The following is a 144,179-nucleotide window of genomic DNA, read 5'->3' on the forward strand; positions in this document are numbered from 1 at the left end:
ACTAACCAACCAGCGTCACCTGTAACAGTTATATGGTGATCACTGGTGAAAGGGTTAACTAGGGGGCAATCAGGGGGCTTTATGCGGTAGTATATGGGGGTCCCTGGCGCTATAAAAAGCTGCGGCGAACCTAAATACCTACCTGCCTAACTAGCGTCACCTGTGACACTAATACAGCGATCAGAAAAACGATCGCTTATTAGGCTGGGTTCACACTGGAGCGATGCGGGAACGCCACAAATGCGCGGCGGGTTCCCGCATCGCATGCCTCCCGGCGGCAGTTCACACTGCCCTATGCGAACTGCTGGGAGTGTCAGTGAAATGTTACTGACACCCCCAGATCAGTTCGCATATCGCAGTGCGATCTGCAAACTCGGATCGCATGGTGTGAACACCCATGCGATCCGATTCTGCTGCGGGCCAAAAAAAGGGTCCCGTGCGAATTTGCGGCGGGTGTGGCGGGTGCGGCGAATGGCTGAACTCGAATCGCACAGAGATCGGATGTGATTTGCACTGCAGTGCGGTGCGAATCACATCCGTTCTCAAACCGCTGCAATGTGAACCCAGCCTTAGTGACACTGGCGACGGGGGGTAATCACGGGGTTAAACCTTTATTGGGGGGGTTAGGGGGGTACCTTAGAACTAAAGGGGGCTAACCCTAACTGCCCTAACAGTTATTAGTCACAAATGACACCCGCCGGGTGATCAGGGGGTTAAACCTTTATTAGGTAATAAATGGCGGGTGCCCTGAAACTATAAAAAAATAACTAACCAACCAGCGTCACCTGTAACAGTTATATGGTGATCACAGGTGAAAGGGTTAACTAGGGGGCAATCAGGGGGCTTTATGCGGTAGTATATGGGGGTCCCTGGCGCTATAAAAAGCTGCGGCGAACCTAAATACCTACCTGCCTAACTAGCGTCACCTGTGACACTAATACGGCGATCAGAAAAATGATCGCTTATTAGGCTGGGTTCACACTGGAGCGATGCGGGAACGCCACGAATCCGCGGTGGGTTCCCGCATCGCATGCCTCCCGGCGGCAGTTCACACTGCCCTATGCGAACTGCTGGGAGTGTCAGTGAAATGTTACTGACACCCCCAGATCAGTTCGCATATCGCAGTGCGATCTGCAAACTCGGATCGCATGGTGTGAACACCCATGCGATCCGATTCTGCTGCGGGCCAAAAAAAGGGTCCCGTGCGAATTTGCGGCGGGTGCGGCGGGTGCGGCGAATGGCTGAACTCGAATCGCACAGAGATCGGATGTGATTTGCACTGCAGTGCGGTGCGAATCACATCCGTTCTCATAAACCGCTGCAATGTGAACCCAGCCTTAGTGACACTGGCGACGGGGGGTGATCACGGGGTTAAACCTTTATTGGGGGGGTTAGGGGGGTACATTAGAACTAAAGGGGGCTAACTCTAACTGCCCTAACAGTTATTACAGTCACAAATGACACCAATGCAAAAAAAAAAAAAAAAAAAAAAAAAAAAAATGACATTGGTGTCACTGTGACTGGGGGGCAGGGGTAATTGGGGGGGTGATCGGGGGGTAAAGGGGGGGTGTGAGTGTGCCTGGCATGTTCTACTGTGTGTGTAGAGTGTTGGTGCAACTCACTGATCCGCTCTCCTCCGTGTCGGAACGAAAAATACCGACACGGAGGAGAGAATACATCACTTCCTCTCCTGTGTTTACATTACAGGAGAGGAAGTGATGTCACGGGGGATTTCCATTCGTCGAGAGCGATCGCGAGGGGGTGGCCATGAATGAATGGCCGCCCCCTCATCCCGGATCGCTCTCGAAGGAATGCCGACCGCCGCAAGCACCGGGGGGGGGGCCCGATCGGGCCCCCCACCCGCGGGCAGGCAGGGACTTATATATACGCCCATATGCCTGCCCGTGCCATTCTGCCGACGTATATCGTCGTGCGGCGGTCGGCAAGTGGTTAAATAGCCCCTTTGGCACCAAGATCCTGCATGTGTGCACGCGCATACTCGTGTACGTTCGCACGTTCACATCAACGTTACCGCACACACGCGTGCGCCCATTAGGGCTAGCACGCACGCGCGTGCGCCTCACAGCGTTAGCGCGCACCAGCGTGCGCCTGTATGCACCCTTGCGCACCCGCGTGCGCCCACCTACGTTAACGTGCACCAGTGTGGGCCGGTTGCCTCTTCTGCTGGGGATTCTGCGGGTAAGACTTCTGGAAATAGCCAGGTGATCAGAACGTCCTTATTGATAGTGTCATTTATGCTTGTAGAAAGCCTGAAGATGCTACTTCGATTTTGGGACTTTGTATGTGGCCAAGCTGTGTAAAAGTCTTACACATGTGGTATCGCCATACACGGGAAAAGTAGCAGAATGTATTTTGGGGTGTAATTTGTTGTATGCATATGCTATGTGTGAGAAATAACCTAATAATATGACAATTTTGTAAAAAAAATAAAAACATCTGCATTTTGCAAAGAATTGCGGGGAAAAAAACACAACTTAAAAAAACTCACCATGCTTCTTACCTTGTCTACTTTCTAAAAAGGGGTAATTTGGGGGGTATTTGTACTTTTCTGACTTGTTAGTGCTGGTTCACACTAAAGCAACTTGGGATCCGACTTGTCAGACCGCAATGTCGCTGGACATAAGAAATTCCATTGAAGTGAACGAGAGCCGTCTTAATGTACACTACTGAAGTTGCTCCGACTTTAAAAAAGGTTCCTGTACTACTTCAAGGCGACTTCTAGGCAACTTGTACCCATAGATTTCAACGGAAGTTGCCTCCAAGATGGATCTCCATCTATACTGAAGCGAGTTTACAAGAAAAAGAAAATAGTTGACACAGGTACTTCCCACGTTTGCCCAGACAACCCTCTCCCTCCCACAGAACTGATTATTCTGTGAGTTGCCTGTCCTGGAGGCAACTTTAAGTCAAGTTGTAAATTGCACAAAGTCGCGCTGAAGTTGCCTCTAAATCGCCTTGCAAAGTTGCGCTGTAAGTCGGGTTGCCCCTGTGTGAACCGAGCCTAAAGCTCCATACACACCATCAGATTTTCTGCTGATTGTTTTCCTTCAGATTTACCAAAACCATGTAGTGCAAGGGCCTGCCTGATTGCATACAAATTGAAACTCCTAAGGTTTGACCTCATATTATATAGTTTTGGTAAATCTAAAAGAAAAAATCTGCAGAAAATCTGATAGTGTGTATGGGGCTTTGGACTGGCCATACACCTATAGATTATCTGAAGATTTTCTATGGTCAGATGGAATGTGGAACAGATTCCTCCATCTACGCTGAACTGTGTGGATGGAAGAATCTCCCACTGGCCTAAGCTTCCATATCTTGCTAGTCGGCCCCGCTGGCTCTCACATTACCTGAACATTCTGATTAGGTGCAGGCATTGTTTAGGTTGAGAGCCAGTGGGGCCGACTAGCAAGATACTGAAGCTTGGGCCAGTAGGCGATTCCTCCATCCACACAGTATAGCATACATGGAGAAATCTGTTGCACTTTTTTCCATCTAACCATAGAAAATCTGCAGATAATCTGTAGGTGTATGGCCAGCTTGAGGGTCGGTTCACACTGGGACGACTTGTCAGATGACTTAGCCGTCTGACAAGTCGGGTCCCATTCTGTACAATGGAACCGTTCTAATTGGAGCGACACAAGTCGCTCCGACTTAGAAAAAGGTTCCTGTACGACTTTGGGGGCGACTTGAGGTGACTTGCATTGACTTCTATAGAGAAGTCCTTTTGCAAGTCGCTGCAGCGGTCGTGTCCAGGTTGCCTGAGGCAGTCGCGCTGCAAGTCGTGCTGCCTCAGTGGAAACCGACACTTAGTGGGTATAGTGTTGCATGACTGAGTAATTGTCATTCAAAGTGTGACAGTGCTGAAAGCTGAAAATAGGTCTGGGCAGGAAGGGGGTGTAAGTGCACCGTATTGAGGTGGTTAAGGAAAGCTGACAGATGAATTTAGGCTTCCAGTGCCGACCTCCTTCTGAAATTGTTAGTTGCATCTCCGTTATGCCGATCCAGGAGCTTCAATACTTACTAGGTTTTTAACCCAAGGCAAAAAACAGATTAGGAGTTCTCATTTTTTTTGCTGCATACTTGATTCCCAGAAGTTCAAAGCCAAAGAACCAACATGACAGCCAAGCAGCGAGCATGTTCAGGAAGAGTTCAGTATTCGCAGTCTACACACTTCTATCAGTACGAGTTTTCTTTAAGCGACATTCCCTCCTTTGCATCTTATATCACAATGCACCTGTATTTATATTTGTCTTCTGTAATCCATGTCTGCTCAGGTGTATTTGAGATGGAAATCACAGAAGGTGTGAATGTATGTGAGATGAACTGAAGGAACTTAGTACAGGGTAGTGGCACAATGTCACATCTCCTTACATCTTATAGCACAACTTTACTTGTACCTAGAGACCTGTACTGGGAGAAGTAAGTAGGCTGCCATTGCTGACCTTTACTATAGCTTCCAACTGTCCCTGATTTCGAGGGCTTTTTATAGCAGTTAAATTAGCTGCCTTATATGTATTGCATATGGGTATTTAGCTGTCGGCCTGGGTTTCTGTTTTCATTTAATATACTGTATCTGATGCTACGAAAATAATAGTCATATGTATCATGATTACCTGAAAAATAGGGAAAAAGAAAAAATCATTTAAAAGTAAGAATACTATGCGATGTCCCAAAAGTGTATAGAACATAAAAAGAAGAATGTCTATCTACAGGATCATACTTGTGAAGATGACAACAGCAATGGAGACCTCAGCTGTGAGGTTGCTATGAGTTGCTAAGTGTTTACATTGCTCTTTAAACTCATTTATTGGGCCCACTCACATTAATATGTTTTCTTCAGTCCTTAATTGATGTTCCTAAGATTTTTTTGGAGTACCTTATGAGCCGCCAAATCAGGAGAGCTGCCAAGTGCAAATTCCAAACCGTCCTGGTCTCATGGGACTTTAGTCATTTGCTTGCTGGTAGCAAAAGGATTGCTAGGAGAGCAGAGAAACCGCTCACCTGATTCTATGGCATGGCTCCCTCACTGGTGTAAGAGACTCTGCAGTAGGGATGAGCTCAGGTGTGTTAGCATGGAACATGTGCGGGGCCCGCCAGGAAGTCGGCTCAGCGCTGCGCTGCGCTAATCACAGGCAGTGAGACATTGCCCCGATGTGCGGCTGCAGAGATCGGGCAATGTCTCACTGCCTGTGATTAGCGGAGTGCTGTGCCAACATCCTGGCGGGGTCTGCATGTGGTCCATGCGAACACGCCTGAGCTCATCCCTACTCAGCAGCAAATCTTCAATCAGATTGTAGCTATCGGTAATTTTTGAAGTAGCTAGAAAAATGCAACATTTAGAAAAAGACATAGAGAAAAAAAACTACAGTCAAATACAAGGTGATACGGAATTAAGTCATCAGTATTACATGGTTATACAGTCCATGAGGTACATTTGTTAAGTGGAAATAGACAAGGAAGAATCTCAGAGAATTAGGGCCATGGAGTATCCATTACATTATAAGTAGCAATAAAGAGTAGTGCACTCAGTAAACGGGACCAAATATGGTCAGGTTTACACATGTTTTTTCGCAGAAAATAAGTGTGTTTTTCATATGCTATACACCTATTAGCAACAAAGTGGCTAAGTGGTTAGCATTTCTGCCCAGCAGCACTAGGGTTGCTGATTTAAATCCCAACCACGGCACTACCTGCCTGGAGTTTGCATGTCCTCCCTGTGTCTGTGTGCATGTACTCCGGTTTCCTCCCACACTCCATAGACATGCTGATAGGTAAATTGGATCCTGTCTAAATTTGCCCTACTATGTGTATAAATGTGAGTTAGGGACCTTAGATTTTAAGCCCCTTGAGGTTAGGGAGTGGGACTGATGTGAATGTACAATATATATGTGAAGAGCTGCATAAATGAATGGTACTATATAAGTACCTGTAAATAAATAATACATATTTAGTTCCTTAAACCTTTCCTGTATAGTTTGAGCACTTTTGTCAATCAGCAGCTGCAGCCAATCAGCTGTGACTGCTAATCAGCGTATTTTGGCAGAATGGAGTCTCATTGTCAGAATACAATGCGGTAGTGGTGAGGGATTTCCCATTCCACCTTGATTGTGCCTGCAATTGACCCACCCACTCTCATTGGCTCATCGGCTCCTTCCCATCACTGTTATGGCCTGCCTTACTGGAAAATAGGAAAGATGTGATGGAGCAGGCCAGCAAGAAAGAAACAGAATTTGCATATTAGAGATCTCCAGGTTTCTGCTTTTAAGAATATATTTATTTGTACAGGCACAGACACTTGAATTTAAACCATGTTGGCCAGTGTAATTTGTGAAGGCAATCCACAGATAGACACTGTCACATAATATATCTGGCCTGCGAATGACAACAAGACCTAAGTCACATCAATTAGTCAGGTTACAATTTTGAATCTTGTATTCTGTTACTCTGAAAGTGAATTCACCATTATCACATAGACAGTAATAGGTGGTTAGTTGCTGACATTCATAGTAGCGTGGAAGTGGATATCATGTAAACCCATGACCAGTGTAGTTCAGAGGTACCCAACCTGCCTCTTACTGCTATACCATTTGTACTCCAACATCCCCATTTCTTACCCTTCTAAAATGATGAGACCACACCTTCATTTTGGAGTATAAATGGCCATAGCAGCCTATTTATTATTCACACCATATAAATAACTCCAATATCAAATATATACCAAAATATCACCTCCATAACAACTTGTTTAACTCCAGTCTGTTGGTCTTTGACGGCACCCTCAAACTCCAACACATATTCCACCAATACACTGCGGGACTTTTTTCCACTTGATAGGACTCCAGCGGATAATCAGCTCGGAGACAACCCCCTTCCCCCAGTGCAACCATTACAGTATTCCAGCTAACCTTTGCTGGAATACACCGGAGGGGCACATACTACCGATGAGCCCCCCACCCCTTTCCATCACATATGTTTACTGCAACCGTCAAAGACCAACAAAACACTGCCACAGCCTGCAAGGATGACGCCTTATCCTTAAAGTGGTTGTAAACCCTTACAACACACTTTGATTTACAGGTAAGCCTAGATTAAGGCTTACCTGTAGGTCCAAGGAGATATTTGCCAAAAGACATGCACCGCGCAGGCGCACTGATCGTGGCACCGCCAACGACGAAGATGCCGCGCGTGTCGGCTCCCGTGCGCATGCGCGAGAGTGACGTCATCGCGGCTTCGCCGAATGACAGCGGCGGAGCAGCGAGATCCCACCGAAAAGATGGATGCGCCGGACTACAGGGGACAGCGGTGACATCGCTGGCTCCTGTGTCAGGTAAGTGACACATAATGGACTACTATGCGATGCATAGTAGTCCATTATGCTTTGCCTTTGCAGGGAATGAAAGAGGAAGTAAACTCATCAGGGTTTACTTCCTCTTTAAGGTCTCCCCCACACCCCCAGGGCCCTCTGGATCCCATCTTGCAGCCCCAGTGCCCAGAAAACAATCCCCACTACCTAGAGGTGTATTCCAACACCCTCAATTACAGGCCCACATTAGTTTCCACCTCTACTTGCCTGATCACCATGCCCCCCATTCTGAGCCACAACCTCCCCACCACCTGAGTGTTAGGCAACCATATGAAGTCGTAAAATATCTGAATTAACGTCCGAGATCAGCTCCCTGATCATCCCAAAAGCATTTCCCCTTGCATGCATAACCCAAACGACCGGCAGTCTTCCGATATCACCTTGCTCCACCCAAAATCACATACCTCTAGCCAGTGAACAAATGCCTCTCTCTTCTAGATACCCAACTGTCTGCCAACCGATCTCACATCTGCTCTCCTGGCCCCCCAACAAACATACAGATAACAAATAAAATCCAGACAAGGTGTATAAGTCCTCCATCTGGACGAAAAAAACTCCAAAGGCAGCACCAACTTTAAAGTAAACCAACGTACCCCACACCACAACCAACACAGCTTGTATGTACAGCCTACCCCCCCCCCCCCCACTAGTTTTTTTTAATTATTATTTATTCTACCACCACATGAAGGCATAGGTAAGTGCGGAATCTGTTTGCTTCCCACCTACCATTTCTCCTTACCGCCGCTGCATCTAACCCACATCTGGCAGCTTCTACAGTCACCCCAATGCAGAAGGAGTGTGAAGCGTATTCTGCACCATCCAACCTTGCGTCCCAGCGGCATTTTCAGAACACACACCCGAACTGGAACCTCGACCAATACTTCCCAGCCTTGTGCGCATGAACTGCCCCCCATGCCATCTGTTCCAAACCATAGAAACTCCCTTCCTGTTTTGTCCCGTTTTATTTTTTGTTTTTTTATTATTACCCTGAAGCCTGGTAACACAAACAGCAGCACCTCCACCCCTCTAACCCTTTGATAATTTTTTATTTTTTTTAATTGTCCAACCCAAACTCCTTTTTCAAACCACCCTGCACAGCAGGTTAAACAAAAGCCAAAAATCCACCAGTTTCCGCTCAATGGCAGACACCGACCCCCGTTTACCAAATTTCTGGAACCACAGTACCACCGACAACTTTACCCCCCACATAGCCATGTTTGACCTCAGACTCCTGCACTGAACAACCCACCCTTCCTTTCATACCTTCACGTAAACCGCCCATGTGGACTCACTGCCCTGTTACCTCCTGTGGTGACTCCAATGCCATCTCCCATATCCAGCCCGAGTAGGGAACTCCTCCCCCTCTGTGGCTGGCTAACTCTCTGAACCTGTCCCACTGAAAATAGATGCAAGGAGGAAACCCCCCGTGTTTCCGATGCCTGCAAGATGAATAAGATATAGAAAATGTTCAACTGCACCTAACGCAACACAAAACGGTATAGCCGCCATGTGGCCAGTTGTGACAACGCGGACATGTGGTTGACCACGTAAACCCCACCCACATAATCACAAAAACAATTCAGCTCCATGTCAGGTTCCTGCATGACCCTTACCTCAGCTCCATAGCCAGAACCACTGGAAAAATTCCAATAGCACCCATTTACGAATGAACACCCCACTTCCACACAACAAAATTGGAGGCAAAGTTCCTCACTTTATTGCCCCTGAAAGAAAAATTTCCCCCAAACCTGTTTACCCCACCATGTTTGTGACCTCTTTTCCCATTGACCTTACTCACCGGGCTGGCATCCACACCTATCGTGCGTTGTATGCAGCCAAGATATAGTACCAAACCTTCTAATCCTCCCTATGTTCCGCATTCAACCGTTTATATTGGCCAGGGCCTGAAACCCCCACTGTAGCAGACGGCAGCAGTCGGCCAAAACCCACTCATCAGAATAAAACTGGCAGGTGAAACGTACCCAGCAACGAATGCAGTCCTCAACTGTACCTTGCACTGTCCCTGGGCCTCCCAAACCCCCTTTTAAAATACCTCCAACTTGGTCACCGACAGACGACCCTCCGTAACCCCTGAAACAATCACAATGCCAAAACAAAATAGTACAATATCCCTCACTGGGCCCCCTGTGTTTTGCATCCAATGGCACTATGAACCTACCTGCAATGTGCTGCAATGTACGTATAAAGTATAATCGTACACACACCGGAGGAAAGCGGCCCAACACACAACAACGTCCAAGCCATGTATGATTGAATCAGAGACCGACATGTCTCTACACACCCCCACTCCGGTAAAGAACTAAACATCTAACCATGGCGCACTAAATTGAGCAACCCACATGGGCAGGCATCGATCCAAGTAAAAAACTCCTCTTGCCAGCATCTATCCAGCAGCCGAAGCTCTCCAAATAAACTGTAAGCAAGTGGAACACGGATTCCTAGTTTGCCATAGACGCCCCTTTTCCGTCACACCTAACCCACTTTATAGCTCTGTACCTGAAGTAACGGACACATTGCACCGCATCGGATTATGACAGAACTCTTTTTTTTTCTTTTTTTTTGACAGATAATTGGGGAAACGAGGCGAAACTTGTTTGGTTCCTTCTCAGGCACCACCCCACTGTAGACACCATTAAAAACCCTGGAGGCAAGCAGCCTCGCCATTTCCTTATCCGGGTATCTACTTGTAAAAGGCTGCAACCTTTTCACCCCCTTCCAAAAGTCATCCCTTGTGTGACTAGTCTCGTCTGTACATTGTCCTCACGTGAAGCCACGATACAATGGATGGGTCCCCCCTCCCCCTTAACACTTGTGTTTAATGTCAAAAACCACCGAACTGACAGGAGCTCACATTGCACTGCCAACCCACCCTCCTTTCTTTTCGGTCGACCATCCAGAGGGGGGTATACCCCCCGAAGGAACTGCTTCAGGGGCCTCTACTACTACAGAAACCGCATCCAGAGGTCACTATCCTTTGATCCCCACAAAGAGACGGCCATTCAGACCTGCGCGGTCTAAACTGCTCGTCATCCCGTAGCCAATCAGTTCCCCCTTTTTAACATGTGCACCTACCAGTGGCCTACATATAACAGAACAACGCCGAACCATGTTCGGGTTCTTTCCCCCATGACAATCGCATAATGGCGACCGCCTTCCGCAAAATAAATCGGTACCTCCACTTACCTTCATCCTTTTCCCCTTAATCTTCCTGCTTGACCCTAGATACACTTAAAATTTAAATCCCCCCCCCTTTTTTTTTAAAGGGGGCCATAACGAGAAGATCTCCAAACACGTGCCTTTTCAAATCGTATCCCGGACCTTCCATTTAATTGTGTTCCCAGGGGACCCTCAAAGCACCCGTACATCTCACTTTTTTTTTTTGCGTCTGCAATCCTTACCATCTCCATCCTACCATTACCTGGCAACCCCACCGAGGCGCCACTGTCCCAAAACTGGTGGGCGCACAGCCCGCCACTTGCTGGTCAGCATCCACCACCTCTGTTCCCAGCGGAGCAACCACCACCGACATTGCACCCCCCTTTCCAACCCCCCAACAAATCCCGCAATGCAGCTTAAATGAAAAACATTTAGATATTATTTGACTTACCGGGCTGACTGGAACCCCGCCTTGCTTGCCTCCATAACTGGCTTGCATCCCTGCGGCTCCTCCTCCTCACACACCGACCGCTCGCCTTCCGACCTGTCCTCCTAGATCAGGACCGGTGGTGTCATCAGTCCCCCAGGAAAAGAGGTCCTGGGGGCCGTGGAGTCCCTCCGTTGTAGTGGCCTCACCCCCGAAGCTCCGACTCCTGCCACGGTTCCACACATGCTCTCACATACTGTGACCTGGATGGTCAACCCTGTCCTTCCACCGTCATCTTGTGCCATCTCACGCCACCCATGTAGGCCACGCCCTCCCACGGAGCTCTGCCCCCCTTTTTTTTGTATAAGCGGCCGACCCTCACCGAGCCTTCCTCCCCGCGCCGCGATGCAGGCAGATGAGGTAGTAGTCCTGCATTGGCGGGCGGGGAAGCGGCGCCATAAAGGCCCGTGGCCCTGCCCCCCCAGCTGGGCCGGCGGCGTGGAGTCCGCCCAGGCCCTGCTCAGGCAGACTGCTGGCTTTTCTTTGCTGGGGGACAGGATTGTTCCCCCCAGAGGGCTTCTCACCTGCCGCATGGCCTCAGATGAGGGCACTGGTGAAAACAGAGTGCCAGAGGCTGCAAACTCCGCATGCACAGCAACTCTCACCTCCCAGCCTCGATCCGCTCACCTGGTCATGCATAAAGACAGCGACCTGTCTGTGCATCCACCCCGGGCCCCTGTTCGCCACTGCTGCCTGCAAACTCACCCGAATGACATCTCAGCCATGTTGGAGGAGCAGAGGAAAAAACTGCCTCCTCCTTTCTTTCTCCATAACTTTCTGTTCCCCAGCCCATTCCCACCTCCTCCTTATATATTACCACTCCCCCTTGGACTTTACTCACTGTCCCCTCGCCTCTTAGCTCTTCATATTAACCCATGCATTGTCTCCCCTAAACACACTGTCATGCCCGGCCCTGCACTACTTTTTCTTTTCTGTCTTTTCCATTCCAGGCCTCACTGGATGATTTGGCTGTTTGCTCATTTTACAAACTAGAAAATCCTGGTATGTAGGCCAGCTTTGCACCTTCATAAAGGACCTGGATATACAGTATGGTTGTCATACCTGTAAATGGCCCAGTAATTCTAAACAACAATCATTTCTGGAAATTGTTTGCTCTTGGCAGTTGCCAGGGATTGGACTTGTCAGAATTTATGGGCAGTGTGGTTAGCATGTCACGCCCTTCTGCTAAGGATAATAGATTAACCTCTGTCAAACAATGATGCCAGTAACCCAACCTGCTGCACCGCTGACATCCTAAACTATGGGAGATCCAACACACAATTCAGTGAAATGTAGAGCACAGGGATACAGTTACAAGACACTGTTTTATTTAAGAGTTGATCATCTTCTTTAATTATTTTCTCTGTGTGAATTTATGATATCTGCCTCAGGCCAATGTCTGGTCAGAGGGAGGTTTTACAAGGAATGTAAACTACTCCAGGATAGTATCATAGCAAAATAGTTGGCCTTCAGTTTCAGCGCTGGGGCCCTTAGTCTGATTTCTAACCAAGGATCACCTGCATACTAACACATTGTCCTTACAACAATATACTGTATGTGTGCTAGGGACATTAATCAGTGGCAGGGATTTTTCAAAACACTTCTATGAACTTAATATACTGGTACAATATAAATAAAATGTATAAGTAAGAAGAAATTAGAAATTTACGTTTTTTAAATGCACATATTAACTGTGCAATGTACTCTATAAGGCTATTTAAACTGTGTTATATTAGGCAGGATCGTCCTTAAGGCAGGGCTAAAGGGGTAGCTGCCCTGGGTCCCATCATTGTGGGGCCCAAAGCGACTGCCTCATACTTCCCAACTATCCCAGTTGAAATTGTCTTGTCCCAGGAAGTTTTAGTCCTGTGCTGTGTCCCAATATCTTAGTGTGAAGTTCTGTTACTAATGCTGCCCAGCTCTGCCCTTTTGCCATGTACAGATGACTCACCTGCAGACCCTATGTTTACATGTAAATAACATGCATTGATATGCAAATAGTGGCTGCCTTAATATGTAAATAGCTGCGGACCAGCTGCATTGATATGTAAATAGATGCAGCATTCATATGTATATCACGCCCCCTGAGGTCTTATCCACCATCAGCTCTGCTGAATGCTGCCCACTGGGGAGGTAAAGGGACATGCTTGAAAGTCCTGCCTACAACTGTGGTCATTAAGCCTAAGCCTAACAGCCTGTTCTGCAAAGGTAAGCAAATTGTAGGTGGAACCCTTTTTAAAAATAACATGGTGCCACAGCACCGTGAATTTTGGTGCATGTGAATACGTATATCTCAGCAGATGCGTGAGGGTTTCATTAACAATTAATGGCACAGCTGTGTCTCTGCTAAAGGGCAGCATGTTTCTGTGGTGTCAGGAAAGTGATTTTGCATGCATTCCCGCCACACACAAATGTGTCAGTTACATTGGTGGTCAGTGTAAATCTTCTCATTACATTGGGACTTGGTGTACAATCCTTTCATTCACACTAGTGGCCAGTGGGAAGGCCCCCCTTACATTGGTGGTCAGTGTAAATCCCTCCTACATTGGTGGTACTGTGAATGCTCGTATTACATTAGTGATCAGTGTAAATCCCCATTACATTAGTGGTCAGTGTAAATCCCCATTACATTGATGGCCAGTGTAGAAAGTTCTCTTTATATTGGTAATCATTAATCAAATACAAACATGCATTTGTGGTTGAATCCTCCCTTGCATTAGTTATCGATGTAGAAGCCACCTTTAAATTGGTGGTGAGTGTAAATCCCCCCTCACATTGGTGGCCAGTATAGAAATACATTGGTGATCAGTGTACATTTCCCTGTACATTGGTGGTAAGTGCAAAATTGCCCTTAAACTAGTGGTCAGTGTAAATCCCCATTTATATTGGTGGTCAGTGTAAATTCCCCCTAACATTGGTGGCCGGTGTAGAAGTGTCACCTTACATTGGTGGTCAGTACAAATCTTCTCAATAAGGATTGTCAGTGTAAATCCCCCCTTACGTGGAGGTCATTCTATATTCCCCTTTACACTGATGGTTGGTGTAAATGCTCCTATTACATTGGTGTCAGTGTAGAAATCCCTCTTTATATTGGTGGGTGGTGTAAAATCCCCCATTACACTTTGGTCAGTGCAAATTCCCCTCACATTGGTGATCAGTGTAAATTCTCCCTCACATTGGTGGTCATTGTTAGTTCCCCCTCACTTTGGTGAGCAGTGAAAAATCCCCCACTATATACTTTTGCTCTACATGATTCAGAATTTGCCACAGTGTACTGCCTCCTAACTAATTCCAACCCCCACCACTGCCGTAGATCCCATCAACCCCCCAGCATTGCCACTGATCACACACCCCTTCCACCAGCATTGCCAGTGATCCCAGGAGTCCTAGGATCCCTAGAAGTTTTCTGTCTATTGATGGGTCCCCTCACCTCCCCAGTCCATGATGTGCAGGCACTGAGGAGATGATGTGCTATAACCTTTAGCAACCAATCAGTGAGCAATAATGATGTGCACTAATCTCTTGCAACCAATCATTGAGCGGTAAGGATATGAAGTAACCTCTAGCAACTAATCAGTGAGCAGTAATAATGTACAGTAGAAAGTACAGGCTGGCAACTCAATAGCTTCTCCATAGAAAATATTTATTTGAGCATTACAGCAATAACATCATCCAAAAATGCTGACACTGACACATTTCGGCCTTAGGCCTGCTATTGCTGTAATGCTTAAATAAATATTTTCTATGTAGAAGCTGTCGAGTTGCCGGCCTGTACTTTCTATGGATTCTTTGTGAGCTTAATTAGCCAGAGCACCGACTACTCTGCACACCAACTATACCATATAGCGGTAGAGCTTGGGTGAATTTTTCTCTTGCTACTTTATCCTAATAATGTACAGTAACCTCTAGGGTCAAATCAGTATTAAAGACAGCCCTGATATTAGGTAAAGTAACATTAAATTCAGGTAAAAAAAATCCATTCAAGTTTTTTTAAAGTACATTATATTGCGCTCAGCCTCCTCCAAATCTCCAAATTCTTTTGTTTTTGTTGCTGTGATCCCACGTCTTGTTAGAGGGCGGCTATGTTTGTTCTCCATGGTCCCACTATATGTAAGAATGTAGCCACCCTGACTTGGCAGCTCCTGTACAATGGACTATGGGATTTGCAGTATGTGTAGAGCAGTACACGTGACCCCAACTAATGTGCACTGCTCATTTCAAACAACCAAAGTGAGTAAGACAAGGAGAGGTTTTGGAGTTCACAGAGGAAGTTATAAGGAGGCAGAAAAACACAGAAAGAAATTTCATAAAAATTGATTACAGGCAGGGCAGGACTTAGGGTGGTGGGGGCCCCTGGGCTTGAGTCACTTTCGGGACCTACCTTCTATACATTGCAGTATTTATTGGCGTATAACATGTGTCGGCGTATAACACGCACTCCAAGTTTAGGAGGGAATTTTAAGGAAAAAAACTTTTAGTATGGAAGTTTAAGGAAAAAACTTACATTTAAATTCCCATCAATGCAGCCTTATCAGTGTCCATCTGCAGCCTTGCCCATCCATCTGCAGCCTTGTCCAGTATCATTGCAGCTTTGTCAGTGTAGCCTTGTCATTTGCAGCCTTGTCAACACGGTGACCAGTAATTTGAAGTCCAGCAGTCTCAGATATATCTGGATAAGAGGTGCTGGCTGCCAAGGGGTGAGTGAGCTCACCATCCATCCCTGTCTGTAACTGAAGTCTCCCCCCCTTCTCTCTCCTGCCACTGAGTGAGTACACTAAGGTAAATCAGGGTTCTCCGAGCACCCCTTACATCAGAGTTCCCCTTTACACCAGAGGCCACAGTGTTCCCCCTTACATCAAAATCTTCCCGTACACCGGAGTTCTCAGTGTTCCCCCTTACATCAGTGTCCTCCCGTACATCGGAGTTCTCAGTGTTCCCCCTTACATCAGTGTCCTCCCGTACATCAGAGTTCTCAGTGTTCCCCCTTACATCAGGGTTCCCAGAGGATCCCTTATGTTAGAATCCCCAGAGTTCTCCCTTACATCAGAGTCTGCAGAGTCCCCCCCTTACAGTGAAAGGGAACTCTGCGAGTTCAGATGTAAAAGGGGAATTCTGTGGCCTCTGATGTAAAGGGGGACTCTTGTTAACTTTATATGATTAGAATTGTTTTTTAATAGCAAAATATATTTATAGTTTATGCTATAAAAAAATAAATTATGTGTGCCGCTAAAGAGTTTGGGTTAGACTTGAAGAAAAGGTGGCAACCCTAGCTAGCACAAGGTTCTATAATCCATCTGATAACTATTTACCCCTATCGGCTGGCAGTGTCTATAGAGAGGTCATAGATCCAACATCAAGGTCTAATCTGGCCAAAAATAGTTAGATAAGTAAACTGTCATCTACAGTATATGGGAAACTTTACTGTCTGAAGTGATCTGAATGTAAACTCATTGTCAGTCTATGGGTAGGTGGATGTAAACAAATCTGCATATGTTTACATCTGATTACCTCTGTACGGTTTTGAAAAAAAAATAGAAAAGCTTTATACTGTTTGTATTTTTAGACATAAAAGTTATAGATAGTGGTAAGAGGATGGAAACAGACACACGCCTGTCCATAGACCTAACATGGGCCCGTTCTATTACACTCTGTGAAGATAAATATGACAGGACACAAAAGTGATAGTCATACAGAGTGCAAACCTAGCTATAAAAATACTTTCTAATATTGCTAGGTAATATAGATTAGAGCAATGAAAACTCTTCTTTTCAAGATGTTGGTCAATGATTGTTTTCCCAAATAAAGTCACATGGAATCAGCTGAGAGATGTCTGAGATGAGAAGGAAGCATTCCCCACCCCAAAGCCACAGGCATACACATCCCTTGTATACCTATAATCAAGGCTCGACTTAGCATTGGGATTGACTGGGCTCAAGCCCATGTGCCCCGGTCAATAGGGGGCCCCGCAGGCCCCGCCGAGATACATGTACTCAGCTCAGCGCCGCTCACAATCGTGCCCAGTCACGCCCAGTTTTTTAATCATCACGAGGAACAGTACCCACATTTATTGAGACGTGTCCTTTGTGCTGGTTGTTGCCCTCCTAGTTGAATATCCTGCCCCTGCATGCCACCCCACCCACCTGTGTTACCCTGTTTCCCCAAAAATAAGACCTAGTGTGATTGTCGGTGATGGCTGCAATATAAGTCCTACCCCCCAAAAACGACCTACCTTGTTTCCCCCGAAAATAAGTCCTACCATGAAAATAAGACCTAAAAGGACTTTAACTAGGGCTTATTTGGGGGGTAGGGCTTATATTGCAGCCAGCACGCTAGGTCTTATTTTCGGGGAAATAGGGTACATTCATAAAGTGCTTTTCGTTGATGGAAGCGACAGAACAGCTTCTATGAATGGATGGCAGGTCCACTGGCATAAGCTGTTTTTACCCCTGCAGCACCATAAGATTACCGCTGACAGAAAATTTCAATGACGATAGCGGCCACCAGAACAAGGTGGCTGCTATCTTAGTTGAAAGATGTAAACACCATCTCTTGTGCTTATTAAAAAAAAAATCTAAATAATAAAATGTAGGCTTAACTGAAAGCTGCAGATATAATATATAAAAAAAATTTCATTAAAATGATTAAATATAAAACATCATCTAATGTGTTAAAGATAAAACACACACAGTCACAACCCAAACCATAAATATAGAAATTAAGTATAAACTATGCAAATTTGGCACAAAATTTCTTTGTGATAAGCCTCCAAAACCTCCATGGTGATACCGGTTGTAATGATGCATTGAATTGTATTATAATATGCTGTTAAATAATCTTTCAGATGATTCTGTGGTTTCCCTGCTGAAACAGCAGTCGGCTGCGAAATGCGTCGGATCAACTACTGAAATTTATGTGCATCAACACTTTTTAGTAATTCAACATTTGTTTGTTGTTTTATGATGATTGTATTTTATGGCTGTAATTATCTTTGATGGTCATATAAGACCTGTGAGTTATTTTAATATATGTATGTAATAAAGTTTTCATTTTAAAGTGGTTGTAAACCCTTACCGACCACTTTTACCAACAGCTAAGCCTAGATTAAGGCTTACCTGTAGGTGCAAGAAATATCTCCTAAACCTACACGGTTTGGGAGATATTTGCAAAAGACAGGCACCGATGTCTACAGCGCATGCGCCGTAGACAACGGCATGCAGGCGCACACTGAGTGTGCCATTTCCAACGCGATCATGCCGTTAGCGGCGGCTTCCGTGCACATGTGCGGGAGTGACGTCATCATGGCTCTGGCCAATCACCGCTCTGGAGCCGCGATAACCGGAAGGAAGATGGACGCTTCGTGGAAGAGGGGACAGTGGTGACTGTGTCAGGTAAGTGACACATAATGGGCTACTATGAGATGTCTAGTAGCCCATTATGCTTTACCTTTGCAGGGAAACAAAGAGGCAGTAGAACCCATCAGGGTTTACTTCCTCCTTAAATGTAATTGTGCTACCTCACTCTCTAGCTACACAGCCGTTAAGGTCCCTCATTTATCTATAAGAGTGTTCTCCCTTTCTCCTTTTGATATTAAAGCAGAGTTCCACCCAAAAATCGAACTTCTGCTTTAACCTCCCTGGCGGTACGATTATTTCAGATTTTTGGTGCTGAAAGCGGTACAATTATTTTGCATGGAAATTTGGTGTTTTATATTGTAGTCCTGTAATTCTTAGGAATAACTCACTTAAATCTGTCCAAAGCAGAGTCTAACAGACATCCCGGGTATGATAAAATTTGAAAAATGAAATCATAAATTATAATATAATAAATAACTATACCAAATAATAATATAATAATAATAAAAAATATCAATAATGTAATCAATTCAAAAACACTGAAATTTGCTCAGGTGCAGAATTGTCACTGTCATTACTTTTCAGTATTTGATGACGGATCTCCCCACAAATCGCTATCGATCAATTCTGTGAGTGATTCTAATTTATTATCGCTGTTTTCTAGCTGGTCTAAAACAACCTTTGATGTAAAGGGATAGTTTTGGTTGCTATGGACAATCTCCAGTTTCCAGGCAGAAAGAACAGTTTTTATAATATAAAATTACATGCAGGGCTTAAGACAAACCACTAGGGACAAAGGGGATGTGAAATTATTTCATACAGCAATGTAATTTGTAAGATTTGTCTGTAATTATCTGTAATTTGGTGCCGTTCTCCGTCCCCGTGCATTGCAACGCTCGCAGGGAACGGAGCCCGGCACCGTGATGAATCGAGCGAAGGACGAGTTGCTCACACTGCGGGGAGACATCGCAGGATCCAGGGGACAAGGTAAGTAAGCTCTTCCTGGATGCTGCGATACGATCCCGAGTCTGGCTGGGGGTTACTGCTTTTGGTTCTTAAATTCCACCCCAAGCTAGACTCGGGAATACCGCCAGGGAGGTTAAGTACTTGTGAACCCCTGATATGCCATATTTGGCATGTAATTTTTTTTGGGAGGGGAGGGGCGGGTACCTAGTTTTCACAGGTACACAGCTCCCAGTTCCTCTCCTGGCACTGCGGCGCTGAGCAGAAGTTCACCTCTCCTGCCTCCCTCCCTGCAATCTTCTTGGACACATCACAGGAACCAGAAGATTGCCCGGCCATTCACAGCTTACAGTGCGGCTTGCACATTTGCAGCTGGGTGCCCACAATTGCAATGCCCGTGCCGCAGAGAGTAGAAGGAGAGGAGCGGGGCTTCGGGTGGCCACATCGCTGGACCATGGTACAAGTGAGTGTCTATTTATTAAAAGTCAGCTGCTGCCTTTTAAATGGGTGGAACTCTGCTTTAAAGAGAACTTCCAGCCTGTAAAAAAAATGTAAAAAATAAATATCAGCAGCTACAAATACTGTAGCTGCTGACTTTTAATATAAGGAAACTTACCTGTCCAGAGATCTTGCCATGTTGGCACCCCAAGCCGATCCATCCATAGGCTCCAGGTGCAGGTGCTGTCATCTTCAATAAGGAGGAAGTGAAGCCTTGCAGCTTCACAACTTGTTTCCTATTGCGCATGCGCAAGGTACGCTGTGTTTTCTGAATGGTCTAGCTGTCTTCTGGGACCTGTGTGTCTCTCAGAAGGCAGCACGGGAAAAGGAGGAGAGGCTGGGAAATTTCATAGATTGTCTTTCAAGGATTGTAGCGATCTTACCCAGAAGTGGGAGTGGGTACCTGGTTTTGACAGGTATCCGCTCTCCCCCCTCTCCTAAAGGTACCAAATCTGACAGCGGAGGGGGGAGGAAACAAACAAGTGGAGCTTCCCATTTTGTGTGAAGTTCCACTTTAAAGTCATTGTAAATGCTTCATGTTCAAAAAATAATAATAAACAGTTTATACTTACCTGCTCTGTGCAATTGTATTGCACAGACCGACTCTGATCTTCCTCTTCTAGGGTCACCTGGCAGGACTTTAGACTCCTCCTGTTCTTGGTGCACCACCATAGGACACACCTGGACTTAGGTAAGTACATTGTATATATCAAGGTTTGGGGGGCAATACATTGAGACTTTTTTTACTTTAATGCAGGGAATGCATTACGGTAAAAAAAAATGTCTTGCCTATAAAACCACTTTACAATTTGAGATTTTATTCACTGAGTTAACATATGCTTTAAATGTCCCTTTCTGTGTGAACAAACGTTGCTGAGATTCATATCATATAAACAGTAATAATAGTAACAATAATAATAATAATTTACCAATTTTACTTAGACAACATATTTCATATTTTCTCCTTGCTTCAATGGGGGCTTGCTGGGATAAATGTTACTCTTATTCTTCCTTAGGCAGAACTAATTTGGCCTCTTCCCTGCTTTATGGTACACATTAATAGAATACAGTGCCATGTATTGTTCGCTCTCCAGGATCTCATTGCTGTGTACTGCAAACGCTCTGAACCATTTGTATCAGTATGTGTGCATCTGACGTTTCCATAGTAACCTGTAATGTATTACTAGGTGTTCCGTTTGCTTTTCCTCCTTTTTGTGTCCCTGTGCTGTGTAGGAGGCTCCTGTCACCTCCTGTACAGGAATTCTTGTTTGGGTTCAATGTCTGATTGAGATTACTCACGACTCTCACACTGTACAGCGTTCTGCAGGCCACAGTGCAAAGGTGTGAAATGAAGAAATTAACAATTAGCTTAGAACATACAAAACAAACAGCAAGCAAAGTAATTGTGTCAGATGCTAATGAACATGTGGAGACTATGGGGCTTATTTACTAAAGGAAAATCCACTCTGCACTGCATGTGTACTTGAAAGTGCATTCGGAAGTGAAGTCGCTGTAGATCCGAGAGGGACATGCAAGGGAAAAAAAACAGCATTTTAGCTTGCACATGATTGGATGATATAATCAGCAGAACTTCCACTCATTTCAGATCTACCTCTTAGATTTAGAGCGACTTCACTTGCACTAAAAGTGCAATTGCAGCGCAAAGTGGATTTGTCTTTCGTAAATAAGCCCCTATATCTGTACTCTCTGATCCACCCAACGCAACCTATTGTGGGGGCCACAAGGAAAAAGAGCTTGTAATTTCAGATGTGCTCATGCATACCTCCCAACTTTTTGAGATGGGAATGAGGGACACCTATCACCAAAAGTATGCAGGCATAGCACACACCCCTTGCCATGACTCCTTAAAAACTTCCCGACCAGCGCACGACGATGTACGTCGACAGAATGGCACGGGCAGGCATATTGGCGTACATGTACGTCCAATCTTCAATGCCGCCCTGCCATCAGGAGCACGCCACTGGCGGCGCGCTCCCACGCTGGTCGGGACCCCAGTGAGTCCGGTCGCGGGACCCGTGGACTCGATCGCCGCGGGCATCCCCGCTAACGTCTCACGGGACGGTTGAATGGAGGAAATGCCGTGTAAACAGCATTTCTCCATTCTGCCTAGCAACTAGTGACGCTGATCTCTGCTCCATGTGATTGGAGCAGAGATCAGTGTTCACTAAATGAAAGCCCAACCCCCCCACAGTTAGTAACACACCCCTAGGAACACTTAACCCCTACACTGCCACCCACTGGTTAACCCTTTCACTGCCAGTGTCATTTACACAGGAATCACTGCATTTATATAGCAGTGATTACTGTATAAATGACAATGGTCCCAAAAATGTGTCAAAAATGTCCGATGGGTCCCCCACAATGTCGCAGTCACAATAAAAATCGCTGATCGCCGCCATTACGAGTAAAAAAAAAATAATAAAAAATTATTAATAAAAATGCTATAAAACTATCCCTATTTTGTAAACGCTATAACTTTTGCGCAAACCAATCAATAATCGCTTATTGCATTTTTTTTTACCAAAAATATGTAGAAGAATACGTATCGGCCTAAACTGAGGGAAACATTTTTTTTTATATATATTTTTGGGGGATATTTATTATAACAAAAAGTAAAAAATAATGCGTTTTTTTCAAAATTGTCGCTCTATTTTTGTTTATAGCGCAAAAAATAAAAACCGCAGGGGTGATCAAATGCCACCAAAAGAAAGCTCTATTTGTGGGAAAAAAAGGACGTCAATTTTGTTTGGGAGCCACGTCGCACGACCGCGCAATTGTCAGTTAAAGCGATGCAGTGCCGAATCGCAAAAAGTGGTCTGGTCTTTGACCAGCAAATTGGTCCGGTCTGAAAGTGGTTAAAGGAGAATTGTACAAAAAAAACAAGATTGGTTAAACCTACAAGTGCTTTTTTTGCCACAACTATTCCCTTATATTGGCTTTTGGAATTTACAAATGCAGCAATTTAGAATTAGAAATCAGGTGAAAGTTTTAGCACTGAGAAACCCTTTTTGATGGATAAAAAGTGCATATTATATACAACTTTATGGAACAGACCAAAATTAGGGACAAATGAGGAGGAATGAGGGACAGAGGGACATTTCTCCAAATCAGGGACAGTCCATCGAAATCAGGGACAGTTGAGAGCTATGACTCATGCGCACGGGCGGATGACTTTACGCAGGATCTTGCAGGCAGCAGCATCCTACATAAAATCTTACATTGTATCCATGTAACTTTTTGCTAACATTTACATGCATACAGCATAGCTCCCAACTGTCCTTAATTTTGAGGGACTGTCCCTGATTTGGAGCAATGTCCTTCTTTCCTCCTCGTTTGTCCATCATTTGATCTGATCTATATAGTTGTATATAAAATGCACTTTTTATCTTTCAAAAAGGGTCTCCCAGTGCTAAACCTTTCCTCCAATTTCTAAATTGCTGCATTTGTAAATGTTAAAGGCCAATATAAAGGAATAGTAGCGGTAAACAAAAAAACCCTGTGGATTTAATTCAACTTTTTTGGTTAATTCTCCTTTAAGGTGATGTGGCAGGGGGTATGTCCTATGCCTACATATGTTTGCTAGTAGGTGTCCCTCATTCCCATCTCAAAATGTTGTGAGGTATGATACAGTGTATAGCACAAAGTGGTTGCTAGGGCTCTAGGTGGCTCTTGCAGATTTGCCCAGCACCTTTTATTTCTAGGATGCAGGCGGGTTTTCAAGGAACCCTCCTAGCATCCTCTGTTGCTGGTAAGAAGACATCTTCTCAGGGAAGCATCTAAGCTTCCTCTGTTGCTAGGACACAAACGGCTCTTGTACGCTAATAGAGTACATTTGGACTGTACAAATGTAAACATTAACACAAATGTTTATGCACACAATGTAAATTGGACAAATACAGTCTTCTCTGAACACAAGTTTTTGGTCCAGAATATGGATCTAAACGCCATGATGTACACAGACACATTGGCTGCCATAGAGCTGCATTCAGAGGCAATAAATGGCATACACATCTGAAATCATTTTTGTTTTCAATGCCCATGTGCATACAGTGTTGAACCCCATGCCCAAAATATTTACTGTGTAGCTCTGTCTGCAGCCATCCACTCTTTGCAAGAAAAACATCCTGGTCAGGTTCTGTGCACAGTCTGCCCACGTGCTATCTATGGACATTGCACATTATGGCAAAAAAAAAAAAAAATCACCTTGAAAATATTTGAACCCCTAAACCTAACACTAACAAAACCCCTGCACCTTAAGAACCCAGTGCCACAAAAAATTGTGGGGTTGATTTACTCAAACTAGAGAGTGCAAAATCTGGTCTTCCAGTTTATTTTTGTCAAAGTTTAAAGCGGAACTTCAGTCATTTTTTCATCTTTCTATCTATTAAATCTTCTGCCCTTGTTGTATTAACTTTGGATAGAATTTTATTTTTCTGCCAGTAAATACCTTATATAGCCCACCTCCTGTTTCTTGTCTGGTGAAAAGCCTAGACTAATGACATCATGCACATCTCTCTCTCTCTCTCTCTCTCTTGTGAGAGTTTGCCAGGAAGAGAGGAGGGGAATGAGCCATAAGAGGGCCAATGAGAGCTGCAGAGCTGGAGGTGTGCCTCTGTGTGTCTGTGTAAATCCAAGGAGCAGCTTCAGCTGCCCACAGTTAAAATGGAGGGAGACATATTTGGCATGTATAGAATCACAGTATCCATAAAATAATATGCAAAGTGGTTGGATTAGTTGAAGGGAAGCTTCAGAATGGAAAATAAGTTTTTATTACAAATTATGTGAGCAGACTGCAGTTCCTCTTTAATTGAACAAGATGAAATTAGAAGCTGATTGGCTACCATGCACAGCTGCACCAGATTTTGCGCTCGCCAGTTTTAGTAAGTAGTATGTCGACTTCCCTTTTGAGTGTTTTTTGCTTTTGAAAAAACTTGTATACCTTGTAGAGATAATTGAGGCAGGCCCTAAAGACATTGGAGACAATACTAGATCTTGAAAAACCTTGAAATCCATCATGAAATTTTGAATAATTTGGAAAAGAAGGTCAAAGAGGGAGGAATTTGAATTAGCCTTGTCAGCGTGTTACCCTGATCACCACAAATAGAACACAATTAAGGAAAGATGAGATTAAGTAAATAAAAAAAAACACTATATCACTGTAATCAATAACAGGCATGACAGCCTATCCTTTATTATTTTTGTATTATTTCTATATCATGCAATATAAACATTAAAACTGGATGGTCCACATAGCGTAAGTAACCACATCAACAAGACTCTGGATTACAAATATATAACAAAGTAAAAAAGTAACATTTTATTGTTGTCATATCCTTCTTGTAGTATTGTTACTAAATAATTGTATTTGTTTAGGATTGAGGTTACAAGCTTCAATGCAAGAAACATAAGTGGGTGGTAATCCTCACTGAAACATTTGTGAGGACAGGGCCCTTTTCTCCCCTGGGGACAGGGATCTCATCTCCCCTAAGCACAGGGACCCCATTGCCCATGGGGACAGGGCCCTCTTCTCCCCAGAGGACAGGGACCCCTTTCTCACCTGGGGATAAGGACCCCATTGCCCATGGGGACAGGGACCCCTTCTCATCTGGGGACAGGGCCCCCTTCTCACCTCGGGACAGGGCCCCCTTCTCACCTGGGGACAGGGACCCCATGTCCCCTGGGGGCAGGAACGCCATCTGCCCTGAGGAAAAGGACTCCATCTCTCCTGGGGACTGGGACCCCATCCTGCCTAGGCATATCTCCCCTGGCAATGGGGACTTCATCTTACCTAGGGACCTCATCTTCCCTGGGGACCAGGACCCCACCTCCCCTAAGAACAGGAACCCCATCTATAGACCATGCTGGCTGGCAGGGCTGGCGTCAGCCATCCAAGGGTGCCAGGATGGAGGAGGGGGCAGCACACACAGAGGAATCTGAATACCCAGCCGTTTGGTGGGTGTAACAGCAGTCACTGGACACCAGGGGGGGTACAGCAGTACCAGCGTGGGGAGCTGGAGGACAGACAGGGGTCTATCAGTACCAGTGTGGGGTGGCTGGAGGATAGAGGGGGTACAGCAGTACCAGTGTGTGGTCATTGGAGATGGGGGCAGGTACAGCAGTACCAGCAAAGTGTGCGTTCCAGCCCCTTGTGCTGTTTCCCGGACCCCTCGTGGGCTCTGCCAGGTTCCCCCATTCCCTCTCCTGCTGGCTGCTGCTGGGGTTTTGTCAGGACGGAGAGTGGGAAATGGGCCAGTAAATGTGTAATTTACCGATCCTTTATTTTTCTGAATTGAAAGTCAGTGATCTGCACCGTAATAACTGTACCGTCATAACTGTGGCACATAGTAAACTGCGTTTACTATGCTTCTGTTTATGAATGGACAGGAAGCTCTGTACAGAGCTATTCCTGTCCATTCATTCTATGTAGCTGAGGCTGCAGTGAAGGAGATTGGGGGCTGTGTCCTCAGTCTTCCCCTTTGTCTCAAAGGTGGAACATCATAGGTCTGTTTAGATCTCTGATATCTCATCAAAGCCCCCCAACGGGGCTCCTAAAAAATGTTAAAAAATAATAAAAAACTACTGATACCAGTGTCGAAACTACAGGGCTCACAAAGGTCATACCTGTGACCGGGCCCTGGATGTCCACCACTGGACCCAGAGTGATGGGCCCCAGCTGGGGTCCAGGGGTGCCCTTCATGGTTTCTTGCATCGGGGCCCTGAAGGTTCTAGTTATGCCAATGGTCCTGGATTTAGTAACACTTTAAATCAGAGTCCTTAAATTAGTAAAGATAAAAAAAAGAAATGCACAATAAGAAGCATTTCTGTGCCCTAACTTAAAAAACAAAAGCTTCTAATTTGGGCTGGGAATGTTCACAGACTTCCTAGTCAGTAGTTGCTGATTATTGCATGTGGTTTACGTATTGATAGAAGAAAAGGTCTGATCTTTTCATCTCTCACAGTCACAATTATATAAAAGCAGCAATGTGCTGTCAGCACTGTCTCATTCGATTTATATTGCTGCTGCTACTACCTTCATGCTAAGGCAACAGACTGAATGTTCATTAACTGAAATAATCAATGCTGATATAGCAGTTGTTCCTTTTGCAGATGTCTACACAGTAGAATTATATTAATTGTGACTTCCACCTAGAAAAAAGGGCCAAATAACAGCAATAATCAAGTCCAGTCTCGTCTTATGTGACTGTGTATCGATTAACACAGGGCAGCACTGTATGAAGAGTATATTGATTTCTTGTATTGTCAATGTTCTTCTTGCATCACTGCCCATACATAGACCCAGTAGGGGTAATTGCCTCACTTTTTATGTTCTCTGTGGACGTCCTCTTATTGACACATTAATGCTTTTCTGTGATCAGTCGGTTTGTTAGAGAACTCAATTCACCCAGAATATGAAATGTCGTTTGTCATGGTGTTCAGATAAGCAGATGAAATTTTATATCCATTACCCACAGGTCAATACTGAGCGAACATTGGCACCAGTGCCAGAAACAGATGGCTGAGTTTTCGAGGGGAAAGAAAAAGTTTGTACCCTTGCTGATACTCATCATTGTTGGTGTTTATCCCTTATAGTGCCTCCTGACTTCTCTTCTTCCATTGAACATACCATATGTCCTTAAGAGTCCATTCACACAGGGGCAACACGACTTGTAGGCGACTTGAGTGAGGCAACTTGTACACGACTTGAGTTAAGATCACAGCGCGACTTGGGACGACTTCAACACGACTTGTGATGACTTCAACCTGACTTGGGACGACTTACAAGTCGTCCCAGGCCAGGCGACTTTTGCCGTGGCCAAGCAGAGAATGAGCTCAAGGGGGAACTCCACGCCAAATTTCTGAAAAAAATTTGGCGTGGGTTCCCCCTCCGAGAGCATACCAGGCCCTTAGGTCTGGTATGGATTCCAAGGGGAACCCCCTACGCCGAAAAAACGGCGTGGGGGTCCCCCCCCAGATCCACACCAGACCCTTATCCGAGCACGCTACCCGGCCGGCCAGGAAAGGGGGTGGGGACGAGCGGGCGCCCCCCCCTCCTGAGCCGTACCAGGCCGCGTGCCCTCAACATGGGGGGGTGCCCACCCCAAAGCACCTTGTCCCCATGTCGATGAGGACAAGGGCCTCTTCCCGACAACCCTGGCCGTTGGTTGTCGGGGTCTGCGGGCGGGGGGCTTATCGGAATCCGGGAGCCCCCTTTAATAAGGGGGCCCCCGGATACCGGCCCCCACCCTATGTGAATGAGTATGGGGTACAATGTACCCCTACCCATTCACCTGTGAAAAAAAGTACAAAAAAAAACACAACACAGGGAAAAAATATTTTATTGCACAGCTCCGGGGGTCTTCCGTCTTCGGGGGTCTTCTCGCCGGACTCCTCCGCTATCTTCTTGTAGCTCTTTTGCTAGCGGAGGAGTCCGGCTTTCTTCCTCGCCGCCGGCCTCTTCTCCCGACTTCGGGGGTATTGTCCCCCTCTTCGGTTCTTCTGCCGGGCCACCGCGCCTTCTTATAGCTCTTTTACAGGCGGTGGCCCGGTCTTCTGTCGCCGCCGTCGCCGCCGCCGCCTTCCGTTCTTCTCCTTCTTCTTCTCCTGGAGATGTTGACTCGACGAGCTCTCCGGCCGCAATGCCAGGGACGCGCTGAGCTGCCACTTATATAGGGACAATGGGGCGGTGTCACATGGGTTGATGTCACATGGGTTGGTCACATGGGTTGATGTCACATGGTAAGGGGGCGGGGTCACTCATCAACATGGGGACAAGGTGCTTTGGGGTGGGGGGGCACACGCCCCCCTCCCCCAAGGCACCCCCCATGTTGAGGGCACGCGGCCTGGTACGGCTCAGGAGGGGGGGGGGGGGCGCCCGCTCGTCCCCACCCCCTTTCCTGGCCGGCCGGGTAGCGTGCTCGGATAAGGGTCTGGTGTGGATCTGGGGGGGACCACCACGCCGTTTTTTCGGCGTAGGGGGTTCCCCTTGGAATCCATACCAGACCTAAGGGCCTGGTATGCTCTCGGAGGGGGAACCCACGCCAAATTTTTTTCAGAAATTTGGCGTGGAGTTCCCTCTTGAGAGCTGATAATTCTGTCAGAGTCGCCTCCGTATAGACGGAGATCCGACTTGGAGGCGATCTCCATTGAAATCAATGGGTACCGGTCGCCTACAAGTCGGATAGAAGTAGTACAGGAACCTTTTCTGAAGTCGGAGCGACTTCAGTAGTGTGCATTAAGACGGCTCTCATTCACATTGCTTTTTAAATGTTGTCCGACCTGAGGCGACCTGAGGCGACTAGGGGCGACCTGAAGTCGGATCAGGAGTTGCCCCTGTGTGAATGGACTCTTAAGGGACTGTAAACCCTCTCTTTTTTATTTTTTTAAATAACATAAATGTCAAACTTACCTCCACTGTATAGTTTGTTTTGCACAGAGTAGCCCGGTCCTCCACTTCTGGGGTCCCTCAGCAGCGCTGGTGGCTCCTACCTGCATCGAGTGTCCATGCTGGAGAAGGCTCTCCTAAGGTGGACACCCGTGTGGGCGCGCTCCAGAGTCTGTGTCCATTCACACAGAATGCAAGACTCGGCCTCCGCCCCCCGGTGCTGGATCATTGGATTTGATTGACAGCAGCGGGAGCCAATGATTGCGCTGCTATCAGTCTATCCAATCGGGACACGTGACACCAGCTAGAGCTGGTGTGCTCGTTCCCAGCCGGAGGATGACAGCAATCAGGTAAGTAAGATGGGGGGGGGGGGGGAGCTGGGGGGCTGGGGGACTGCAGCACTACAGAAGGTTTTTCACCTTAATGTATAGAATGCATTAAGGTGAAAAACCATGAGGGTTTACAACTCCTTTAAGCGCTTGCTCCAGTCCAAATCATTACTAGTACAATTTTCCTAATCCCATGCCATAACCCCTAAATTAAAAGTTTCCTAATAGAAATATGGGGCTTACTTTAGCTCATTGTTAGGGATCAATTGATTTCACTCTTAGTCTCTAATTGCTGCACTTCTCTCTTTTGGTGTTAGGTGGTTGGATACCTGGTGGCATTAGATATGAGAAGGGCAATGCAAGGTCAGATTATGGGTATATTGGGTATCCCAGCCAATAGGCAGGGGTTTTCTTAAATCCCTTGGCCTGCTGGGAGAACCTATATATTTGGGTGGAGTCAGGTGATCAGGGTTCTGTACCACCTGGATGGCTGTCTGGGTGGACGTGTGTTGTATTGCCTGGGCTGATCTTTGGCACATCTGGCTGCTAGGCTGTCTGAGGGGCCTATCCAGAAGCAAGAGAACAGCGCAGGGTTGGGATTGCGGCTTGCAGTCCAACCAGAAGTGATGGTTCTGCTGGCCGGAGAACCTGTCATGGGTAGAGGGGAAGTGGTCGCCACTAAGGGACCAACCACTTGATTACCAGGGACCACAGTGAGTAACTGAAGCAAGTACTGGAGCAGTATTCTCACCAACTGGGGATGGTGGAGAATCGGGAAACTTCAGTGGGTATCAAGCCAGGGACCCAACCAACAGAGGTGACGCATGGAGAGCAGCCTTGTGTGTCAAGCCAGGGACCGAGCAGACCAGTGGGGCAAAGCTTGAGAAGTATCTTGAGTACCAAGCTAGGGACCCAGCAAAGAGGGTGACGCTTGAGGAAGATACTACCGTGAAGATTGGAGGAGCTCAAGGGATCCAGTGGCAGTGAATTGTCTAATCTAGTGAGAGACCGGGAGCTCAGTGGGCTGAAGAACTACAAGAAGTGATTTTAGTGGAAGTGAAGGAACTGTTAGCCCTTGTACACACGGTCGGACATTCCGACAACCAAATCCGTCGGATTTTGTTCGACGGATTTTGTCCGAAACTGGTGTTGCATACACATGGTCGGACAAAGTTGTCGGAAAATCCGATCGTTCAGAACGTGATGACGTTATTTCGTTACGACGGGACTACGTTCAGGCTAGTAGCCAATAACTTTGGTCTAGGAATTTGATCTGAGCATGCGTGGCAATTTTTCAGATCAGAATTCTCTACAAACGATCGGACAAAGTCCGAGCTGATCATGTGGGTCAGAAAATTTTATAGCCCAGCTCTAAAACTTTGTCGGTCGGATATTGCGATGGAAACAGTTCGATGGAGCCCACACATGGTCGCATTATCCGACAACACAGTCCGATCGGACATTTTCCGTCGGAATGTCCGACCGTGTGTACAAGGGCTTTACACTTTGTGTTAGGAACTGTTAAAGACTGTTGCCATAGGAGACAGCATTCCTGCACATGCAGATGTGGCCTCTTGCTGGATACGTTTCCTTGCATGGCTATCCTCCTGTTGAAGTCTGCCAATGAACCTTGCAACTACCTAAGGGTGTCCTGGCCCTAATCCTCTCTCCCAAAGTTCTGTTAAGAGAAATAAAATCTCTTTTGCATTCAAGAAGTGTCTGGCGCTCAATCAATATACCTCATACTAACAACACCCACTATGCCTTGCAACCCACCATATACAGAATTATGTCAGCTATCTCTGGCCCTGGAGGTTCTCATTAGACCAAAGGAGGCCTGGGACCATATACTTTACACATACATATACTTTAATATAGATTTATTAATTACAGGTATTTATATAGCACCACATATTATACTGTTATTACATATTATACTGTACATTCCCATCAGTCCCTGCCCACAAATGACTTACATTCTATGGCTCCTACCTTAAATTCATACATACATGCATGCGTATACTAGGATCAATTTAGACAGTTACCAATTAGCATGTCTTTGGAGTGTGGGAGGAAACAGGGGTACCCAGAGGAAACCCACACAAGCACAAAAAAAACATGCAATTACACATGTTTGGGCCACTGTTGTCACCATCATGAAGACTCAGTCTAAGAAATGCCATTGCTGGAATATATCCACAAAGACAGGAAATGGCTACAAAAGATTAGCAGCACTGAGATGGGACAAAGGATAGAACTGGTGTCTGTTTTTTCAATAAAGGAGCTCAGATAATCAGAAATGCACATGCCCTCTTATGTCCAGTTACTGGCCTCCCAAATTTCTGTACATGATTGGATACACACCTGAGTCTGATACTGTTCATTATAAATTTGAACTAAGGTCTGAAAAGAAATTTGTGCAGGCAGGCTCTTAATTGCAGAGGAGACATTAAACCTACCTGCCTGCTCATAGTCTTCTGCAGAATGTATCCTGAGCTGCGCATGGGCAGCTCAAGTCTACATTCCAACAGTGTCTGTATGCTGGGATGACTGCACTGCTGTGCATGCATGGGAGTGACATCATCCTGCATCGGCCAATTAATAAGACCGTCACAGGAAAAAGTTGGAGTGAAGATGCAGGCTCCGGTGAGGGTCCGCACGGGGGTTGGACTGTTGAAGTAGAGATAAGTATTGCAGGCTTTAGTTCCACTTTAGGCCAGGTTCACCTCCCTGCAAGTGGGGAAAGCATGCAAAAACCCACGCATTTGCAAATGCTGTGTTGCTCTGACCTGAAGAGAAATGCACTGCACTTCTTAAAGGCACCCCCAATTTGTAATATCACCCCCATGCACCGTCAACCATGACACAATTTTAATGCATGTTTAACTACATGGTGCCACAGCACCATGCTATTCAGCGCAGCTCGATTTAAAAAAAAGGGTTGGGGACCATTTCTCACAGATAGGGCAGGCTTTTGAAATGAATTGGCTGCCCGACCCACGACAAGCACACGCAAAATGCACTCACACAGGTCTGAGCAGAGTCCTAATTATCATCTCATCATTAATTATTCCTTCTGAATACTAATTCTCAAGGTAACCAATTTAGGAAAAATATAAACTTTTTATAAAACAAAATTCTAAATTCTATGAATTGTATTTATGATATTTTGACAAATTCTTAGTAAGTGCTAATAGACCACCATGTTGCTTTTATTATTATTATTATTATTATTATTATTATATTATTACTAGCTGACATCTTAATACTAATGCTACTGCTAACTACTGAGAGACTCTTCTGCTTATCAAAACTATGGGGGTTATTTAAGTAAGGCAAATCCACTTTGCACTGCAAGTGCACTTGGAAGTGCAGTCGCTCTAAATCTAATGCCGCGTACACACGACCGGACTTTCCGCCAGACTAGGTCCGACGGTCTTTCAGACTGACTTTTGGCAGAGTTCCGACAGACTTTCCAAACGAACGGACTTGGCCACACAAGAACGGACTAAGTCCATTCGAAAGTCTGTTCATTTTGAACGTGATGATGTAAGACGGGACTAAAAAAGGAAGTTCAATAGCCAGTAGCCAATAGCCGTCCTTGCGTCGTATTTGGTCCGTCGGACCAGCACACAGATGGACGTTTTTCCCGATAGGAATTGAGACAGATTTGAAACAAGTTCTATTTCTAGGTCCGTCTGATTTTTTTTCACGAAAAATTATCGGATTAGCCCACACACGATTGGATTGTCCGACAGACTGATTCAGTCGGACTTAGTCTGCCAGAAAGTCCGGTCCTGTGTATGCAGCAAAAGGGGTATATCTGAAATGAGTGGAAGCTCTGCTGATTTTATCATCCAATCATGTGCAAGCTAAAATGCTGTTTTTTATTTTCCCTGCATGTCTCCCTCGGATCTACAGCGACTTTACTTCCAAGTGCACTTTCAGTGCAAAGTGTTTTTTTCTTTAGTAACCAACCCCCTATGTATTAAGCCTCATTGTTGGTTATATTATGTAAATGTTAGATAGTGACTCACTATACTTTCCATGTCCTTGCTAACTACTCATGCTAATTACTGAACCAGCATGTTGTTGAAAGTATACAAGTGCTTACTAATGAAATGCAGTACTGCTTAGATTTATGATAGATACTAATGTAGCCACACATGTATAATGCCTATTATGAATGTATTTGCTTCTCAATGTATCTTTGAGTATCATTCTTCATCCTTAGATAGATAGAGCTTTAGCTGACTTCCAGGTAGAAATCCTAAGAAATTTAAATACCTTATCTCTCCTATCCATTCTCTCTATATATAATTCTGCAAATGTGATTTTATCTGTTTCATATCCTTTGGCAGCATTAAAACTTCTGTATGCCTCTTGGCTGCATACAGAGAAGGAAAAAGAGTGAAGGTTCCAAAAATGAGCTCATACCTATTAAACATTTACACTTATGTACACGAATAGATATAATCTCTGTACCCTTACCTACAGGCTGGGTTACGTAAGGCAGTAGTCATAAATATTTAAATGTCATTAAGCTGTATTCTGTACTGTTAACACATTTTGTGACACTTCTTCTTCCCTCTCTGGTTGTTCTCTTAGTCTACGTTAAAGTAAAGTAAAAAAATATTGTACAATCCTATATACCCAATCCTATACCCACAGTTGATCCAGAGGAAGGCGAAAAAACCCCCAGAAAGGCATGATCCAATTTGCTACAGCAGGGGAAAAATTCCTTCCTGATCCCAGAGAGGCAATCGGATTTTCCCCGGATCAGCTTTACCTATAAATGTTAGTACCCAGTTATGTTATGTACATTTAGGAAAGAATCCAGGCTTTTCCTAAAGCAATCTACTGAGCTGGCCAGAACCACCTCTGGAGGGAGTCTATTCCACATTTTCACAGCTCTTACTGTGAAGAAACCTTTCCGTATTTGGAGATGAAATCTCTTTTCCTCTAGACGTAAAGAGTGCCACCTTGTCCTCTGTGATGACCGTAAAGTGAATAACTCAACACCAAGTTCACTATATGGACCCCTTATAGATTTATACATGGTGATCATATGCCCCCTTAATCTCCTCTTCTCAAGAGAAAATAAATTCAGTTCCTCTAATCTTTCATTAAAAAAATATAGCTTCTGCTTTTAGATTAAATATGTAATCCAGGCTGGATAAAAAAAAAAAAAATACCCCACTCCAGTGCAGATGTAGTATATAATGTTTGTTTTTGCTCCACAGTTGCGCAGTCTTTCTCCCCACTACTTATGCTTGTGACGACCAGTCACTCAAATACTCCCTTCTTGCTGGTCTCTGACTGGTCATGTCTCCACCGCTCAAGCCAACATCATCATGTACAATGCAGCACTAGGAACCACAGCTGATCCTGCATTGCACTTTATGTAGAGGGCCAACCAGCATTCAGGGAGAGAGGATCAGAACATCAGCTATCATTGGAATGTGGGTAAAGATAAACAATCCTCTGTGTTTTTTTTGTTTTTTTTTAAGATTCGTACTTACCTAGGTGGATGCAGCATCAGTCCAATGCTACATCTGTCCCCTGGCGCCTCTAACACTAAAAACCGAGTGATCAAACACCGCCAATCACTTGGTTCTCACAACTCCGTGGGCAGAGCTGGTGACTGTATCACTGGAGTGCTGGGCTGTGGAGGGCTCTCGGCAGCTTGCGATCTTGTTGTTGTGATCTTGCCTGAGCCTGGACCGGCTCTGTGATGTCAGCCGACAGTCTGCTGAAAACAGGTCACAGAGGTGCAGAACAAATTGCACTCCTGTGATGCACAGGAGAAGTACAGCTTTGGTTGTACTTCTCCTTTAAATCCTCCCCTAGAAAAAATACAGCATAATATTTTTTTTAAAAGCTGGAGGGGGCACATTGATTATTTTTAGTCCATACCATATTTTTTTTCGCCCCCAGACCAGATTTTTCCAAGGAGGCGTGACAAGCAGGAGAGTACCTTACCACCCTAGGCTATGGTGCTATGTGCTTCTATTGATACACACGTTGTAGGTCTAGTCCTTGCAAGCAAGGGTGGCTCCATAGAATGCTGCAACAAAAAGGAGCCACCCAAAAAAAGGGATCCTGGGGCAGTGATCATTGCACCAGCTAAAACTGGAACATAGGCAAGGATTAAAAGATAGGGAAGCTGCATACTTAGTAATTGATTAAAGTGGAGTTCCAGACATTTCTGTGTTTATTAAAAGTCAGCAGCTACAAAAAATGTATCTGCTGACTTTTAATAAACAGACACTTACCTGTCTCACGGTCCAGCGGCTTCACAGCTGGGTGCGCACTGCGCATGCGGGAGTCACGCTGCATGTCCTGAATGGCCGGGCAATCTTCTGCGCAAGCGCAGAACAGAGCGGACACTATGTGATGGGGGACACTATCTGATCGAACACCGGGAAATCAGGACTGTTTTTGGCACCGGAGCTGCTTCTAGCTCCAAAAATATGGCCGCGGCCATCGCCGCGAGATTTCTTTCCTGTTTCCCCTTGGCTCTCAGCTCAGAACCCGAACTCTGCCCATTTTCACCACATTTTCCTTTTCCCTCTACACCAGGCCTTCAAATTAATGCCCCCCCCCCCCCCCTAATTATAATAACTCTCCGCCTACAGACAAAAAAGTGTCCCTATAATTTTTTTACAATGTTGGCAACTATGGCAATGGCATTACAGCCAATAGAGTTTACAGGTTTTTTTTTGTTTTTTGTTTTTAGATTTTAAAATTGTACTTTTGTTTGTCAAAAATCAATATTTTTGTTTGCTTGAAACTTGGTTAAAACTTGGTTTTAGTTGTAAAGATATATTACAATGGCTAAATCTGTGTCTGTAGTGCATGTTCAAGCCCTAATACCATAAATAATAACATGTTGTTAGATTTCTACTCCAAGAGTATATAATGAGTTTGGCAATTCATTAGATTTTAGTTGACTAAAATACTATTAAAACTAAAACAATTCAAGTGACTAAAATATGACTTAAGCTAAAACAGCATTTTATTCAAAGACTATGAATAAAAGTTAATCGAAATTTGATGTCACAATTAACACTGTCTGCTAGGGGTCAGTACTATGTAATAACCTGATTTTTCTGAATACTAGCTGTCTCCAAACACCTACGCTGCATCTGCAGTGCAGTAAGATATCAGCGTTTGGAAATAAATGTTAGTTTATGAGCCATCAGCCTCATAGTGATAAGCACATTTTCTTTCTTTCTCTCTAAGCACAAATCTATTTACATTGAACCTGTTGTCACACTCCTCCCTGTGAAGGAACTAATAATAGCTATTCAAGGAAATCAGCTTGTCAAGGTAAAACACAGGTGAGATTTTCTGGCCACCAGTCACAGAAAACTGATGTCATCATAGTAAAAAAATCACTGAGATAGAAAAGCTTGGCCAAACAAAAAATACGACGATTGCCCAATGCCACCGACTGACTTTTATCTAATACCCTTGGAAAAAAAACCCAAGACATTAGATGTTTGCTATAGGGAAAAAAATCCTCTCTAATTTGCTAGAGTTTGAATAAATTGCTCCATTGTGTCTAAATGTATACTTAGCCAGGTGCTGGCAGGATTGCTTCCATTAACTACTTTTAGCCACCTAGCACCGGAAAGTTGTGGGCCTCATTCCAGTTGACTGCTCTTTATACCCCCCCATGAAAAAACCCAGCAAACTCAGAAGGGTGGCCACAAGGGAAAGACATTGTCACGAATAGTACTGTGGGGCATGCAGCCCCGTGAGGGTGTGGCCACAAAGTGTAAAGCAAGAGGAAGACTACAGCTCCCAAAAACCCATAGGACAGTGGAAAGGGCAGAGGGATTCATACCAGACAGTCTGGGAAAGTTTGAGGAGCGTGTGCATTTCTCTGGCAGAACAACTAGCTGTATGGGATCCTAGTCCAGAGGAAGGCCTGTGTCTTCAGCCATCACTACCGAAGGGCAGTGTGTCGTTACACTATTTGCTTTGTCGCAAAGACACAGCCAGAGGGAGAGAGAGATTGAGAAGTCATCCTTCACCAACCACTGTGCTGTCCACTGGAGATTCAGGAAGAGACTGAGGAGGGGGCCCATTCCAATTTAACTATCAACACTGTTGGGCAGGAACTGAGTTATCCCAGGACAGGTTAACCACCATAGCCCATACAGATGCATTTAGTCCTATTGCATAAAGCCTGCTAGACTCTGATTTAAGAGATCACCGCCTCTGTGAACTGTCTTTATAACTGCTTCCCTTAGTCTTTGGTCTAGTCTTCAACTAAACCAAAGACCAGATCATCCTACCGCATGACATAACTGGATGCAGATTTTAAAGTGATTGCAAAGGCAGATGTTTTTTTATCTAAATACATTCTATGCATAAGATTACTGCCTTCTGTGTGCGTCAGCCCCCCTAACACTTACCTGAGGTCCCTCTCTGTCCAGCGATGTCCATGAGTGTCTCAGCCATCTGAGGTCCTCCCTCCTAATTGGCTAAGACACAGCATTGGGTGGTCATTGGTTGCCACTGCTGTTAAAATCAGCTAGCCAATCACGAGAGTGAGGGGGTGGGGCTCCATGTCTGAATGGACTCCCTGAGGAAGTCACGTGATCGGTGACGATACGCGTCGGAACTTGGATACCGGAAGTGACATTCGTATTACGAGTGGAACGCTTGTTTGTTTGTGTCTAAAGCTGTTTTTATCTTCCGCTGTGTGAGTACCTGTTCAATATATCTATGTAAATACATTTTTCATACATACTTCACTATTGGAGCATACTTCTCTCTTTCCTATGGAACACTTGTGGAATAACATTGAGCAATGAGACCTGAGTGAAAAATATAGAAATACAAAACATCAACCGTGGGGGCCAGTACTTACCTGCCAAGAAATAATCCCTGGATCTTTCTATTTGGTTGTTCTGCTGTTTACCTTACAGCAGTAAGGTAAGGGGCCACTCCACCTGATGTGCCGTGAAAACACTGAAAATAAGGATTAGAGACACGTTTTTTGGCAACCCTTTGGAGAAGCACTGAATTAATCACTGGTCACTTTATTCACCCCAAGTTCACATATAGACTCTATTTAATGAGCTACTTTGTTTCTTTTTGTTTGCTCTTTCTTTCATTTTGTTGACTTTGCACGGTGTGTGCCACGTTTGGAATTTTACACAGTTCTTTGATTGAATTATTTTAGAGATATTTTGTATGCACAAGACACTTTGATATTTATTGTTGCTATTTTATTTAAGCACTGGACACTTTATGTTCACCTACTTGATTATTCACGACTGTATCTGTCTGAGGCACTTTATATAGTTGGAATTATTTTGTATACACTGTGCAATATATAACTGTTTAATTTAGGGTATACTACACCCACTTAATAGGCAGAAATTGCATCTTTGTTAGCACAATTTTTAATATACATTTTTGGTATAAGAGATTATAGTATAGTTTAATTTTATGAGGTAGCACAACACCATTTGTTTGATTTTATATACAGGTATTATTTAGGGGGTAGGGTTTATACCCCTGCAGGTGGCCTGCTGCAACCTATTTTTAGTGATAGCTTATGCTCTTGATGATAGCGCAGGGATACTTTTACCATATAATGCTTCAAAATTGCCCCTATGGTAGTCAACAGAAGAGACAACTCAAGGACTACCCCTGGTTTATTTAATCTACTCCTATTTAATCTCCTGTTTTCTCATTTGGGGTCGCTAGGGCCGGGACGGTGTCCTTCAGGCAGCCTTAGGCCCAGCATAGCTACCCTAGTGCACATGACCATTCTAGCTCCAGGGGTTTCGACATATCTGTTCCTTTGTCTGCTCCTTGCTGCACTCTGCGCGACAGTATAATTGTTTAAGTTGACCTGGGTGACTAGTAAAACTTAAGGTCATAAAGTGCTATTAGCTGCATAACACTTTAAGTGAACTGTTATCTCTACCAGTTAATGCTTTCTATGGTTGCTCCCTTGTTACATTGTTTGACCACTAACAGGCTTCAGTATACCAACTTTGTTTTATTTCACTGGTCTGGTGTCTATCCTTTTAAAAGTGGGATTAGTGTGATGAATTAAGTTTGCGGATCCAGCCGGGTGTGTTAGAGAGGCCGAGGTTAAAAAGAAAGGTCAGGGCCAGTATTAGAGGACCCATCCCAAAAAGCAGCTCTTTCGGGGGTTGACACCACATGTCTCATTATTGCGGTAGGGAAATCCATTATAATCTTTTTTTTTATTTATCCAACCAATCTAAATGAAGTATTACCTAACAGACTGTACAAGCAGTTTTGGGGTGAACTAAAGCATTTATAAGGTAAATACGCTGCTGAAGTTTTAGTCTTCAATCCATCACTGTTTATTTGTGGATACCCTTGGATCTTTGTTCCAGACTATACTATAGGGCCTCGACTTTCAAAGACAGATCCTCTACAGTCCATTAATATTTTGGCTTTTAAAAGCTGAATGACAAGGAGGCAGAAAGGGGTGGGGCATAACTTTGATTTGTGTTTATTTGGTTTCCACAGCAACACAGAGATCAGTTTGAAAATTAATATATGGGCATGTTACCTTAGAAGCATTTTTTTTTGTTTTAGTTTGGAATAGAGAAGGGTTAGAACCCCATTATCCATTGAGGAGATTTCCCTCCACTTTCAATTCTGAGGATGCAACAAGTAATGAGAGGAAATGTCCCCAAAGTAAAAGGAATTTCCCCTTTTACTATTGTCACCGGAACATTTGTCCCTATTAGATGTTTTACAATCATCGTCACTTTTTGTCTCTGTGACAACGCTCACCAGGACAGGTAGAAGGTTAAATCTCCCCAGCAGGGACAAAGACAACAATAAAACGTAACCCCCTCCCCACTTTATCCAACCATTTGCCTTTACATAGGCTTTTAAGCCTGGTCAGCAATATGGGAGACATTGCTTTTTTTTATTCTGTCCCTCTACTGAGATATTATGCTGCAACCCTCAAAAGCAGGGGTCTCAAACTCAAATTAGGGCCACATGACAAGTTTTCATATCCCATTGGGGCCGCATTCAAACTTTTTGCTTGCATGTCCCCCTCAGATCTACAGATACTGCACTTTTAAGTACACCTGCAGTGCAAAGTGGATTTGCCTTTAGTAAATAACCCCCAATGTCTGTATATTTGTGTGCTGAGCTTACAGTTCCCCTTCTGAGAACTGAGAACTATTAACCCCCAGCACCGATGTCAGCAAACGCATTATTAATCCCAGCACTGATGTCAGCAAAATGCATTATTAATCCCAGCACCGATGTCAGCAAAACGCATTATTAATCCCAGCACTGATGTCAGCAAAATGCATTATTAATCCCAGCACTGATGTCAGCAAAACGCATTATTAATCCCAACACTGATGTCAGCAAAATGCATTATTAATCCCAGCACTGATGTCAGCAAAACGCATTATTAATCCCAGCACTGATGTCAGCAAAATGCATTATTAATCCCAGCACTGATGTCAGCAAAACGCATTATTAATCCCAACACTGATGTCAGCAAAATGCATTATTAATCCCAGCACTGATGCCAGCAAAACGCATTATTAATCCCAGCACTGATGTCAGCAAAATGCATTATTAATCCCAGCACTGATGTCAGCAAAACGCATTATTAATCCCAGCACTGATGCCAGCAAAACGCATTATTAATCCCAGCACTGATGTCAGCAAATGCATTATTAATCCAGGCACTGATGTCAGCAAAACGCATTATTAACTCAGCACTGATGTCAGCAAACGCATTATTAACCCAGCAGTGATGTCAGCAAAACGCATTATTAACCCAGCACTGATGTCAGCAAAACGCATTATTAATCCCAGCACTGATGTCAGCAAAATGTGTTATTAATCCCAGCACTGATGTCAGCAAAACGCATTATTAATCCCAGCACTGATGTCAGCAAAATGCATTATTAATCCCAGCACTGATGCCAGCAAAACGCATTATTAATCCCAGCACTGATGTCAGCAAAATGCATTATTAATCCCAGCACTGATGTCAGCAAAACGCATTATTAATCCCAGCACTGATGCCAGCAAAACGCATTATTAATCCCAGCACTGATGTCAGCAAATGCATTATTAATCCAGGCACTGATGTCAGCAAAACGCATTATTAACTCAGCACTGATGTCAGCAAACGCATTATTAACCCAGCAGTGATGTCAGCAAAACGCATTATTAACCCAGCACTGATGTCAGCAAAACGCATTATTAATCCCAGCACTGATGTCAGCAAAATGCATTATTAATCCCAGCACTGATGTCAGCAAAACTCATTATTAATCCCAGCACTGATGTCAGCAAAATGCATTATTAATCCCAGCACTGATGTCAGCAAAACGCATTATTAATCCCAGCACTGATGCCAGCAAAACGCATTATTAATCCCAGCACTGATGTCAGTAAATGCATTATTAATCCAGGCACTGATGTCAGCAAAACGCATTATTAACTCAGCACTGATGTCAGCAAACGCATTATTAACCCAGCAGTGATGTCAGCAAAACGCATTATTAACCCAGCACTGATGTCAGCAAAACGCATTATTAACCCAGCACTGATGTCAGCAAACGCATTATTAACCCATCATTACCCCCACACTCCATAAATGAATTGTCAATTCACACAAGTATGAATTGTCAGAGTGTGAATGAGTATTTAAAATTATATATGGATAGACTGCTGGTAAAAGTCTCAGCCCAGAAGGGAGGATAGGGAATGGGTGAATGTAATCAAATGCCTGTGTGCATAGTATGGGGGTAACCCTTACAAGCATGGAACAAGGTGAGCTTGGTACTAATGTGTATGTGAGATAAGATAATATGCAATAAAACAACATTTGAATAAATTAAATAATGTGATGAGTATGAAAACCCATGTGGAAATAGTTCCACAGGGATTGAAAGGGGGACTGGTGTGTATAAACAAGGGAAGGGAGTGGATAATAGCTCATCCAGAGCCAATTACCTTGTATATGCTGTTACATGCTTGGCCAGAAAATAAATCATAAAAGGGTCCAATAATGAGCCGACCAGTAGTCCTCTGCAAGGGGGGTTGATGTAAGCCCCACCAGGTGTGCACGGAGAATGGCCCCCAGCGCCACACGGCACACTTTTGAGGGCCTTAGTCAGGGAGGTGACCAAGAACACGATGGTCACTCTGACAGAGCTCCAACATTTCTCTGTAAAGAGAGGAGAACCTTCCTGAAGAACAACCATCTGTGCAGCACTCCGCCAGTCAGGCCTGTATGGTAGAGTGGCCAGACGGAAGACAGTCCTCAGTAAAAAGCACACGATAGCCCACCTGGAGTTTACCAAAAGGCATCTGAAGGACTCTCAGACCATGATAATCAAAATTCTCTGGTCTGATGAAGCAAAGATTGAACTCTTTGGTCTGAATAGCAAGCGTCATTTCAGGAGGAAACCAGGCACCTCTAATCTTCTGGCCAATACCATCCCTACAGTAAAGCATGGTGGTGGCAGCATCATGCTGTGGTGATTTTTTTAGCGGCAGGAACTGGGAGACTAGTCAGGATCGAGGGAAAGACTAATGCAGCAATGTACAGAGACATCCTTGATGAAAACCTGCTCCAGAGCGCTCTGTACCTCAGACTGGGTCTAAGGTTCATCTTCACACAGGACAATGACCCTAAGCACATAGTCAAGATAACAAAGGAGTGACTCTTGGACATCTCTGTGAATGTCCTTGAGTGGCCCAGCCAGAGCCCAGACTTGAACATCTCTGGAGAGATCTGAAATTGGCTGTGCACCAACGCTCCCCATCCACCTTGATGGGCCTCCTGCAAAAAAGAATGGGAGAAACTGCCCAAAAATAGGTGTGCCAAGCTTGTAGCATCATACACAAAAATACCTGAGGCTGTAATTGGTGCCAAAGGTGCTATAACAAAGTATTGAGTAAAGGCTGTGAACACTTACGTACAGTAGATGTGATTTTTTTTTCGTTATTTACTCTTAATGATTTTGAAAATATCTAAAGTTTGTAGAATGTTGAGGAAAATAATGAATTTAATCCATTTTGGAATAAGGCTGTAACATAACAAAATGTGGAAAAAGCGAAGCGATGTGAATACTTTCCAGATGCACTGTATTCCAGGCTATCACACTTACTACACCAGTACTTGCTGCTGTAAGTAGATGCCTCTAGGCTTCATTGATTTGAGCTTATGTGAGTGCAATATTTTAAGCTGTTTTAATAGAATAAACTTTTTACAACAATACTGCACTATTGGAGCACTTTGTTTCATTATGCATGGAGAGTCCATGATATCGGTGGATATCTAACCCTATAAGGGTTGATGCTGTTTTGCCAAGCATGAGAGTGCAAGGAATGGTCATTTGGTGGGTTTTTAACCAAAGGGGAGTGGAAACACTGATTGTACACAGTGAGGTGAAAGTTTTGAAGATCTCACATCAGGAAATATTCAGCTTTCCTTGTTTGAGATGATCCAGTCTCATTTATGGGCTATTTTTGCACAAATGTTATTATTAGTTGTTTATTTATGTATTAGTGTTGATCACTATCACCTGTCACTGGGTTTATTTATTTATGCTGTTTAGCGCTACTATTTAATTTAGTTTACACTGTAAATGCTTATTTATATTGTTTAATCTGCCTAAAAATAGGCACATCAGCAAGAAAAAAAAAAACTAAAGCTGTGTACACGCGATCAAACAATCCGGTGGAAAAACACGATCAAAGGCTCCGGCGGACTTTTTTTACCCAAAAGTCCGGCGGACTAAGAAAGAATTTTTGTACCTAAATATGTCCGCCGGACTAGCATTTCGGCGGACAATGCGGCCGGGTGTGTGCTAGTCTGCCGTACTTTTGAAATGAATGGACTTTTCCCGCCCGGAGAAAAGTCCGCTCATTTTGAGCGCAGCTCCAGGTAGCTGGGAACCAGCGAAGGAGGTGTCGCTGGCCCCGTCACCTGGTATGGAGTTAAATGGGAACCCCTATGACGGAAAAAATGCATGGGGGCCCCCCCCAGGTCCATATCAGACCCTTATCCGAGCACGCAACCTGGCCGAAAGGGGGGTGGGACGAGCGAGCGTCCCCCCCTCCTGAGCCGTACCAGGCCGCGTGCCCTCACCATGGGGGGGTGCTTTGGGGAAGGGGGGCCACACGGCCCCCCCACCCCAAAGCACCTTGTCCCCATGTTGATGAGGACAAGGGCCTCTTCCCGACAACCCTGGCTGTTGGTTGTCGGGGTCTGCGGGCGGGGGGCTTATTGGAATCCGAGAGCCCCCTTTAATAAGGGGGCCCCTGGATACCGGTCCCCCACCCTATGTGAATGAGTATGGGGTACAATGTACCATTCACCTGTGTGTAAAAAAAATGTAAAAAAAACACAACATACAAGGGTTAAAATCGTTTATTGCACAGCTCCGGGGGTCTTCCGTCTTCAGGGGTCTTCTCGCCAGACTCCTTCGCTATCTTCTGCTTGCTCTTTTACTAGCGGAGGAGCCCAGCTTTCTTCTTCGCCGCCGCCCTTTTCTTCCGACTTCGGGGGTCTTGGCCCCCTCTTCGGGGGTCTTGTTCCCCTCTTCGGTTCTTCTTGCCGGGCCACTGTGCCTTCTTCTAGCTCTTTTACAAGCGATGGCCTGGTCTTCTGTCGCCGCCTTCTGTTCTGTTCTTCTCTCCTCTTCTTCTCTTCTCTTCTTCTTGAGCTGTTGACTCGTCGCTGTCTCCGGTCACAATGACAGGCACGCGGCGTGCGGCGACTTATATAGGGACATCGCCGGATGATGTCCCCGCCCATTATGATGTCACAGTCCCAGAGGATTTTTGGTGTAGGGCTTCCCCTTTAACTCCATACCAGGTGACGGGGCCAGCGACGCTTCCTTCGCTAGTCCCGGCTACCTGGAGCTCAAAATGAACGGACTTTCCTCCATGTGTGTGGGCAAGTCCATTAATTTCAAAAGTACGGTGGATAGTCCGGCGAACTATACGGCGGATAGTCCGGCGAACTATACGGCGGATAGTCCGGCGGACCTAGTCTGCTGAAAAAGTCCCGTGTGTGGGCAGGTCCGCTCGTTCAGACAGTCGTGCGGTTTGTCCACCAGACTAAGCCCTTGTACACATGGTCGGAGAATCCGTCGGAATGTGTCCTATCGGACCGTGTCGTCGGATAATCCGACTGTGTGTGGTATGCATCGGACTGATTCCGTCAGAATATCCGTTGGACCCAATTTTCCAACATGTTGGAAATATTTCCCGACCAACTGGGCCGGTCGGACATACTCCGATCATGTGTAGAGAATTTTGATCGGACCAAGTGCCACGCATGCTCAGATCAAATTCCTACATCAAAGCTATTGGCTACTAGCCTGAATGTAGTCCCATCGTAACGAAATTACGTCATCACGTTCTGAAAGATCGGATTTTTCGCCAACTTTGTCCGACCGTGTGTATGCAACAGTTTCGGACAAAATCCGACGGGCAAAATCCGACGGATTTGGTTGTGGAAATCTCCGACCGTGTGTACAGGGGCTAAGTCCGCCGGATAGTCTGATCGTGTGTACGCGGCATAAGATGCACCTAGATGCACCTAGATGATGCTTTGAAGCCAACTGGAGAATGACCATAAATCAGATCTATTGGAAGAGAGTTTGCGTTATGTTTGAGGAGAGGCTCCATTTCCAGCTCAGATGAGTTAGGATGATAAGAAGTGTTTTCTCCACACAAAATGTTCCTGTATATAACATGATTGTTTTATGTTCCAAAGTTCTTCTCCATATTTCTGACTATTTCATTCCCAGAACAGCTTCTTTGGCAATCTATGGCTGTTCAATATCATTCTAAACAAACACAGATGAACAAAGATTAGATCTTTACTATTCCATACCAGGCTGCACACCCAAAGAGATAATAAAGTTATGTGGGCTGCGTGAACTCTGGAACCCGAAGGAATGTTTTTCATGGAGTTTATTTCAGACATCCTCTAGCAAAATAAACCTTTATTTAAGGTAATAAAACAGGGTGTCCCAAAAGTCTTCATACATAAGAAAAATGATCAAGCTCATATCATATTTTATTATACTTTTAATATTTGTAATTATTATTAAAATTGCATTAATATTTTACAGTGTTTTTTCTTTTTTTCTTTTTTTTTTATTGGTATTCATCATGATTGGCATTCATCATGATTGATGCTGGATTTACATAGGGAGGGGGACATGTTTTTATTTTTTTTAATAAAGGACTTGTTAAAAAATTGTGAGGTTGATTTACTAAATGCGTGTACAATCTAGTGCAGCTATGCATGGTAATCAGCTTCTAACTTCAGCTTGTTCAATTAGTGTCGGTTCACACTGAGGCAGCGTGACTGCCTCAGGCGACCTGGACACGACCGCTGCGGCGACTTGCAAAACGACTTCTTTATAGAAGTCAATGCAAGTCGCCTCAAGTCTCCCCCAAAGTCGTACAGGAACCTTTTTCTAAGTCGGAGCGACACGGTTCCATTGTACAGAACGGGATACAACTAAGTCACCTGACAAGTCGTCCCAGTGTGAACCGACCCTTAAGATTTCACAAAAAAATAAAATTGGAAGTTGATTGGTTTCTATGCAGAGCAGCAGCAGATTTGCACTCTCCAGTTTTAGTAAATCAACCCTTGTGTTTGTGTTTTTATTTACATTTTACATTATTTTGGGTGAATAAGTAGGGTACTATGTACACCATACTTATTCACTTAGGGGGAGTAGGATCTGGGGGCTTCTAGATTCCAATAAGTCACCCCCAGAACCACTGGGCCGGGGTTGTGGGGAAGAGGCCCTTGTCCTCATTAACATGGGGACAAGGTGCTTTGGGGCAGGAGCTCGTCCTTTTCCTGGCTTGCTGGGCTGCATGCTTGGATAAAGGTCTGGTATGGATTTTAGGGGGACCTAGTGCCATTTCTAAAAAACAATAGTGGCATGTGGTTACCTCAAAATCTATACCAAATCAAAAGGAGCCCTGGCATGGGGGGGGGGGGGGGGCAACCCATGCTGTTTAATAAAAATACATAATTACCAGCACTTTTTTAGTTTACATTCTGATATCAGCAGGGAATCCTGCTGACAGCAGATGAGTCATGGTGGTTATGCACGCAGTGGCCATCTGCTCCTTAACCACTTAACAACCGCCCATTGTCGATTAACGGCTTCAGGGCGGTTGTTTAACTCTGAGAGGCCGTTAATTAACGGCCTCCCAGAATTCTGCTCTCGCGCGCCCCCTGGGGCGCGCACTCGAGAGCATCCGTGACCGCCGGGTCCACAGGACCCGGCGCATCACGAATCACGGTAAACGGCCGCTCAGCGCGGCCGTTTACCACGTGATCGCTCCGTCAAATGACGGAGTGATCACTTGTAAACAAACCGGCGTCATGTCATGACGCCGGTTCCTCCCTCCCCCTCTCTGTACCGATCGGTACAGCGGAGGGGGAAGAGATCGGTGTCAGCAGCGATGTGGGCTGCATCTGCAGTGCCCACATCGCTGCGCACCGAAATTTAACCCCTCAATTCCCTGCCAACACTCTGCAATAGCCTGCCATTACTCTGCATTACTCTGCAATACCCCCATTACTCTGCAATACCCCCATTACTCTGCAATACCCCCATTACTCTGCAATACCCTGCAGCACTCTGCATTACCCTGCAGCACTCTGCATTACCCTGCAGCACTCTGCATTACCCTGCAGCACTCTGCATTACCCTGCAACACTCTGCATTACCCTGCAACACTCTGCATTACCCTGCATTGCCCTGCAACACTCCGCATTGCCCTGCAACGCTCCGCAATGCCCTGCAACGCTCCGCAATACCCTGCAACGCTCCGCAACACCTTGCAACGCTCCGCAACACCTTGCAACACTCCGCAATACCCTGCAACACTCTGCAATACCCTGCAACACTCTGCAATACCCTGCAACACTCCGCAACACCTTGCAACACTCCGCAATACCCTGCAACACTCCGCAACACCTTGCAACACTCTGCAATACCCTGCAACACTCTGCAATACCCTGCAACACTCTGCAATACCCTGCAACACTCTGCAATACCTTGCAATACCCTGCAACGCTCTGCAATACCCTGCAACACTCCGCAACGCCCTGCAACACTCCGCAACGCCCTGCAGCACTCCACAACGCCCTGCAACACTCCGCAACGCCCTGCAACACTCCGCAACGCCCTGCAACACTCCGCAACGCCCTGCAACACTCCGCAACGCCCTGCAACACTCCGCAATACCCTGCAACACTCTGCAATACTCTGCAACACTCTGCAATACCCTGCAACACTCTGCAATACCCTGCAACACCCGCCAATACCCTGCAACACTCTGCAATGCTCTGCAACACCCGCTAATACTCTGCAACACTCTGCAATGCTCTGCAACACCCGCCAATACCCTGCAATGCAATACTCTGCAACGCCATACTCTGAGATACCCAGCCATAGTCGGTGATACCCTGCAATACCCAGCCATAGACATCCCCCCCCCCCCCTCCCGCCGCCCTCCGGTGCTTCTATCGAATCGCTAATACGATCAAAGACAATCTTTTTTTTTTTCTTTTTTTTTTTCAGGCTTCCCAGCTTAGAGGTGAGATGCGGGGTCTTATTGACCCCACATCTCACTGTAAAGAGGACCTGTCATGCCATATTCCTATTACAAGGGATGTTTACATTCCTTGTAATAGGAATAAAAGTGATCAAAAAAATTATTTTTGGGGAAAAAAATTTCAAACTAAAATAAATAAAGTAAAATGAACAATAAAAAAAAATGTTTTTTTTTAAAGCGCCCCTGTCCCCATGTGCTCGCATGCAGAAGCGAACGCATACGTAAGTCCCGCCCACATATGAAAACGGTGTTCAAACCACACATGTGAGGTATCGCTGCGAACGTTAGAGCGAGAGCAATAATTCTAGCCCTAGACCTCCTCTGTAACTCAAAACATATAACCAGTAAAAAATTGTCGCCTATGGGGATTTTTAAGTAGCGACGTTTGGCGCCATTCCACGAGCGTGTGCAATTTTGAAGAGTGACATATTAGGTATCTATTTACTCAGCGTAACTTCATCTTTCACATTATGGAAAAATTGGGCTAACTTTACTGTTTTTTTTTTTTTTTTTAAGCCCAAAACTGTTTTTTTTTCCAAAAAAAAGCATTCGAAAAATTACTGCGCAAATACCGTGCAAGATAAAAAGTTGCAAAGACCACCATTGTATTCTCCAAGGTGTTTGCTAAAAAAACATATATAATGTTTTGGAGTTCTATGTAATTTTCTAGCAAATAAATGATGATTTTTACATGTAGGAGAGAAATGTCAGAATTGTCCTGGATGCTCCAGAACACCTGATGGCGCTCCCTGCATGTTGGGCCTCTGTATGTGGCCACACTGTGTAAAAGTCTCACACATGTGGTATCGCCATACTCGGGAGTAATAGCAGAATGTGTTTTGGGGTGTAATTTGTGGTATGCATATGCTGTGTGTGAGAAATAACCTGATAATATGACAATTTTGTGAAAAAAAAAAAAAGTAAAAAAAATCTTGATTTTGCAAAGAATTGTGGGAAAAAATGACAACTTCAAAAAACTCATCATGCCTCTTACTAAATAATATTGGAATGTCTTCTTTCCAAAAAGGGGTAATTTGGGGGGTATTTGTACTTTTCTGGCATGTTAGGGTCTCAAGAATTGAAATAGGCCGTCAGTACTTCAGGTGTGATCAATTTTCAGATATTGGCACCATAGCTTGTGGACTCTATAACTTTCACAAAGACCAAATAATATCCACCAATTTGTACTTATTTTTACCAAAGATATGTAGTAGTATAAATTTTGGCCAAAATTTATGAAGAAAAAATTACTAATCTGCTAAATTTTCTAACAGAAACAAAGAAAAATTCATTTTTTTACAGAATTTTCGGTATTTTTTCCTTTATAGCACAAAAAATAAAAAACCCAGCGGTGATTAAATACCACCAAAAGAAAGCTCTATTTGTGTGAAAAAAAGGACAAAAATTTCATATAGGTCCAGTGTTGCATGACTGAGTAATTGTCATTCAAAATGCGAGAGCACCGAAAGCTGAAAATTGGTCTGGTTATTAAGGGTGTTTAAGTGCCCAGTGGTCAAGTGGTTAACAGGCGACTATTTACAATGAATTCGGATCATTCCTTATGATATCAAATTAAAAATGTGACGTCATACGAATGAACTAATGCGTTCGTTATTTTATGTTATAACTTTTTTTTCATATGCATTGCCATCAGAAGCAGATGCATTGCCATCTGCTTCTACAGTATGTCCATTCGGAAATTTGGATACATCCGATTCTTTGAAAATGACATTTTCGTCCAAAAAGGAAATCAAAACAAATAGTACATATCTATTCTACAGTCTTACAAGATCTCAAGATACAGGTGCCTGTAGTGCCATATGGTGCAGGCACATGGCCTCAGAGAAGGTACCCAAAAAGGAAGTAAACACACACAGTCTTTAGTGCACTGGATTTTCTTGTGTTACTCTGTGTAGATTGTCAGTACCAAACATAAACAGTTCTGTAAGTAGCAGAGTAGGCAATCCAGAATTTGTATTATCACAGTGTTACCTATCTTTTAGATTGTATTACAGGAGAATGGCTTCTGCTAGAGGGGTTGTGGTATTTGTTGTACCAAGACTGCACTGTCTCTACTCCAAGAGGAGACCTCCACTCCGCAGGAGTTCTCGCTAGGCTATCCCATCTCATCAGGAACCTTTTCCTGTACTAATCCCTTTCCCTGACCAGCGGGTACTGTACCTGCTCCTAACCTACCACTTGCTCCAGGTGCTTCCAAATGACATGGGCCACCCTATTAATAAGGTCCCTCTCCAAGATGGTTTCCTGAGATCTCATGGAATTTCAGTGTCCAATCAGACAACTATCTTTCCCAAGATACCAGGTGGAGTCCATAAGGGACAAATACCTTATCAAAATCCTCTCCAGCTGTGATAGTGGTACAGTGGCACTTAAAGGTTGGAATAATGCTTGCACCTGCCTATACGCAAGATAAAGCAAATGATGGCCATTTTAAATATGGCAGCACAAGTGCAGGACATGAATAAGTACACATTATTAAAAAGTCGTAAGGATATAGGTAAGTATACCCAGATAGCAAGGATAACTTGCCACAAATTTGTGACAGTGTTGAATTGTAAGTCGTATTAACTTGTTTCACATTGTCACTAGCAAAGTTGTACACTTGCAGAGCACTTGAAACACAAGTTTTAGGTGACACTTTTCCAATTTGTAGCAAATGTGCATGGCAAGTCTTTATCAAGAGCAAAGTTGCAGTGGTGAGTCTACAGAAAGAGCTCTGAGTCTACAGTGTGAAAATTCAGCCACAGTGACCCCTGTGGTGGGATGACTATTGAACAACATAACTGAACCAGAACTTATAGCAGACTTGCAGAATGTTTGCAAAGAAAGTTGATCTGGAGCCATGCAATGTGGACTTGCTGCAATTGTGCAACAAACTTTTAAATCCTGGCAAGTCTAGCAATAGCTGAGCAAGTCATTTTCAAACTTGCAGTTCAATTGCTTGCTATCTGGGTAAGGACGGGGAAGAGGGTCCTCCTTAACATGAAATGTATGTACAAGTACTATATAGTGCCTGTTTTTAGACACTGGTGTTTAAGTAGAACAGGCAGAACTTTGTTTTTTCTTTTTGGATAGAGTTAGGGAGGGTTATACCCCTCTCAGGTTTTTTTTTTTTTACCATCTGTGTCCTATTGGGAGATTTACCTTCAATTCCTCTTCCCTGTTCCATAGCCAAAACAGGAAGTGAGAAGAAGATTAAGGGATTCCCTTGAGGTCTTCCAGGTCACCAGAATTAGTGTCCCCATTGAAAGATTTCCCCTTTATTACTGTTCTGAGGACAACCCAAAATGTGTGATTTTCTTTTACTTCTCACTTCATGATAACGGTAAACAGGACAAATAGGGAAGGGGCATATGTAACAACAAAAAACTAACAGGTGTTCAAATCCATCTCTACTCTTTCCAAAACAACAAAAAAGTTTTGCCTTTAGTTATACTTTAAGCAATATTTTTTGTAGGGTTATAAACTCCTATCAGGATTTTTGTTGTAGACTCTGTACCCACTGAAATTCCATGTCCTTTTCTGGGAACAGGTGCTACCTGGAATAGGAAATTAGGGAAAATAAACAGATACCAAAAACGCATTAGCTGAGTTTCAAATTGAAGGGTTCACTATCCCCAATTACCGTAGACACCGCAAAAAATATCATTAATAAACTGCGTGACAGTACCTCACCTATTGACATCATCCCCACAAAACTACTGAAAGAATGCTCCGACATCGTGGCTCCAACCATAACCCACCTCATAAACCGATCATTCCACGAAGGGATTGTTCCCAGCATCCTCAAACAAGGCATCGTCAAACCTCTACTCAAGAAACCAAACCTGGACCCTCAGGCCGCGTACACACGGGCGGACCGTTCGCCCAACTTTGTCCGCTGAACAGTGTTTCAGCGGACAGTCCGCTCGTGTGTGGGCTTCAGTGGACTGTTTCAGCGGACAGTCTGACGAACAAAGTTTTTCGGAATTTCCGTAAGACTGTCCGCCCAAACTTGGTTTCAGCGGACAGTCCGCTCGTGTGTAGGCTCGTTCGACAGACTAAGTTTCGCGCATGCTCAGAAAGGATTTACACGGCGAAGGTTGCATTGCAGTGTATTGGATGTCGAATTTCTCGTCCCGTCGTACGTGCCGTTCACGTCATCACGCACGCTTTCAGCGGACTGTCTGCTCATCGTGTGTGGTCAAGTCCGTTCATGCAAATTTTGAGCGGACTGTTTGTCGGATTGTCTGACGAACTAAGTTGGGCGAACAGTCCGCCCGTGTGTACGCGGCCTCAGGATCCAAACAACCGTAGGCCGATTACAAGCCTCAACACCATTTCCAAGATCATGGAGAAAGCTGTAGTACATCAGCTACAACTTCACCTGGATACTCACAAACTCCTTGACCCGCTGCAATCAGGCTTCCGCCCGGGTCATGGAACAGAAACAGCTCTCCTCAAGATTTGGGATGACGCCCTCGAAGCAGCAGATGACGGAGAGCCGTGTCTCCTCGTACTGCTAGACCTAAGTGCAGCGTTTGATACAGTAGATCACAATACTCTACTCGTCCGCCTCACAGAAGTAGCCGGAGTCCAAGACATAGATCTCCATTGGTTCGCGTCCTTCCTAGGAAATCGGTCACAGACAGTGAAACTAGGAAAATTCCTCTCCGAAACTCGGGCAGTCACCTGCGGAGTCCCTCAAGGCTCTCCATTGTCACCCGTTCTCTTCAACATTTACATTCGCTCACTCCTTCAAATCATCAGATGCTCAGATCTCTGCTTCCACTCTTACGCTGACGACACGCAACTTTATTTCCGGATCAATGGAAAAAAAGATCACCAACAACAACTTGAAAACTGCCTCAAATCAATAGAGGACTGGATGACCACCAACTCCCTCCAGCTGAACCAATCAAAGACAGAGCTTCTTATCTTACACCAAAATCATAAGCCCGCAACCAAAACCTCCTGGTCTCCACCAACCGTCTTTGGGCAGACTATCTCCCCAAAGACCAAAGCGAAGAGTCTCGGGGTTATTTTAGACGCACAAATGTCAATGGATGCGCAAATAGGATCTGTAGTCAGTCGATCTCACCATCTGCTGCGCATGCTTCGCATACTCATCCCTTTTATCCCAATGAATGATAAAGCAGTGGTAGTTGGAACAATCATTAATTCACGACTGGACTACGCAAACTCGCTTTACATAGGATTACCACAATATCAACTTGCGCGATTACAACTGATCCAAAACACGGCGGCAAGGCTGATAACAGGAAAAAACCCCTGGGAATCCATTTCTCCTTCACTGAGGAGCTTACATTGGCTAACCGTAAAAAATCGGATCACGTTCAAGACCCTTTGCCTCACCCACAAATGCGTGCATAGAGAAGCTCCGCAATACCTAATGGAGAAAATAAATCATTACACACCAAACCGCAGTCTTCGATCAGCCAACAAAAACCTCCTCCTCGTGCCCAAAGCCCGGTATAAAGCCAAGGGTGATCGGAGATTCGCTGTCCAAGGGCCTCGGCTATAGAATGCTCTACCAATCAACATCCGCCTGGAAGAAAATCACCTGGCTTTTAGGAAAAAACTCAAGACCTTCCTCTTTTAGCAGATGATCAAAGCTCGCCACAGCACCTAGAGGCGATTCAGTTCGCATTGTGCGCTATACAAGTATTTCATTCATTCATTCATTCAAGGGTTAGAACCTTTGTCAGTGTATGTTTGTTTTCTGTTTGTATTCCTGTTGGGAGCATTTCTTCACTTCCTGTCCCCGTTTCAGCAGAAAGCAAGTTCAAATCTCCCACATAGGGGCCCCCTCACCACTCTATACAAAAGTTCTGGACAGACCTCTGCATTAATATCAATGTGTTTAACAGAAAGAAAAAAAAAATTAATATTAAGTTGTCTATCTTTTCCTGAATGGGACTCAAAGTAACCCAACAGGAAAAGTGAGGATTTGGTGAACTTGTTAGTCCTGACGCTCCTCTCAGCTGGATACCATGTGATTAGTGAAAGTATATGTGCTTAGTAGCCAACAGGTGTTGACAAACCAGTTTGTGAATCCATTGTCCTTCACACTGGATAATTTATTAGTGGATATGCTGTTAACAATTATAGTGCTGAAGCTACCACAGCAAGACAAATAGGAGGGGTCTAAGAAAATTGAGGAAGATAAAATATGGTGCCACCTAAAACAACCAGCAAGACTGGCACCCATTCATGACCAGCAAGACTGGCACCCATTCATGACCAGCAAGACTGGCACCCATTCATGACCAGCAAGACTGGCACCCATTCATGATGGGAAAGGATACATGAAGTCTAGTTATATACCGTAGTGCTGTCCTTTATAAGATTTCTAGAAATGATAAAATAAAGTGCCGTGCGATCCCTAACAGCCAATTAGAGGATACATGTTCTTATTCAGTGCAGATAAAAATAAAGGAGGAAAACTTGACTGGTCTTTATGGACAGTGCAGAAGATACCAGCGACTCTGGTCTGGTATGCTATGGTATAGCTACTGAATGTGCTGTGTAGAAGATTTATTAGTGGGATGTGATTTGTGGCTTTTTATTCTCTGCAACCATAAAGAAAGCTTTTATGGGAATTGTTCGTAATGGCAGCTTGTTATTGTCTACTCTATACGCTTATTGTGGCTTGAATCGTGCTGCCTGGCTTTAATGATTGAGAGAGCTGTTAAATTATTAAAGGAGTTCTAGGTGCAAAGCACACTTTCATTTTATAACATCAGCATTCTAATTTCAATAAAACAAAAGTTATTTTTGCCAATCCATTATAAGCTTACTTAACAAATCTCTTTTATGGTTTATGTTTTCCCTCTCTGCTGGTTTTCCTTTTTCCACAACTTCCTCTATTCCCTGCATGCTTTGTAGCATCTCCTCTGTTTTTACTTTCAATTTTTAAGGACTACATATCCCATGGTACCTTGCTGCCTACAAGCATTGATTCCTGTACTGACGCCACCTCCTTAACCTCTTGCCAACTGCCCCACGTACATTTACTGTGGGGCAGCGTCTCCTGTGTGCAGTATCACGTACAGGTACGTGATTCTGCATTTCCAGGTTTGCGGTGCGCATGCACGCCACTGGTGACCCGCTCCTGCTGTGATTGGACACAGCAGGGGCCAATCAGCGGGTTCAGCGGGCCCAATGTCCGCTGGGACCCACCGATTGTTCCCGACAGAGGCAGAACGGTGGTCTGCCTATGTAAACAAGACAGATCGCCGTTCTATTAGTAGTGAAGACAGAGATCTTGTATTTCTGCTAAGCAGGAACACGGATCTCTGTCTTCCCACAGTTAAAGCACATCCCCCACATTTAGCAAGAACCCCCTAGGGACACATTTAACCCTTTGATCGCCCCTAATGTTAACCCTTTCCCTGCCAGTGTCGTTAGTACAGTGACAGTGCATATTTGTTAGCACTGATCACTGTATCAGTGTCACTGGTCACCAAAAAAGTACTAAAAGTTTCACTTACTGTCCGATTTGTCCTCCACAATGTCGCAGTCTCGCTATAAGTCGCTGATCGCTGACCGCAAGGGTTCACTGCTGGTTTCCCTTAAAATGAATGGCAGCGGCAGCACCCAAGAGCCAATTGAAAAATTGGCTGGGGTGCCAATATCGCGGGATCCCTGGACAGGTAAGTGTCCTAATATTAAAAGTCAGCAGCTACAGTATTTGTAGCTGCTGACTTTTAATTTTTGGAGGGGGGTGAAGCTCCTGTTTAAAGTATAACTAAAGGCAAAACTTCTCATTTAGCTTTGGATAGAGTGAAGATGGATTAGAACACCTGCCAGGTTTTTATTGCCGTCTGTGCCCTCGATTCACCCTCTCTATTTGTCCTGTTTACTATGATCATCAAAAGTGAAAGTGATAGAAACCCAACTTTTGGGTTGTCCCCAGAAAAGTAATAGAGGTAAAATTTTCCAATGGGGGCACTAGTTCTGGTGTGACCTGGGGGACCCAAGGAATTCCCTTAATTTGCAGAGATTTCCTCTCACTTCCTTTTTTCGTTATGTGACAGAAAGTAAAGGTAAATCTCCACAATTGGACACAAAATAAACTGACAAGGGTTGTAACCCTCCCTTGTTCTATCCAAAATTTTTAAAAAAAAGTCAAAGTACTGCTAAAACTGCCGGAGCTTGTTTACACCAGATGGGTTGTAATGCACTTTGCTATATATTTCAGCACACATAAATAGGCATGGCCATTAGAAAATTCATTATTTTCAGTTAGGCATTGTAATTGTTGCCTATCAACACTGTGATGATCATTGTCACCTATAGGAGCTAAGCTTCGGGACTGATTTATACGGGCGTTCTGCATTAGCCAATGGTTCCCCAACCGAAGGTATCAAAATGCAGTAGATGACAGAGAAGAAATAGTGTAGCCAGTCCACACAGGAGGAAAAAATATAGTTGAGATACAAGCAGGGTTAAGCCAGCCAACATATAAAATTTTAAGTCAGGAGACAGGAACAAAACTTGAGAGTCACACAAGCAGACATAGCCATGACATATGAAAGTGAATTGTCAAAGCCAAATATGTTTGTAAGAAAATAAGCTCACAATTTACAGAACAAGCATCGTCAGTGCCAGGGCTGAGCCTCGCCCTTCCTTCTCTGAGCTGGCTGCACAGCTGTCAGCTAATTGCCAGCTCCCATCTCTCTCCACAGTTACTCAGCTGTTGATGATCCTGCTCATCAGTCCTGCCTACTTAAGCCTTCTAGTCCAGAGGAGCTCTGCCTTCGCCTTGGTCACATCAAAAGAAACTATCCCCTGCGTTCCTGTTTAAAGACTGGCTTTGCTGACATCCCTTCTGGCTCCAGATCTTGCTTGCTGTTCCACTACATTGATCATTGACTTCTGGCTTGGCTGACTATCCATTCCGGTTACTGAACTTTGGCTATGTTTTGGCTATGTTTGTTCTTTTTACTTTTATTATTAAAAAGTTTGATTTAACTGTACTTCTTTCTCTGTCTAATTTCAGGGTTTCGGACAGTCAGTGACTAGGATGTCACAGCAACCAAATGTGTAGCTATGATTCAGTGTGGAGGGAGTGCACAGGACAGGAGGCCACAGAGAAGAGAGAAATCAGCTGCAGTAGCAGAAGGCCCAACAGGAGGATACCCTGGTGAAAACAGACCTTAAAGTGGTTGTAAACCCTTACAAACCACTTTGACCTACAGGTAAGCCTAGATTAAGGCTTTCCTGTAGGTCCAAGAAATATCTCCTAAACCTATACGGTTTAGGAGATATTTGCCCGAAGACAGGCACCGCTCCGTAGACAGCGGCACGCAGGCGCACTGAGCGTGGCATCGTAGATGACGAAGATGTCGCATGATGCCTCGCGTCTCTGCTCCCGTGCGCATGCGCGGGAGTGACGCCATTTGCCGAATGACAGCGGCGGAGCTGCGAGACCCCACCGAGAAGATGGATGCGCCGGACTACAGGGGACAGCGGTGACTTCGCTGGCTCCTGTGTCAGGTAAGTGACACATAATGGGCTACTATGCGATGCATAGTAGTCCATTATGCTTTGCCTTTGCAGGGAATGAAAGAGGAAGTAAACTCATCAGGGTTTACTTCCTCTTTAAGTTCACTGCCTAACATCCGATTATGTCCTAGGCATTGATGCATATGACTGCCAACCACCTTGTTAGATGAACTAATTGGAGCTACATAATACATACATACATACATACGTAATGGTGACCACACAGGGTTTCAAGTGACTTGCATTTTTTTCCTAGTTTATAAATGGCGTCTTGAAATAGGCAAATGCTAATGTGTGAGTTTTCAAGGGCATTTGTGCAAATGAGCCCTCGCCTAGACTACCACTAGTTTAGAAACAGTGTAGGAGACAATGCTCGCAGTTGCACTATTCTTTCAATTTCATCTTCTCCAATTTTTACTTCATTGTTGAGCAACAGTTGTGAAGCACTGCAATTTCTGGCTGTGTATTCATAAATAATGATTAGCCTGTGTCTGACTCCACGCAGGCAAGTATACCTTGATTTTCTCTTTCTGGCACGTCTAACAGCACTGAGCTGCCACTGCCTAAACTTTTCTCTTCACATGGCTAAATATTAAGGAACTTGTCACATGAGATTTAAATAATCCTGTTGAAGATTAATCATTAACCAAAATCATGTAAATTAATAGAGCTGTTTGAAAACTGGGGCAGACTTCCAGCGCGGTCCTGAATAATCCTCAACAGAAACAGAAAAAAACAATCTTATTGGAACAGGTTAGTGGAATCTGATAGAATGAGATAAAAGACTCAGAAAAGTATTTCTACTTCTGCATTTGTTCAATAAAGGGTAAAGTTCAAGCATCATCTTACCTAGACAGGGAACACAGCTTTCAACTTTAAATATAGTGCCACTTAAGCCTCACACACACGATCAGATTTTCGGACAACCATTCATCCGTTTTCTGTTGCATGCTATGTCATTTATATGTCATTTCACCCAATGAAAATTCTTGTAGGTCACAATTCAACTTCAGAAGTGACGTAATGCGTTGAACAGTTTTGTATGTGTTCTTTAGTTTCTGAGCATGCATAGTCTTGCTCTTTCAATGTTTTTCGGATGAAAACCGTACTGATTAAACGAAAATTGGATGTTGAGTTCACGTATGACAAAAATTTTATAGTCGGGGGGCGTGGCCTGGACATGGCGGGGTAAGGACACTTGGCGCTTGAGCTCCTGAGACCAGACTCCCCAAACGTAGCTGTTATGCTATTTTTTCAGCAAGATCCAACCTTGCTATGAGCTATCGCAAAAGAGGCAAATACAAGGGATCTGTGAGGGCCACAATAGCAGCCCAGATTGACAAATACCTCAAAGAGAAAGCCAAGCTAGGGCCAGAGGCCCACGCTGATTCACCACGCGGCGAGGTCCAGACACCACCATCGCCGGGAGACATGGCATCATCACAACAAATGTGCTCACAGCCTCTGACGGGAATCCCAGCCTTGTTGGATCCTACGCTACAAAGTCAAGCGGGGGCAGTTCACTCCGGGAGGCCGCTGGATGAGGAGTCAGACATCTGAGTACTACTGAGAGCTCTCCCCACCAGGGCGGACATGGAGGCCCTCCCTACTAAGGCGGACATGGAGGCATTGGTCCTCAGAGTGGAGGACCAACACTGGCCAGACTTACAAGAAATATTGTCGAAGGTACATGTGATAGAGGAGCGGCTGACCAGAGAGGAAGCATCTGTGGGGACCCTGGAGACCAGAATAACGCAACTGGAGAGAGTACAACAGCGGTATCAAGACCAGCTAGCGGAGGTACAGCTCCATGCCGAAGATCTAGAAAACAGAAGCCATCGCCAAAATCTTAGGTTCCAGGGAATACCTGAGGTGAGAGGAACGGAGGACCTGGGGGTGACAGTGAGGGCCATTCTACACAAGCTGCTGGATGGAGACCTCCCCGCATCATTGGAATTCAACCGGGTGCATAGAGCGCTAGGCCCTAGACAGGTGGATGTGGAGAGGCCTCGTGACATGCTGTGTCGTCTGCACCGGTACAGCCACAAAGAGCATATTATGCGGGCGGCGAGACTCAAGGGCTCGGTGGAGTTTGATGGGGCACAAATTGCTATATACCCGGATGTATTCCGTGCAACCTTGCTGAGGAGAGCGATGATGAAACCCCTGCTAGAGAGACTCTGCCAGGCAGGTTTGACATACCGATGGGGATTCCCCATCCAGCTCACCATCCATAAAGGGAGCGCATCGTTCACCCTGCTACGCTACTCCAAGCTTCCGGACCTCTTCACATTCCCCGGGACGGAGCCGTTTCCACTACGGGACTGGCTGGGTCCCCTACCAAACAGAGACCCTCGATCCGCTTTCCAGGGTGCCCCAGTGAGTCTTCCCAGACACACATCCAGGCGCAGGCAGAGGGAGCCCACTGCGATCAGAATGGGTGATCCAGAGCTGTAAGTCTTGTTCAGCCGCATACAAGTAAGTGAAGAGTGCAGGCAGATTGCGTTACGAGGCTGGTACTAAATGGTGCCCATTGGGAGCTTGGAAAGCGAAACTGTGTGCTTCCCCCCTGTCTTTATGTTGTTTATTTTATTTAACCAGCCGTGTGGGCTTCCTCTGGGGGTTGTAAGTTTGCGTATATATGTGTTCACCCATATTAGACAGGGGAGCCCACTGAACATGCCATGAGGACGCTCTTACACAGTCATCAGACCTACAAGCATGGATGGACTTGGCACGGACTCTGAACATTTACCAAGCATGTAGAATCTAGACAACACGATGAGTCTGGGGGATGGGGGGGACGCATCATGGTTAACCTCCAGTTATCTCAAAGTTAGCAAAATGTGCATTTAATGTGGCCTTATTTTACAACTGTTTCCAATTAACAATTTATTTGCACTCTTAATTGAACAAGTAGAAACACAGAAAAATACCTTTTCCAACGAAACAACAGCTCTGGAAACTCACTGTTAGTGGGTTATTTGACCAATTCAGCCAGTATAGGTACCTGACATGTGGTACCTGACATGTGTCTTCATACAAAGACCATTGGAAAATATCTCTTCTCTTTCATCTCCTGTTCTGTTAACAACTCTAATGCCATGTATACACGATCGGAAATTTGGCCAGCAAAAGACAGATGAGAGCTTTTGGTCGGAAAATGCGACTGTGTATAAACTCCATCTAACTTTTGCTGGCTGAATTTCAGGCAGAAAAAGATTGAGAGCATGTTCTCAATTTTTTGGCTGGAAAAATTTTAGATGGAAATTCCAATCGTCTGTAGCAATTCCAATGCGCAAAATTCCTATGCATGTTCAGAAACAATTCGACACATACTCGGAAGCATTGAACTTCATTTTCTCAGCTCGTTGTAGTGTTGTACGTCACTGCGTTCTTGACAATTGAAAGTTCAGCGAACTTTTGTGTGATCGTGTTTATGCAAGCCAAGCTTGATCGGAATTCCATCTGAAAAACCATCCAGGATTTTGGTGTCGGAAAATCCGCTCATGTGTACGCAGCATAAAACCTCAAATTTCCCATCATCCTTCTTAATGATAGTGGAAAAAATAGGAAGAATGAATCTACCTACTGGGAACACAGACAATTAAAACCTAACCTTACCTACTCTGTCCAAGACTGTGCAATAATAGTTTTGGATATGCAAGCATGAGAAGGAGAATTCAAGGTTGTCTTTGTTTATGTTCACTAGTGGTCCTAAAAGAAGTGGGGCAGTGACACATCAACAAAATTGCAAGCATAGAAAAGTGTTGTCACTCCTATGCTGTGCAATCATTACTGTGATAGGCTGCCTCACTGCCAAAGACAGAAAGGGGAGAGGGGAGGAGGGAAATCTAATCTATTTTTTTTAAATGTATATATATTTTTAAATATTTATTTGAAGAGTTTCTTATGTTTTGCCTTTCTCATCTATATATGAACATTTCCATTAAGAAAAATATAGACAAAAAACCCACATAACAGTAGCTAAACTAATAATCAAACAATGAAAATATACACTTCTATAATAATTATTAAACATATCCCCATTATAGGTCTATGTACCTATACATACATATTACTAATGAGACATACATATTTACTAATGAGATATTAAAACAATATATTTGCATAATACATTCAAATCATAGGTTTAAATATGTATTTTATGTAGCCTGGATTTTTTTATCCTCCCTATGGCCATCTACCCAGTTGCCTAAGCCATCATTCTATGAGCTCCAATTGCCACTGCAAGCACATATAATATCCATGTGAGATTTATGTATGTTATTGGTTGTGCAACGCAGATAAACATATTAAACTGTACGTGATTGTAGTAACTCTCATTGTATGTATATATAATTGCTTGTACAACATTTCTGAACAACTATATATATATATATATATATATATAATTATTTTTCTTTCTTTATATATAGTTTGTCATTCAGTTCAGATTGATGCATAAACTCCTGAAGAAACTAAAACTTATTTGACAAAACATGTCGAGATTGATGCATCCACTGTAATATGGAATATGCCAACTAATACAAGTCTACAAGTTTGTCTATGACTTTTGTGTTTTTACAAAAAATGTTTGTAAGTGATATCTAATAAACAATCATTGAATTTTAAGGATATTGTGTTCATTCGCACCTTTAAAATCCCTAGTTCTTTTCCACTTGTGCAGAGGGAAATCTACAGCTGAACAACTTTGGAAACACAAAAATGTTCTTTAAATATATTCCTTAAATGTCACAAATTATATAAATTTGCTTTGTGTGCACCAAATGCATTTAACCACTCAAATATTACCTTCTGAAAGTAATGGTGACATCATCACTGTAACACAAAGCCTGCAAGCCTGCAACTCCACCTACTACAGGCTGCCTGTACAGAACCACATGAGGGGGCGGAGACAAGACCAGTCACCCTGCACAAGAAAAGAGAACAGCAGAGACTGGTCTTAATTACAGGAAGCTCCTGCACAAAGGCAAGGTTTCTTGGTGGATTACTTGCACAGATATGGAAGAAATACACAAAGCACATCATGATTCAAATAAAAAATATACATTCCTCTTATGTTTAGACATTATTTTCTTATCCTTTTTTTAAATCCATTGATAAGCGCTGGAGCATTGCCTTTTCACAATCGCCTGGCATTTGGGCATAACTTGGGGACCCCAGGCTACTGCTGAACATTTTGCATTGCAAATTTTATATCTTAATATGTGCCGCTAAAGTGTTTTTTTTTTTCTGAAATGATCACAGAAAATTAAGTAGTTAAAAAAACACAGAATCTACTGGAATGTGTATAGCTTCATTTCCTTATCTTTAAACTGAAACTGTAAATATTGACACAGATTGATTTTTATCTAGAACACGGGTCAATGTTTTGTGGGGAAAAAAAGACCACGCAGCCTGTATCAATCGGGACAGTGCATTTCATGTATTTTGCTTAAAAAGGTTCCACTAGTTAGAAAAAGTGGAGCCCCTATTTAACCCCCAATACACAACAATATAGGAGGTCACGTTCAACATAGAGCTTGGCCTCATTACTGTAAGATTAAATGCACTGCAAATATTGATCATAGATAAAAAAGGAAACTTAAAGTGCATCTAACATGACATTTTCCATACTAAGTGCATGCATACTAAGTAACGTGTACAGTAAGTATATTACAGGTATTTACACTATTATCTCTTACAGAGTTTACAATACTTAACCTGAGAATGCTTTCACTTATTTTTATCTCCAGAAAGGGGGCACCATCTTTGTTCAGGGTCAATGTCTACTTCCTGGGCTGAGATATTGGCTCAGAGATGACCCAATTGTCATGGTTTAGTCTGCAGTTTCCTGCCTGTGAAATTCTTACCTCCTTGCTGCAGTGGTTCTGCTAGACCTGTGATTCTATCCACACATGTCATTTGGCTCCTGTGTTCCCTTATTATATTTTTATAAAAATTTCTAGGTACATGCAAAGTCCCACCTCATTTTGTTATAAAATGGTATACGTTCATTTTGGGATGGTACCTTTGTAGGGCCATAATTGTCTCATACTCATCCCCCGTACCCCCTTATCATGTGTTCACTTATGGGCATCACCTGCCATACTATGTGTTTATATTTCTTTCCCTTCTATCATGTCCTGGCCTGCCACCCAGTTTGCTTCGCTATATAAAACATGGTCAGTGCAGCCCACCCTGCAACTTCCTAGTTCTCTGAGTTCCTGTTTACCTAGTATTATTATATTCAGTGTCTGACTCCCCATGTACTGCCCCCGACTTCGTCTACCATTTATGCTTGCCTGCTGCCCACCCTGACCTTGGCTCATCACCCGGATCCTCTTCTGTCTCCTGTTATCTGTACTCTGCATACAGGAGTTGTCTCCGTATTCTTGGTACTTGTATACTCGTGTACTTGGTAGCTGCAGCCTGGTTCCAGTTTGCTGCAAGTCCATCCCCACCATCAGGGGCCCTGGTGAAGAAGCAGGAGTTTAGATTTGAAACCCTGGGGAACCCCGAGTTGGTGTTCTACAATAGCTCACTATCACAGAAACCTCACATCAATCATGTAAATCTTAATGCCTGCACAGTTTCTCACATCTCTAATGCCGCATACACACGAGCGGACTTTACGACAGACTAGGTCCGACGGTCTTTCCGACAGACTTTCGGCGGAGTTCCGACAGACTTTCCGAATGAACGAACTTGGCCACACACAATCACACCAAAGTCCACCGGATTCGAACATGATGACGTACGACCGGACTAGAATAAGGAAGTTCATAGCCAGTAGCCAATAGCTGCCCTAACGTCGGTTTTTGTCCATCGGACTAGCATACACACGAAAGTATTTCTCGGTCTGGCGGAGTTCCGGTGGGAAAACTTAAAACATGTTCTATTTCTAAAGTCTGATGGATTTTTGGCCAGCAAAGGTCCGATGGAGCCCACACACGATCGAATTGTCTGACCTTTGCTGTCAAAAAGTCTGGTCGTGTGTACGTGGCATAAGGGACTCTATTAGGGCCAGTATTAATGCTTTTTGTTTTCTTCGGAATGTCTTCTCTTCCCTTACATCCCTTACATGGTCTTGAAGCATCATTAGCCATTGAAGCCAGTTGATGCTGGGATTTAGTGAGATCTGTGCACTTGGGTTCCTGAGTCTGTATACCTGCTGTAACCATTATGAGGAGTCCCACTATCGTTTTTGTATTTTATAATATGGAGAATGCAACAGAACACCCTGGAACACTCAAAGTTGAGGGAAACATGCAAGAACACAAAATTCCAATGTAGATAAGAATGATGACAGGCAGATCTCACTGTTAGATGTAATACATGTAAGAAACAAATTGTTGAATTATCCTCCCAGGGTCCACTTATAACTACATTAGATAGACTGCTCTGTCTGTAGAAAAGGAATTCTCAAAAAGTGCGCTCTCAGAACTACTAGTAATGGATATATTCCCATTACACTCATTCCTGGGTAAAGCCTAGAACATATATATGGGTGCTGTAGTAACGATCAATTGAATAACTGGTAGTCAATGTACAAGAAAGCATATGTTGCCAGCACAGCATGGTTCAAGTGATCGTGCCACATCAATTGTAAGTGTAATGCCATGCAGGACCCTTTTGTCAAGCAGCCGATGATCACTCAGTGCAACTCCAAAACTTTGTGCTTATATTTGATCAAGCTGCTCAAATAAAGTTATGGACTTTTGAATGGATCCATGGTGTGCTGACAACATTTGCTTCTTTGTACTCAGATCTACTGGGACTTTTCCTTTAATTTCCCGCTGTCGCTAGCACATGGAATTAAGTGAAAACTCCCTAATGGATACATTGCTCAGGAAGTGAAGACAATTCTCCTCTGTGGGAACAAAGACAACAATAAAAACCTTTCTGCTTAAAAAATGTTTTCGTTGACATTCGACTTTCCCTGACAGGGACACTGACAATCAAAACCTTAGTCCTAACCCCCCCCCCCCATTTTAAAAATGAGGTTTTGGCTGGAGTTACACTTTTTTCATTGAACAGCAATATGAGTTCATACTGTTACCACATTTTATTTTATTCTGCTTTGTGAATAATCCCATTTTCTGAGACACAATGGTCACAACATTGAACAAACTTGCACTGCCTTGTCTCTCATGTATGGGTGGACTTACTGCTTGCACATCATGAGTACACATTGTTATGTAGTCGGTTCACAAGTCAGCAGAGTGATTTGCGGTACATAATAAAACAGGATGGTAGTAGTCTGCAAACAGTTAGCTGAGAATTTCTTGAGAATAACAAGAGGTCAAAAGTGAAGCATAAAACAGAAGCTTTTCATACCTGAAAATCCTCAGTGTGTTTATATCATTACCAAATTAAATATGGCCAGTAAAATTTGACTGCTGAATAAGGAATTACTAGTGTATAATTTATGAGCATTTATTGATAGGAAGGTATGCATAAAAATTAGATACTCATTAGACATGAGTATTAGACGATAACCAGTTGTGCATGTAAAACCCCCGAACAGCATGCTAATATAAAAATGCACACTCAGATTGTCATATACTGGCCATACATATGGCAATTTGATAGAGCGATTAAACTTTCAATTTCATTTTCTGTTAAAATTGCAAAGCTGTTGATGATATACAATAATTGTAATCAACCACAAGGAGATAAAATTAACAGGATTTAGCAAAAACATCCAATAGCCTTCTATGAGATTGACAGTTTTTCTAGTTTTGATTTTATTTCAATGCAATTGCAATTTCCCTTCTTTATTAAAGATGAACTGGTGGGTGGTGGATTGCTTATTTTCCAACAATTGCCATCAAAGGAATTGATTGGACAAAAATGTGTATGGTCAGCTTAAAGTGTATGTAAAGCCAACATTTTTTTTTTTGTTTTGGATAGAGTAGAAAATTATTAATCCCAGAAAGGCTTTTTTCATCATTCTTTGTCCTATCAGGGAAAAGATCTCTCCAAAGTAAGAAGATACATAGAGAGTTATTTACTAAAGGAAAATACACTTTGCACTGAAAGTGCACTTGGAAGTAAAGTCGCTGTAGATCCGAGGGGGACATGCAAGGAAAATAAAAAACAACATTTTAGCTTGCACATGATTGGATGATAAAATCAGCAGAGCTTCCACTCATTTCAGATCTACTCCTTCGATTTAGATCGACTGCACTTCCAAGTGCACTTGCATGTTTTTTCCATCACTTTCTGTACCGAAGACAATTCCCCAGCTGGAATATGGACAGCACTAAAAACCGAATAGGTTTTCTGACATTTTCACATTCTATATCAAGCTAAAAAAAAATGGATAGAGCATGGCTATATCAACGGGGGCAGAAGGGACAAATGTAGACAGACTCTTTTGGTGTCAGCCTATCTAAAAAAGATACAGAAGTGGGGCTTTAAGCTATTCACTGATGGATTTTCTAACAGGCTTCAAATCTTTATCTGCTGAAAGATTCCGTTTTGTTTCGAACTCAACTTTCAGACAGATAGCCTCATATCATCATCAAACACATTTGATATGACCAAAATTGAAATAATTCATAGTTTACATGATAACTGTAAGCTGTCCAGGCCCTGAAGTAGCAAAGCAAACCCAAAACCATACAGTTTCCACCGCCATGCTTTACAGTTGGTTTGATGGTTTTCTCATAATTTGCTGTCTTCTGTTTGCACAAAATGTCTCCTGTTACTGTGGCCTAACAATCTATCTCTGATTTATCTGTTCACAGCTCATTGTTTCAGAAGGCCTGATCTTGCATATAATATATGTTCAATAGCCAACTTTAATCTTCTCTAAAGTTCTTTTTGGACAGCAAATGTTTGTTTATGTCAAACTTCTAATACAAAATAATTTGGTGAAATCTTTCTGATAGTATTAGCATGCACTTTGATACTAACTATTGCAAAAGTTACCTGGAGATCCCATAACAAAATTTTGTGGTTCTTGGAGACTTCTTTTAGCATCAGCTCTTGGACTTATATTACTGACAAATTAGCTGTCCTTTGAAAACTATAGCCGCGTACACACGGGCGGACTGTCTGGCCAACTTAGTCCGTCAGACAATCCGACGGACAGTCCGTCATACTTTCGAATGAACGGACTTGCCCACACACGGCACTTTTTGAGCGGACTAATACGGCGGACTAAGTCCGCCATACTATCCGCCCTACTTTTGAAATGAACGGACTCGCCCACACACGTGGAGGAAAGTCCGCTTATTTGGAGCGCGTATCCAGGTAGGCGGGGCCCGCGACGGAGACGTCGCTGACCCCGCCGCCTGGTATGGACTTAAAGGGGAACCCCAACGCCGAAAAAAATCGGCGTGGGGGTCCCCCCCAAGTCCACAACAGACCCTTGTCCGAGCACGCTACCCGGCCGGCCAGGAAAGGGGGGCGAGCGAGCGCCCCCCCCTCCTGAGCCGTACCAGGCCGCGTGCCCTCAACATGGGGGGGTGCCTTGGGGAAGGGGGGGCCGCGCGGCCCCCCCACCCCAAAGCACCTTGTCCCCATGTTGATGAGGACAAGGGCCTCTTCCCGACAACCCTGGCCGTTGGTTGTCGGGGTCTGCGGGCGGGGGGCTTATCGGAATCCGGGAGCCCCCTTTAATAAGGGGGCCCCCGGATACCGGCCCCCCACCCTATGTGAATGAGTATGGGGTACTCTTCTCCCGACTTCGGGGGTCTTGTCCCCCTCTTCGGTTCTTCTGTCGCCGCCGTCGCCGCTGCCTTCCGTTCTTCTTCTTCTTCTTCTTCTTCTCCAGGAGATGTTGCCTCGACGCTCTCTCCGGCCACAATGTCAGGGACGCGCTCCGCTGCCACTTATATAGGGACAATGGGGCGGTGTCACATGGCTTTATGTCACAGGGGTTGGTCACAAGGGTTGATGTCACATGGGGACTATGACATCGTAAGGGGGCGGGGTCACCATGTGACCAACCCATGTGACATAAAGCCATGTGACACCGCCCCATTGTCCCTATATAAGTGGCCACGCAGCGCGGCCCTGGCATTGTGGCCGGAGAGATCGTCAAGGCAACATCTCCTGGAGAAGAAGAAGAAGAAGAAGAACGGAAGGCGGCGGCGACGGCGGCGACAGAAGACCGGGCCACCACCTGCAAAAGAGCTATAAGAAGGCGCGGTGGCCCGGCAGAAGAACCGAAGAGGGGGACAAGACCCCCGAAGTCGGGAGAAGAGGCCGGCGGCGAGGAAGAAAGCCGGACTCCTCCGCTAGCAAAAGAGCTACAAGAAGATAGCGGAGGAGTCCGGCGAGAAGACCCCCGAAGACGGAAGACCCCCGGAGCTGTGCAATAAAATATTTTAACCCTGTGTTGTGTTTTTTTTGTACTTTTTTTCACAGGTGAATGGGTAGGGGTACATTGTACCCCATACTCATTCACATAGGGTGGGGGGCCGGTATCCGGGGGCCCCCTTATTAAAGGGGGCTCCCGGATTCCGATAAGCCCCCCGCCCGCAGACCCCGACAACCAATGGCCAGGGTTGTCGGGAAGAGGCCCTTGTCCTCATCAACATGGGGACAAGGTGCTTTGGAGTGGAGGGGCCGCGCGGCCCCCCCTTCCCCAAGGCACCCCCCCATGTTGAGGGCACGCGGCCTGGTACGGCTCAGGAGGGGGGGCGCTCGCTCGCCCCCCTTTCCTGGCCGGCCGGGTAGCATGCTCGGACAAGGGTCTGTTGTGGACTTGGGGGGGACCCCCACGCCGATTTTTTTCGGCGTTGGGGTTCCCCTTTAAGTCCATACCAGGCGGCGGGGCCAGCGACGTCTCCGTCGCGGGCCCCGCCTACCTGGATACCCGCTCGAAATGAGCGGACTCTTCTCCGGGCGGGAAAAGTCCGCTCATTTCAAAAGTAGGGCGGACTGGCACACACACGGGCGGATTGTCCGCCGAAATGCGAGTCCAGCGGACAGTATTTCCAACATTCCGAAATACTTAGTCCGCCAGACTGTCCGCTGAAAAAGTCCGCTGAAGCCCACACACGAGCGGACTGTCCGCTGAAATGTGTTTCAGCGGACTAAAGGCCCATACACACGATCAGACTTTTTGACAACAAACATGCAAATTAGCTGTTTTGGAGCAACATCCGACCATGTGTACGCTCCATCGGACAAACTTTTTTGGTTTTCATCGGACTTTTGTTGGCTGTGCGAACGGACAAACTTTCTGGCAACAAAAGTCCGATGGAGCAAAGTCTGATCGTGTGTACAGAAAACCATAGGACTTTTGTACAAAGTACAAACAGGCCTGCTCAGAACCAATGCAAAAGATCAGACAACAATACAGAAGTTGACCAAAGGTGGCGGTAAAGAGCAGAAAAACCACATGATTTGGTGAAAGTTGGCTGAAAAAGTCCTGCTGTGTGTATGCAATACAAGTTCAGGGCCGACGCCCTTTGTACAAAAATCCAAGGGAAAGTTTGTACAAAGTCCTATCGTGTGTATGAGGCTTAAGTTGGACAGATAGTCCGCCCGTGTGTACGCGGCCTATGACATTAAATGTCTTCTTACACTGTAATGGTTGAATTCAAATAATTTGGCTTTAATTTAAATCCCTTGAATCCAGATTCAAAGGCATATACAACCTTATTTTTGAGGGCTGTAGAGAGCTCTTTTGTTGATCTCTTTTTGATCTTGTCTTGATGACCCCACACACATCAATAGCCAAGAGAACATTAGACCTTAGATGTCTGAGGTTTAAATAAGAGATTGTCTGTCTGCATATTCACTAAGGTGGTTCTCTAAATTTAAGGAACTCCTAAATCTAATTTCATGGATTTAAGGTGGTGGTAAGGCCAGGTTCACATATGTGCGAATTGGATGCGGATTTCCCATGCTGGGAACCATGACCCCACAAGTGTGAACCCGGCCTAAATGTAGGTTGGACTTACTTTTTCCATATGACAAATCTGTATTATCTTTGTTGGTATTTCTCAATTTAAAGTCGTCCAACACAATCACAATCTACTTGTTTCCCCATCCATAGCCATAGATCTGAAGTATTACAGCATGAAGGGAAGATATTTTTTTCCCAGAGAACTTGCAGCTGGAATTTATAAGTCTTGGGTGGTTTGAACAGACTCACATACTTCCATAGATAACATTCTCAATTTGGTCATTAAGCCTGCTTCTACAAAGTATTTTTTATACACCAGCATTTCTCCTGGGCCCTCACAACCTTCGTCAAGTAGGAGTTAACAAGCAGCAAAAATGTATAATAAAAATCTATTCATATATCGAAACTTTGAAGCAGAAATATCAAAATTCAAATAACAATGTCTAGAATAGTATTTTAATTATTTCACTTATGATGGGAATCATTTGTATAGCATCTGGGAAACTGCTGACCTTTCAACTATAAGACAGTCAGTGTCCTAGCACTTTACTGGCAATGTCTGTATGTCTGAATTTTATAAGAATGTCATATACTGTACAGTTATGCTGGATTGTTTTATTTATAAATTACTTTATATGTGTCCAACTGTAAAATGTTTACACTATAATAAATACGTAATAAATGCTATCCAGGGTAATACTTACCCTTGTGTGCTCCTATGTGCAGTTCGCACATGCACAGATATTCCTTCAAGGATTGACAGATAGGAATGCAGAGTTCTCCTGTGCAAAGTAACTATATGGCCGCGTACACACGCGGGGACTGTTCGCTCAACTTTGTCCGTCAAACAGTTTCAGCGGACAGTCCGCTCAAAATTAGCATGGACGGACTTGCCCACACACGACGAACGAACAGTCCGCTGAAACCGTGCGCGATGACGTGAACAGCACGTACGACGGGACTAGAAAACTACGTCCTATACACTGCAATGCAACCTTCGGCGTGTAAATTCTTTCTGAGCATGCGCGAGACTTAGTTTGACGAACAAGCCTACACACGGGCGGACTGTCCGCTCAAACCAAGTTTCAGCGGACAGTTTTTCGGAATTTCCGAAAAACTTTGTTCGTCAGACTGTCCGCTGAAACTGTCCGCTGAAAGCCCACACACGAGCGGACTGTCTGCCGAAACACTGTTCAGCGGACAAAGTTGAGCGAACAGTCCCCGCGTGTGTACGCGGCCTATAAGTTTAGTGCTCTCCATTGTTAGTCTTTGTTTGTGCATTCTCTCTTGCCTTAGTGCCATCCAACCAAAGCCTGATGCTTTCAGCAGTTCCATCAAAATGTATTATGCCCATTTAGGTAATTTTGTTTCTAATCTATCCTACTGGGATAACTCCTGTTAACCCATGAATTATATTTAATCAAGTCTGGTTCCATCTGTAGACAGGTGAAATAGATCTGTAGTTCACAGTGCCTCTCCTTTTATCCTTCTAGCATCCAGTGTGACTCCTTCTGTCCCCCAATGGGCTCCCTTAGTCTCTTTGGGTAGCTACGCATCAGCACAAAGATCATGTTTGCCCCTCTCTTCTCAATTTGTCCTGGTGACCTTTGACAAAAAGAATTTAAAGTTGTCGCTGGAACAGGAGGTTAGGGGAAGTCTTACAAAGAGGGCACCTATAACTCTTCCAGAGGGAGTATTACCCTCACTTTGAAGAGATTTCCACTTATTTCCTGTTGTGTCTCAGGGACAGGAAGTGAAGGGAGATCTCTCTAAATAAACAAAGATGGCAAAGAAAACCCTAACAGCAGTTTAACTCGCCCTTATTCTATCTAAAAAAATGTTTAAGTTTTGGCTTTAGATATACTTTAAGAGCTCATTTACACTTGCTTTAAAACATGGCTTCGGACATGCTTTTTTAAAGTTCTCTAAGCGCCAGTCAAAGAGCTTGTCACTAACTAAGGCCTCTTTCAGATGACCGGTCCGTTCAGGTCCGCCTGTCAGTTTTTTAGGCCGACTTGAACGGATGCTCCATAGACCTCTATGGAGCGTCGGATGCCAGTGGTGACATGTCCGCTGACATCCGACCTGCTCTGATCCTAAAAAGTGTGACGGAGGAAAAAACCTACTTTTCCATCTGTCTGCGGATCGGATCGGGAGACGGCAGACTCTGCGGTCCGTCGTCATCCGATCTCCCATAGGGGAGAGCAGCGCTCTGACAGGTCCGTCCCTGCACAGTGTACAGAGACAGACCTGTCATCTTCCTGCTCAGCGGGGATCGCTCCATCGATGTCCACAGGGCGGATCATCACGGATCTGTCCCGTGTGAAAGAGCCCTTAAATGGTAAGCTTACAGTCTTGTTCAAACCTTGCTTTTGCTTTGCTTTGATTTGGCTTTTCTTCAAAAATGTTACGTCATGTTGCTTTAGTGGTGCTTCAAAACATCTTCAAAACCTCCATAGAAGTCTATGACAAAGCTCGCTTGAAGCACCTGCACCCTTTGAGAGGCTTTAATTCAGCTTTAGCTTCGCTTTGTGTTGGAGAAATTGCAGGTGTGAGATATCAGCACTCACACAGGGCATCTGGCAAGCTTCATTAAAGCACCACCAAAGCATAATCAAAGCACCACCGAAGCATCACAGAAGCATCAAAAACACATCAAAAAAGCATATTGAAGCAGTATTCGCTTTAATGTGTGTTGAAGTTGAATCAAGTGTAAATGAGCCCTAAGGGCTGGGGTCCTAACAAGGGGCCAGCAATGGCAGCCCCTGTATTTTTCCCTTGTCAGTGGTACTAACCCCTTACTGCTCTTTCCAAACCTAAAATTAATGTTTAGCCTTTAATTACCCATTAAAGTAGAACTATAGGCAAAACTTTTTTTTTGAGAGGGAATCCCTGCAAAATAAGGGAACCCCTTGAGGCCCCCAAAGTCACCAGAACTAGTGCCTCCATTGGATGATTTCCCCTCTATTCTGGGGACAACCCAACATTTGGGATTTTATTTCATTTTCACTTCCAATGATAATTGAAACAGGTCAAATAGAGAGATTGAATCTCCCTAAAGGGGGCATAGACAGCAATAAAAAAACTAATAGGTGTTTTAATCCATCTACATTCTGTGCAAAACTAAAAAAAAGAAAAAAGTTTTGCCTTTCATTATACTTTAAACATGCATGCAGAATATGAGCTTCAGAATTCATTATCACTATTCTGTACTTATTATAGGTGAGTAGTGATAAGCAAAATTGGGTTTTATTTTGTTGTATTCCTTCCCTACTGGTTAAATGCATTGGAGACAATAAGGGGGATCTTTGTGTTGGTTTTTCAGGGTGCAAGAGGGTTACAGAAGTGTATTCTAATTATCCTGGACCTGGAACATAATACAGACGCTCATTGACCTCATAAATTACATATTTCATTTGTTTGTTTTTTGGAAAAAATAAAAGCAGACGACAATAAAATGTGACCTACACTAATAATACATATGTGCAAAAAATAGTAAAGAGACAAAATTCAAAGAACACAAAGGATCTGATTATCAATGTTTTTACCTGAAATTGATGGAACTATCACTCAAGTCACACATATTTCTACTTTAATCTAAAAAATATGTAAAACTTGGATGATTGTTGTGTGAATCCTGGGTGGCACACGTTGATAAATAGAACCCTAGATTAATGAAATTAAACTCCTCTCAATACATCCCCCAAGAAAACACACCCTCCAAATGAAGGAAAAAAATAATATTTTTTTTTCCATGTAATCACTACACTTAATCTCTAAACGGTGGAGATGTGCTTAGGTTCAAGTTTATATTTAGGGTCTGCTTTAGAGTAACAATTACAATTTTGGATGCAATAAATTACCTTTTATGGATATGATATATAAAATGTATTTTTTAAATGTATTTATGTTGAATATTTGCGTGTCAAACTTTCTGGCACAGAAATACACACCAAAAAAAACAAGATAACTGACAGCTTAAAAATTAGAGCTTTGCGGGAGAGGTGCGGCATCAGAAAGAAAAACCATGATAAAAGTTCCCAAGCAAATGGACTTCCATGGAACACCTAAAAGCTAAGCTATATCGGTGAGAAATCCGATGAACCTATAAGAAGCTATTATTTTACTCTGATTATAGACAGATTCACTGTGATCCAGTAGACAGCTTCTCTGATGCTAAGCCAATACACTGTAAAAGTGGAACGTTTTAAAAATGTAAGATATTTTATGGACTCTTTTGTCTACAGGTGATCCAGTGCTAGCGTCATGGTCCAAAAAACTTAACTGAACTGTTTTTGATGCAAATCAGTTGAGCAGAATTTTAATCCCTTCCAGATGATGTTTTAGTTTATTGTATCCGGTGCAGACAGTAAGCATGCCGATCACATTATGTGTGACACCATGTCCCAGCTATAACATGGTTGGGTTGAAATTTTTCTCACCGGAGCTATTTTATTGATAAGGTGCACATTGTATTAATAATGTCATAACATGGCACTTTGCCGTCATCTCCTGGGATCAAGTTTTTTATTGTCAATGATTTGAGACTTGGCTTTTATCCCTAATGAGCCATAACATGTCAGCAGAGTTTATGGTAAGCCTTACTGCTATGTCTTTCTTTAGTTACTGCTAAAGGGTCACATGTGGCCTATATAAAACATATAGGTCTATAAATATCACGTCTACAAAAATGTAAAACAAGACTTATGCCCTGTACACACGGTCGGACTTTCCAAAGGAAAATGTGCGATCGGATCTTGTTGTCGGAAAATCCGATCACGTGTGGGCTCCATCCGACTTTTTCCGTCGGAAGTTCTGACGCACAAAGTTTGAGAGCAGGATCTAAAATTTTCCGACAACAAAATCCCAATCGTGTAGTAGACACTTCCGACGGACAAAGTGCCACGCATGCTCAGAATAAATTACGAGACGAAAGCTATTGGCCCGTTTATTGGCCCGTTGTACGTGTTGTATGTCACCGCGTTCTGAACGATTGGATTTAACGACAACTTTGTGCGATCATGTGTATGCAAGACAAGTTTGGGCAAAAATCAGACGGATTTTGTCGTCGGAATGTCTGACCGTGTGTACAGGGCATTAGAATGCTGTTGTTTGTATTTAAAAGTAAATGAACAGTAAATGATTATATTAATATGATTATATTATCATATTATGACCTAAATACATATAAATATTTATGATATGACTAAATAAAATAATTATCGGTAAAAACTATGTTAGGAATGATTTGTCCCCAGCCTTGTTGTATAGTATAAACTGAATTCAATTGTTGAAAAATAACCATTCATCAAAGGTTACTTATTAGTTAAAATTGTTCTCTCTACTCTCTCCCATCTTTTCACGAGACTCCCACTGCTGTCAATCACCGCCATTGAGGAGGGAGCAGGGGGCGGGGTTGAGCCCCTTTCTGTGTGTCAATGGGCATAGTTAGTGTTAGCAGGGCTCAAAATTTCAAGTCCTAAACTACTAGCCAGTACTACCCAAGCCAGGCCTTAAGAGTTACTCGCAGTCTGTTGCACCACCCAACCCCTACCCTGTCCTGCCTCTAAACACACCCTAGTAATTATCTCATGAAATCACATTGTTGAATGTTTTATGTGGAATTAAATAATAAAAATTAACAACAACAACTTTATCAGTGTCCATCAGTGCAGCCTCATCAGTGCCCATCAGCACAGCCTATTAGTGCCCATCAGTGCAGAATATCTGTACACATCAGAGCAGCCTCATTAGTGCCCATTTATGCAACCTCATCAGTGCCCATCAATGCTGCCTCATCGGTGCCCATCAATGATCCCACCCAATTGTGTGACGATAGCGAATGAATTTTTGCTGTTTTCACACTAACCTTCCTCCCTGCCAATCAGGAGGCAGGCTGTCAGACCTGTTTCCTGATTAGCCAAACCGCCAGGCCACCCTATTGGATGTCTGGGGCTTAGAAAGAGGAGCAGAGGATACACGCTGGAGCTGAGGTCGCCGCCGATCTGGTACATTGGAGAGGAGCTGCTGCAGTAAGCCCCCTCTGTCAGAGCTGCACACGGGTAGGGGGCTTGGGGGTGCTGCCAGAGCCACAAGCCCTGTGAGTGGGGGGGGGGGGGTTGGTGGGCACAGTGGCTGCATATGATGGGCACAAGTGGCTGCATTTGACGGGTATAAGTGGCTGCATTTGATGGGCATAAATGGCTGCATTTGATGGGCACCAGTGGCTGCATATGATGGGCACAAGTGGCTGCATATGATGGGCACAGTGGCTGCATATGATGGACACAATGGCTGCATTTGATGAACACAGTGAGGCTGCAATTAATGTCAGGGGGTTTTTGGTATTTTTCAGTTTGTTTGCGCCCTCCCCCCCCCCCCAAACATTTTGAGCACCAGCCGCCACTGTTTAAGAAAAACTACACAGGTGTGAACCAAGCCTAATGCCGCATACACAGTTGGATTTTACAACAGGAAATGTGAGCTTGTTGGCTGAAAGTCCGACCATGTGTATGCTTCATCGAACATTTCTTGTCAGACTTTATGCCAACAAATGTTGGCTAGCAGGTTCGCAAGTTTTCTGCCAACAAAACTTTGTTCTCTGAATTTCCGATCACCTGTACACAAGTCCGTCGCACAAAAGTTCACGCATGCTCAGAATCAAGCAAGGAGCCGCACTGGCTATTGAACTTCCTTTTTCTTGGCTTGTTGTACGTCTTGTAGGTCACCGCGTTCCCACGTTCGTAATTGTTGGCCAACATTTGTGCGACCGTGTGTATGCAAGACAAGTTGGAGCCAACATCCTTCGAACAAAAATCCACGGTTTTGTTGTTGGAAAGTCCGATCGTGTGTACGGGGCATTAGGTTTTATAGGCATATATATGAAATGATAAATATATATATTTCCTTGCACAGCTTGTCAAATTGATAATGAACTGATGTTTTTTACTGACCATTAAATTACAGAAAGAATAAAAATAGATGAGGCAAACAAAGTTCTTTTCTTGTAAGCTGCTCTGAACAGAAAGGCAGCCAAGATTCTAAGAAGGAAAGCATTGTCCCGTATTATACTAAGACAAGATGCCATTTCCGATTATGGCTGAACCTGAGGTCATTACTGTCCAATGGCATTCATGTTCGCTCCCAGATGCATGTGTCTAATACTTGTCTCATTGCTCGCTCTCTGGTGAATGTGTTAATGTGCTATGATTTATTACAGAGCTCATTTCTGAACTCTTACACGGGTTTTCTCATTTTCACTCATGCACGCCGTCCATTCCCTGTTGACTTCGGCCAATAAAACTCCCACTTTCTATGTAAGACGCAGCTTGAAAGCAGATTGTAGAATATTTGTTTTTCTTATGGGAAAGAATGGTTTGATTTGGATTTATGATCCATCCCACTGGAGTTTATTCTGGAAAACTAACAGCGCGTGTGTGTGTGTGTGTGTGTGTGTGTGTGTGTTTGTGTGTGTGTGTGTGTGTGTAAATGAAAATCCTACCATGTATTTATTAAGCTGCCCACACAGGAATACCAGTCAAGTGTGGCATGTGAAATATGACGGAGCACATTTTCCATAAAGTTTTGCAGGACAATTTATAATATATAATCCACCAGTGAGACTGTAGACCTATGCAATTACAATGATGGCGGCTCAAACTGAACTGATTTATAGTAACCATCAAATCTACTATTTGATTTGGTCGACTTCCAAATAATTAGATACATTTGGCGAAAACGATAGATTTATCATTCATTTTATTCATGATTTATTATAGTATATATTTTCATAATAAATTATTTTCATTTAGTAGATAATTCCTGTGATGTGCACTCACCGGCCACTTTATTAGGTACACCTTACTAGTACCGGGTTGGACCCCCTTTTGCCTTAATTCTTCATACCATAGATTCAACAAGGTGTTGGAAACATCCCTGAGAGATTTTGGTCCATATTGACACGATGGCCACCACATCCCAAAGGTGCTCTATTGGATTGAGATCTGGTGACTGTGGAGGCCATCGGAGTACAGTGACCTCATTGTCATGTTCAAGAAACCAGTGTTGAGATGATTTGAGCTTTGTGACATGGTGCATTATCCTGCTGGAAGGAGCCATCAGAAGATGAGTACACTGCAGTCATAAAGGGATGGACATGGTCATCAACAATACTCAGGTAGGCCGTGGGGTTTAAACTATGCTCAATTGGTACTAAGGGGCCCAAAGTGTGCCAAGAAAATATTCCCCACATTATCACACCACCACCAGCCTGAACCATTGACACAAGGCAGGATGGATCCATGCTTTCATGTTGATTACACCAAATTCTGACCCGACCATCTGAATGTCGCAGCTGAAATCGAGACACATCAGACCAGGCAACATTTTTTCAATGTTCCGTAGCAGAATCTCTGATCTCTTCCAGTCTAATGATGACCTTCAAGACCAAAGATAGCTGACATCCTTCAATATGCAGTGGATTGCGAGGCATAGTGGGTGCAAAGGTGGTAAAAGTCATTGGGCGCCAGACACTTCTTGGACGTAAAAAGAGGTTTTAGTTCTTTGACAGTCCTTTTTTCGTACTTTTCAAGGGAAAGAGGGTTAGGGCCAGGACACCCTTAAGTAGTTGCAATTTCAAATGTCAGATCCGACACTTCCATAGGAGGACAGCCATACAGGGAAAGGCCCCAGCAAGGTGCCACTTCTGCACGTGCATGATTTCTGTCTCCTCAGGTTTACACCAAATTCTGACCCTAGCATCTGAATGTCTCCGCTAAAATCAAGACTCATCAGACCAGGCAACATGTTTCCAATCTTCAATTGTCCAATTTGTGAGCACATGCGAATTGTAGCCTCAGTTTCCTGTTCTTACCTGACAGGAGGGGCACCTGGTGTGTTTTGCTGCTGCTGTAGCCCATCTGCTTCAAGGTTCGCTGTGTTGTGCATTCAGAGTGTTATTCTGCATACCTTGGTTGTAATGAGTGGTTATTTAAGTTACTGTTGCCTTTCTATCATCTCGAACCAGTCTGCCTATCCTCCTCTGACCTTTGACATCAACAAGACATTTTCCGCCACACAACTGCCGCTCACTGGCTTTTTTCTCTTTTTTGGACTATTCTCTGTAAATCCTAGAGATGGTTGTGCATGAAAATCCCAGTAGTTTTTGAAATACTCAGACCAGCCCATCTGGCACCAACAACCATGACAGGTTCACACTCAGTCACTTAAATCCCCTTTCTTCCCCATTGTGATGCTCTGTTTGAACTTCAGCAAGTCGTCTTCACCATGTCCAGATGTCTAAATGCATTGGGTTGCTGCCATATGATTGGCTTGTGTTACCAAGCAATTGAACAGGTGTACCTAATAAAGTGTCCGGTGAGTGTATGTTGGTACCTATATTGGTTGCAGGCAGCATATCTTACTGGTTATTAGCAGATCTCTCTGCCCTCCTATGGATGACTGAGCACCATAAAGCTGTTCAAGGAGCAATTTGACAAACGCATACGGAAAGAATTTGACTATTTTTCTAAAGTGGACCTAACATTACACACAATTTTTTTTCATGTTAACTTCATGTGCAAATGTGCTTAGTGCTAAGTGTAACATTTCCAGGTATCTATTACCTCTCAAAGACATCACATCCTGACAATGCCTTCATCTGCTTCTCTCCCTGAAAGGATGCCACCATCTTTGTTCAGGGATCATTCAGAGTCAGCAACTAAATAGTTAGAGCTGGATTTAGATGCTGACTCAGCAAATGCCAAAATCACATACATCCTGCTGTACATTTCTTGGCTGCATTTATAAATGTGTGACACAGATCAGCCCCTGCTGCAGCCTCTCACCTTGCATAGCCTGAAATCTATATACTTCAATAGAAAACCTGTACACAGCTCAAGTCTGCTACACGTACTGTATATTGTCTAACAATATATCCAATACCCTTTTTTTGCAGCAGCAATTATTGTAAAATGAGAATACACAGCACTGGTAATGCCTGCCCTGTCTGGTTTTCTATAATGTGAAGGAATACACATTCCCTCATACAACAAAAAATATAAGCCTGCTACATTATCATTTGTTCACTGAATATACAACAATCATAACTTTATGACCACCAATCTAATATTGAGTAGGTTCTCCTTTGCCACCAAAACAGCCCCTTTTGCCACCAAAACAGCCCTGACCCATCAGGGCATGGGTACAACTAGACCTCTGAAGGTATGCTGTAGTTTCTGGCACCAAGCTGTCAGACCCTTTAGTTCTGTTAGTTGTAATGTAGAGCCTCCATGGATAGGACTTGTTTTTCAAGCACATCCAACATATGCTTGATGGATTGAGACATGGAGAATTTGAAGGCTAAACCATTCTTGAACCGTTTTTGCAGTGTGGCACGGTGCATTATTCCACGGAAAGAGGTCATTGCCATCAGAGAATACAGTTTCCATAAAGGGGCTAAACTTGGTCAGCAACAATGTTTAGATAGATGGTACGTGTCAAAGTAACAGCCACATGAATGGCATCACACTGCTTCTGCTGGCTTGCCTTCTTCCCAATCGGTATCCTGGTGCCACCTCTTTCTCAGGTTAGCAACACACAAACACAGCTACCCTGTTTCCCCTAAAATAAGACCTAGTGTGATTGTCGGTGATAGCTGCAATAAAAGCCCTACCCCCCAAATAAGCCCTAGTTAAAGTCCTTGTAGGTCTTCTTTTCAGGGTAGGGCTTATTTTTGAGGAAACAAAGTAGGGCTTATTTGGGTGGTAGGGCTTATATTGCAGCCAACACCGACAATCACGCTAGGTCTTATTTTAGGGGAAACAGGGTATCTATGATGTAAAAGAAAGCATGATTCATCAGACCAGGCCACCTTCTTCCATTGCTCCAAAGTCCAGTTCTGATACTCACGTGCCCATTATAGGCACTTTTGGTCGTAAAAATGGGTCAGCATGGGCACCCTGACCAGTCGGCAGCTACGTAGCCCTATACACAACAAAATGCAATGTCAATTTTTTTCTGCTTTTTCTGCTTTCAACACATCTGTGCCAGGGACAGCATGTTTAATTGCTGCCTAATATACTGTATTCCACTGACAGATGCCAGTGTACCTAGCTAATCAATGTTATTCTCCTTAATGACTTGCCGCCAAATCACATACCCGGTATGTCATTTGATTTCAAGTGGTTGTCCTGGGGTGATGCAGCTGCAGGTATCACCCCAGTAAATTTTTAAAGGGGAGACGGTCGGCTCTCTTGTAAAAGAAATCGGAGCAGTTAACTAGCCACTTGACCGCTATTACAAACAGCGGGAGGGGACGTCCCCCCCTCCCGCCACCTTCTGAGGTTCTATTGTGTTCTCCTGTCTCACCGGCTAGTCGGAGACCCAAACAAAGCCGGAACTGGCTTTACTCGGCTCCTGGGTATGGTATCTTGAAAGCGATGGCATATTATTATTATTAGGATTTATATAGTGCACAGTTTGCACAGTGCTTTACAACATGAGGGCAGACAGTACAGTTACAATACAATTAAATACAGGAGGAATCAGAGGGCCCTGCTGCTTAGAGCTTACAATCTAGAAGGGAGTGTCGAGTCAAACAAAAGGTAATAGCTGTGGAGGGAAGATCAGATGGAGAAAATGAAAATCCAGTTGTTCGATGTGGGTAGGGCAGGCTTCTCTGAAGAGAAGGGTTTTCAGGGATTGTCTAAAAGCTAATAGAGTAGGAGATAAGAGGACAGTTTGGGGTAGGGAGTTCCATAAGATTGGAGAGGCTTTGGAAAAGTCCTGGAGGTGAGTATGGGAGGGAGTGATGAGGGAGCTAGAGAGCAGGAGGTCTTGAAAAGAACAAAGAGAATGATTAGGTTGGTATTTTGAGACTATGTCAGTGATGTAGCTGGGGTCAGGGTTGTGGATGGCTTTGTAAGTATGATATCACTTCCGCTTTACCTGGATGTCAACAGCTCCATTTTTTGAAAATCAAAAGTATTCAAAAACGCAGATCTTGGCGTTTTGAATGCTTTCAAGTGGAAAGGGGGGATTTGGGGTCTTATTGACCCCAGATCACTCCATAAAGAGTACCTGTCACATGGCTGTTGGTGTCACAAGGATGTTTACATTCCTTGTGACAGCAATAAAAGTGATAAGCAACAGTGTAAAAATAAACGAAATTAACTAATAATTAAAAAAAATAATTTAAGTGCCCGCGTTCCCCTGTGCTAGCAGGCAAAGACGAACACGTGCATCGGTCCTGGGCAGTAATTCTAGCACTAGACCTCCACTGTAACTGTGGTAACCTGTAAAGGCTTTTAAAGCATCGCCTATGGATAGTAAAATTTATGTCTGTCGCCGTTGCGTGGGCGTGCACAATTTTAAAGCTTGACATGTTTGATATCTATTTACTGAGCGTGACATCTTCTTTTATATTTTACAAAAAACTGGGTTCTGTATTGTGTTTTTTGCCTTCAAATGTTAAAAAAGTATATTTTCTCCCAAAAATTGCATTTGAAAAAAACGCTGCGCAAATATCGTGTGACATCAAAAAGTGCAAAACCCACCATTTTTTTCTCTAGGGCCTCTGCTTTGAAAAATATATATAATGTTTGGGGGTTGCAAGTAATTTTCTAACAAAAAATACTGATCGTTACATGTGAACAAAAAGTGCTAGAAAATACCTGGTCTGTGGTTAATCTGTTAGTGGTCACGAAGTTATGGCTTATCGGTGACCATATAAATAAATATGGGTAATCCAATTTTATAGAGAACAGCATTTTTTAAAAAAAGTTTGGAGGTCGATGAAAAGTTGTAATTTTTTAACTTTGGTTATTGTTTATGTTCAGATGACAGACTATGAGCTTTGGGCAAAATGCAGTAATTTAAATATCCTACATAACCTGCCTGACAAATGTTGAAATATTAGTTATGGGAACAATCACTGTGTTCATCTGAAGAGGAAATTATGCCATACTAATTACTGACTATTTAAATTTTTTGCATGTGTTTTTAACCAAATGAAACCTATCCAAACAAGATCATCTTAGTGTTTTTGTCAGTGACCTTTGCCAAAAGCTTCTTGTCCTGTCTTGACAATATGGTAGTATTATATAATAACCAGGAGCAGAGTTGCGCATAACGTTTAACATGACATACTAATCATAAGAATATCAACAATCTATTGATGCAATAAACAGTATTCCAGGGAAAAATTGTGAAATCATAAAAAGGAAAAATAAAAATATATAAAATATAAATATCTCTCCAATATTACACAGTCTTATGTGATAGAGATGAACAAGTGCAGAGCTTGAGGTAGTGAAAAAGATGTCACACTCCTGAATTCTCAGTCAGAGTCCATAGAGATGTTCCAAATATTTAATGAATTATCCACACCGCATGTGACCATCACCAAGAGAAATGTCTGCTTACCAGACAAATTTGACCTGTAAAGAGGTCAAAACGCTTGTGGCTGATTACCCTGCCAGGGCCTTGTATGTTGTTATTCCGCTCAGCACACCAGGATCTTATTTTCAGCAGGAAGTGTGATGTGATTATTTTTCTTTCTGTAGGATCAAAATGAGGCTTGGCTACCTCGTTTGTTTGTTCGTTTGTTTACATATTTAAGGCGATGACGCAGCACGTCGCCCGTGACCCAGTACGACGTCAATCTGTGACGAAACTTGTCGGGTGAACAACATGCTGATGTCATTGCGACAAAGGAGGTCCCGGAAGCCTTGGGCGTTTCATTTTTCTAATACTGGCTGGTATATTACTTTTAACGGAGATGTTCTCCTACTTTTAAAGACAAATGTATTACCTTTAACAATAAAATAGCACTGGATCTTATGATATGTGAAGCATCCTCCTTTTTTCTGAGTGGGACATCTGTAAACACCGGCAAGTGAGGACAAGAGAGAGAGTGACTGCTGGATCCTGGTGTGCCAAGTGGAATCGCAACTTACAAGGCCCTGGCAGGGTAATTAGCTACAGGCGTTTTGAAACTTTATGCAGGACTCTGCTCTTGGTTATACAGATTTCTTGTGATATCACACATTAGAATTGCTGCTTTTTTCTGAATCTTTTTTAAATGATCATTTATAGTGTTTCATAATAAGCGCGGTTTCTCTCCCTTTATATAGAATTATATAATGCCTAACAGAACTTTCAATGTAATTACCCTAGATCTGTTGAAATAAAAGTAAAAGGCAGCCATCACTGCAGTACTCACCTTCTCCCTGGTACTGTATTTGGGATCAGCCACCACCAGAGAAGAGAAAAATCCATAACAAAAGAAAGAGGACCCTGCTTGTCAGGTGTCCTTGTATTTGTAATATGGCTGCCAACATTGTGGGGGTGAAAACAATCCTGTTGCTCCAGGTGAACCGGCAGCAATGATGGTGTCTGCAATCCAGCTATGCATGGGGTGCACGCCCTGTCATTGTTGCAGAGTACATGTGAAGAAAGAAGATTGGGTGGCTGCACACCAATATAATGCAGATAAAAGCTTATTTATTCCAAAAATCATCAATAAAAACAGACACAAGGCATATAGGCAAAGTTGACGCATTTCACATGTTTAGTACGTGCTGTGTCAAAACCATCAATATATTCTGGAGATGATCTTTAAAGGGGTTCAGTAGGCAAAATATGGTTTGGTTTGTTAAATAAGAACTTTCAACTGTTTCTAACAGCAGGATTAATACAATCTAAATTTGACCTGGGCAAATTGCAGCCCCCAGGCCACATCTAGCCCTTTGTCCCTGTCCAACCCATTGATGCCTCCACTGTTAGCATGCCTCTCTCACTGAGGAAGAGCTGCAAGAACTAAAAGGAGAGAGCCTGGGGAGCTGGGTGGTATAGCCGAGGGGCTTGGTTCTGATGGGAGAGTGTTTCTTAGGAGACATCCCAAAGCTCTCCCTACACTTTACTAACTGGCCAGGTTCTTTCTGTTTTAGGGCCTGCATGCCGTACGCTCCAGGAGCCACGTACTTGTTCTTCACTCCAGGTCAGAATCTGCAGAAATCCCCACTGTACCAATCTCAGGATCTCTCCGTCCAGTGGTTGCCAGTCATCTCCCTGGCCTGTCAGTCACACATCTGCACTCACATCAGATCAGTTAATTAACACCCTCCGTGCCTGTAAGTTCCCCTACTGCTTTACCAGCCTACACTACACCAGCATTGTGACCAGTAGATCGGCAGAGGACACAGACCACACTACTCAAGGAAGAAAAATCAGCAGCTACAAGGGTTCCTTCGGTGCCACGCCCTTTTTTAGGCACTATTTATAAAAAGCAGAGAATAAAAAGGTGTATTGTGAACTTTGTGACTGTATCTGTCTTTTATTCACAGGAAAATAAAAAAAAAGAACTCAACTCTGGAAGCCAAAGAAGTAGAATTGGCCATTTTGGTGTCAGGTTTGCTGAACTATGGTAAAATATGTGGACAAGACCAGGGTTATCTTAAACACTTATCCTATGGCACCAACATCCCTTTATGTCAATAAAGTGCACAGAACAGAGGAGATATGGGACTTTAAGTGTGCCAGTTATACAAATCCATTTTAACTTTTTCTATTGGACTCAATAAATATCTTATTTTAACCAATTCTGTATGGATTTGTATAACTGGCACACTTAAAGTCCCATATCTCCTCTCTTCTGTGCTCTTTAATGATTTGTGGTTGCTTGATTGTAGGGCATACTTGTGTGGGCAAGTCTTTCTAAATTATAGGTGCCCTGTACCTCTGCCTGACATCACAATGTTGATAATTACTTCCTGTCTCTACATATTTTTGCATATTCATTGCTGTCAATCAATGGCTGTTTAAGCAGCAATGAGTCATGCAGAAGGCTTGAAGCTTACTTTATAGTCAATGCTTAGAAAATTACTATTCCAGTTGTAAAGTAATTGCTTTATTAAGTTATCTCAAAGGTACAGGAGAAAGAAGCATGTGTAATAAATTGTTTATGTCTCTTATTCATTATTCCATCTAACCGTATCAATATTATGAACAGATTTAAGAAAAATCCAAACCATTTGTATACAACAACTTTCAGATGGTTTTTTTTTTTCTGTTGGAGGGAGTCAAATCAAAAGATAGCAATAAGATAGTAATGAAGATTTTCAAAAATATTTATGGGGTCAAAGCATGCGTATTATAATTGATTTTTTTTTTCCTACCAGTTCTTTGAGCGTAATGTGGTGGCAATGTTAGTTCTCTTTTTTCAAGCTTTTTCCTTTTCCTTTCACCTGGCTATCCTGGCAGTAATAGCGGTTTAAATAAATCCCTCCTCTATCTTAAAGAGGATGTGCACTTGCCAACTGCCTGCAATTTCCACCCCCTCCCCACTTACCAGGTTGCCTGTTGCTTTCATTACTGGTACCCACTCACCCAGGGGATCCAGCATTGTCCAGCTGAGATCCTCTGGTTCTCTACCACCTCTTAGTCTCATGCCGCCATGTTCATATGACATCATCAAAAGGCACATTGGTTCTTCCTGGCTCAGCCGGTGTGCCTCCTGATGATGCGGCAGTGGCCTACCCCCCTCCACCTTTGTGACTGAAGTGCTGTGCCTACTGGGATATGTGATGTGCATACCCCATCAGGCAAAGGGAGTACAATGAACTTCATTCCCCGCACTTTTTTTCTTTAAAATTTAAGAAAAGAAAAAAAAATAGCCCTAATCAGGCAGCAGAGGGAGGGGGTGGATAGTATAGAAGTCTCTCTTAAAGCCTGGTTCACATCTGTGCAGGTTGCAGTTTGCATATTCCAGGTGCATTTTGCATTTTTCAATACACATTTTGGAACCATTGAAGTCTATGGAACCAAAAACCAGAAAAAAGTCCTTGGCCCTTTCCATAAAATGCACAGATGTGAACTACATCCATAGGAAACCATGTTAAATGGACTGTAGTGTGTTTTTGCAAAACTGAAAATGCACTAAAAAATGCAAAGGTGTGAACCAGGCCTAAGGATGAAGATCGGCTTTAAGGCTGGATTCACACCGATGCATTTTTAGTGCTTTTTGCATTTTGCAGATTTGCACTGCAGTCCATTTAACATGGTCTCCTATGGAACACGTTCTGTAGTGCAAATCTGCAAAATGCAAAAAGCACTAAAAATGCATAGGTGTGAACCCAGCCTAAATGAAAATAAAAGGTTTGGCCTGTGGATATACTGTAATGCCCCGTACACATGTTCCGATTATCGTAAGACATATCGTTCACATTTTGTTGCATACAACTAAGATCGAATACAACAGTGCAAAATGTGTGCAAGATTTTTGTCCTACCATTTTGGAAAAATCTTACGTTGTGCGTAGCTACGTATTTTAAATGATGTCCAATACGTGTGACCGGTGTGTCCTTCTGGTTTATTTTCGTGTTTCTGATCATGCGCGGTGTTTGTCAAACAACTTTTATTGGATGCATACTGTACTGACTACATGATTGTCGTACGATGGGCTGTCATGCGACCAAAGTTTTCCTTTTTGTCCCTTCGGATTTGGTTGGACGGACTGACGTGATCGGCTGTCGAAAGCTGCATACTAACGATTAGATTATCGAATGATCTGTCCGAAAGTGACTTTTGTGGTCCGATAATTGGAACGTGTGTATGGGGCATAACATTTGGATGTTTTGAGAAAATCTGCCCTCTCTTCTTCTGACTTGTGTATTTATCTTCCACTTGAGGTCTTGCACTTGTATATGCAGAACAATTTTTCGCTTCATAAGCCTATTGATTTCACAATAATGTCATTACTTATGATACAAGTAATACACACATTTTTTCAGGACAGATAAAACTTTATTTTTAGAATATTGTGTTGCAAACATTATTTTATCCTTTATGCAATCAAACAGGAAAAACATGCAACATAACTAAAAGAAAATAAATATTTTTTCTTGGCTTTACTGGTGATAAAATGAGTGTTACTGTAGATGAAAAATGCAAATTGTATTTTATAACTTGTCAGTGACGCTAAGGCCTAATTTATAATGGATAGTAGACATTGCTATCCTCTCTCTGTTATACTCTGCTGTAGGGATGAGCTATATAGACTACCAATCATAAACGGCAGAGGCATTCTATGCCCTGCAGCAGCATGTATACAAGGGGTATGTAAATGCACAGATGTGGGGCCTCGCCTTAGGCCGCGTACACACGGGCGGATTGTCTGCCCAACTTAGTCCGCTGAACCGTGTTTCAGCAGACAATCCGCTCGTGTGTGGGCTTCAGCGGACTTTTTCAGCGGACAATCTGACGGACTTAGTCTTTCGGAATTTCCGTAATTTTGTCCGTCCAAACTTGGTTTTGTCCGTCCAAACTTGGTTTCAGCGGACAGTCCGCTCGTGTGTAGGCAAGTTGGACGGACTAAGTATGGCGCATGCTCAGAAAGGATTTACACGGCCAAAGGTTGCATTGCAGTGTATTGGACGTCGTTTTTCTAGTCCCGTCGTACGTGCTGTACACGTCATCACGCAAGTTTTCAGCGGACTGTCTGTTCATCGTGTGTGGTCAAGTCCGTTCATTCAAAAGTTGAACAGACTGTCTGTCGGATTGTCTGACGAACTTAGTTGGGCAGACAATCCGCCCGTGTGTACGCGGCCTTAGTTTCTTATGAATGCCTCAGTCGCTTATAATTGTATGTGCAGATTAAATGAGAGTAAAAAATCAAATACATTTTAACAAAATTATTGTTACAATGTAGTTATTTCCTGGAAAGCTTTATTAATGTAAACTAGTGAGCTTTTAACCACTTGCCGACCGCCGCACGATGATATATGTCGGCAGAATGGCACGGGCAGGCATATGGGCGTATATATAAGTCCCTGCCTTCCCGCGGGTGGGGGGCCCGATCGGGCCCCCCCCCGGTGCCTGCGGCGGTCGGCATTTGTTCGGGAGCGATCCGGGATGAGGGGGCAGCCATTCATTCATGGCCACCCCCTCGCGATCGCTCCCGACGAATAGAAATGCTCCACGACATCACTTCCTCTCCTCACAGGAGAGGAAGTGATGTAATCTCTCCTCCGTGTCGGTATTTTTCGTTCCGGCACCGAGGAGAGAGGATCGGTGAGTTGCACCAACACACCACACGTACAGTAGAACATGCCAGGCACACTCACACCCCCCCTTTACCCCCCGATCACCCCCAATTACCCCTGCCCCCCCCCCCCAGTCACAGTGACACCAATTGCATTTTTTTTTTTGCATTGGTGTCATTTGTGACTGTAATAACTGTTGGGGCAGTTAGGGTTAGCCCCCTTTAGTTCTAATGTGCCCCCCTAACCCCCCCAATAAAGGTTTAACCCCGTGATCACCCCCCATCGCCAGTGTCACTAAGGCTGGGTTCACATTGCAGCGGTTTATGAGAACGAATGTGATTCGCACCGCACTGCAGTGCAAATCACATCCGATCTCTGTGCGATTCGAGTTCAGCCATTTGCCGCACCCGCCGCAAATTCGCACGGGACCCTTTTTTTGGTCCGCAGCAGAATCGGATCGCATGGGTGTTCACACCATGCGATCCGAGTTTGCAGATCACACTGCGATATGCGAACTGATCTGGGGGTGTCATTAACATTTCACTGACACTCCCAGCAGTTCGCATAGGGCAGTGTGAACTGCCGCCGGGAGGCATGCGATGCGGGAACCCGCCGCGGATTCGTGGCGTTCCCGCATCGCTCCAGTGTGAACCCAGCCTAATAAGCGATCGTTTTTCTGATCGCTGTATTAGTGTCACAGGTGACGCTAGTTAGGCAGGTAGGTATTTAGGTTCGCCGCAACTTTTTATAGCGCCAGGGACCCCCATATACTACCGCATAAAGCCCCCTGATTGCCCCCTAGTTAACCCTTTCACCAGTGATCACCATATAACTGTTACAGGTGACGCTGGTTGGTTAGTTATTTTTTTATAGTTTCAGGGCACCCGCCATTTATTACCTAATAATAAAGGTTTAACCCCCTGATCACCCGGCGGGTGTCATTTGTGACTGTAATAACTGTTAGGGCAGTTAGGGTTAGCCCCCTTTAGTTCTAAGGTACCCCCCTAACCCCCCCAATAAAGGTTTAACCCCGTGATCACCCCCCGTCGCCAGTGTCACTAAGGCTGGGTTCATATTGCAGCGGTTTATGAGAACGGATGTGATTTGCACCGCACTGCAGTGCAAATCACGTCCGATCTCTGTGCGATTCGAGTTCAGCCATACAGATAGTATGGCTGAATTCGCGTTGCACCCGCCGCACCCGCCGCAAACTCGCACGGGACCCTTTTTTTGGTCCGCAGCAGAATTGGATCGCATGGGTGTTCACACCATGCGATCCGAGTTTGCAGATCGCACTGCGATATGCGAACTGATCTGGGGGTGTCATTAACATTTCACTGACACTCCCAGCAGTTCGCATAGGGCAGTGTGAACTGCCGCCGGGAGGCATGCGATGCGGGAACCCGCCGCAGATTCGTGGCGTTCCCGCATCGCTCCAGTGTGAACCCAGCCTAATAAGCGATCATTTTTATGATCGCTGTATTAGTGTCACAGGTGATGCTAGTTAGGCAGGTAGGTATTTAGGTTCGCCGCAGCTTTTTATAGCGCCAGGGAACCCCATATACTACCGCATAAAGCCCCCTGATTGCCCCCTAGTTAACCCTTTCACCAGTGATCACCATATAACTGTTACAGGTGACGCTGGTTGGTTAGTTATTTTTTTATAGTTTCAGGGCACCCGCCATTTATTACCTAGTCTCACTAGTGTACCCCTAAATTTAGGGGTGCCTACTTTCCAAAATGGGGTCATTTGGGGGGGGTTTGTGCCATCTTGGCATTTTATGGCCTTCAAAACTGTAACGCCCTTAGACAGCCTGAAGGCGGTGCTTGGTTTTCGGGGCCCCGTACACGGCTAGGCTCCCAAAAAGTCCCACATATGTGGTATCCCCGTACTCAGGAGAAGCAGCAGAATTTATTTTGGGGTGTCATTTCACATATGCCCATGGCATGCGTGAGCAATATATCATTTAGTGACAACTTTGTGAAAAAAAAAAAAAAAAAAGTTTGTAATTTTCCCGCAACTTGTGGCAAAATATAAAATATTCCATGGACTCAACATGCCTCTCAGCAAATAGCTTGGGGTGTCTACTTTCTAAAATGGGGTCATTTGTGGGGGTTTTGTGCCATCTTGGCATTTTATGGCCTTCAAAACTGTAATAGGTAGTGAGGAGTGAAGTCAAATATTTACGCCCTTAGAAAACCTGAAGGCGGTTCTTGGCTTTCGGGGCCCCGTACGCGGCTAGGCTCCCAAAAAATCCCACACATGTGGTATCCCCGTACTCAGGAGAAGCAGCAGAATTTATTTTGGGGTGTCATTTCACATATGCCCATGGCATGCGTGAGCAATATATCATTTAGTGACAACTTTGTGAAAAAAAATAAAAATAAATTAAAGTTTGTAATTTTCCCGCAACTTGTGGCAAAATATAAAATATTCCATGGACTCAACATGCCTCTCAGCAAATAGCTTGGGGTGTCTACTTTCTAAAATGGGGTCATTTGGTGGGGGTTTTGTGCCATCTTGGCATTTTATGGCCTTCAAAACTGTAATAGGTAGTGAGAAGTGAAATCAAAAATTTACGCCCTTAGAAAGCCTGAAGGCGGTTCTTGGCTTTCGGGGCCCCGTACGCGGCTAGGCTCCCAAAAAGTCCCACATATGTGGTATCCCCGTACTCAGGAGAAGCAGCAGAATTTATTTTGGGGTGTCATTTCACATATGCCCATAGCATGTGTGAGCAATATATCATTTAGTGACAACTTTGTGTAAAAAAAAAAAAAAATTTTTTTTTGTCATTATTCAATCGCTTGAGGCAAAAAAATAAAATATTCAATGGGCTCAACATGCCACTTATCAATTTCCTTAGGGGGTCTACTTTCCAAAATGGGGTCATTTGGGGGGGGGTTTGTACTGCCCTGCCATTTTAGCACCTCAAGAAATGAGATAGGCAGTCGTAAACTAAAAGCTGCGTAAATTCCAGAAAACGTACCTTAGTTTGTAGATGTGACAACTTTTGCGCAAACCAATAAATATACAGTTATTGACTTTTTTTTTACCAAAGACATGTGGCTGAATACATTTTGGCCTAAATGTATGACTAAAATTGAGTTTATTGGATTTTTCTAATAACAAAAAGTAGAAAATATCATTTTTTTTCAAAATTTGCGGTCTTTTTACGTTTATATCGCAAAAAATAAAAATCGCAGAGTCAGTCAAATACCTTTAAAAGAAAGCTCTATTTGTGGGAAGAAAAGGACGCAAATTTCGTTTGGGTACAACATTGCATGACCGCGCAATTACCAGTTAAAGCAGCGCAGTGCCAAAGTGTAAAAAGACCTCTGGTCATTTACCAGCAAAATGGTCCGGTCTGAAAGTGGTTAAAGTCCAACTCCAGGTCAGTCAATTCCCCTAGTTTTACTTGTCTCCTCCCTCAAAAATGCTAGTTGCCTGACTTTCTATGTGTTCAGCATCTTCACTATTCCATAAAAAACACAAAGATTAGAAAAGTCAGGGATGGAGTGCTAGCTCCTATGCTTTCCATTATTTTTGGTTTAATTACTGAAGCTCTGTTATAAAGCAACTGAAGACATTGGGTCAGCTAGAGCAGTGGTTAACCTCAGTCCTCAAGTAACCCCAACAGACCATGTTTTCAGGTTTTCCGTTATCTTGCACAGGTGCTTTAAATCAGAGTCAATGGCTTGGTATTTTGGACAGCTATTTTACCTAAGAGAAATTCCCAAAACATGGCTTATTGGCGGTTGAGAACCACTGGGCAGGAGCAGCCAGGGTCGATAATGACAGCCTTGATTGCAATCCTCCTTTAAATGTGTATCAGCACATAACTCATAAATCCTTTTAACACCTTCTGTTCAAGTGATGATGAGTAAAATAACACGTCTCCGTGAACATGTTATCCAGCTGTCCATATAAAACAAAATATGCTGGAATGTGGATGGTGAAATGATGGCAAAACTGCAGAACATTTGGAAAGCTGTGAATATACTCTAATTAATGGAGCTTGGAAGATACCAGTGTCGGTGTTAACATTTGGTTAACAGACTCGCAGTTCTAGGTGTGATGTAATTAACTCTGCTCTGTAACATGCAGAATTCCTAGGAAACAAAAGAGACAGAATAAAAGGTTATTTAACAACTGACTTACATTTGATGGTCAGCATGCATTTAATGAACTGCAGAGATAATTTTCTTATACATGATGCTAACTTATTTTAAGTTAGCTACACCCAGTTATTTATGATGCAAGCTTTGTGGGTTTAGTGGCCATCATACTCAAAAAAAAGCACACAGTGTGAATTTTACAGGCCTATTCAATATGTAAGAAAAGCACTTACTGATGTTAGAAAGATGACACCACTTGAACAATAAAGGAGAATTGCACATGGCAAGCAACAGTTATGTATATTTTGGTTTTCCCCGTTTTGAAAGAAGGCCCCATCCATGTCTATAAAGACACGCTGCACTGGTGAAGATTTCCGCCTGCAGGTTGTAAACAGGAGAGGAGGCTGCAAATGTAAATAAGCAGGTGGGTTAGGTGTTTAAAGGTAGTCTGCAACGATTACGTATGAGGCCTCCTACGACCATGAGTCCTGGGACTGTTCTTGAGACCACAACCGGGACCTCCCAGGACTCTGGGTCTCTACTATCCCCTTACACTGGGGCTCCCCGGATCATAACTGGGAGGTTATTGTTAAACTCCATCAATTTTTGGATACTTATCATGCTCGCTATGCTCTGTTATTGCGCTAGATGATGGATAAGTATTACAATCATACTTTTTATATTTCTGTATTGGTATGTAACGTTTTGAAAATTTACCGCCATTTTGCCTATGCATCTGGCTACTCTATATTTTGCTATTCTTTCAATAAAAACATTGAAATATAAAGGTAGTCTACAATATGGGACTTGGGAGGGTGAACTGAGGCATTTTTATTATGTGATCATGTCCTTCAAATTTCATTTTATTTTTTTAAATCAATATACTTTATTATATGGAACAGTTAGTTTGGTATTAATCTTCTCTGCTTTGTGGAGTCTTCAAAAAGCTGGGTGAGGCTCTCGGCTAGAACTTGTCAGACTAGGTCAGAACTCTGCATAGCAAGGCTTACATTTTATTTCCATGCTGAGCTCTTCTCCGTTGTGGCAACAGAATGAAGCAATGTTGGAGAGCAGCCACAACAAACTCACCACAGTGGTGTGTCTTAATGAAAGCTTTACAGAACTGTGGCAAAGTTATAAAACATTCAGCACCTGGGTTGTGACAGGTCATTCTGAAGGGGCAGGTCTTGGGGTATCATATATAGTCAACTGACAGCAGAAGCAATTATACCCTCAATGTCAGGAGGATCCCCAGAATTTTCTCAGTGTGGTAATACTATGGAGGAGTTGTTGCTCCTCTTCCCGATCTAAAGGTGTACAGTGGGAGGAGCAAAGACTCCCTTCTGATGTATGAAAGCTAGCGGAAGGGGGACGCATGACCACACAGGGACCGTGGGCAAAGAATGTATTTAGCATTACATTTTAAAAAAAAACACACACCCTGTACTTAACATGGACCTAAAAAAGAGAGGATAAAAGTAACTAATATATGTTACTTTACAACCACAGGGGAATAGTTTTACTCAAGGCAGGAGAGGGGGGATTGGCACACAACACAGACAATGGAAATGACTGAGAGAGAGGGAGGGGAAGAAGGAGAGATGCAGAGATACTGAACGCACAGCAGGTTGATGGGGGACATGTAAACTCACCACACTATCATGGAACAGCAGGACAAATGACACTGCAAAAGCACTATGCTATAGATCATGCTTTAAAAGGACAGGTGCATTTTTTTTACAACCTGCAACCTGAGCAAATAATTTATTTTTTCATGCAGCCAGTCTTTGTTTCTGTTTGTCTCTTTAATATATATAAGCTGCTTTACCAAGAGAGGAGAAATTATTTCTCAAAGTGTGGCTGCAATACAGCTTAATCCCAATCTGACAACCTTATATGGTAGTCAGGTAAGGACTGTGTAATTGATGGCTGACTTGGGGGTCCAGGGGCAACTTCTGGAAGTGCTTGACATTGCATACCCTGCTTTAACTACATTTGTTGTGTGTTGGGGAGGAGAGAATAATTGATTATACCAGGTCACAAAACAAAGTGGCAGGTGGAGGAAAGGCTTGTGCTTACTACCCTGTTTCCCCTAAAATAAGACCTAGCGTGATTGTCGACGATGGCTGCAATATAAGCCCTACCCCCCAAATAAGCCCTAGTTAAAGTCCTTCTATGTCTTATTCTCAGGGTAGAGCTTATTTTTGGGGAAAGAAGGTGGGGTTTATTTGGGGGGTAGGGCTTATATTGCAGCCATCACCAACACTCACGCTAGGTCTTATTTTAGGGGAAACAGGGTACATCTGACATTCTTGAGGTGATGTCTACCCATTTTGACCATCTAAGGCTGTAACTGTCTTTGAGGTCTCAACTGTACCTTCTGACAGATGTCTGAGCATTTTCTGTTCTTGGAGTGCACACTACATGGTTCCTTCACCCTCTATAATCAGTCCACAAGTGATGAATCCACAAGTCAAACCGGGACTTTTAATTTTGCAGGTATAAAAAGGGATGCTAGTGTGGCGATACTACAAGCAGTAGTAAGTGGCAATTATTACTGATAGGTGGTGCACATGTCATGGGCCAGTTAGGCACCATTAATCAAGATAGCATACAACAGTGTTAGTGAATGCATGGAACAATGTGTGGTGATGAAGTTTCGTGTGAATAAAGATGTAAAATCCATGGATACCTACAGAAGACTTCAAGCAAAGTACGGTGATGAGACGCTCAATCATAGTAAGACATTTGAATGGTGTAAACGCTTCAACGATGGCTGTATGTCCATCAGTGATGTTCCCAGCTGCGGTGGTTCCCAGCCCACAGCAGTCATTCCAGTGACTGGAATGCCCGATCATGGATAATCGACTTCAAACCTGTCATGAAATTGCACAGGAGACTAATCTTTCTGTGGTGCACTGATGATGAAGTGAGGCAGGCTGTCCTAAGATGGTTCAGGTGTACTGATAAATCTTTCTATGTCAAAGCTTTCCAGGCATTACTTAATTAAAAGTGTATAAATGTAGCAGGGGAGTATGTTAAAATTATGTTCTTTTATTATATAAATGCAAAAGTCTCCATTTGACTTGAACGCCCCTGGTATCAGGGGCAGATCCAGGGGGGCAATGGGGCAATTGCCCCCTCCGAGAATACGAGTGAGTGGCGGGCAGGTGTCGCTGTGGGTGAGAGAACCAGCAGGCGGTTCCACGGCTGAGAGCACGGGCGGCTCCGACGGTGAGAGACAGTGGGTGACTCTGCGGGTGGCCCAGCTCAGTGACAGTGTGTGAGCGGCTGCTGGCCAATCAGGGAGCCAGCGGGTGGGAGAGCAGAGAGATAACATCATCTCTCACCGCCCGGCGCCAGCCCTGCATCCCTGCAGTTCCGCCCTCACTGTGCAGTGTGCAGGCACCCGCGGCAGCAGAGAGATTACTTCATCTCTCTGCTGCTTGACTGGTAATCTGCTGCCTGGGACAGAGCAAGAGACAATTATAGCAGGCAAGTGACAATCTGCATCAGGTGGCATGGGACGTGGAAAGTGACAATCTGCATCGCGCAGCATAGGACGTGGCAAGTGACAATCTGCATCGTGCGGCATAGGATGTGGCAAGTGACAATCTGCATCGTGTGGCATGAAGCGTGGCAAGTGACAATCTGCATCGTGTGGCATGGGACGTGACAGGTGACATGCTTGGGGATCCCACTGATTCTGCATTATGGTGAGTTGAACCATTTAATTTTTTTATAACAATGTAATAATAGTAATGCGCTTCAATCATCCTGACACCATAACAACCATGGCGCCGTGATGATTGAAGCGCTAACACCAGCCATTTCACTGATAAATTTACCCCCAAAAAACATATTTTCTGGCAGCGCCCCTCCCAAGACTAGGCTCTGGATCCGCCCCTGCCTTGTATATAGATGAAAATAGCAAACGTGCTCTTGTGTCAGTCATCCTTGCTGTGACCTTCTCTCTCATTTAACTAGTGAAAACAATACCAGCAACTTGAAATTTCATCTGTCACTGCCACCCATAACCTCTAATTGCTAATGCAGGAGCACAATAACCAAGCTGAAGTGCCTCCCAAAAGCTGTTTGAGACGCTTGCTAAAGCTGTTTAAATTGTTAAATAAGCCGTCTGAGCTGAAGTGTATTGTAAATTCATAAACATTTCAGTGATTTGATTGAAGTTGCCCTTCGACTGTTCTATTTTTTTCCAGTATGCAACATCCGACGTCAACAACACATATACTTTAATATCTTTCACATTTTATAGTCACATTGTTTATTCTTTTACACAATAAATGAACATAGATTCAGATATGTCTCCTTGGTCTCTTTCTGAAAGAGTACAATAATAAATGGCTTGTTTTCAGGCTAAACAATGGATCCGAACAAGGCATTGTCCATTCTTCCGGATTCTTCCAATGACACTCTATACTAACACACATTACATTTCATCCTTTTATTTGCAGTCTGGAACAGCAGCCAAGTTCACACTGTCTGCAAACAAATGCTTTACAATATGCTGCAGAAATGCACATCATGTACAGTGTTATGTACTATAAAATTTTATAATTAAAGAGCCATCGTAGGTACAATGAGAGCGTAAACATGCAAAAATTATAAGGCAGGAGCAACATTCAATACATAACCTTAGAAAATGGAAATACGGCCCAGCATGTCAGAAATCCTGGCAGACACCCTTCTTTTTTTTTTTTATTAAATCTTTTTATTAAATTTCTTAACAGACAAAGAAAACACAACAAGACATCATACACACTGAACCAAAAATATATTAATACAAATTCAAAATCCAGTATATCAATTATTAGCAAAGGGAAGACACACTAGGGAGAGATACAAGTGCTGCTCACCCCAATATGGGCAGAAAAAATGGAAACGGTCCCCGGGGGGGGGGGGGGGGGGGGGTGTTTAGGCAGCTATAGGTGATGAGAAAAATAACCATTGAGTAAAGAATAAAAATTCTTTATTGGAAGATAAGGTGGGTTATTACATGAGTGTCAAAATATGAGCTTGAATGGGGATATACCCATGCCAAATACAGGAGGTAGCAACATAAAGGTTATACACAGCATATAATAATGACTATTGCATAACAAATCTGATGTGTTTCAACTCCCTTCAGAGGATAAGTTTCCTAAGAAAAAGACATTTTTAAATAATATATCAAATTTATTTAAAAACAAGATATAATATATGCAAAAATGTTTGGTAACACGTTGCACATAATTACCACTGCATTTGGAGATACCCCTCGGTCAGAACCTCCCCACACAGCCGTCAGATCATTCTACGCGCCCCCACGCCACAATGAGACACAGAGGAGAGGACGAGGATCCACGCAATGCGGCTTACAAGGAGTCACACGTAAACAAATGCCCCCCACCAAAGCGTCCAGGGGGGGGGCCAGAACCTACGGCAATTACCAGAGCATTAGCTCATGGGCAAACCCATATAAATTATAGTGTATTCAATTTATATATTGAACGGTAAGACACTGCTACAGTGATCTATCATATACTATAATTCTTTTACATTCACTCAATTTTCACCATAGGCATATTAGCTTTGGATTTCCCATGTAATATTCTTTTCTGGCTATCACATCCGCATAATGTTCACAATGTGCACAAAACACGTACACTCATTGACCTTTCACTAATTATTTGGTTTTTATACAACCACTTTAACACTGGGTTTTGGGGGGGGGGGTTCTCCCCTACACTTTATCACTTTTCACATTTTCTGTGTCATCACTCACCACTCTACTGTTAGAGTTGAAAGTCAAGGCCATTTTTGGCTTATTTACATCAGTCATCAAATTTCTAATTTAATATTATTATGAATGTAATATATTTTTTTTATATATTTAATTACCAAAGTATATGATAGATCACTGTAACAGTATCTGACCATTCAATATATAAATTGAATACACTATAATTGATATGGGTTTGCCCATGAGCTAACGCTCTGGAAATTGCCGTAGGTTCTGGCCCCGCCCCCTCTGGGACACTTTGGTGGGGGGTATTTGTTTACGCGTGACTCCTTGTAAGCCACATTGAGTGGATTCTCGTCCTCTTCTCGGTGTCTGATTGTGGCGTGGGGGCGCGCAGAATGATCTGACAGCTGTGTGGGGAGGTTCTGACCGAGGGGTATGTCCAAATGCAGTGGTAATTATGTGCAACATGTTACCAAACATTTTTGCATATATTATATCTTGTTTTTAAATAAATTTGATATATTATTATACATTTTCTTTTTCTTAGCAAGCTCATCCTCTGAAGAGACCCCAAACATCATGGGTTGAAACGCGTCAGCCTCTTATGCTATAGTCATTATTATATGCTGTGTATAACCTTATCTTCCAATAAAAAAATTTTTATTCTTCACTCAATGGTTATTTTTCTCATCATCTATAGTTTCCTAACCCCCCCCCCCCCCCCCCCCGGGGGACCATTTCCATTTTTTTTGTATATCAATTATTAATCCAAAAGGGAAAAAAAGAACACCCAATTTTTAAAGTAAACATTAGTTCCTTCTTTCCCCAATAACCCCAAACATTTCTCATATAGGGGCACACCTATTATAAACAATGGCCCCCATAGCCATTCAATGCTGTACATGGTTTGTCCAGCACTTTGCCCACACTTTATCATACTTACTAGGACAGCCCCTATTCATGTAAGTATCTTTGGTTACAAATATATATAATGTATTTTTTTGGATGCACCACTTGGGAAAATGTAAGGGTCACCAGCTGCAGGTGCCTATGGTAAAAAGTGAAGACAACTTCAAGCCTGACTACAATAAGACTAAGGGGTCAATTCACTAATGTTTACCGCATGCGATAACATGGTCACTGACTCATTTGCATAAATTATAGCATGCAGTAAAAAAAAGAAATAATTCAGGAAAAAAAAAAAATAACCCCAAGGATTATGTGGTATTTTTTGCAAAATGAAAAATGTGCCGGTAAATATCTCCAAAAAAATAAAATAAAAATGCGGTAAGCTCTTAAATCCAATTCACAAATGGAACAGAGAGTAAAAAAAAAATATTTATCACCAGGGTTTTGCTAGCAGTATAGCATGCAGTATTTATCAGAAACATATGACATACGAGTATAAACAAAGCATGTCAGAAGTGAAAAATGCTAGAAAAAAAAAAACAGCGTGCGGTCCCCCCCCATGCATACCAGGCCCTTCAGGCCTAGTATGGATTTTAAGGGGAACCCCATGCCAAATTATTTTTTAAAAAGGCATGAGGGTCCCCCCAAAATCCATATCGGACCCTTATCCAAGCATGCAACCCGGTAGGTCAGGAAAGGGAGGGGACGAGTGAGCGTCCCCCCTGAACTATACCAGGCCACATGCCCTCAACATGGGGGGGTGTTTTGGGCCGGGGGGCTCTGCTCCCCCTACCCCAAAGCACCTTGTCCCCATGTTGATGGGGACAAGGGCCTATTCCTCACAACGCTGGGTTGTGGGAGTCTGCAGGCAGGAGGCTTATCAGAATCTGGAAGCCCCCTTTATCAAGAGGGCCCTCAGATCCTCCTTAGCTATTGAAGAACTGTCAGGTAGAGGAGCAGGCAGTCAGCGGGATACTTCGTCGACGCCGGATGTTTTTATCATTTCTTCTCATTCAGGTCCTGTGGATCGGTGGTGAGGCGGGCTTCATGATTGACGTTGGATCTACTTCTATTTTTATTTTTTAATAATTTGTTAAAAAACGTGTGTGTGTGCTATTATTTGTTTTTTGACACTTTTTTGGTGAATGAGTACGGGTACAATTCATATAGGGGGGAGGCCAGGATCTGTGGGCACCCTTGTTAAAGAATGCTTCCAGATTAGAATAAGCCCCCCAGCCGCAGATTTCCACAACCACAGCCCAGGGTTGTGGGGAAGAGACCCTTGTCCCCATCAACATACTTTGTGCACTGGTCCAAATCATTTGGTTGAGAGGTTATTATGGTGTGGGGTTGTTTTTCAGGGGTTGGGCTTGGCCCATTAGTTTCAGTGAAGGGAACACCTAAGGCATCAACCTACCAAGATATTTTGGACAATATTATGCTCTCAACTTTGTGCGAACAGTTTGGGGATGGCCCCTTTCTGTTCCAACATGACTGCGCGCCAGTGCACAAAGCAAGGTCCATAAAGACATGGATGAGCGAGTTTTGGGTGAAGGAACTCTACTGGCTCAAACATTCCCATAGACACACTCCTAAACCTTGTGGACAGCCTTCCCAGAAGAGTTAAAGCTGTTATAGCTCCAAAGAGTGGGCCAACTCAATATTGAACCCTACGGATTAAGCCTGGGATGCCATTAACCTCCCTAGCGGTAATCCCGAGTCTGGCTCGGGTTGGGATTTTAATTACAAGAGCGGTAACCCCGAGCCAGACTCGGGTTTGCACCGCTCGATGCAGGGGAGGACACAGGGATCGTTACTTACCTTGTCCCCTGGATCCAGCGATGTCCGCCGCGCTGTGTGATCGAGCTGTCCTCCGCTCGATTCACAGTGCCGAATGCCGCCGAGCTCCGTTCCCTGCGACGTTACGACGCACGGGAGCGGAGAACGGCGGCAAATTCAAAAAAGTAAAAACACACAAAACACACACAGCACTGTAATCTTACAGATTACAGTGCTGTAGTAAAAAATACACACCCCCTTTGTCCCTAGTGGTTTGTGCAATGCCCTGCATGCACTTTTATATTATAAATACTGTTTTTTACTGCTTGGAATTTGGAGATTGTCCATAGCAACCAAAACATGTCCCTTTTTCAGTTTTTTTTGGATTTGATTACATTATTGAATAATTTTTATTATTCTTTATTATATTATAAACTTTATCATACCCGGGATGTCCGCTAGACTCTGGTTTGAAGAGATTTCAGAGCGTTATTCCTAAGAATTACAGGACTACAAAATAAAAGCCAGATTTCCATGCAAAATAATTGTACCGCTTTCAGCACCTTATTCCAGACTGAATCATACCGCCAGGGAGGTTAAAGTTCATGTGTATGTGTGTGTGTGTAAAGGCAGGCGTCCCAATACTTTTCACACTATAGTATAGATTCACACAGGAAAGCTCTCTTTTGAGTCAATTCAAGGTCATCTTAACTGAAGCCCCGATGAAGGGGAATTTTTTCTGACCCTGAGACACATTGACTGCTTTTTAGTATAAACTAATAAATTGATTTGTACCATTTTATCCTTTGGTCTGGCACCCCTTCCATTATTGCATGTTTTTTTTCTGGTAACCTGCTGGGTTACCCACTGGAGGGTAGCCTTGACCGTTGTGAACAGCCCAACCTGAGCAAGTGAGCTCTGTGAATGTTTTTTGTCCTCTCACTACTTTGTACAAACTCACATCACCATCCCAGCGCCTCTTGGATGTTTTTTTCTTTATTGGAATCAGCTGATTTGTATGATCCATAATGGATCCCAATTTAGATGGATCAGTTTGCTTATTTCAAGATCAACATTCTAATGGAAAGTCAGTTTATTTTTCACTGCAATGCTGGCAAAATACGTCCTATAATACTTATAAAAGGGAATTGTTTAGATTGACTGGGACTGATTTGAGGACCACAGTGGGTAGATTGTCACATTTTATCAATGGTGAAAGGCACATTCACGTAAGGCTTTGATAAGACAATGAATAAAGTTAGATGCTTTGGAGGTGCCGTTCCCCCTTCAGTCACAAACTATACAATACACAGACATCTCCCAACCCTGCATGGTACACTTTGATCACACAATATATTTTCAGATCAGAAAACTTCCATGTCCTGTCTCTGATTCATAAATGAAAGATAGTTTCTGGAAAGTCTAACAAGCATTTCCTTTTCTTTGAACACAGTTTTAATATATAATCATGCAGAGCCCTTGGAAGAAAAAAGTGACAGATAAAATGAAATCCTTTGAAGGTAATGTGTCCTAAAATGCAGTGAAAAAAAATCACATCTTATACAAAAAATGGCAGGTTATTTTCAAAGCTGCCTGGGATTAATATTCCATCTGAATTAATCATTTTTAGAAAACTACTTGCAGATATAATACTTTATATTAGTTAAAGCTGAACGTTGAGCAGATGTAAAAGACACACATTAATGCAGCTCTGTATTCATTAATGGATCATTAAATGCCTTTTATTTGATGCATGGGTCGAAAGTACTTAAAATTGACTTGTCTTGTAATCCTTGCAGAGCACATATTAAACTAGGAGAGGAAGAAGCAGCATAAGCTGTGCTGCTGCAAGGAGCATGCTAGTGGGAGGAGAGAGCAGAGAGATGGACTCATCACTCTGCGCTGCTTCTTTTTTCACTGTCTAGTCGTAGGAGGGTCAAGGGTGAAGACCTGTAAGGGTTACTTAACTGCAGAAAAGAAAAAACAGGTCTCCTCCCCTTGCCGACAGGGTTTTCTGTGACAGAAGTGTCTAAATCTTATGCTTGGATGGACTGGAGTTCCAGCATATGGATTGTGGTTGCAGCATGAATGAATGAATGAGATATTTGTATAGCGCACAACGCAAACTGAATTGTCTGAAGGCGCTGTCCCATTGATATCAAAGGAGAAGTTTGACAGGCAGTGCCACCTCGATGAGCTGAATCAAATGTTCCACAGCCACAAATCACAGCACTATGGCGCGTGTACCACCCCCTTTCAGATGCCATGGTAGACTTCAGGTGGGTGGTTGGGGTACAGTACCAACACAGATCAGCTGTCAGTTTATACTGCCTCAGATAAATAATGATAATTTTAAATAATACCGATTTGTTCAATATGAGCAAAGTCTACATATAAAAAGCACATGATTCTTAATAATATTTCAAAATTATCTTTCAAAAAGAACCATATTATCAATCTCAAATTACAGCAATGTCCAGAAAAAATAATACTAGGAATAGCAGCAATAATTCAGGGTGATGAAGAGTTTGTCAGTCTAAAGCCTCATACACACGATCGGACTTTGTACAAACTTTCCCGTGGATTTTTGTACAAAGGGCGTCGGCCGAGAACTTGTATTGCATACACACGGTAGGACTTTTTCAGCCAACTTTCACCAAATCAGGTGATTTTTCTGATCTTCACCGCCACCTTTGGTCAACTTCTGTATTATTGTCTGATCTTTTGCAATGGTTCTGAGCATGTGTGTTTGTACTTTGTACAAAAGTCCTATGGATTTCTGTACACGCGATCAGACTTTGCTCCATCGGACTTTTGTTGCCAGAAAGTTTGTCTGTTCGCACAGCCAACAAAAGTCAGATGAAAACCAAAAAAGTTTGTCCGATGGAGCGTACACGGTCGGATGTTGCTCCAAAACAGCTAATTTGCATGTTTGTTGGCAAAAAGTCAGATCGTGTGTACAGCCTTAATGCCTCATACACACGATCAGATTTTCCGACGGCAAATGTTGTATGTGAGCTTGTTGGCGGTAAGTCCGACAGTGTGTATGCTCCATCGGACATTTGTTGTCGGACTTTCCGCCAACAAATGTTGGCTAGCAGGTTCTCAAATTTTCTGCCAACAAATGTTTGTTGTTGGACTTTCCGAACGTGTGTACACAAGTCCATGGAAACAAAAGTCCACGCATTCTCAAAATCAAGAATGAGCCGGAAGCGCTCAGTCTTGTAAAACTAGCGTAATGGAGACATCATGTACATCTCGTATGTCACTACCTTCGTAATTGTTGACCAACATTTGTGTGACCGTGTGTATGCAAGACAAGTTGAAGCCAACACCCATCGAACAAAAATTCACCGTTTTGTTGTCGGAAAGTCTGATCGTGTATACAGGGCATTAACAGTATATGGGAAAAAGCTTTGTGGTTCTAGCCATAATGCTGCATAAATTGCAAGCTGAAGGGGGGGGGGGGGGGCAAACAGTGCAAGAGCAGGATGGAAGAGTCCCTTATAATACTGAGGGCCATCTTCCTACACCCGCTGTAAGTATTATTAGTGGTGGCCAGATTAGTGTCAGTAATCCTCTGGGCAGTCCTTACCACCCGCTGCAGTGCCTGTTTTTCTGCAGCAGAGCAATTAACATACTACATGGCAATGCAAGAAAAATGGACACTCTCCACCACCCACCTATAACATCGAATGAGGACTGTAGTAGCAAGGCCAGTGCATTCAATCTCCTCAAACAGTAAAGTAATTGATAGGCCTTCCTCATTATGTTGGTCTCCCAGACAGCAAGCAATTGAGCTGCAAGTTTGAAAATGGCTTGCACATTTGCAGCAAGTCCACATTGCATATCTCCAGATCAACTTTCTTTGCAAACATTCTACAAGTCTGTTGCAAGTTCTGGTTCAGTTATGTTGTGCAATAGTCATCCCACCACAGGGGCCACTGTGGCAGAATTTTCATGCAGTAGACTTATAGAGCTCTTGCTGTAGACTCAACACTGCAACTTTGTCTTGCTAGAAACTTACCGTGCAAATTTGCTACAAAGTCAACCAGAACAAGTGTTCTGCAAGTGTAAAAATTGTCAGTGACAATGTGCAGCAAGTTAACAAGACTTACAATTCAACACTGCCACAAATGTGTGGCAAGTTATCCTTACTATCTGGGTTTATTGCTTTTTTTTTTAAACCTTAAAAATAAAAATAATTTTAAAGCAGAGTCCCCTCAGGAACCAAAGACAAACAAGCCACACATGAAGTTAATGCTATTTTTCTACCAGCATGTAAAATACGTGAAGAGATGAACTGACAGTATCAAATATGATCATGCTGAGGAAAAGCTGCTGTGTGAACGGGTCGTAGTCCGATCCTCTCCACTATTAGCTGCCAAACCCAGGACAGCTGTCAAAATACACAGGAGGGAAGACGTCGTCATTCAAATGAGAGGCCTGAGAGTTTCCAGAGGAGCTGTGGAGAGGCCTGTAATTAGCAGTCAGCAGAAGTGTAGCCACCTTCCATGTAGTTCTGGTGAGCCGTGTTCCTCTGTGGCCTATGTCCTTTAATTTATGGTTTATATGGAGACATTAAATGTTTGGAGAAATCGGATGTTCCTTCGCCAAGTGCCACATTTTCCCTAATATTTCAGTGTGATTTTTTTTATTCTGACACTGAAGTTCAGAGCTTACAGATGACTTAGCTATCAAAAGATGTAAAAGGATACATTCCTCAGACTTTCAATGGAGCCTTAAAGCTGAAATAAGTTATCTTCTAAAAACAATGCTTTGCTACACCTACTTACATTCCGCCCTGTCCAATGGTATTGTCACTGTGGCTGGTAAGGGCAACACCATTGGTCCCGTCTTTGGAACAAATCTCACTGAAGCTGTTTGCATGTTTCAGTTTTTATACAACAGAATAGGCTCAGTAGTTGTCAGAATATATGAATCAGACCAAGACAGAAGTGCAGTTAAATCACACTTGTTTAACCACTTTCAGACCGGACCATTTTGCTGGTCAAAGACCAGACCACTTTTTGCGATTCGGCACTGCATCGCTTTAACTGACAATTGCGCGGTCGTGCGACGTGGCTCCCAAACAAAATTGACGTCCTTTTTTTCCCACAAATAGAGCTTTCTTTTGGTGGTATTTGATCACCCCTGCGTTTTTTATTTTTTGCGCTATAAACAAAAATAGAGCGACAATTTTGAAAAAAACACATTATTTTTTACTTTTTGTTATAATAAATATCCCCCAAAAATATATAAAAAAACATTTTTTCCCTCAGTTTAGGCCGATACGTATTCTTCTACATATTTTTGGTAAAAAAAAAGTCGCAATAAGCGATTATTGATTGGTTTGCGCAAAAGTTATAGCGTTTACAAAATAGGGATAGTTTTATAGCATTTTTATTAATAATTTTTTATTATTTTTTTTTTACTAGTAATGGCGGCGATCAGCGATTTTTATTGTGACTGCGACATTGTGGGGGACCCATCGGACATTTTTGACACATTTTTGGGACCATTGTCATTTATACAGTAATCACTGCTATATAAATGCAGTGATTCCTGTGTTAATGACACTGGCAGTGAAGGGGTTAACCAGTGGGTGGCAGTGTAGGGGTTAAGTGTTCCTAGGGATGTGTTACTAACTGTGGGGGGGTTGGGCTTTCATTTAGTGAACACTGATCTCTGCTCCAATCACATGGAGCAGAGATCAGCGTCACTAGTTGCTAGGCAGAATGGAGAAATGTTGTTTACAACGGCATTTCTTCATTCGGCCGGTCCGTGATACGATCGCGGGGATGCCCGCGGCAATCGAGTCCGCGGGTCCCGCGACCAGACTCATGGGGGTCCCGACCAGTGCGGGAGCGCGCCGCCGGTGGCGCGCTCCCGATGGCAGGGCGGCAAATTTAAAGGGACGTACATGTACGCCCATTTGCCTGCCCGTGCCATCGTCGTGCGCTGGTCGGCAAGTGGTTAATAATAAAAGTAAATAGAACAAATGTAGTCAAAACATAGCCAAAGTTTGGTAAAGCCCCATACACACTATCAGATTGTCTGCTGATTTTTTCCATCAGATTTACCAAAACCATATAATATGAGGTCAAACCTTAGGGGTTTCAATGTGTATGCAATCAGGCAGGCCCTTGTACTACATGGTTTTGGTAAACCTGAAGGAAAATCAGCAGACAATCTGATAGTGTGTATGGGGCTTAACCGGAACGGATAGTCAGACAAGCCAGAAAGTCAGGGAGCCAGGGAACAGGGTAGTGGAACAGCAAGCAGGATCTGGAGCCAGAAAGAATGTCAGCCAAGCAAGTCTTTAACAGGAACAAAGGAGAAAGTCTCTGTGATGTTGACCGAGGTGAAGGCAGAGATCATCTGGGCTGGACAGCTTAAGTAGGCAGGACTGATGAGCAGGATTTCATCAACAAGTGAGTCACTGTGGAGAGATAGGAGATAGCAATTAGCCGATAACTGAGCGGCCAGCTCAGAGAAGGAAGGGCTAAGCCCAGCCCTGACAGTAGTCCAATAAATAAACAGAGAAATAACAATTTTTACTATTTTTGGAGGGCAATCTTCTTGCCAATTCCATCTGAAAACATATATCCTTTCAATTTTTTAAGTGAAGTTAATAAATTAATGTTTAGCATTGTTCTGACACACTACTTGGGTAAATCAATAATTTTCTTTTAACTCTTGGAGGCCTTGTAAATACCAACTTTCAAAAAGTCAGTATTTCCGTCTGATTTTCAAGGGGCTTCACCAGCTTATTGGGGCAAGGAGCAACAGTTAGGAGTAATTACTTTATTATACCTGTTGTGTGCATCACCATAACTTTGATCATTAGAGATTTATTTAAAAAGCACAGCTATGGCTATCCTTTGATAAATACCAATACTTTAGGAAAACAAAAAGCTCTGCACCTTTACAAAGCAGTGAGGTACTTTACAAATGTGCATTGCAGGATGGTGACTTTGTAGACCCTGCAGAGCCTATTAAGGTCTCATGCACACCAGATGTTTTATCCTTGATGTTAGGGGTGTCCTGGCTCTAAATGCCCCTGCATGCTAGCCTAAAAAAAAGAAGACAGCAGCGTTTTGGCAGAAAAAAAGTGGCTAGAATTAATTATTATTCAGGTCAATGAAATTAATTAACGCCCTATCACCTTATGTGCCTAAACGTTACACGCCTTTAAAAGCGTTGAGTGTATTCTCTGCCAAAACACTGCTGCCAGGAGGAAAGACATCTAGGAGAGTTGGCCAAACATCCAGTGTGCATGAGGCCTAAAAATGAATAAAAGTGGTAAAAAAAAATTTAAAATTTAGGAGGGGAGCCTGGTCATGTGACCTTTCAATGTCATATGCTTGACTCTCCTGCAATCAAGAATCATGAGAAAACACCATGAGATGCTGCAGGCTCCATTTCATGACATCTTATGAAAGGGTTGCAATTTGCAACCAAAGATATACATTAGTACTGAAGTATAACAAAGAACTATTGGTAAGCACATGATAGGGTGATATAGTTGCCAGGGGGTGATCAGATTAGAAAACGGAGACACTGGCATTTGTGTTTAGCATGTGCGGTACAGCTGTGACTGTGAAAACATTACAAGCCTGCACGTGGAATCTTTTAATTTTATGCTGCAGATGGTTTCCTTTTATTTCTCTTTAACAGATATTAACAACTTCAATGCAAATAGTAAATATTTTAGCACACCGCACGTTTTAAAGGTCTGTTATATGATGTCTCTGGGGCACGATAATTCTTTTGATGTGCAGAATGACAATTCTCAAAACTGGTCCACACAAAAAATGGTCGTTTCACCAGATACGATAGATATTTTGGTTGTAGGTGGAAAAAATGGCCATTTCTTCTTCTTTTATTGACTTTTATTTATTTATTTGACTTTTATTGAGGCGAGCCGAGGCGGGCACCTGCCTAGATCATCAGGCATCTAATCGTACCTGAAACAACAAGTTTTTCTTGTTGGAGCTGTACTGTCCATTAGTTGTGCCATGTAAAGTCTATACAGTTATTATTATATGTAGAATTCTATGATATAACCATTGTCCTGGGAAACTCTACAAAGGAAATGGAAATAGACATCAATCCCTAGAACTTTGTTGTATACTGTGAGAATTTTTTTACAAAACTACATTTCTTACTTGAGCATTAATTTTAGTGAAACTTTTTTTTACAATCTACAACTTTAGAGATATATGTGTTAGTTTTATAATATATATATATAATAGTTTTATAATATACTATATATATCATTTACATGTTTAACGTAATGACTAAACTTTGTAGCCTTTCTATATAGTCACTTTAAATCACGTGCACCCAGATAAATCAGAGCAACAGCTCTGAAATCAGCAAAGCACATGCTCTCTGCTGATGGAGAGCTAATGGAGAGCTCTAGCAGCAGAGAGTGTGTCAGATCTCAGGAGAGAGACCACTGCTTCCATACAGAGAGGTGGGATGCATTCGGAATAAATGTAGATGATTTATGTAAACGGAAAAGTTCACTTGGGCTTTAATTAGGAATTTCAACCAAACCTTCTTGTTTAACATGGGAAAACAATATATCATCATTTACTTTTTATTAATAATGTTGATGTTGCCTTTTGGGAGATTTTCCCGCTCTGCGATATTTGCTCCCTTCCAAAAATAAAATAAAAGCTTCTCAGTTTTGGTATGTAAAAATGATATAGTGGTAATATAAAAAAATTAAATCATGTAGTAAATCATCCACTGGCTTTGTGTGTCCCTTGTGTGCTCTAACAACAAAATTTTACCACTAGTGTACACCATTTTAGTCCCAAGTCTCTTTCCATTTCTTGTGATGTCAGGTTGGTGGAGTTGGGAACTCAGATGGGCAGGTTTTAGGGTCTGAGACCACAACAAATGTAATAGGTACCAGGGTAACAACTCGGCCCCCATCCTCTACCTTAAATTGAAATAATTGGTATTTTTAAACATATTTCTGTTGTGCAGTTTAGGAATTGAAGAAATAGTGCAATTATTTTACATGTTATTCAATTGTACCAGTTTTCAAAGATTAATTGTTTTTTTAGGTGTCTACCAGATTTCTAAAGGCTCAACAGACTTGGATCTAACTTAAAATCATACTTTGCCTTTTGAAGTACTGGTATTAACAGTATTCATTGTTAATTGGTATAGCAGTGCTGAACTTGCTCTACCAGTCTGACCAGTTACAAAAAGAAAAGTGCAATTATGCAATACAAAAAGAATGCAATTATCTATTAGGATAGCTAGACAGTATATACCAGTAAAAATATTAAAACACTGTTTTTATGCATAATCAAATTTAGGGTAGACCTGCCAGTGACTTTACAAGTCTGCAAGGATAAATTATTGACCTGTCACATTATACCACAACAGTATCATTTTCAATAAAAAGCTAAACTGTTTTATCATTAAATGCAGTCCTTCAGATTCAGATTCAGAATACTTTAATAACCCCAAAGGTATTTTTAATCTGAATCAAAAGCCATTAAATGCAGTCCTTAGTGCCAGTCAAACAAATTTCCCTAGGCTCATATGATGTCATCAGTTTGCTGTAGGTAGGAGAAAAGCATTTTCTCAGTCTCCTCTCCTCCAGTGCTCATATTGTAGCAAGTCACAAGGTAAGACCGATCTGCATCAGCGTTTATGAACACTAATAAGAAATGCACAATCACCAGGATTCATATGACTGTGTCATCTCTGAAGCAACATTTCAGTGCATCGTATTCTTCGGGTGAGGTGGAAGGGAAGCCATCCTCACTGGGAGAAGTCAGTGATTATTGCTAGCGGCTATTAAAACAGCTACTTGCAATAATCACATGTAAAATCTGGCAGGCTGCTTGTACCCAAATTAATCAATCAATCAACATGGGTACATTCAGCCTGCCCATGCATGGCTTCAATCTCGACCGGTTAAGCAGGAACCGGCCAAGATTCAAATCATCTATGACTGGCTTTGTTGTTGTCCCGGGGTTTTGTCTACCCCTTTTTTCCCCGTCTGTATTTTTATTTATTTAGGGATGTGGTGCTAAGTTTTTCTGTCTCGGCCCTCGATGTTTTGTTGTTGTTCAGTCGTTTAGTCGTGTCCAACTCTTCGTGACCTCATGGACCATAGCGCACAAGGCTTTTCTGTCCTCCACTGCCTCCCGCAGCTTTCTTAACTTTGTGTTCATTGTTTCAATGACGCTATCTATCAGTCTTGTTTTCTGTCATCCTCTTCTCCTTATTCCTTCCATGTTTCCCAGCATCAGGGTATTTTCCAATGAGTCCTCTTTTTCGCATTAGGTGGGCAAAGTATTTGAGTTTCAGCTTCAGAATCTATCCCTCCAGTGAATATTCAGGGTTGATTTCCTTCAGGATTAACTGGTTTGATTTTCTTGCTGCCCAAGGGACTTTCAAAGGTCTTCTCCAACACCATAGTTCAAAAGCATAAATTCTTTGGCATTCAGCTTTCCTTATGGTCCAACTTTCACAGCCATAGGATACTACTGAGAATACCATAGCTTTGACTATATGGCACTTTGTCAGGAGGGTTATGTCTCTGCTTTTTATAATGTGTATAATTTATTTATAATTATAAATATTTAGTTATAATGTTGTTTTTATAATGGCTGGCTTAAAAGGTAATACATATCTTTAAGAGTTACCTTTACAATTTCCCAATTTCCCTTTGGGATTAATAAAGTATTTTGTATCTGTACACATTGCTTAGCATGCATGCATTTAACTTGAATGACTATATATTAAGCTAGATCTAGTTTCATTTTGGTAGCAGCTTTATTTCTGTGAATGATACACATAAAAGCAGTTATATTTTTCCATGGCCTTTACAATAAACATAATAGAGGTTTGTCAGGACAGACTATTTGACACTGCATGTTAGTTCTGGACTGATAACATTAGAGCAGTAGGCTGCTAACAACCATTCCCTTAATAAGCATGCCTACAGTAGGGGGGCTCAAGAAACAAAGCAAATCAAAACAGAGAGGTGAAATTGTGCATTGGTTTATAAGGGAGTGACAAATATTCTTCAGCAACATGTGGCTATGACTTCAATTGTAAACAGGGAAGAAGGCCAACTGGACCAGGAACTGCTGAACTCATCCCTAATAACTCCAACTCCCATCGCTACTTAATCATATCCAATTTAGAAAACCTTAGACAATGCAGAAACTGAGCACATATTGTATGTTATTATTCACTTTGACACTTGCAGGACAATATAAATGACCAGGAGGCTGATAGTTGAATGTGTTTCCCGGAGGCATGAAACATTGCTGACATCTAGGAAAAAAGTAAGCACAAAGTAGCAAGAAGTATTTTAAGCAGGTTGCCAATATCATGTCTTCTTGATATTGGTCGTAAGACTTAGAATGTGGCAAAGGGCATCTACATTCATATTGTTTGAGTTTATACTATATTTGTAATAATTACTTCTCATATTTATATCTTATGGTCCCTGAGCAAAGGGAACTTTTAAAGTCTATACCATCATACAAGAGCAATGAAGGATGAATTTGGTTGAATTCCATATTGCCAGGATCCACTGCTGATTGACAGTTAGCTGCAGCTCTTAGCATGCAGCTGAAAGCCAAAGCCTGAGCTCTGGAGGGGCTGAGTGGAGAATGGTGCTCTTAGCTCCAAGCAGACCAAGGCAAGAACTGAGTGGTCAGTGGTCATGTAATCCCTCAGTTCTCGGTCTTAGAGCTGACATGGGACAGCCATGTGCAGTATAGAGGTACTGCAGGTAAGAATGTATGTTTTTTTTATCTACCCTTAACTTCTTCTTTGAACTTGTAGTGTGTTCTTGTGTTCTCAAGAAATTCCTGCACATAGGAAGAGGATACTATCCATACTGACAGTGTACCTGGTAAAAAATTAAAGACAACTGTCTTTAATACTCTGATGAAAATTCTCCTTGGTGAATTCCTCCCTGCCCATTTGCACAAAAAATAACCTGGTCACCGCAGCCCTGTTCATTTCCATAGGTAAGTTGCACAATGCTTGGCCACTGGTGGTGGAGACAATTTTACTAGAAGGATTGCGCCCCACAGCAAAGATTGTTGGATCAAAAAAGAAGATAAGTACTTGTCCAGGGGAGCAGCACTCAAAGGGGTGGTGCTCCATAGTGACGTCACTTCTGGTTGCGGCCGAGACCAGAAGGCATTGTGAGATTAAGCCGACTACACAGCTATTGAGTTTAATGATTGCACACCTGATTGTGATTGTTTTATAGTAAATGTGAGTGCATCTTCATTTTTAATAAAAGAGAGTTGTATACTGATTTTCACTATGGAATGATTTCCTTTGTTTTTTTGATCATATTGTTGGGATACATTGAGGAGAGGAGTGGAAAATGCAGCATCGTGACAGCACTGGAGAGCCTTCCGCACTGGAGAATCATCGACTAAGCACACATAGACCTGTATGAAAATATAGATCTAATTTTAAGGTAAGCTGCCACTGTACACACAGGTTTGTTTCACTTATTCGCAGAACTGCTTGAATTAGAAGATATATAAGCAAAAGTCACATAGAATTTGTCTCTGTCACAATATTGATGTATGGATTGCATTTGATTTTATGGGACACTAACTTTAAAAGTTGGCCACTAAGTGTATAGTATTATTGGTGTAACTTCACAAATTGAGACACTTATATTTTATTATATTCTACTTTTGATTATTTTATTTGTTGATCTTAGCAATATTGTGATGGCTATGATGTAATTTCCTGTCTCTGTGTTCCTGTCATTTTCCAATAAAGAAAGAAAGGCTCAGCATGTTTCCACCAGAATCTGATGGGGAAGAGTCAAATCTGCAGCAAAACACAACACAGTCCCTGTATGAATGTATGTATTCTGTACAGATTGTCATAACCTTGTACCCAATGTATACATTACCTTGCAAAGGCCAAAATTGGCCTTTTGTTTTTCAGTGCAAAATTTGTTTTTCTAAATAAGTGTTCAAATTAAAAATATTCAGGAATGTACCTGTGTTACAGGCGACCAGGTATGAGCTTTAGTGTCACTTCCTCGTTCCTGTGTTGCCAGGCTCCTTCTCAGCCAGCAGCGCTCCTGGGTGAGAGATTCTTATTTAAAGGATTAGCCAGAAGTCTGAAGCCCAAGCAATGCTTTACTTGCTTCCAAGCTCATTCCCAGTGCACTTGTTTCCTACATGTTTTTCCTTCGGGCTGACTTCCATGTAAGGGCCTGAGCGCTCCCTTGGATTTGCTTGTCTACTGCCTTCCCCTGGCCTGTATCTTGGTTTTTCTTTGTCTCCACTGTGTTTATGTCTGCTCCGATGAGGTCTGCAGTCCTGGAACCTGGTTTGGTTCAAGTATTCTCCTGTGCTGGGTCTGCTGTCTTGTTTCCTGGCTTTATCCACTGTTCCTTTGTGTATGCTCCTGTTCCATGTTCCAGCCTGCTCTGGTGTGCTCTGCAGTCTTTAGTCTCTCTGCAGCACAGTTCTTTTTTCCACTGCTGCCACTAGGACGTACCTCTTTTTATCTACTTCTGCTAGTGCATGTTATGCTCGTTTCCACTGTGTGGAACGATTCTGGTCGCAGTCGGTACAGTTTGGAAGTGTTAGCGTTTCCATTGCAAGTCGGACCACCAGGGGCCATACAGTGTTTAGAAAAAATGCCTTTGATGTTAGCATTGACGTTTTTTCTGTCCCCAATCAGTGGAATGTATTGTGTAATGCCAGTAGCTCTGCCCTAACAGTACCATACCATTTTCTATGGCCCCACATCTGAAGCAGGACCCTGAATGGTTTGGTTGTGTGGGCCGTTTTCAAAATGGAAACACTCAAAATAGCGTACCGTACCAAACCAAACTGAACCGATCCGCTCAGTGGAAACGAGGCATTAGTCTCCACATGTTAGAGAAGGGTAAACATAGGGGTCTTGACCTGGGGTCAGCATGCAGCTAAGTCCAAACCTCCATAAGGGGTTCTCTGGGAGAACACCAGCCTCTGCACTGTGGGTGATCCCCCATCACCTGCTAACACATGACAACATGTTCACATTCAGGTACAGGAGAGTTGCATATCAAAGACTAGTTCCTATAATTATTTATTTTTAGACATTATTATAAACCCTTCCCAGCCAGAAAATCGGTATCTTCCTCCAGGTAAGTGATAAATAACAACTAATCCCTCCTTACTGTAGTTAGATCAACATAGACCATTATGTAATCAATGTCCTCAGAGATATAGCTGTCTCTGGTTATCATTTTATCCTGGTTTTAGGATTAAGTGTAAAATGATGTAGATTCTCCATGTCTGGTGCTTCCCAGGTACTGGGAATAAAGTTGGTTTTATCTGTTTCACCAGAAGGGCCTACTTTTTTAGGCTCCCATAGCCTTTACTATGAAGACAATATTCTGATTGACCACTTGCTTTCTAGGTGATTATTTTTTAATTGAAAAGTAGTAGTAGTACATTAACCTCCCTAGCGGTAATCCCGAGTCGGGTTGGGAATTTACTAGCAAGAGCGGTAACCCCGAGCCAGACTCGGGATCGCACCGCTGGATGCAGGGATGTCCCCCGTGCTGTGTGATCGAGCTGTCCTCAGCTCGATTAACAGTGCCGAATGCCGCCGAGCTCTGTTCCCTGCGGCGTTATCTTACAGATTACAGTACTGTATTACACAATTACACACACCCTTTGTCCCTAGTGGTCTGTGCAGTGCCCTGCATGCACTTTTATATTATAAATACTGTTTTTTTCTGCCTGGAATTTGGAGATTGTCCATAGCAACCAAAAAGTGTCCCTTTTTCAGTGTTTTAGGATTTGATTACATTATTGAATCATTTTTATTATTCTTTATTATATTATAAACTTTATCATACCCGGGATGTCTGCTAGACTCTGGTTTGAAAATATTTAAGAGCGTTATTCCTAAGAATTACAGGACTACAAAATAAAACGCCAGATTTCCATGCAAAATAATTTTACCGCTTTCAGCACCTAATTCCAGACTGAATCATACCGCCAGGGAGGTTAAAAAGCTGTGGCTCTTCTTATAGCCTAGGACATCTTTATGTAGAGCAACAATTTTTTTCTGATCCTCAGAGAGTTGTTTGCCATGAGGTGCCATGTTGAAGTTCCAGTGACCAGTACGAGAGAGTGAGAGTGCTAATAACCAAATTTAACACACCTGCTCCCTATTCGCACCTGAGACCTTGTAACACTAATGAGTCACATGGGAGGGAAAATGGCTAACTGGGCCTAATTTGAATATTTTCACTTAGGGGTGTACTCACTTTTGTTGCCAGCAGTTTAGACATTAATGGCTGTGTTGAGTTACAGACATACCCCACTTTTAAGTACACAATGGGGTTTATTTACTAAAGCTGGAAAGTGCAAAATCCGGCTCACTTCTGCATAGAAACCAATTAGCGTCCAAGTTTTATTACCAAAGCTTAATTGAACAAGCTGGGGTTAGAAGCTCATTGGTTTTTATGCAGCAGTGAGCCTGATTTTGCACTTTCTAGCTTTAGTAAATAAACCCCATTGCATACTTAAAAGTGGGGTATGCCTGTATTTTGAGGGGACATCAAATTTACACTGTCATACAAGCTGTATTCTCACTACTTTACATTGTAGCAACGTGTAATTTCTTCAGTGTTGTCACATGAAAAGATATAATAAAATATTTACAAAAATGTGAGGGGTGTACACACTTTTGTGAGATACTGTAAATAGTCAATATTGTATTAAATATATTACATTCATCCTTGATAATTGCATTGATTTTTGTTAGAATTTGTTTTCCATTGGCAGGTCATCTTCTTGTGGTTTGGGGTCATTTCAAGGGATTAGAAACATAGTGTCCCAAAGGGAAACGATTCGTTTGTTTTGTGATGTCATGTAATTATGTTAAGTAATGGATTCTTGTGGATGAATTGCACTGAAGTATCCCTCCACAGTAACATAAAGAAAAACTGTGGGTTTCCACATGACCCGAGCAGATATATACAGACTGTATATACAATCCCAGCTGTTGCAGCAGTTAACATTTCACATAGTACAATTAATGCCCTTCACCCAAATAGTTTAGAAACAATCAGCAAACGCATCATTGTGCTGAGTGATTGCAATGATAAACTATGTGGGTTAAAAAATAAATAAATAAATAATAAATAAATACAAATAAATAAAATAAAATTAGTTTTCATATAGTGTTTTCTGTCTGCCCCTTTCTATTTTAAAGACTGTTCCTGTTAGGCTAAACGTACACAGTGACAGGACGTTTTACAACCTCCCCTGACCGATTTAACTTAACAGATAGTAAATGACGTTTAAAAACATCCGTTTTGTTGCGTGTACATACAGCGTTTAGCCGCATTTGCGTTTAGAAGCGTTTTTTTTTCCCCCAAATAGAACCTTTGTCCTGAAAGCATTTTTTTGCTTTCCAAATAATGCTTCTAAGCTCAACTTCCTAGAAATGCCTATAAAGGACCCTGTGTACATGTACTGATAAGAGAACACAGAGGAGAGTTCAGGGGCAGCTGAAAAAAAAAAAACACCCAACTGCTCCTAAATGTCTGTTTACCAGCAACAGTGTACATGAGGCCTAAGTGTTGCTGGGTCTATGTCAGTTTTGGTAATAGTTTTGGGGTGCATGATAATATATAAATAAAAGGACCATCTTTTTTTTCCTGCCCACATTAAATTCTTCCATTCAATTTGTAACCTGCAGTGCAAAATGAGCATTTAAAAGTTGATTGGTTGCTATGAGTAAACATTTTAATGTAGACATTTTGTATGGTGAGGTATTTTCACAAATCACTGCACAAAAAGAAGTTGTCAGACATCTACTAAACAACAGATAAGCATGCAGGAAAAAAGATCCTGATGTTTGGATGCCCAAGCACCTAGCATTGCATTTTAGGAGAAAGGAGGGAGGTTCTCCGTTGCAGAATTCTGGCCATATAGCCACTCAGCCACTTAAAAAGAAATTCCTTTAAAGTGTTACTAAACACACAACACTAAAATCAGTTTGTATATGCAGTAAAGCATGCTTGTTATACTCAGGGTGAAACCTAAGGCCGCGTACACACGCGGGGACTGTTCGCCCAACTTTGTCCGCTGAACAGTGTTTCGGCGGACAGTCCGCTCGTGTGTGGGCTTTCAGCGGACAGTTTCAGCGAACAGTCCGCTGAACAAGGTTTTTCGGAAATTCCGAAAAACTGTCCGCTGAAACTTTGTTTCAGCGAACAGTCCCCTCGTGTGTAGGCTTGTTCGTCAAACTAAGTTCCGCGCATGCTCAGAAAGGATTTACACGCCGAAAGTTATAATGCAGTGTATAGGACGTCGTATTTTTCGTCCCGTCGTACGTGCCGTTCACGTCATCGCGCACGGTTTCAGCAAACTGTTTGTTCGTCGTGTGTGGCCATGTCCGTCCATGCTAATTTTGAGCGGACTGTTTGCCGAAACTGTTTGACGGACAAAGTTGGGCGAACAGTCCCCGCGTGTGTACGCGGCCTAAGGGGTTAATCCTCTGCATTATGTAAAAGACCTGTTTGATCCTGTCTTCTCTGATCCTCCCCTTTTTTGACAGTCTCCAATCTATCTGCTGACAGAACAGAGCCTTGGGGGCAAGCTGAGCATGCTAAGTTTTGTGTGTATTGCTAGAGAGTTTTTTTTTTCTTGAGTGTGCATGTGATCAGCACAGGGCCAATCAGCACTGTCCAGACAGAGAGTCAGGGGTCCTGCAGCCTCATAGGACAGTCAGATCAGAATGAAAACTCCTCTTACAAGCTTTAACCAGGCACTGATAGAAGTCATAAGACTTCTCTAATTGCTGATGAAAAAGGGTATTTAGCAGTTTATATTTACTAAAATAATTGCATTTCCATGTTCTGTGTAGTGTGGGAGACTAGATATAGTGAATGCAGGGTCCTGATCATGCTGCCCTAAGCACACCTAAATCATGCTGCCCCTTTGTTCAAGCTCTACCCCTTGTAATTAGTTATTAATTTAGTTAAAACTAATATTAGGATGTGGTTAAGGAAACAGCATGGGGTCTGCTTTATTAACAACTACCATTTAAGTGTACTGACCAGTTTATGAGATTAAGCCGAGATGGTTTCATGTTTCTTAACATATAGTGTCTCTTCTCAACATCTCCTGCACCCCCTTCCGCTATAGTTCTTTTGCTACATTTAGTCACAAATCTTCAGAGGTGGGAAACATAATAAGGCAAATGCTATGAGAGTTTACACATTGTGAAACTAAGTGCTGTCCCTTTACCCTGCTACCCTAGACATTAACCCACATTAAACTGTATATATGGTCAAATAATAATACTAAAATGCTGTATTTATTGGCGTATAACACTCACTTTTTCAGAAGAAAATCGGGTGCAAATAGCGTGTGCTTGTTATACGCCAATACTTAAATTTTAGCTGCCTTGGAGAGGACAGGGAGGGGGGCGGGACAAGCACCGTCAGATTACATACAGTGAGAATCTCCTGTTTACTTGGCGACCTCTGTAATAGGAAGCTGCTGCATTGAAGGCAATGGTGAGGCTGCTGCATTGATGGCAGTGGTGAGGCTGCTGCATTGATGGCAGTGGTGAGGCTGCTGCATTGATGGCAGTGGTGAGGCTGCTGCATTGATGCAATGGTGAGGCTGCATATGGGCATTGATCAAGGCTGCATTGATGGTAATGGTGAGGCTGCAGATGGGCACTCACACTTATTTTGCTTCAATGTTCCTTATTTAAAATTTAAGTTTTTTCCTGAAACTTCCCTCTTAAAATGAATGTGCGTGTTATACGCTGATAAATATGGGTAATTGCATTTCCATGTGTACTGTGGGAGACCAGATATAGTGAATGCAGGGTCCTGGGTTTAGTAACATTTAAATGTGCATAGTACTATGTTGACTTTGGTTAGTCCTATGGTGACTCTGTGGATCAACAATGGGCCATAAAATTTGGGCACTCCAATAGAGTATAACCGAAAACATATAGCAATGGCTGCTCTCCTTTATATGTCAGCCCCTTACTCTTCCCAAAGCTGAAGTAACAGTTATTTCACTTGGCTCAGGTAGGCAAAAAGGGCGAGGGGGGGGGGGCAAGTTGAGACTCTTTGGAGAGGTATAGGCAAAGTACCAGTTGCCTTACTTTTTATTTTATTTTTTTAACACATTAGGAACATTTTATTCATGTGGAGAATATGTAAAATAATTGAGAATCAACTTACTAAAAATAAAGTTAAAGAAACAAAGAATAAAATCTACATACCATATATCTTTTCTAAAACTTTAGTGAATAAACACAATGCGATCCCTCCATCAAAGTCTAGCACTTGTTTCTGGCATGTGACTGACAGCTCTATAAATGTTTAGAATGCCTCCCAGTAACACCAGTTTCTTCCCATTACCTTTCACTTCTCTGTACAGTTCATGTTACAGACGTTTAACTTTCTCAACCTGTGTAAGATGATTGGTCTGTGTCAGAGGTCAGCCTGTGACCAGAGAGGTCCCCCTCTCGTGGGAAAAGGGCGATAGTCCAGCTTACCCATTGTCTCCCATCATACAGGGATGTACAGAAAAGAAACAGGTCAGTAATCTGCCATGAAGATGTATTGTGAGTTGCTTTTCATGATCTTTGTCTTGTCTGTTATTTCAGACACTCCAAGTCAAAGCACACCACATTATACAACTTACTGTCTGTAATTCTGTTCTGGCACTTACTGCTTGGCACATACATCCAACAAGCAGCACTGGGTGTGATCTATACACAGCTATTAATAAACCAAACCCAATTCCACCACAGTGTTCTACATATGGCAGCCTTGTATTGCTGGGTTTCTTGGTCAATTTCCCCCAGGGGCACAATACATGGAGTTCGAGAGTTCTTTCTTTTTTAATTTATGGGTATTCTGGCTTCCCTAATAACCTAAAAGACTTATGAGCAGATGTTTCCCACCTACCGTTTTCCCATAGCCCTACACTGGATGTGAGGATATAAATGGGAGTGTCCACTGCTGGAGCATAGGGAAATAGAGGAGAGTGCCAGCTGCCTGGGGTGGAGGGTCAGGTAAGCAAAATTGCTTTTAATGGTCCCCTAGACCTAAACAAGCATTTAAGCCTTGCAGAGTGGGAGCAGCCTCATTGCAAGGGTACATTTTTCCTTTCCTCATAGATGGGCTTTAAAACCCCTATGTTTTCTAAATTTGCATCTTTGTCCCACTGAGAAGATTCCCCTCCTTCATTTCCTGACTCAGAGATATAACAGGAAGTACAAGAAAACTTCTCCAAGTTAGGGGAAATTCAATCTTAGGGCGGCCATACATGGAGCAAATTATTTTTCTGCAACCACAAGTTGTTGATGCAGTAATCCCCCCTTCTGTGCCGTTGTTTTCTCGCGGCCGGGGAACCTGTCCCCGCCGGGAGAAGACAGTGATTATTGCTAGCGGCTATTGCAGCCGCTTGCGATAATCGCAGGTAAAACCCAGCAGGCTGGTTGGACCCAAGTTGATCGATTGACTGATCAACTTGGTACATTTAGCCTGCTCATACACGGCTTTGAATCTCGGCCAGTTCCTGCTGCGCTGGCCAAGATTTGAACCGTGTAAACCCTGCCTTAGACAGTTGTCACTGATAGAGGTATCCACTTTGGAAACTTTCTTCTAATCTCCTACTTCAGCGATAGCCTGGCCCAGATTAAGGAACTAATACCCTAAGAACAGCTCAATGTCCTTTGGCCTCTTCATAAAATTACAACACTGGCTCAGCCTGCTGTTCCCCCAATGCTAGGAGCAGGTGTGAAATGAGTAGCTATTCTGTGGTAGATATAGGCACTATATAAAAAAAACATATAACAGCGAAAATAAAAAAACTACTGACACCAGTGGTGGGACTAGCAGGGTCACAAAGGTCACACTTACGACTGGGCTCTGACATTCCGCCACTGTGGGGGGACCCCAAGATGGCAGAAATTGGCCTGGTGCGGAAATGTAATAAAGGATCCCACGATGGGAGTAAAGAGCCTCGGGTTCATTGGGAAGGGCCCTGGTCGGGGGCCAGGGGGGCCACTTATGGTTTCATGCAGCGGGGGCATGGAGGTTCTAGTCATACCTTCGAAATGTTCTGAATTCAGTCTGTTACCTGTAAAACGGGACACTAAGTATAATGAAATCCTAGAAGTAGCCTTCCTAGTGTGTCTAAAAGAATACAGTATTGTGCATCATATGTACAGTATTTCTTTAAGGCTGGGTTCACACTGATACGAATTGGATGTTGGTTTCCCCGCATCCAATTTGCATGACAGGAGACTGTGACCAGCTCACAATAGAGCCGGTTCACACATCTCCAGGGTGGCCGTGGAGCGCACTGGAAAAGGGTCCTGTGTTTCTTTGGCTCTGTATCAGATGTGAATTCAGGCAAAAATCTGGGCCATTTACCATGTGGTGGTATTCATTTTGAGCACTTATTTTATTCTATACACCCCCTGACAAAGCTCTTTTTTAGCGTGAAACGTGTAGGATATTTTTCTTGGTGGGTTTGGGCGCACTATCACACTAGATATGGTATTTTGGTTGGTGGGAGGGGGTTTATTTCTAAGTTTCTCTCATATCTCTTGGTTATCAGTGGCCAGGAGTCAGTTTTTTATTGCAGTCAGAACGCTTTTTAAGTCCAGCAGGAATGGAAGTAATAGATTGAATTTAGGAGCATAAAGTAGGATGATTTCTTTACCTGAAACGGTGAACAGGGATGCACCAGACCCCCTGCTATGACCCACAGCCACAGCAAGTGTGACCCCAGCCATAAACTTTTATATGATGTGATTAGTAGATCTGGATTTTTCTTTTTGTTGAATTTACGACCTTGGTGCTGTCCTAGAAAGTCCCTAGTTTTTTTTCTGCTGTAACTATTTAGTATACCACATTAGGTGTTTATACATGTGCTTGTCAAGCTCTAAACCTCTGAACTGTTGAAACCCAAAAAACAGTGTTATAACAAAACCTGCCCTTCAGTGCACATAGAAACCTCAAATGAATGCTAAATTAGTTTTCTAAAGCACTGCATATAACAAAAAATGTCATACCTATTTTTTCTTTTATCCCTTCTTGCATCTCAGTGCTATTGATCTCCTGCATGCTTATTGCAGAATAACTTCCTGCCAACGTGTTTGCATCCCAGCAAATTTCCTGATGTGACAACAGTGTACCATGCCTACCTAATGTGTATTGGCACAGCCACTTGTAGTATCTATTACAAGGGTGAAAATGCAGGAGAACAGATAGAAAACAGGAGAAGTGCTTTGTCACCCTTTAATGGGATTATTGGATAATCATATAATGAAACCTCCTGTGTGCAGGGGCGGACTGACCATTTGGCCGCTCGGGCAGTGCCCGAGGGCCCCAGGCCACTAGGGGGCCCCATCAGGGTTGCCAGCCTCAGTAAAATCAGGGACATTATGTAAAAATCTGTGTTTTTTTTTACATTTGTCTCTGAAATGTCCCTTACCAACATCCTTTTGGTCTAAAAATCCTGGGATTATAGCTGCCCCACCTCTCCAGTACCTTCTCAGCCAATAGAAACATGTCTGTGTATACTGTGTGTACATGTATGTGTATACTGTGTGATTGTATACTGTGTGTGTATACTGTATGGCCCCATAATCTCTGATTGCCTGGAGGCCCTATAATCTCCTATTGTCCGGGGGCCCCATGAGTTGTCAGTCCGCCCCTGCATGTGTGTGTTTGTGTATATATACACAGTATATATACACACACCAATCAGAAGCAGAGTGGGACCTGGGACAAATACAGGAGGGTTCTGACAAGGCCACCCACAAAGTGGATTTTACCAGGTTTGTCTAAAACTGGAAAAATTCGCTCAGTGTATGGCTAGCTTTATTGTATAAGACAATTACAATAATAATGTATAATATAATAATCAATAATATAAGTATAATAATTGTATAATAGGTGTTCTCTAGAATGTGCTGTTGTTTGGATAACAGCTCCATTTGGAGAACCAGTTACTCCATAGTTCCCAGTTGTTCTTCATTTGAAGAGCCTGGCCCTATTTTGAACACAGGAGTGCTGTCAGATCGGGACTGGGCAGAGTTTGCATACCTACCCTCCCTAGACTGCTCCTGTCCCAGCAGCATAAAATGTGGGTAGGGAATGGGTAAACAAACCCTACAAAGTCCCCATCTGACAGCCAGTGATGTTACCAGTTGTGGACACCCAGGGCATGTGCCCTGCATTTTCTGCAGGGTGCCCTGAGTCCCTGACACCGTAATCTCCCACGCTACAGCAGCCATCAACTCTCCCTGCTGGTTGCCTGTCAAAAATAAAAAAGTCAGAGCAGAGGGACGCTTCTCCTAGGCTGCTCCTCAACTCTGATGTGCCAGGATGAAAAGGACCCTGGGAGGAAATACATCCCATGGCCATCTGCTGTGCTGCATTTGAGGTCGGTAAGTTTCAGGAAGGGAGCAGGGAGTTGTACTGGGGATACATTGGGTGGTCCGGGACGAACATTTGTGCTATTGAGGGATTTTGAAGGGAAAGGGGAAAAAGATTTGTGCTAGAAGGGGGATTTGGGGAGGGGGGGAGCTGTTTGTGCCAGGAGAGGTGATGGGGGGGGATTTGTGCTTGGGGGAGAGGATTTGTGTCAAGGGGCGATTTGGTGGTGGATTTATGCTGGGTTGGAGAATGAAGGATTTGTGTCAAGAGATTTGGGAAGGGGTGATTTTCTTTTTTATTGGGGGGGGGGGGGGTGGATTTGTACATCATACAGTAAGTCATAAGAATTCTGCATTTCTAAAAAGATGGTATTTTTCGTATTTGCTAAAAACGCTCTTAGCTTGAAAAACAAAGAAAACAAATCCAGCCACCACATCTGGTGGGACTGAAAGCTGTAATATTTGACATTTTTATTCTTGGGTAAAGTTATCCCCCAATTCTTCACGGTTTGCATAACTTGGGGAGTGGTGGGGGTATATCCTTTGCATATACAGTATACTTTCTGCTGAAAAGTGTCTCTCTTTCGTCTCAGAAAGTTGGGAGGTATGAGTAACTCTCTTTTTTGGAATACGGGAAGTCCACTGAATGGTTGGTTTGCTTTGTTTTCCTCTGGATGACTGAACACATCAGAAGTCTAATCAGTTGTGATTAATAAGGCATAATGAACTTTGGTGGCACCTGTAAATTGCCCTCAAGAGGGAATGAAAGATACCAAATTGTGAAGCTTGGTTTTGATCCTCAACTAGAACATTCAACACAACATAAAGCTGCCCACCTACACCGCTTGATTAGTCCCAACTCTCAACTCATTTTCTCTAATTGACTCCTCACTGAGTGGATATACAATGTAATAATAACCCCGACAGAGAAGGACAGGGCTAGGTGTTACAGCTTTCCCAACTGTCCTTCTAAACATCTGACAGTTCAGACCCAGCAGTGAGGTCAACAGCTTCACAGGGAGAGTGGAACATGACAAAGGCTGCTCTGACCCCGGCTACTAAAAGAAGCTTTGTTCAACAGAACACCATGGTGGAGAGTGAAGCAATGTGACACACAGAGACAGGCTGCAGCTGCCAGCACTCTCCAGGCTGTGAGCATTTCATTGTGTGCCTTCAACTGGTTGTGTGTTCCTATATGCATGACTTATTATTAACTCAACATGGACTCTGGCTATCTTCCTCCTTTCTGTTTAACTGGAGGTAAAATGTTGCACACCATCATTCCAAAACAAAAGTTAGTGACGCAATCTAAATGAGAGTGAAAAACTATAAATTGTGCTTACATTTTAATTAAAACAAAATGAGTTGCCTAGGCAATGTTTTAGAGGACAAAAAAAATAGTTTGCATAAAACTCAGATCCTAGGGGTTGTACACACCAAGTGCACTGAGCTGTGTCGATCTGCACTGATCGATGCAGGCTCAACACAAGGACACATAGAAAACAATTGTTCTCTATGTGCCTGGTTTCACACCATACATGTGTGGCGATGTGTGTTTTGTAACAGTTAGCATAAGGGAACTCACTAGAGTCTAACATGTGAAGCCCCATACACACTATCAGTTTTTCTGCTGAGTTTTTCCTTCAGATTTACCAAAACCATATAATATGAGGTCAAACCTTAACAGTTTCAATGTGTATGCAATCAGGCAGGCCCCTGCACTACATGGTTTTGGTAAACCTGAAGGAAAAACACACCCGGCTGTGAAGCTACAAGCTGTCACAGCCAGGTGCCCACACTTGTGATGCCGGTGCCGGGGAGAGACAAGGGAGAGAACCAAGGGTTTGGGTGGCCGCATCGCTGGATCGTGGGACAGGTGAGTGTGTGTTTATTAAAAGTCAGCAGATACACTTTCTGTAGCTGCTGACTTTTAATAAACACAAAAACGGCTGGAACTCCACTTTACAGTAGAAGGCCACCCTAACACTAAAATCCCTGCATCTACAGACATCCACAATCTAACACTAACCTATCTAACCCTGTAAAAAAGAAATCAGTATAGATACCTTTTCTAAAGTTGAGCCACAGCTTTGTTTTGGAGGCGGTTGCAGAGGACACGTCCAACAATGGAAGCCCTATAGTAAGTCTATGTGTGAGGTCACTCCCCATTCATTTCACAGCCGTTGTCGGCCGTGTCTTCTGCAGAACTTCCACCACTGGAGACCGGACAGGAGTGGCTTCAAAAAAGGTATGTATACTGATTTCTTCTTTACAGGGATAGATAGGTTAGTGTTAGATTGTGGATGTCTGTAAATGCAGGGATTTGAGTGTTAGGGTGGACTTCTACTTTAAGAAGAAAACAGAGGTCTCAGCAACAGAGGTTTAAAGGGGTTGTAAACCCTCAACCAGGGGCGGACTGACCATTCGGCCACTTGGGCACTGCCCGAGGGCCCCGTGGCAGCCCTCCAGAGCCCGCTTTTTACTTACCTGAACCCAATCGTTCCAGTGACGGGGACAAGCATCGCAGCTCTAGCCACTTTCTCAGGTCCTCATTGGATAGATTGGCTCCCATTGCTATCAATCAAATCAAGTGACACGGGAGCTGGGGGGCAGGGCCAAGTCCTGCTGTTTGTGTCAATGGATGCAGCAGCAGGACTCAGGAGGATGGCCACATGAGTGCCCCCATAGAATGTGGCTCTCCGTGGGGGCACTCGAGAAGAGGAGGAGCCAGGATCGCCATGGGGGAACAGAAGAGGGGGATCAAGGCCACTCTGTGCAAAACCCATTATAACATGCTTGTTATTTTTAAAAAGAGCAAACCTTTACAACCCCTTAAAGCAACAGATGAGTTGATTTACTAAAGGCAAATAGACTGTGCACTTTGCTTGTGCAGTTGCACTCTGCAAAGTAATTTGCTCCAGAGCTTAGTAAATGAGGTAAAGCTTCATTTTGCAAAGAATTTACAATCATACGCAAGGAAAAAAATAAACAGCACATGATTGGATGAGGGAACTAAACAGAGCTTCCCCTTATTCCCTAAGCTCTGGAGAAAATTCCCTTGCAGAGTGCATTTGCACTTGCAAAGTGCACAGTCTATTTGCCATTAGCAAATAAACCCCACTGAGTTACAGGTGTTGAATCTGTACACTACTCTAACCACTTCAGCCCCAGGAGGATTTACCCCCTAACCTATTCCCATGCCACATATAGTCAAATGACGGCCGCAAGGTGTCCCTCTAATCCTGGGTGGCCTTCATATGATGTCCTTCGTTTCCCACCCGCCACATCACTCGGGAGCCGATGTACATGCCTGGCGGCCGCGATGTCCGCGAGGCCACCCACAATGTGAATGTGGATCTTTGTGTGTAAACAGAGGGTGTCCACACTTATGATGCCACCACTGGAGAGAACCGAGAGAAGGAACTGAGGGCCGGGCGGCCACATCACTGGACCGTTGGACAGGTGAGTGTGTTTATTAAAAGTCAGCAGCTACACTTTTTGTAGCTGCTTACTTTTAATAAACACAAAACTGAGTGGACTTTCATAAGTGCACCAACGCACTCCAAAAAGGGCCCCAAGGTTAGCCGGCCAAAGAACAACCTCAGAGATTTCCCCCCCACCAGCCATCTTACAAGTTCCCCTCATAATCCTACACTGTTTATGTTGTTTAAATTCTAACTATGTTTACCCAGCTGGTCAAGGGATAGCACAACTACCATTAGTACATACCAACTGTATAACCCTGTTATTGTTTTACTACTGCCTGTTTTTGCATTCTGGGTTGGCCCTGCTACTATTCCTGCCGAGTCAGTTGTCCTTCGCCTCTTATGCCTATTTTTTTTGTTTGTTAGCCTTTTAGTGTGCTGGACTGTGTACCCCTATAACTATTTTGCTTGTACTTGCGGGGTTATCAAATATCTAAAAGAATAATACATTACGGTAAGTTTACCCCTATTACTTGCCTGGTGTCAGGTTTTATTAATCTAACTCTGGCATTGGGTAACAGGAATTATTTGCTGTGTTCCAGTGTGTTTGCTTGTATTCACTTAACCAAGTGTGTCAGGGGGCAGAGGCTCTCGAAGAGGTCAAGGCTAAGAAGAGAGGGCCCATCTTAACAAGCGGCTCCTTTGGAGGTAGAGCTACACCTAGTTCATAAGAGGTCAAAGCATTATAAAGTGATCCCCTTCACTTAGTTCACATTTGCTGCAGGTCTCTCTGAGCTTCCATAGATAGAATTCAACACGAAGTGTTGAGAGGTTGTGAAGTGAATCTATTCCCAGACTGAGAACATGTCTGTGAGAGAAGAATTAGCTCACACAGAAAAATAAACTGAAAAGACCTCTAGGTTCAACAGAAAGCACAATCCTTTTACAGACCATTACAGATTACATTACACTTACAATATCTATTATGTAATATAAATGAGGTGCACAGCCAAATGGGCAAATATACTGCCAAAACTGTACGTTCAGTTATAAATCTTTGATTTATTACTTTCTCAATGCAGGCATATAGATAAAGTGTAGAGAATAATGTAGATGGAAATTTCTTTGCACACAGAAGAGTTTTATTTCTTTTTGTTTAGTCGTGGATTTAGCACTTATTCACCAGATCCATTATAGGATAAGCTGTGAGCTTTTCTGTATTACAGTTCATGGGTTAAAAGTAGAAGGTGAAACCAAATTTAGGCTCCACTTAGGCAAATAATGCAGCAAGCAGTCCTTCTACTTTAAGGGGCCCCTGTTTTATCAACAACCCCTGCTTGTGTCCCCCATTACCCTTCAACTATTATATAGGAAGTAATAGATAGTTTACATCTTGACCAGCCCATCTGAAAAACCATCCACTGTGGGTTACCTTTTTAGACGGCAGTTAACAGGCAACTAAGAGGTGATATGTTGCCCTCATAACAACTGCTTTAACCCTGAAAAACCCACACTACCGCACCACAGGGCGGTTGCAGTACCGGTCCTATTCACTTGGATAAGTTGCATTTGGCAGCAGTACTGCCCACTGAACACAACATGGGGTTAAATGCCATGGATACAGGATGGGGAAACCCCAAGAATGGCCACTAGCTGCTGCAGCTTAAAGGGCAGTCAACCAGTGCTAAAGCAGTGGTTCAACCACCTACTTTTACTGCCTTTCTGGCTGCCCATGTGAGCAAGCCCTTAAGCTCTTCAATTACCAAAGCCATCATATAGCCTGTAGTTGTTAGTCACATTCATCTGAACTTGTTTTGTAATGTTCACTACTCTGACAAGTAGCTTCCTCAACTCGATGAGTTCTGGGGATGTACCCGAGCATATACATCCACATGGGTAACTCCAACTCCTAAATCCAAATACCAGTTCCTGTTTGTCTGAGAGTTTTAGTTTTTTGCTTCCAGTTTTACATGTTCTAGCCCCTCCTTTTCCATTATCTATAAATAACATCCTGTGGTGGGAGTGGGATCCTTATATAATGAGCACCGCAAGTGTGCAAACCAAAGAACTGTCAGGGCTGGTTTAGCCCTTCCTTTTCTGGGCTGGCTGCTCAGCTGTCGGCTAATTGCCATCTCTCATCTTTCTCCACAGTTACCAGCTGTTCCTGATCATGCTCGTCTGACCTGCCTACTTAAAGCTGTCCAGCTCACTTCACCTCTGCCGTCGCTTTGGTCACATCACAAGAAACCATCTCCTGCAGTTCTGTTTAAAGACTGGCTTGCTGACATCCCTTCTGGCTCCTTATCCTGCTTGCTGTTGCTCTACTTGGATCCCTGACTTCTGGCCTGGCTGATTACCCGATCTGGTTATTGAACTCTGGCCTGGCTGACTACTCTATCTGGTTACTGAACTCCGACTATGCTTTGACTAAGCTTTTTCTATTTACCTTTTTATTTAATAAACAAGTGTGATTTAATTGTACTTCTGTCTCGGTCTGATTCATGGTTTCTGACAAGAACTCAAGCATGGACATATCAAGGCTAAAGTTCTTTAGAGATATAGTATAAGAAAACCTTAAGGGGTTTAATGCTTTAGTATCTACCAAACCAGAAATATCAGTTTTAGTTGGACTTACCCTTTGGAGCAAAAGTACATAATCACTCCGGCCTCATTCTTTGCTGTGGAAATTCCAGTCATCGTGCTACAAAAGTTCACTCATAGGAATAAATACTGGCACAATGCATTTGTACATTAAGAAAAGAAGACAGTAGGGATTCTCAGCTTTCCAGGGATCTCGCTAGAAAGTTTGTGATGTATCCCTTACCTAGACACCATAAGCAGAAGCTGGAGTGTAAAATAAGTATATTTTCACTTTTCTGTTTTAGTTGTTTTTTTTTTTTTATTATTAGTTCTGCATCTTTACATTGAGAGTGGTGGTCCAAAGGATAAGTTCATGCAAGGTCCATTTTAGACATAGCTTTACTTTGCCCAGTTTGCACTGAGCTGGTGCAGTGTTATTATCAGCTCTATATCCATATGGTCATTGGGCATCTGTGTAGAAATGGATAGGAGGCAGGCTGTATGTCAGGCTGGCTCATATGGCCTAGAAGGCTGGATACTATGCATAAACCATGCAAAGCTTACGCAATATGAATCAGCTTTTGCAGGCAAAAAGGGTTAAACCAAAAAAACAAAAAATGTAATATATTGCAGCTTACCAATCCTTAAATGTGGTGGCTGCATTTGTTTTCTTTTTTAGGCTATTTTTCCCTTTATTTTCACCTGGTGGTCTGGCCAGTAACACCCTTCTTGTTTTTGGATGTCTTCACCCAGAGGAGCAACACGGATACTTTTGGACAGCAGAAATGTCGCTCTGGGGATCATTAGGTGTGCGCAGCGCCTATTGCATTAAGACGTGCACGCCAAAGATCAAACGCACATGTGTGTATATAGATAGATAGATAGATAGATAGATAGATAGATATTTTTTAAATCGGTTAATCGACTAATTTTCGATGAATTATAATGCACATACAGATTCAACTACTTTTAGCTGATCTCCTTGCATTGTAACTCTGCATTAGTCAGTGGTAAATGTGGTATACACTATATACAATCACCCAACACTAGTTTCCACAATCCATGACTTAACTTCCCAGTTCACACAAATATGTTTTAAATTCAAAGTAATTTTTTTTTTTTGTCCACAGTAGCATGACAATCCCTCCACCTCCGGTCTAACTAATCACTCTCACCTTATGGCATGGACCCTTGTGCAAACAGGTGGTCAAGCAAGCGGGTATCAAAAGGGTTAACGCAGACCATAAACTTCTCCTTAGATCTCAGCAAGGATGCCAGGTTATAAGTAGAAAGGAAAGATCTAAGTGCTCATCGCTTAAGTATAAAATTAAATTTTTGTGTTCAAACACAAACTACTCACATAAAGATGATAAAAACACAGCATGTAAAGCCGACAATTGTGTTAGTTCCGTAGGGCAGCAGCGGGTGATGTCATGCCCCTCCCCTGTACGCGTTACATTCAATCAGAACTTCAACGTCACCGGACTCCTTCCCCTTTCCCTTTGTTAGCAGATGGAGGCACTTGGGGAAGGGGGGAGGAGTCCAGTGACGTTGATGTCCATGACGTCATCGGATCTCCGACGGAACTCCCTGAAGACCAGGAAGCCAGTGGAGAGGTGAGTACTAATCAAAAGAATTTTGATCGATCAATAAATGTATCGATTAATCGAGGGATTAATCTTTAATTTCCACAGCCCTAATAGATAGATATGTAAACAGACACACACACTGTTATAAATAAATGTAAACAAACATTTAATAATCTATAAAAACATGGACGTTGTCAGTAGGGCAGTGGGGCCTGGGCAACAGGGGGAATCTGTGCCACACTGGATGATTAGGATGTGCCCAGGCACACCTGGCACACCCCGTGCACACGCCTAAGCTGGGGATAGGGTAGTGTTAGATGCACTAGCAGATTTATATCACGTGAATAACACATTAAAGTTGTCCAGCTAACACTTTTTAAGCAGTTACAGCAACAGTTTTTTTCTTGTTGGGATAAAAGTTTTACATAAATGAATAAAAGCTGACCGTTGTAATCACCCCTTTTAGTGTTAAATGTCTTACCTTAAACTGACACTTTTGTTGGTCCACTCATTATTTAACTAATCAGGAGTTTGAATTTTCTTCTTATGACTCTTTATTCCACTCAACTCACCATCTGCAGACAAGTACATACACTGAAGTCTTTCAGACGTTTTGCAAAGCCCTTTAACGAACCATATGTCATTTCTATTTGAAGACGCATGAAAGGTGGGCATAACTTTTTTTCTAAAAAGAATAGTCTTGTGTGACCTTTTCAATTTGAAACATACAAAGTAGTGAGCTACAACCAGAATGCAGACTCACAAATGCAAGGCCAGACTTCCAGATCAAAGAGCTGTTATGTTTCTACTTACACATCATTTCCCTGTGATTCAGACAAGATGTCCAGCCTTATTTAAAACCAAAAATAAACTTTTTTGTTTGTCATCAAAGCCATGTAGTTTCCCAGTCTGAAGTGATTGTTCTCTAGAGAAAACCAGAGTGCCCAACAAAGAGGACTTTGTGGTGTGGAGAAGATGACAGAGATTAGTCATTGAACAGTCCGTCCTCTACTCTCTACCTTCAGCATCAGATATGGAAATATGTCTTTTTTATGCATTCTTTATTTATTCAAAATTCAGACATTAAAGTACAATGCAAGTCTCCATACAATGACACTCACTCTTTTCAGAGGTTGTCTAATTATTGTACACAATAGGTAGAGAATAGAGAACAATTAACATATTCATGGAGTTGAGCTTGGCAGAAAAGGACTTTAGAGAGGGTGGTGGTCAATGTGCATTTTGGTTTTCTGATTTTGGGTGATGAAAAGGGTAGGCTAGAAGTAGGTATAATAGTTGGTGGATGGGGAAAGAAATAAGGTACAAGTGTGATTTGGGAGCATCCTCCATCAACCAAATTCTCCTTTTTACCTAAATCTGTCTCCATTTTAGGGGTAATGATTTTAAGTATGTCCTATAGTAACACTAAACAACTTATTTATTGTTCAAAATAATCCATACACATCTACTACTTAATTGCCCTGCAGTCTATTTGTGATTAAATCGTTTCTTACTGTTTCTTGCAATGTCCTCTGTGCCCTCCAGAACCTCTCCCTTTCCCGCTGCACTTCCAATTGTTTGGAACGAACAGTGCTCGTTAGTTGCAATCATGTGCATTGGCTTAAGTGTAAGCCCGTGTACACGCGGTCGGACATTCCGACGGAAAATGTCTGATCGGACCGTGTTGTCGGATAATCCGACCGTGTATGGGCTTCATCAGACTTTTTCCGGCGGAATGTCCGACCAACAAAGTTTGAGAGCTGTATATAACGTTTTTCCAGCAACATGATCCGATCGGACTTTGTCCAATAGTTTGTAGAGAATTCTGATCGGACAAAGTGCCACGCATGCTCAGATCAAATTACAAGACCAAAGCTATTGGCTACTAGTCTGAACGTAGTCCTGTCCTAACTAAATAATGTCATCACGTTACGAACGATCAGCTTTTCTGACAACTTTGTTGGACCGTGTGCATGCAACACCAGTTTCGGACAAAATCTGTCGTACAAAATCCAACGGATTTTGTTGTCGGAATGTCCGCCTGTGTGTACAAGGGCTTAGAGGATATTTTGGCCTGCACTCATTTCTAGCTCACTAGAGGGTGCTACACTGGCAACAAGTGTCCTCATTAGAAGATTTTGCCACAATTTTTATTCCAATTAAAAATGTTGGATCTACCACCACTTTCATTCAGAGGGACAATGGTAATCAGGACAGATAGAGAGAGTAAAAACCTGACAGTGGTTCTAACCCCTCACTACTCTATTTAAATCTAAAATCAAGGTTTTGCCTTTAGCTATACTTTAACCTTTTCATGTCGACTGTATGCAAATATGTGGGCCCCCTGGACTGGGTTTTTTTTCCTTGGGGCCACATTTTTGCTCATTTCCTTTTGAGCTGGGAGCGTGAAAAAGTGTGTGTAGAAAAAAAATATAATGATAAAAAAAACCTAGACCAAGGTTTGATCTAGGCCAAGACAGGACAGGATTTTTGTTTTTAGTTAATATCGGTGTCAATTAGTGTTAGTTGTTTTAGGTAGGATTAAAAAAAAAAGAAGCAAACTGCGCACTATTGTTTCTGGCATCGCTGCGATCATCAGGAACAGGTGAATTTATTTAGATTTGTTTTTTGATGATAGGGTATGGTAGTAGTAAGAAATATACAGTTACATTTAAAAAAAAAAATTGTATTATATTGGGCCAGTTTTCCTTAGATATTATAAACAAAAACAGGAGATATCCATTACAATTTACCACCAAATAAAAGTCATATTTGTCCTGAAAAAAACAAGGTATAATCCACCTGGATGCCCAAAGTAGTTGTGATAATATGTAAACTTTTAAGTTGTAAAATTGGGCTTAGACATTCAAATTAGTTTTACCCTTAGGCAAGAAAGGGGTTAATTGTAACCATTTTTCGAAAATTTTAGATAGAGTGGTTTAGATGGTTTTAGGACTTACTATCCAGGCGCCCGGCATCCTGAAAGGGGCTGCGTGTATGGATGGGAGGGCAGCTGAGGTGTTAGCTTGGGGGGTGCACCTAAGATGCATGGGCCACCAATGTCCAGGGATCTGAGGGATTCACATCACTTACTGTCCCAGTAACAAGTGAGGGAAAATATCCAGCAAACAAAGACATCCCCCCCCCTTTTTTTTTTAGAGTAGTGACAAATATTGAGCATAAATTTCTCTACCTGAGCCCTGATAAAAACCATAGTAATAATCCTAGAATGTTAAACCCACCCCACCGTATATAGAACTGAAAAATAATTTGGCTGGACATGGAGTACACTTGAAGTTAATACTGAAGTGTGAAGTAAACCTGTGGATGCACTTCACCCACCAAATCCAGGCAATTCAAATTACATAAAGGCCTCCAGCTATCCTTCCTATCTAATCTTCTATCAATTATAGAGTAGAATTTTCTTTAGCTCTTTCTGTATAGCTCAACATTATACAGTTGTTACTCATTACCTCCTCGGTATCCTTAACGTTAATCCAAAATAATTAAAATTAAGCCGCGTACACACGGGCGGACTGTATGGCCAACTTAGTCCGTCAGACAATCTGACGGACAGTCCGTCCTACTTTTGAATGAACGGACTTGACCACACACGGATGCAAAACAGTCCGTCGAAAGTTTGCGTGATGACGTGTACAGCACATACGACGGGACTAGAAATAGGAAGTCCAATACACAGCAATGCAACCTTTCGCCGTGTAAATCCTTTCTGAGCATGCGCCATACTTAGTCCGTCGAACTAGCCTACTCACGAGCGGATTGTCCGCTGAAACCAAAGTACGACGGACAATATTACGGAAATTCCGAAATACTTAGTCCGCCAGACTGCACGCTGAAAAAGTCCGCTGAAGCCCACACACGAGCGGACTGTCCGCTGAAATGTGTTTCGATGGACTAAGTTGGCTAGACAGTCCGCCCGTGTGTACGCGGCTTTAGACTCAGAACTCTGTCTTATCCTCTGCTTGATTGTCTTATGGTGGTCAGTGAGAGACGTGTTCTTTGGACAGATCTCTGATTACCCTTTTTATTTTGAACTGCTGATATACCTATCCAGTATGAAACATGACTATGTGTTATGCCTCTATTAACTCCTCCATAATTATACATATACAAATAACATATATGACAGATAATAGGGATTTGTAATGTTAACCGTTAAACAATGTCACACTAAACAGTCTGTATCTAGAGTTGGGCGAAGTCAGGCACTGTGATGTCACCACACATACAATTGGTTCCAGGAATATGGAGAATGTGTAGCGCTGTCGGTTTTAACCATTTTTTAAATAAAGGTTGCCATCAGATTTTTACTATGTGGGGCGTGGGGCTCTTCCTTTTTTCTTTATATGTACATATGGCCCTTGGAGGGGGATTGTGAAGAGATGTGGTGGAATCCTATGCCCACGTTGGCTACTGCTCTGACTATCAGGCACATTTTGACCCCCACTGGAGGTCATGTTCCTCCAGTAAGCCTTCATGTGTGCTACATAGGTGGAGTGGATGTGTTTGGTGGAGCACATATTAAAAGTTATTTTTGTTTTATACATGGTCACACAGGAGGACTTTCTATGATACACACATGGACGTTATCTCTTGGATATATGCTATTACTTTATTGTTTACTTTTATTGCCTTCTCAATTATTGCTCACATGTATTGATTATGTGCATATGTGAACGTGGACTCATTTTATTTGAGATTAGCGCAACAGTTGCAGCTACATTCTAGTCTGTGTCTATCTTTCATGGTTTATACTTTTTAATGTATACTTTTTTGTCAATAGAAATAAATATTATACAAATAATAAAGGTAAACTTGTTACCTTATAATGGGTAAACTAAAATCTAAGGAACCTTTTCATACATACTGTAAATGTTAAAAAGAAACACATATTAGTGGTGTGCATGATTAGTTGCACACCACATTATTTCTTAAACAAGCTTTATAAAATAATAAAGAGGCCATGTCATTTTTATATTCTGCTGTTATACACATTGATTGTTCTCACAAGATGCTTAGAAGAAAACTTTATTGATTTTTGTCCAACATCATAAAGTTTTAATGCTCCGACATAGATAAGATATATTCTGGTCAATAGTCCTTATTACTGAAGACCTGTGATGATTAATTGTTTTCATATGATTATAGCATCACCTACTATATACCGTGGTACCTGTTACCTTCCACTAGTAAGGGATGAGTGAACTTTTATTACCCCTCTGAGATTTCACAATTTTGCCATTTTAGAGTAATGTGTTGGAGTCAATGGGGGTGGGGAGGGAATTAGGGTGATTCTTAAGAGCACAAATGGCTTTAAAAGGCTACTGAAGTTACAGATGCTTCTTTCAGTTATCCTGGACACGTTTTTGTGATTAAAAAATGACCTCTTATCAGTCTCATTATTTTACATTTTTATATCACGAAAAGAAAATGAAGGCAGTAGAAAAAAAAGTAAGGTAACAATGATAAGCAACTGAAAGCAAACAAAAAAGTAAAAACCCAAGTGCAAAGCACACTAAAAGAAATAAACCAAACTACTCAAAATACACCCCCTTTACCTGTTCACAAAAACGCGGATCTGTCAATAATAATTAATTATCTTCTAATGTCTGGATCTGAAAAGCATGTATAAATAAACAATCCCCTCCTATTTACCCTTAACGGTATCAAAGTCTACTAAAGGTTTTTTTTTTGTATTAAGGACATTCCTGTAGGTCTGATTTATTTTTTTATTAGTCCTTTTAACTTCTTCTTGCTCAATTCATTACGATTCTAATACCTGCTGACAACATTCAATAAAATACACAGCAAATGTAACATCTATATTTGACTTTCATTTTACACTTGTGTGATTGCTCCTTCTGACCATTATTGGCCTGCTAGTTGGTTCATTAAATCTCAGGTCGCAAGGGTGGTTCAACTAATCGATAACTAAACCAAGTCTGTACTACCTCTAAAGAAATTCCTAATAGGAATTATGTGGCCTAACTAAAAGCTATGGAAAATGACTCTTCATAAGATAATTGCAATTAAGGAAGTTCAAATAAAATGACCATCTATGTCAAATGGCTATCTATACTGACAATGTACTAGTATGTTTGACAGTATTTTACTCTGATCCCGCGTACACATGATCAGACTATCCGGCGGACTTAGTCTGGCGGACAAACTGCCGTAAAGTCCGATGGAATGTCCGAACGAGCCGACCTGCCCACACACGGGACTTTTTTCTGGTGGACATAGTCCGCCGGACTATCCGCCGTACCTTTAAAATAAACGGACTTGCCCACACACGGAGGAAAGTCCGTTCATTTTGAGCGCGGCTCCAGGTAGCCGGGACTAGCGAAGGAAGTCAATGTCCCCGCCTTCGGCAGCGAGATTGACACGTTGCTGGCCTCGTCACCTGGTATGGAGTTAAAGGGGAAGCCCTACGCTGAAAAAACGGCGTGGGGGTCCCCCCCAGGTACATATCAGACCCTTATCCGAGCACGCTACCCGGCCGGTCAGAAAAGGGGGTGGGGACGAGCAAGCGCCCCCCTCCTGAGCCACACCAGTCCGTGTGCCCTCAACATGGGGGGTGCTTTGGGGAAGCCCAAGACCAGCCAGATTTTGAATATTTCTTGTTGAGATTCATTGATTTTGTTACTGAGCCAAATCTTTTTGCTTTGGATTCCCCCTATCAGGTCATTTTCAGCTGAAGTGCTAGAGTTAGTGCTAGAGAAATATCTCTTCTCTTCCTGTCTTGCAGAGGAAACTGTCATTGAGAAGAAACTCCCCGAAGTGAGGGGCATTACTACCTTAGACAGTTGTGACCAGAACATTTGTCCCCTTCTTCTCTTGCTCTCATGACAACTCTAAAATGTCTTGATAACAATGATCACCAGGGCAAATAGCAGGTTGAAACTTCTCAACAACATGAGGGACAACATAGACAACAATAAGTTTCCCCATTGTTACCAAAACAAAAAAAAAGTTTTGCCTTTACATGTATTTTAATAAAGCTTATGGAAGATATTACATGCTTGTGTTTGTTGCAACTACTGTCTGAGTAGTCCTAGAATCGAAGAAAAGAAGACTGGCCAAACCTTGATCTGCTAGCGGTTTCGATTTAGAAGTACCACCCCAGAGCACTTGAACTGTAAGTACACAGCACACTTTTCCACCAATAAAAATGTACAAACTGGACAAGGAAATCAATTATCAGGATCAATCCAGAATGATCTGGCAAGCAACACCAGAAAATTGTTTCCACATTAAAATTTGTTAAACTGGGTATACTGGATTTGTTCGACAGTTTGGAGACCTTAATGATCCACATCTGTTAAGGGCCTCACACAGACTGAAATTTGTCCGATCGCTGCTGAATCAATCTGTACTCACCTTTAGTAACAGTAATATGTAATGTGGAGAATGGGGGGTTGTATGCCCCCCCTGACAGCCCCACCACCACAGGCTACAGCCTTTGTTAGCTATGCTGAAATTTGGCCCTGGAGCAATCAGTAAATGGAAGGAATTGAAAAGGGAAAGAAAATATAAAAAATTCATAGCGGAACATCGCAGTTGCAGTTTGAAAAGGTCATTAGGCACACTAATTTCCATTAATTAGTTTTGATTTGACCCAGTAATTATAGCATTATTTTAAATTTGATTGCATAGTTATATTATTGACGTATACAATGTAATTACCGTGCAAGAATTTATCAATTAAGTAATATTAAGATCTGTTATTAAAGTTGATTACATAATTATTCACAGACAGGCTGGAATGTGTTTCTGTCAGGACAGTATTTATGGAATGTAATGTGAGATTAAGGTTAATACCATTTCCACACCAAGCTACCTGCAGAAGATCTGCTTGGACTTGATTATTATCTTCATCCATTTTTTCCCCAGCACATCTCCCTTTGTCCCTATGTCTTGTACCGCAGAGAGAAGGACTCATTCTGCCTGAATTCTTATTCCCAAACTCTGATTTTACCGTTTAATAACTGTACTCACAAAAATGTTTTTTTTATTCTAATACAAAATCGAGAGGATGGACAATGATCACAACATCATACTTAATCCACAGAGCTATGTAAGCAGAAATATGTTAGCTTTCTGTCCATTAGCTCCCACTGGTTTTAATCAAAGTCAGTTAGCTAATTAGGAGAGAGAGGGGGCGGGGTTAGGGCGTGACTCCAAGAAGAGGAGGATCCGGGCTGTTCTGTGAAAATCCACTGCACAGAGCAGGTAAGTATGACATGTTTATTATTTTTATAGAAAATGTGCTCTTTCCTGTACCACATTCTAGTATTAGCTTTAACTAAATTAATAACGAAATACAAGGGGTAGAGCTTGTACAAAGGGGCACCATGATATGTGTGTTTAGGGCCTATGATGTTTAAGCCTGCACATACTACTAGAACACCATGCCATGGCAGAATTCCAGAGGACAGTACATTAACATGCAGCTCTCAACTTTGAAGAGTAAGTGACTGAGCGCATACAGGTAGCCTAACAATGCAACTTAAAGGAGAAAGTAAAGCAGTCGATAGATTATGCAATTTTCTTTCCTTCCACCAATTGCCCGCTTCTCCCATCAACACAGTGTTGATGCAGTATTCCCTCTCTCAGCACTATCGTGTTCTGCCAGAGGGGCACCGTCCCTGCTGGCACAACACAATGATCATTGTTGGTGGCTATAATCGTCAGCAGTGATTGTATGAGAAAAAAATCAGACCAGCTATTTGCACTGAAGTCCATCGAAAGGATCGACTTCAGTACAACCAGTGTGCCCAAGATGGATTGAATTTCGGCCAGTTCCTGCTGAACCAGCCAAGATTTGATCCATCTACGGCCAACCTAAAGCAGAAGCTGTTTAGTTTCAGTCTCTGTTTTTAATTGAAACTCCCTTCAGTGTTATCTTAAAGTAGTTGTAAATCTTAAACATTAAAAATGAACAAAGCATATACTTCTGCAAAGTGTACTAGACTGAATTCAAAGCACTGAGTGTGGTTCCTTTCTGAACATTGATCCCATTGTTGTCTGCATGAGTCAGTGAAAAGACTCTGAGGCTGGCCATGTATTATACAATTTTCCTTTAGATTTACCAAATCCATAAATACGAGGTCAAACCTAAACCCTTTCAATATGCATGCAATCAGGCAGGCCCTTGCACTGTTGAATAAGAAAATGATATAATGTATGGCCAGCTTAAGCCAACAAAACAGCCGCCCAACCCCTCCATCACACTGCAGTTGACTTATAGGCTCAGCTCTGTATGTTTTTCTATGAGCCTGTTAGGGGGGGTGTGTGTCCCTTCCCTCCACTCAGCAGTCAGATAGCAGGGAGTTCTGTACTCTAGCTCTGCTGTGTGTGTGATGTCAGATCCCACCCACTCCTGCTAGAGCTAAGAAAAATCATTTGATCAGTGTGTTTTTAGAACGCCTACTTTAAGGTAGAACTAAAGGCAACATTTTAAACAGGAAACAGTAAGCAAGGATTATGACAACTGTTGTTTTTTTGCCATCTCTGTCCCATTGGGGAGATTACCCACCCCTTCCTGTCCTATATTTAAAACAGGAAGTGAGAGGAAACCCCATCATAGTGAGGGAATACCTGGTTGTTACCAGGGTCACCACCACAACTAATGTCCCCATTGGATGTTTTGGTACCAACCCCACAATTTGGGATTTTCTTTACTCCTCACTCTTGGTGATAACAGTAAACAGCACAGATAGGCAGGGTGAATCTCCCTTATGGGGCACAGACAACATTACAAACCTGGCAGGCATTCTAATTCCTCTTCATGCTATGAAAAAAATAAAGAAAAATACTTTTGCCTTTATAATCACTTTAAAAATGGCCTG

Source organism: Lithobates pipiens, unplaced genomic scaffold (genome assembly GCF_037356315.1).
Source record: "Lithobates pipiens isolate NorthernLeopardFrog02 unplaced genomic scaffold, aLitPip1_a1.2 Scaffold_16, whole genome shotgun sequence".
Taxonomy (NCBI): Eukaryota; Metazoa; Chordata; class Amphibia; order Anura; family Ranidae; genus Lithobates; species Lithobates pipiens.